This window comes from Notamacropus eugenii, chromosome 1, assembly GCF_028372415.1.
Source record: "Notamacropus eugenii isolate mMacEug1 chromosome 1, mMacEug1.pri_v2, whole genome shotgun sequence".
Classification (NCBI taxonomy): Eukaryota; Metazoa; Chordata; class Mammalia; order Diprotodontia; family Macropodidae; genus Notamacropus; species Notamacropus eugenii.
The window spans coordinates 168977832-169084030 of NC_092872.1; the positions used below are offsets into that span (position 1 = coordinate 168977832).

Below are 106199 nucleotides of genomic sequence, written 5' to 3' on the forward strand. Positions count from 1 at the left end.
TGACTGACTGCTCATAGAAGTATCAGCAGAAAAACCCTGGGAGGTCTCTAATGCAAAAAGCTCTGGATTTCCAGGGTTCATAGCCTCTAGTTCATGTACAGCACCCCCTCCCCAGCTGTCCTCCTCTTCTTCCTCTCCTTCCTCTGCCTCCTCCCCCTCCTCACTTCTGTATGCAGCAGGAAAGGCCTGGGCCCTAGCTGCACCACTGTGCTGTTGCCAGGGGAGCCGTTAGGCAGATCTGAGCTATGCAGGGAAAAGACCCAGCCTGTCAAAGTGTCTGAGATGAACCATAGCCCAGTCCCCCTGCAGCTGGGCTCAGACACGTCTCGGCTCTTGTTCTGAGCCTGGGAATGGCAAAGCCCAGTGAGGTTCAAGGGCAAACTTGCTATTCATTAGTCAGGGGGTCCTTGACGTCCTGTCTCTCCTGTATTTTTTTTCTTTCTCTCCCCCTTGTGACACATTCCTGGGTGCCTCTGGTGAAAGCTGCCCACCCCCTCTCCACATCCCTCTGCATAAACTCCCCCCATACCCTCCTAAGGAGACAAGGCAGGCAGGAAACAATGGCTGCAGGGAATTATTCAAGAAAGAGACCCAGCCAGGCTGACCACTGTCTCCCTCAGATCCCAAGACCTCTTCAGACCCTTGATTGACTCCAGCCCTCAGGATATCATCTTCTCAGGGAATCCCAGTGCCATCTGCCTAAGAGACCCTACAAAAGAAACTCCCATGGATACTCTCCCTGAAGAGTCACCTAACCTCAAAGTCTCTCCAGGAAGACTACTTTTTGCAAGATGTGATAATTTCCTGGGATGTTTTTGTGTCTGTTGCTTAAATATCCATCCTTGTCACTACTGTTTTTCTAGGATGATAAACCTTTAAAGGTGTGCTAACCTATTTCATCCAGCATCATAACAGTGCACCCAAATGCTCTCTGATGATCATTTATTCAATAAAAAAAATTTATGGTTCAGACTACTCAAAATGATGGATGTAATGTCACCTCCACTAAACTCCTCCACAATGCCTCAATGGCAGCATGAAGATGACCCTGTATTCTCCAAGGCCATACCAGTAGAGGATGAGTAATGACAAATTCTAACAAATGACTGTGGGTCTCTGTCCAAGATCAACCTCGATGAGTTCCAATGGGGTCATCACCAGAAGTATGGCCATCAGTAATTTTTTTTTTTTTGAGGAAGCTAGGTGGCACAGTGGCTAGAATGCTGGACTTGGAGTCACAAAGACTTGAGTTCAGTATACTAGTTGAGTGACTCCAGGCATGTCACTTGACCTCTTTGAGGCTCAGTTTCCTTATCTGTAAAATGGGGATTAAAAATAGCACCTGCCTTACAGGGTGTTGTAGTGAGAATCAAATGAGATGATAATATATGTTAAGTGCTTTGCAAACCTTGAAGAACTATGTAAATGCTCATTATTACTATTATTCCTAGAGGGATTCATAGCAACTCATAAAATTGTCTTATAAAGCATAGGGGGCTTGTGATCTGCACTGGTGGAATGAGTATTCATACCTACAAATTTGTACTTTTTCCAGTATGGTATAGTAATTGAAATGCCCCTTCTAGCCTTTGTGGTGGTGGGGGAGGGAGGGGCAGAGATATAATAGAGGTGAGCCAGGGAGGATCTCTGCTCTCAGGGTTATAATAATGGTTATGACCAGCCTCAGGGTACCTCAGAAAGCAATCCAGCATTTACTTAGTGGCCTAAGGGGTAAGCTGTGTGTTTTGCATTTTCTGCAGGCACTTATGGGCTGAGTTGGCAATAGAGCTACCACAGGAAATTCCATAGTCAGAGGGCCTTATAAGCATTGGCTTGACATAATTTTGGAAGGTTGTTCCACTTTGCTGGGTCCAAGTTTTCCAGGTTCATTGAGTTTTTTCTTTCCTGTTAGATATCTGTCTGAGGAGGTCCCATTCCTTGTATGGGGCCCCCAGAGTTCAAATGAAGTAGCATTCCCCTACAAAGTGATGAGCGCCACCAGCACATGTATAGCTTTAAAGCCTCCACTCCCTCCGACCCAATTGAAGTGTCATTGTTGGGGGGCAGGGGTGTGTGTGAGAGTACAGTTTTGGAGCCGAATTCGAGGCCAAGTAGGGAGCTGTGAAAGCCGTTTATTTGCATAAGCAGCATGTGTCTGAACAGAGAAAAAGAGAGATATCAGAGAATTCAAAGGGGACTGCCTAGGAGAAAGGGTGGAAAGGAAAGGAGGGGAGAAAGAACGCGGCCACGCATGGCCCCGTAACACCCCAGAGGGATTAAATTGTCCAGAAAGCTGCTCCCGGGGCCTGGTGTTGTGTTGGGATGCTCGGCGTGGCGAGAGGGGCAGGACTTGGCCACTCCCCTCCCCCCTCCCTAAAGGGCATGAATAGGCGCAGGGAGCGGGCGGGCAGAGCTCTCTATTAGGCTGGACCGCCACCCGGGGTGATCGCCGGGTCTGACCGCAGCTGGACCCTCGGGCAGTGCGCTATGGTGCCAGATTCCAGGCCCGGGGCCGTTCAATCTGCATCAGAGAAAGACTGGGGAAGAAGGAAGGTGGAGGAGCTGGGAGCTAGGTGCGCAGGGTCTCACCTAACCCTGGCACCTCAGGAAACCGCCAGGGGGAGTCTCGAAGAGGTGTTGCCCTTAACCTTTGGAACCCAGATAACTGGGCTAGTGACGTTGTTAAGCATAGATTGATCTGTTAAAGCTGAAAGCACACCCAATCTCTTCATTTTACAGCTGAGGAAACTGAGATATCGGAGATTCCCGAAGATCACATCCAGGAAAGGAGTTGATGTGGCGTAGAGACCTGAGTCCTTCGAATTGTTACTACCCAAGTAAGTTAACTAGGTCGTAAACTCCTTAAAAGGAGGTTTCTTAACCCAGCTAAACTTTATATCTCCTTCAGTCCTTTGCTTTGCGGTAAGATACAGAATAAAACTGGGGGTGGGACATATTATATTGTTCTTGATCTACCTGAAATTCAGTTTTGCGTGAGTTGCAAAATAAGAGAATTAGATTGGATAATCTATAATGTCCCTCCAAGTTCAAAAGCTATGACTGGGACAAGGACTCAGGTCTAGACTAGTGCTGCTTTTACTACTGGGTGTCTACTACTACTTTTTGGGGGGGAGTCATTTGAGAAAATGTCCAAGGACAGTGGGAATGAGGAAACTGAGAAAATAAGAAATTACAGTAAAGTACTCCAGTTCTAACTCTCATCCAGCAGAGGTGATTCTCCTGCCTATCAATCCCCATCAACTACCCTTGGAAGGGAATGATGCAACTTTCATAATCCAAAGGCTTACTAGCACAAAGTATAAGGGGGACAAGGGGGAAAAGCTATGATCTAGTTCCAATTCTGCAATTAACTAACTACATGACCATGGATCAGTTGTATAACCTCTCTAAGCCTGTTCTCTCATCTGCAAAATTAGGGAGTGGATTGGATGAACTCTTTGAGATCATCATTCAGGTCTTTTCCAGCTTTATGAGTCTGATCATTTAGAGTAATGGAGTTTGGGAGCTGAAGACACCTGAGAGATTGTCCAACACCCTGATTTTATATGTGAAGAAAGTAAGATCCAGAGTTGTAAATTAACTTGCTGAAGAACAGGAAGTTAAGCATTGGGACTAGTTCCCAGCTCCTAGTACAGAGTTCTTTTTCAATGCCTCATTTTCTCATCTTTCTGACATACAGTTGAAACATTAAACTTCTACTCTTTCCTTTATCATGTGTATTATATATGCTAAGACCGATGTATAAACCGGGATGCCCAGAAAGAGAAGAGAAATGACTTGATCTGAAACTTAAGAAAAAAATATAGATATCTTTTAGGGAAAAAAGATACTGTTGACTTCCAAAATATTTAAGAGCTAGTTTTTTAAAAGCCACTATACGAGTCCATTCCAAGGTCACATTCCATTGTATTTTACAACATCAGACTGTTATGGTAGCTTTTTAAAATCAAATTTTTTTTCAATCATCAGATTTCTTTTCTTCCTTATACCTCTCCCCATGCTGGAAAAAAACTCCAAATCTTTGCAACAAATAAGCATAATCAAGCAAAACTGTTCCCCAAAATGTATATTTAATTCTGCATGTTCATCACCTCTTAGTCAGGATGACAAAGTGGGCTAGTCATGACAATTGATGGACAGTCCAAGTGCTATGTTGATATCCCCAAGAAATTGAAAGAATCAGAGGAAGGTCCACAGTACATTAGATGGATTCTCTAAGGAGAATTTTTGGAAAATGATATTAGTCCACCTCACTTACATTTAATTTAATTATATCTAGTAAGTCTTCAGTGAGTACCTGTTGGAAGTGATTAAAAAGAAAGCATGAGACTGATTCCCTGGTTGAGTCATTTGAAGTCTTTTATAGGAAGACCATCCAATGGAGCAGAAAGAGTGCTGCCTCTGAGTGCAAGGACCTGAGTTAAATTCCTGGCCATTTATGTGATCTGTGTGACTTTGAGCAAATCACTTAGCCTCTCTGGCCCTCAGTTTCCTCAGTTTTAATTTTGGGAACAGGATTAGATCTACATGACCTCAGAGGTCCCTTCTAGCTCTGACCCCAGGATCTTAAATCTAGTGAATATTAAAAAAAAAGTTTATGAGAGTGTACAATTAGCCGCTAAATTGAATCTAATCCAGATGCTAAGGGATTATGATTCCAAACAGTACTACTATGGGTGAGTAGGAAGAGAACTACAAGATGTTGACTAGAATTATGAGAAGGTACCATGAAGGAAATAGAACTTGAGATGATCTCTGAAGGACGGGCAGAGAAGAACTAGCAGTGATAGAAGTGAGAATAGAATTCCAGGTGAGTAAATTGAATGAGAAAAGATAGGGAGATGAATATTCATGGTATTCTGGTGTCAGTTAAGAGACCAACCTGGTAAAAAAGAGTAAATGTGAAGAAGTATTGGGAGAGACAGATGAATGGTTGAGATGGGATCAAATGGAATAAGACTTTGCTAAGGCGAGTAGTTTGGATTTGACCTCACAGGTTTTGAGGAAGTTCTGAGAATAGGTAAATGTCTATCTGATGTTATTTCTTCCCCCTTGTAGGGAAAAAGATTGGATAGCCCAGGCAAGGAGGTACACAGTATTTCTCATCAGACCAGTGACTCATAAAAACACACTGTTTAAAACATTTTTCACACACACACACACACACACACACACACACACACACACACACACAACTAAATTAGCAACAAGTCATGTGAAGACAAGTTGAGATCCAGCGAGAAACTCTTGGCTTTCCCAGGGTGATGGATCACACTCCAAAATCCATCCCAATGGAAGAAAATCTGTTCCAAAGTTTTGTTATTTCACTATAGCTTTAACTCCCTCACTAATATCTACCCTGCTCTCTGTTAATTATTCCTGTACTCTCAAACATTTGAAACTATATTGGATGTCCTGACACTCTGGCCCTATCTTTCCTCTCCAATTCAAGTGAATTTTACAATAGTTCATTTGAAAGAGAAGAATTAAACTTCATATAATATAATGGGTAGAAGGAATCTTAAACTGTAAAAATAATCTGACAAGTAGATTCACTGGATAGTTTTAAATTCACTGATCTAATTTACCTAAATCCCTGATGGTTCTTATCTTAAGGTTGGCTAACACATCACAAGGTATGGCACCATCTCAAGTATGGATCCATACCAATTTTCAGTCAAAATGGCTATTTCTTTTTTCCTCAAATACTTCTCTGACTCTGGATCTGAATTTATCCTATTGATAGTTTTGTACCATCTTCTTCCTGGTCTTACCCAATCAGGAAACCACTCAGATACTGACCTGGTCCTTGGCACACCTCCCCCCACCCCTACCCTGAATGCTTTCGTACATACTCGAGCACAGATGAACACACACACACACACACACACACACACACACTTGTATAAATCACTAACTACATACTTGAATTTTGTGTCACTCAGTGATTAATATGCCTATTCTATTACCAACTTCACTAAGAATCCCATTTATTCACAATTCCTGATGCTAAGCTGAAGTGGAGGTCAGAGTTTCATAGAGAAGAATCTATATAGGGGATAGAGGTTACCCATGTGGTTAATGTAACTCACTTGATGTCCCTTCTTCACAGATTCCTGAAGGGGCAAGTCCCCAGGTGTGGGACAAAGGACTGGTCTTTACTGAGCAGCTGATAAGTGGGAGGAAGATGAGATCCTGGGTGTAATCCCCAGTGAAGCTACACAAGTGCACTTTCTGAAGATGCCCAGCATATGGAAGCCAGCAGAGGGTTTGGAAGAGGATGACACTAAGGAAGTGCTGATAAGGGCCTGGAGAAACCTCAAAGAGAGATCAAGATTACATAGACATGCCAGTGAAGTTTGGACAGGAGCTGAGATCTCGGACCTGGTTTGGGACATTGGGGACCCTATGTGGAAACTATTCTCTTACAGTCTTTGAGACATTCCTAGACCTTGGAGTGAACTGTCTTACACATACTCTTGGTAGGGAAAAGGTTGCAGAGTACCTTTCTATTGTCATTCTAGTTTTGCTTCTTCTACTATCTCTTCCTATTCCCTCAAATCTTCCTTCAATTACATTCTCTGATTTAAATAAACAATTATTTGTCAAATAAATGCTCCTGGTGTTTCTGGTCAGCTCTACCTAGAAGAGATAAGTACTGATTTGAGCAAAAAATGGGAAAGTGGGGGAAGGATGTGGTTAGGATAACTAAAACATCTACAGCAGAGATTTGAAGGATTTAATGAGGAATGAGAAGAGGTGAAAGGAGATGGTATAGGGTCACCTCAGAGGTCATCATGAATCTCTCTGTGCCCTGGGAGAAGTGCTGTGATGAACCATTGACTTTCAGCTACCCATGGTAGAAGGAAAAGGCAGGAAAGATCCAATAAAGCACTGAGAAAATAATGTTTTCATTTTATAGACCTTAGGGGCAGTTGATTCAAGGGGTACAAATGGGTGACGGGTAGGTTAGGGGGCATCAGACAAGATTCCAGATGAGACCAACTGGGCACATGGAGACTGTTAAATGTTTTCCTACTAAAGGGCTTTTTGAACCCCCTCCTTCATAAAGCACCCCTCTCAGGCTGCTCCCAGGCAAGGAGGGAAGTCAAAGGATAAGGATTTGAATCATGGCAAATACTCAAACCACATAAGCTCCCCTAACTAGGCCTCCTATTCCCTAGAGTTTGGAAAGTGGGAAAAGTCTGAGGAGTTTTATTCTCTGCAGGGTGGCAGCAGATAGAGGAGGAGGAGAGGTAGAGAAGGACTAAGTATAGAAAAAACTAGCAAAATATAATTTGCCCTCTCTTGCCACCTATTCCCGGAGGCCTGTTTTACTAGTTCTTAGCCTCCTCTGTAATCAGAGAGCCTGAACCGGAGTGCACGGGAGTCAGGACACCAGTCCCATTCTCGGACAGCATAGGAACGGGGAACACTGGGGCCCTAGCCACTGTCCCAGAACAAGACCTGGGAGGGCTTCCAGGGACCTGGGGACTGAGGGAAGGGAGACACCAAGGGAACCCCGCACTAGGAAGAAGGTTTGGCTCCAGAAGTCGAGGAGAACCTCTCGGCCATAGAGGTAAACCCTGCCCCGCCCGATCAGCCTCAGGGAGCTTTCCCCCTTGCCCCAACGGCCCCCCTCCCGCCTGCAGGGCCCTGGGCTCCGGCTCCAGATCCTGAGCCCGCCAGGCCTCATCTCCCTGGAAGAAAGAGACAGAAACTCCGGCGGGAGAGGGGTTGGGGGTGGGGGCGGGTAGCACAAAGGGGTATTTATTCAAATTTGTTTAGAGTTTCGTGGATTTGCATGAAAAATGTGTGAGAAAAGCCAGCTCCAGTGACCTCATCTGCACCTGCCATTAACGTTCAATTAGCGGCTGAATAGCGTCGAGCCCGGCGCAGACGCGACGTGCGGAGAATCTGGCCCCGAGCGGGCCTCGGCAGAAGCCCGAGCACCCGGAGGGGCGGTCGGTCTGCGCACTGCCCTTCTGGCCCCTCCCCCATGCCCCCGCCCCGAAACTTCCCAATCTCCCCAACAGGCCCAACCTTTCATCCTAGTTACCAACCCCAGCAGTCCCCTCCCCATCTAATTGCCAAAGCTTTCAACCCAATTCTTAACCCTCTTCAAAGCACACCACACACACACACACACACACGCACACACACACACGCACACACACGCACGCACACACACCATCACAGAGATGGCATAGTGCCCTCCAGAAACCCCGTGCTCTATGTCTGGAGGCTCCGGGAAAAGGTGAGGGGAAGGAGATGGAAAGTAAAAGGGAAACACTGAACTCCTGATAGTGGACAAGAAAGGACCCCAATGAACCCAAGTGCGGCTTTGAGATCCTCAACATCCACTGGGAAGGGGAGGGACAACCTTTGTCCAACCTTGAATCAATTGGAGAGAGATTTGGGACCCACCGCTCCTAGCCCTAGTCCTTAGACTGAGCTCAGGAGCCAGTTCTCCCCTCGCCGCCTCCCGGACAAAATGTCAAGTACAAGTTCAAGTTCAGGGCCGTGCCCCGGGGGGCGCAACTCTTTCCCGTCACCGCCTTTTGTTCTTCCTCTGACAATCGTTCTTTATTCCTCCTTCGGGGCTGGGCCCGGCTTCTAGCTGCCGCCGGCAAACTCTCTCTGCCCCACTGGGGCCAGCCGTGAGACCTTCTTGCAGTCTGGGCTCCTTCTCAGTCGCAGGGGGAACTAAGTCTTTAGGGGACTAGGAGTGGCTATCAGAAGCCATGGGAGAGTTTTACTCTCTTTCCCTTTTCCTCTTTCCAGTTCAATTTGGGGCAAACTTTCTGTTCAATCTTCGAGTTCCTTCCAACAAGCTTGGTCGCTTGAGTTCGTTCTCAGGTAAGTTCAGAATTCTAGTTTATAAAATTCCTACTCACCTCTTTTCCCTCCTCGCCACATGGGGATCTGGGATTTCTTCCTTGGAGGGAATGTTGTGGTGGCGTGTGTGTGTTGGGAAGAGGATTCTTTAAAAAGGGGATATGTCTTCTACTCTCCCAGAGGTGGATGGCTGCCACCTCCCTTTGGGGCTTACAGGTACGACTGAATCTTGGAGGAGACTCATCTGATAAAACCACGCCAGGGAGGAGGGACAAGGAAAGGTCAGGCAATCGAAGCCCTAATCCAGATGTCTAGAGACTCGGGATAACGGAGGTGGGGGTGGAGGAGGGACACTTCTCCATGTTTTCACCTATTCTTTCTCTTCCCTTACAACCCTTTTCTTTTCATTCACTGTCTCTCTTCCTCTCACCAGTTTCCCACTCCAGGTTACTTCCTAGGAAACTTTCTTGGGGGTCACAGACCTTGAGGCAGCCCTAAGGAACTGCAGCCATATAGGGTTGGGGTTAACTGATTGAAGGCCTACTCAATCTGAACCTGAAGCCTGTTGGTGGAGGGGGAGTGAGCTGAAGTCTCTTAACAATTTGGTGCCCTTTTATCCACAGCCCAATGTGGGGGGTGGGGAGGGAGGGAGAATCATTTAACCTAACAAGCCAGGGCCAAGGTGGCAGTATGATTGGTGTGGTGGAGTGATTAGTAACCTAGCTTGGATCAACACTCTAGGGAGGATATGGTATTATTTACAGGAAAATATCATTATATTCAGAGTCAGTTCTGAGAAGAGTCAGGTAGAGGATCATTTGCCTACAATAGGAGAACTTGGCACAAGGGCAGCCCAAAGTTCAAGAATCAAACGACTAAGGTCCCTTTTACCTTCCTGGGACTCAGTTTCCTCATCTGGAAAATGAGGGCATTTTTTCTAGCTGCTGTTGGAAGTCCTTTCCAGTTTTTATAGTCTCCATCAGTCTTCTTCTTGTCCCTGCCTGTCCCCTAGACATTTAAGAATCATAATAAATTGTGGGATTAGGTTATAGAATCTTAGTCTACCTACCCCTCTCTCCTCCCAATCAACCTGAGTCTTTGGAGAATAAAACCCCTTGGAGAAGTAGGATTTATTTAATCTAGGCTTCAGAAGATTTCCAAGTACATTCCTCAGCTTAAATCATTTATCACTAGGGATCATTTAGAGCTGAGGATGTGCCCTACCTGACTAGGAGCAAAGATAACTGAATACTTCTCCTGGGCAGAATAGCGCCTAAGGCTCTAAGATTTTATATCATGCTGTGATTTAGTTTTGGAGGGTCATTGCTGAGCACTGAACTTAGAGTCAGCAAACCTGGGTCTTAATCCTACTTTTGTCACTAACCAGTTGTATGACTTTGGGGGTTTTACAGTCTTTCTTGGTCTCTATTTTCTTCTCTGTACAATAAGGTTAAATCTTTGTTTATCTTCTAGCTCTAATCTTGTATGATTCTAGCTCCATCTCCTTCTCTGTCTCCACCAACATTTAATACTCCAAAGACCAGAATCTTTTGGTGTAAATAACCAAAAAGTGCAATATATTAGAAATCAATACACTCCGCAAGCTCTCTCCTGTCATTCCTCAGGGTTAAATGAAGCTTATCCAACTAGGCAAAAAAAAAAAAATAAGAATTGAAATCTACTTAGGTTTTTCTCATCAAGAATACCCTTAGCGTAGGAGTCCTTTAGTGTACATTGTCTGCTCCAAGGTCTGAAATGGGATGGAAGACATCAAAATATGGTGAGAAAATACTTTATCCTTTTAATAGAGATCCAGACTGTTTTAGAGACAGAAATTTAAAGTTGGAATTAACCTCAGAGGTCATCTAGTGTAATCCCCTTATTTTACAGATGAGGAAAGTGATGCCAAGAGAAGTGAAGTGACTTGACCAGAATCATACAGCTAGCACATGAAAGAGTCAAGATTTGAACCCAGGTCCTCTGGCTCCAAATCCAGGGTTCTTGGCATTATACCATATAGTTTCCCTTTATTTTGGTCTATAAGGTTGGATATCAAATCTTTGACCTTTTTTTCCTTGGTGAGCACCAAGACAAGGTTTGGAAAAGAACCTGAGGGTGATAGAAAAGGGAGGTTTGTCAGACTTGACTTGCTTGTATTAAAGCCTCTGGATGTCATTTGATTCTCTCCTCTCTGGGTTCATAGAATTTCTTTCTCTAGTTAGGGACACAGCTGGACCTTATTAGTGTAACCTAGGATTGTTAGCTGAAGGGGACATTAGTTTTTAGATGCTTGAACTTCTGGCTCCCCTTGTGTTTGTTCTCACATTGTGGCAAATGGCCCTGGATCTGACTCTTCTCAGAATTCTGACTCTGAATAAATAATTTTTTCCTGTCATGCCCATCCTAAATCTTCACTGATTCTGATTAAGTTGAGTCAATTTACTAAATATTTATCCAGTCCTGATCCTGTGCACAGTACTATTGGGAATCATGGAAGATTGGGGAATGGATGGTATTTGTTCTCAAGGAATTTCCAGTGGAGTTGGGAAGACAAGAATTGAAATAGTTCACAAATATGAAGATAGCCCATAATTTAGGCACAATCAAATATAAATGTTTTACTTAGTAGGGATGCAGAGAAAAGACATCATTGTGGGTACAGTAGTTAGGGAAGACTTTATGGATGGAGTAGGGTATGACATGAACCTTGTAGGAAGGGTAGGATTTCAGCTGGTGGTAAGGAAAGGACCACTTACAGACAGCCAGAGCAGCATAAGCAGGAGCAATAATAAAGCCACATTTATATTGGACTCTAGGGTTATAAAGTGCTTTCCTCATAAGGAGGTAGTACAACTTTTAATATCCCCCTTGTACAGATGACCTATGGTAACACAATTAGTAAGTGTTGGAACACAAATTCAGGTCTTTCTGACACCAGACCTGATGTATTTCCCACTTCTCCATCTTTCCTCCAGAATTGCACATAGTAAAAGTGTTGTAGGTGATTTACTTTAAGGAGATAGACTTTCATTGGGCTGAGGGGTATTGGTAGGTAGGGAAAGGGCAGGGAAAAGGAAAGGAACAATCTTTTATTAAACACCTACTGTGTGCTAGGCACTGTTCTAAGCACTTTACAAATATCTCATTTGATACTCAGTGACCCTGTGAGGTGGATGCTATCATTATCTCCATTGTACAGCTGAGGAAACTGAGGCACAGAGAGGTTGGGTGACTTGTAGGAATGTAGTTTGGACAGATAAGGTGGGACCAACTGTAGGAAACCATGCTGAGGAAATTGGGTTTGATAGACAATAGAATCATAGAATTGTTTGAGTTAAAAGGGACCTTAGTTCAACAGCCTTAATAGAGAGTCATTTCTATGTTTCTGAATAAAGATTTTGAGCTTAGGAGATCAGAAAAATGAGTTCCATTGATACAAATGGGACACACCCAGGAGTGCTGGTGAAGATTAGGGAAGACTAATTAGAAGATGTGGGAGGGATGGATGTCTATTCAATTCTACCATGACCTTGAAAATTTTGGTCAGTCCAATGCACAGTTGGCTTCAGGCTCATTATACTCATCCAGAATAGCTGGATTTGAGCCAAACTAAGGAGGCCTGCCTTATCTACTTCAGACTGGGTTTGTTTGGACCCTGATGACTATTGGCACTTTCTCCCCTCTCCAAATCTGAATCCCTAGGACTACCAGAATTAGATTGTCCTCTGCCTATGAAGAGATGAAAGACAAGGCATGGAGGAAAGAGTCATAAACACTGTTATATCAATCTACAAATATTTACTGAGTTCCTACTACTTTGTGCTCAGCACTGTGCTTGATGCTATAGGGATTACAAAGCGAAGCATTAGTCACGTTTTCTGCTCTCTCCAATAATAATAGGCCATGACTTTTCTTATATGTAAAATGAGGAGATGTCTCTGATTTTTCAAGGAAGTATTCAGAACTCCTAGAATATTACTGTGTAAGTCAAGGGTATTATGGAATCTCAGGATTTAGCACTTGAAAAGGGCCTTAAAGATCACTCAGTTCAATCTGCTCATTTTAAAAATGGTGGTACAGGCACTATTGTCCCCCATATGTAGATGAGAGAACTGAGGCTCAGAGAGGCTAGTGACTTGAACATAAGACTGGAATTCAGGTTCCCTGATGTACAGTGCAGTGCTCTTTCCACCATACCTCACTGCTTTATTGTCATAACTAGGCAGTTTGAGTTCCTATTGAGAGGCAGTGTAGCTTAATGGAAAGAAAGCTGATTTTTGATCCAGGAGGACCTGAGTTCAAATTATGCTGCTCACATATACATACCACATATGTAACCCTGAGCATTTAATCTCTCTGTACCCTAGCCAATCTCCTCAGATTATAGGTTGCAATGAAGATGCCACTAGGTATTGATGGGATTAGTTTCCCCACCTGGAAATTCCCTAAACCAGTGAACTCAGAAGTTTACTCCTTATCCAGCTAAGTGGAGTAGTGGATAGATCTCTGAGCCTGAATTCAAATATGGCTTCAGACATATACTAGCTATGTGATGCTGGGCAAGTGACAATCTCAGCCTCAGTTCCTCAACTTTAAAATGAGAATGATAATAGCTCTTACCTCTCAGGTTTGTTGTAAGGGTTAAAATGAGATCATATTTGTAAAGCACATGGCACATAGTAGACTCTTAACAAATACTTATTTCCTTCCTTCTTATTCCTATCTATGGTTATTGTCATACCCTCCATAGTATGCTGACAGATAATATTACTTCTGTTGATCTCATCTTTATGGAATCAGTCATCAACTTTTGATAAATTACATAATAATAATTATGGGTGACATTTAACCCTATGAGATTTACAAATCATTTTATGTACATTATTTCATCTGAATCTTACAACAATGCTGTGAAACAAGTGCTACAGAAATTATCTCCATTTTAGAGATTAGGAAACTGAAGCTCAGAGAGATTACATGAATTGTCCATAGTCACACACCTGGGGCAGCTAGGTGGTGAAATGGATAGAGCACTGGGACTGAAGTCAGCCAGACTCAAAAAATCAAGATCAGATCTGACCTCAGACATTTCCAGTTGTGTTACCCTGGGCAAGTCGCTTAACCCTGTTTACCTCAATTTCCTCATCTGTAAAATGAGCTGGAAAAGGAAATGGCAAACCACTCCAGTATCTTTGCCAAGAAAACCCCCAAAAGGGGTCACGAAGAGTCAGACATGACTGAAAACGAAATTTCACACACTTGAAGTGTAAGAGGCACAGCATTCCTGTCTTCAGTTCCTCCCCCCTTCCCACTACATCACATTACTTCTTGATGGCTAAATGATTATGAAATCACAAAAATGAAGACAAATTTCAGTCGGATGGGATGAAAATATGATCTGGCTACCACCTTCTGTAACTAAGTATAAATATAATGTGGAGTAGCAACTCACTCATCTGGAACTAAGTAATCCAGAATACAGCTGGGAACTAAGAAGCAAAGGAGACTGAACAGCCACATAGTCATCACAAGGTCTATGCATTAAAGCTCATGAACCTTAATCGTAGAGGAGCTCCTCAAGCCCTCATTCATAGCCTATTTATTTGTAGTTTACAAATAGTTTCAATTGGCCTGGTTATCTGATCTCTAAACTTCCAGTAGACTAGAAACATTTAATCAGAATGGGGGAGGATAGGGGTTACTAGAGGATGAACTAACAGCTGACAATGGGAATGGGGCGGGGGGGGGGGGGGGGGGCGGGAACTGTACAGAGCAGAGATAAGAACTAAAGAGGACCAGCAATCTGGGGCTATTTAATGTTATAGTAAATAGACCGATGCATTTAAATAGCCCCTGAAGACATTCCTATTTCACAGCATAATAAAATAATTGATGTTCGTAGTGATGACCCTAAGTCATCAAGCAAAGGATAAGTTAAATTCAGTATCCTCTGTTTAAAAAGACAGGGAGATATGCAGTACATTTTAGGAAGATTAAAATCCAAAATAGCTAAATTAAAAATAAAAGTGATGGTGTTTCAAGTAGGGGTAAATTCTCAGCAATTCAGAAACTCAATGAATCAGAATGACATTCCCTGAGGTTATGGAGAGCCAGAGTTCTATTGTAATTGCTTCAAACCTGTGACCCCTTCTCCAAAGGAACTAGATAGCAGAGAAGTAAGAATATTAATCAACATTGAAAACATGGTCCACTAGTACAAGTGCAGTGTTTCTTCACATGGTTGAGAACAAAAACTCCCACCCCTAATTAGCTCATATTTACATAATGCTTTTAATTTTGCAGAGTATTCTCTTATAACCCTGTGAGCTAAGTAGTAAAAGTGTACTATTCCTATTTTACAGATGAGGAAATAAAGGCTCAGGTGACGTGCCAAACATCATTTTGTTAGGGTTAGTGGCTGTTATTATCAGTCATGATTTGAATTCAGGTTTTTTGACTCCAAGTTCAGAGTTCTTACCACTCTACTACATTGCCTCTCTTGTAACAGGCAGGTCATCACTTTGATAAGATCTTCGGAAAGTATAACTAGTGAAAGCAATAATAGTGGGGTCATTGAGATGGGGAGTTTGGGGTTAAGGCTGGGTCAGTTCTCTTCTCTCCAAAGCTCTTCAGATGGGATCCAAAGCTGGGTGACATCACTGTCACTAAGAGTCTCAGTTTTCTCACTCATTAAATGGGAAGGAAACTTACAATTAAACTCAGGTTTTGAAGATCTCATCTTTCCATTTTCAATAAAAGCATGCATTAAGCAGATATGGAGATAGTAGGTGATGGGCTTTAGGCAAGGGTGTGATCTGTGTGGGCAAGGATTGGCATTAAGCAAAGAATTATCTGAATGGTGTAAATGCAAAAAAGATCCATTGGAGACTCTGAAATGAAAAATGATTAAGAATGTGGTTGTTGTAGATGGTCTGGATGACGTAGGGCTTTTTTTGATCCAGACCTGTGATTTCTTGGTAGTGGGGAATTTCCAGAAAGAAAAGCTCCCCCACCTCATCCCTGCTTAGATCAATCAGCGATGCAATTAACTGTCTTAAAGAGATGGCGAGGGAGACCGGAGACATTAAGAGGTTAAATAACTTTTGAAGGGTACTCAGCATGTTTCCAAAGTAGGATTTGAATCCATACCTTCTTGACTCTGCGGCTGATTCTCTGTACATGGCTCTCTACCTCATACAGCCTCTCTAGTCATAATTATAATCTGTAGTCATAGAGTTACCTGAGGCTCAGAGAAGTTACATAAACTTGCTCATTGTCATAAAGCTAGTGTCAGAGGCAGAATTTGAAATGAGCTCTTCCAGCACTAGCCACAATGCCACATTACTTCTCTATCTGGTATTATGGTGTCATCACTCAAAAAAAAAAAAAAAAGACATCCTTTTTAAGCCTAGTCTATGAAAACCCCTCAGGAAGGCACATTTCCGCCTCCTTCAGTAATTACCCAAGGAAGGAAATGAGGACAATTATTCTAATGATCACTGGATCACTGTTATTAATAACAATGACAATGTCACCGATACTTTGTATTTTCAAAATATATCAAACAAGAACAGTCCTACCATGATCATCGAGTGCTTTAACCATGTTGATGTGGTGGCATGTTGGTGGGCTCTGTAGTAGGATAACATCTCCAGACTGTAAATAGATCAATTAGAAGCACATTTCAAAGTCCAGAGAGTCCCAGAGACCCATCCTTTGGGCCTCTGAGAGAAAGAACTGGTTACTGAACCCAGAGTCCATCAGGTAACTCTTCTGGGGATTCATTATAAACACAGTGCATTAGCTTTAATATATAGTCTGTGACATCTATTTTGGTTGCATGGAGCCTTTTTTTTAATTGCTTTCTGGTTCTCAGCTATGTTCTGGATTACTGAGTTCCAGAAACATCAGAAGTTACCACAAACTATATTTGTTCTTAGCTTTGGAAGGTGTCTGGGTATCATTCCCATTTCATTCAACTGATGTTTATCTCCATTTTTATGATTTTCTACTCATTTAGACACCAAGAGGCAAGCTGGCAGAATAGAGGGAGTCAGCAGAGACCTGCCTCTGACATTTAGTTGCTGTGTGACCCAGAAAGAGAACTGAGGCATATGCTGATAGGTGATCAGAATTATATCATTCAGAGAAATTGGAGGTCCACTTTCCCTCATCTCTCAAATATGATAATCATCTATTGATTGGGATCAAGACAATTAGGTGTGAAGAGAGAGAAACAGAACAGCTTCTTGGGACCCAAGAGAGAAGAAAAAGATGATTCAAGGGGAGATTTAGTCTCAAATGGACCTAACAACCTAATTTATAGGATGGGCAATACCACTTCCTTTGTTGTGTCTGCATGCTATAGAGTACCTTAAATGTCCTCAGCTGATCTCATTCCATTTCCTGAGCCATACCATATATCAGCCGTATTGCTCAGGGCACCAACCATAAAGAAGGAATGATGAAGGGAAGTTTCTCCCCTCTCCAGGGGAGTGGCATGTGGAGAAAATGGGAAAGAAAATAGCAAAATTCACTAGTGAAAATGAAGAAGAATAGGTGAAGCTAGATAATGCCAGGATCCCAGTAACAAGTCATTTCACAGTATCAAAGTCAGGAGTTTCTTTTTGTTTCAGTGGTTAACCTCATTCCTCAAACAGTGCTAGCAGCCACCAAGAGTTTCATTCCCTCTGTCTTCCTTCTATAATGCTTCCTTGGGAACTTTCTTCAAGAAAGTAATGAGTATTCCCATTGAACTTGAGACCTAAAACTCCAGTGTTGTGTGTTCATATTCAGCCTCTTCTGCTCCTTTCATTTATTGTTCTGGGGAAGTCATGTATTCTCTCACAAATAGAAGGTAGCCAGGAAAGGGAGTAAGAGAGAGGCTTTCCACATCTAATATATCTGGCACACTCAGTCCCTGAATTTAAGGTTCAGGGTAAGAGGATACGTAGACATTGATGGAAATGATCACTAGGGAATGTGGTGACATCTATAAGAAATTATCCCTCCTCCCCTCCCCACCTGAGGGTCACAGAATCTGTCCCACTCATGGACCTGTGAGATATTTCCCCACAACCAGCTCCTACCTAAGGTACTGCCTTCAGTAGTACTGTAGATTTTCATCACCTTTTCAGGGAAGCAGTCTCAGGTTCTTTCTATCTCTGGATACAATTCCCTCCTTGACAAGATATTTCTCCTCTTAAAGAAACTGGATTTTTCCACCCTTGAGAAGAAACTGTTCCTTCAAAAACAGAAAAATATGGTGTTATTTTTTCAGCTCTTGGCTGGGCCAGGGGCAGGAACAGGAAGGGACAGGAGTTAATTGACTTCTTTTCAGAGAACATCAATGTTTCTCAATGTCTGATCTGTACAAAACCAGTAACTATCTAGTAAGCTCCCATGATCTTCTTGAGGGGTGTAATGTAATGAAGAGGGTGAGGGGAGGTTTGATGGGAGAGATTTTAATTCTAGTTCAATCTTTGTACAAACTCTCTGGATCTGGGAGATTTCATTTCTTAAATCATGAAGCCAAAACATTAGAAAAATTTATCAGGGGCAGTCCAGAATATGCTGAACCCCCAATTTAAGGCATCTCCTGCTAAACAGCAGGCTCAGACTCTACTCCAGGGACCCACAATTTACACCCTATTAAGCTACTGGTTAGAGGCCACACAAAGGTCAGGTCAAGAGCTGATGAGTTTATAGGTCCCAGTCAGGGTTAAACATTAGGTCCTCTTTCAGTGAGGTTTCTCTTCTCCTCAAATCTAATCGAGATATATTTGCCTTGCAGTTCTAGCATTGGCAACTGCCAAACATGCTTCTCCCTTTATACCCGTCACCATCTTGATCCGCTACCCTTTTGTCTTTTTTTTTTTTACTTTTTTTTTTGGGGGGGGGGGGTGTCATTTTCCTCTTAAGCTTATGTTTCCCAAAGTACTCTTGGACTTTTTATTGTTAACTTCCTTGCTTCTTCTGGGTCACTAAAACTTACCTGTCCTGTATCAGGGCAGTTTAGGGGTATGATCTCTGTGCCTTCCAGGTTGACACCTGAGAAAACCATTCATGTTGTGTCGAGATAGTGGAAGGCTTCCGCTGCCCTCCTACCTCCACCAGCTAACGTAGTTCATGTTTACGGACAATACCCCCTTCACCCTTTTGTAATTTAAACCATTAGCAACTTTAATATCCTGGATTTTGAGCGAGGTGGGAGAGGATGGTGGCACCTAAGTGTGATTTATTTGGGGCAGGTAGAGAGGCTTTGCATCATGTGACACTCAAAGTAGACTGCTGCTTCGGATACCTCGAAAGTTGCCTCTGGGGGAAAGTGAAAGAAAGTTGTCAGCTGAAGCCTTCCCCTGATAGTCCTGTAAGGTTTGCTTGTGGAAAAGGAACTTCCACCTCTCTGAGCACCCCAGCCTTTTTCTATCCAGAGCCTTAATTAAGTTTGGATCCTGGACGAGGCAGGCTAGGGATATGGACCGGGATTCTCTGCGCTTTCTCGCTCCACTCCTCGAGTGGCGTGCAATCTCTTTTTCACGAGCAGTCATCTTGTGGCATGGTCTAACGCTGGGTGCTTCGAGGCAGACTCAAAGTTAAGCGCTCGTACGGCACAATTCTGCCTCCGGGAGGTGCAGGATCAGGCTCGCAGTTCCAGCGGAAGAAGTCCGAGCGCCCGCCCTTGTAGCAGCCACCAGCCTTTCCCTCACTCCCTAACATCCCTTTAACATTTACTCAAGATCAACATGCAAATGAGGCTATTTGCATGACATTAGCATCCTGAAGGCTCAGGCTCGGCGTGGGGACCTACTTGGCCCCGGGGTATCCCTGCTGCCAAGGAAAACGCAAAAGGGTCTTTGCCTAGCGCTCAATGGATCTTTCTTACTTCTCTGTAGTTTTTATTTTTACGAAGAGTCTCTGACTCAGAGTCCCATCCTAAAAAGATAATATTTACAAGACAATAAAAACAGCTATTATAATAACTGATATTTGTGTAGTCCTGAAAGTTTGCTACATAGGACCAAGTAAAAGAAGGAGCAAACCACGCTATTTTCGCCAGTCCGCCACTTCTAGACTGATCACTGGCGCTCCAGACAGGGACTTCTTGACTCTGAGCCTATGGGACTGAGAGCAGGCGCTTCCAAAAGCCACTGCTTAGGGTCAGCAGTGGCTTCGGAACAGGGAGCTGACCGGGCTAATGGCTGTCAGTCCCTGTACACTACTGGTCCCACTCGGTCTACCTCGGCTTGCTGGCTACTGCCCACAGCGTCCTCTTTCGCTCCTACAGTAAACCTCCCTTACTCTCAACCTAAAGGGCGCTCATCTTTAGAGTGTTCTTTAAATCCGGGTATTTCAGATTTGCTCCAAGTTTGATATGTTATTTTCCTAATTTATTTCATCTCAGTAGTTGCAGATAAAATCAATGACGGACATTCATTTTTGTCATCCGCTCTATTGAGCATCAGTCTTGTCTGATATATGAAAAAGGTCTTGTTCAATAGACATTGGTGTGGATGGAAGAAACATTTCCATTGTCCTCCTTCACTAAACTTCTTTCTCTCTTCTCCCTTGTACTCATCTTTTTAAAAAATCTATTCCAAAGAATTCGTCCTCCTATAGAGAAACAGACTTGTCTTGGACTCCTAGGCACAACACTTTGTGGACCGAACCGAGACATAACGGAATATATGGTTCAAAGGGATTAAGAACAGGGAAATCTGTGGAGGTTGGAGTGGGTGGCCAACCAATCAGCCCGGGAGATTAAGGGAATGGAATACTGTGCGTGACATGGTTCCATCGGATAATTTTTCTAGGCCTGGGAAATTCTTGGTAGGGGACTAAGGTCAGAGAACCTCTGATCTCAGGAAAAGCCAGGCCTGAAGAGATAGAACCTAGTATGTCCACATAACATTCCAAACAGTAAAATGTGTGAACAAAGCACCATAATACGGTTATATTGTGTATGCCTAGAACCCTCAGTATCCGAAGGGGGACACAGAAACCAAATTAATTCATTGATCGTCTCACCTATACAACTGAACTAGACTGACAGTTATAGTCCACAAGTTAATACACACTGAAAAAACAATGCAAGATCTTAAAACCAAGAATACAGCATTCACCAGGTAATACCCAATTTCAGCAAAATAACACTCCTTCGCGAGCACATGGTAGGCGAGAGAGGCTGCAACCAGGGGCCCAGACTAATAGTTTTTAGTCATACTTTAATACTGAGATCCCGTCGAACTTGGGGCCATTAGACCCTTTGCTTCCCTATACCTCCGGCTTCCCCAAGCACCTAGAAGTCATTCTGGGAGGCAGAAAACAATTTTCTTGTTCTAAAGGTCGATTTGCCAGATGGGCCAAAGGAGGTGCCATCAGCAGCCAAGAGACCTCTTAGTCTCTTTCTTCTTGTTTTCGATTTTATTTATTTCTTTAGTCAATTATTTAGTTATGAGTGTTTGTCCAAGTGCCTGAATCTGAGCTCAAGGGAAGTCCCCCTTTTCTGGTTAAATGGAAGTAGACTAGGAGTGGGTAGGTGCGGGGGAGGGGGGGAGTTCTTAGTAATTAACAGCGAGGTTTTCGTGACCTGGGCCTCTCGGTTAAGTAGGTTTGGACCCTAGCGAAGAACAAAGGGCCGAGGTATCTAAGCGCCTGGAGCTCCCCCCCCCCCACTCCCTCCCTTCCCTCTCTTTCACACCCCCTCTCCGCGCAGCCTCAGGCTTTGTGCTCTCTAGCTAGCTGCACCTGCCGAGGTTTAAGTACCTTGGCGAGGCGGAGCGGGCCGGCTATTTTAAACGGCATCTCCAAAGTACCTGCTCATGAATAAACACCAGCCCCATTTATCAGGTACTTAGCACTCATTGTGCGGGGGAAATTGGTCCTTTTCTGAAAGTCTCTTTTCCTCAACCCATCTGCACAATTCTGGTTGGAGAATCTCCCTAACTAGAGTAGTCGCCTCCCTCCCCCCCTCCCCTACATATACACACACTGCTTCAGGGGTAAGATAAACTGGCTTTTCTTCGGGTAAGTGTGTGATTGAGCTGCGACAATAGAAGAAGAATAGAAGGGCGCCGGGTCAATAGTTATCGTTTATTTATCAGACAGGACTTAGAAAAACAGAGTAGGTTCAGGAAATCGAAGTGTCCGTTTCATCTTTATCTGAACATTCCCTCTCCTTCTCCCACCCCCTCCGATTCAGAGGAATATAGAATCAAGGACGTGTATAGAAATACATAAACAGACGCACTGGCGCTGTGATTTAGCCCAAGAGGGTCCCGCCACAGATTAGCTAGGGAGATTCCCCAACCAAGAGCTTTTTAGAAATGGCGATCCACTTCTCCCTGGTGAACTCCATCCTTCTCTTGTCCTACCAGCCCAAATGGCCCTCACTGTTTGCCTTTTCCTTATCTCCACCAACATCGGATTCTCACTCATCCTCATTGACATTTCGAGGCGGGAAACCCTAGATCTCGGACTCCTATTAGTCAACTTACTGTTCCCATCTAAAGCTCCTCTGACTTTACCTAGATCACTGCAGGATTCAAGGATCAGGTAAAAATCAATTAACAAGAGTCTCTGGGACAAGCCCTGTGGTGGTGGAGGGAAGTTTGGGTTATCTCTGACACCTGGTTGTCCGAATCCCATTTTCCAAGTTAGTGCAATTAATGCGGACGGAATGCAAGCAGAGGATTTATGCAAGGCACACGGGGAAAAAAAGCAGCCCGGTTGTGGATATAAATACATAGTGATAAACATATATAAATATGTAAATATTCACGAGGGCACATATGTACATATATAAATGCACAGGCATAGAGAGATCTCTAAACATACTCCTATTTTCCTCCCACCACGTACACCATGTGGGCGATATAGATATAGATATATGAATACATTTCATCGGGACTTTCTTGCTACATGTGTCTAATTCAATAATGAATACAATCGATTTTGTAGAACTATTGGCATTCAAACATATGCAGATGTGTAAATGGAAACCATACTATGAATGTTTGAATTTCTGAAATCAGACATTTTAAAATGTGTTATCCCTTGCTTTCTCCAATCTCTTTATTTCAAAAAAGAAACCTATGAGCAGCTCCTGAGAGATAGCTGAACATATCTCCGCTTCACTTCCTCTCCCCCCTCCAAAAAAACAGCCAGGCTTGGTCATCCAGTTTTCTCTTGTCTCGATGGAACCTACAGAGATAGATAGCACAGGGGCTTAGAGGGCTTGTGAATTTCTAAAAAAAAAAATGTTTTGGGGATCTCGTTATTGAGGGGGTTTATTCTGTTCCCCCCCCCCCAAACTGTGTTTTCTCCTGGGGTCCAGAAGCCTGAGCAGCAACCTGGCCGCGCAAATTCGCAGTTTCAAAACGACTTCGCAGGATGCCTCTAGGCCACTACATTCGGCCGCAATTCCGCTCTGCCTAGGGGAAGGGAGGGGCGAGAACTGGTGGGTTTGTTTGTTTAAAATGAAGGGCCAAGGGCAGTGAAGGGCCACCGTGGTGAGTTCGAGGAAGACAAAGCAATAAGAATTGCCCCTCTGGTAGTAACGGCTTGTGGTATAGGAGAATTCCGAGGTCTTCCGATGCTTCACTGGAGAACTCTCTTTGTGACATTGGTAGAGAAAATGTAGAATGCGTGCATGAGGGAAACCCATTAAATCTGGGTCCGAGGGGAGTGCTTGGGTACTAGGGCTTCCAGATCCTGACTCACAAACTGATATTCGTGAGCATTTACTCAGACCGCCGCCCAACTCTTAAGTGTCTATGTATACAAAAATTTTGATTTAAAACCCAAAAATCAGACTCTGTGTCCTCGTAACTAGCTTAAAATATAGCCCCCCCTTTTTCTTGTAGGAATAGACCAGAAAAATGATTAATTTCCTCTTTTAGAACAAAGAGATGTGAGGAAGCAGAAATTAGGAATGTTCGTGTGGGACTTTTGCTTTCTGTCAGTCAGGGAAGGATGGATACGTCGCTGACCTACGAGAATAAAGGCGAATTCATTTGTTTTTACATGGGTTAAAGAAATAGCTATTGAAATTTAACGTGTCCACAACTTTGATAACATCAAGTTTCACTGGAATGCATTTTATTTCCTGAGCCCTATGACTTTTCTAGTTCTTGAATCCTTTTACCCCTCCTCATATTCCCTTTTTTCTAGGCAGCAAAAATTCTAGCCTTCATCACTCGAAACTTCCTTTGAGGGAACAATAGGGAGAAGAAACTCCGACCCAGCAGCCCTGGGCAGCTGAGTGGGTAACGATTTGAACGGGGAAAAAATTCCCTGCTGATCACCCTTTGGGAGGCAAATTCGCCCCTTTGGCTTTCTTGGCTGGACCATTCCGTCCCTCCAAATCAGCATTTTATGGCTGAGAATCACCACACTCAGGTTGTTTTATATTTCTGGAGAAAGTACTGAAATTCATTTTTTTCTCTCTGGAATAACTGTCATTAAGTTTATACACACGCCTTATGTATATAGAGTCACTTATTTGGGAATGTATGTAACACGTCTTTCCTTGGCTGCTTAGCTCTGTGTGTGTGTGTGTGTGTGTGTATCTGTACTCTCTCACATGCACGCTTCAGATTTCACATTCTGTGGGTGTTGTGTCCGCCCCCCCAGCCCCCCACGAAACTGTCCTAGCCTTCACATCACGATTTTCCTGCATCTTAGCCAACACCTCGTGCCTATTTTTAGTGGCGACTGCTCCTGCTGCAGGCTGTTCCCTTTTCCTGTCTCTGGCTCTAGGCCCCTCCCGAAGGAAAGCCCTGGGGACCCTGCAAATAAGGGCCCAGCACCCTTCTAGGACAATGTGCCCACTTGGGCATTCTTTGCTTTGTTGCTCCCTTCACTCCCCAGGCCCCACACTTTCACACAGTCCTGAGGCTTGACTGCCAGTTTTACCAGCAAAGCTCAGGGGCAAGAAAATATTCCAACTTCAGGAGTACAGTAAAACGGGCTTCAGTGTGAGGAACCTGATTTTACAGAGAAGCTATTTACTCTTTGCTTTTTCTCTACCAACATTTCCTCACCCATTTTTGTCCCAGTAATGATTTTCCCTACACAAATGATTAGTTCAAATAATAATGACATAATATTGAACATTCATATAGTGCTCTAAAGTTATCAAAGCTCTTTGCATACACTATTACATTTGACCTTCCCAATGACCTTAAACCATGTCCACACCCCAAATGATTCCACAATCTTCAGTGGAGTCCTCAGGACTTGGCTCTGGCCCTGTTAGGGCTAGGTATTGTCAGGGGGATTGTCTGGGTCAGGTGGACGGTTCACAACTAGCAGCCAGTAAAGGCCTAGCCCTACTGGCACGGTTAGTGCAAGAGCCTGAGCGACAAAGATAAGTGAATGTGTTATTCACCCTCTCCCAATATCATCAGTCACAAAAAGGAGAAAGTGAGTGCTGCCCTTCACCCTGTAGGTGCAGGTGAAGGTCCTAGTGACAAGGGAGAGAGAAGAGTGGACCTGAGCCAGTCCCTAAAAGTCCCTGGAGGTTCAGGAGATGTCAGTTCCATAAAAATCTATCCTGATGAAAATGCTAAATTCAATGCCACTAATGATTATCGGTTTGGAAACACCTGTTGGGAAAGAAGTGTTGAGGGGTGATGAGTCAATATTGCTACCATTTTATTTACTCTAAAGCCACGTTTGTTGGGAAGGTCTGTCCTCCAGTCAGAGATACGACAAGAATCATAAAATGTCAGAACTGAAAAGGAGGGTCCTTGGAGAGTATCTAGCCTAACCCCCTCCCCATTTTATGGGTGAGAACTGAAGAACTTGTCCAAAGTTGACAAAAAAAAAAAAAAGCTAACTATTTTCTTCCTTTCCTTTCCTTTCTCTACTGCTTTGCCTGTTGCGCTAGAGAGTAATCTCACTAAAACTCATTTTTATCAGTTACTATAGTGTAGACTCCCACCCCAGTTGAGGTGTATTTTTCTATGTTGAATCTCCACAAGAACTATAAAGTATTGTGAGATACTATATATATATATATATATATATATATACATATATATATATATATATATATATATATATATATATATAGAGTGAGGAGGGAAGAAAGGTAGAGGCACTGGGTTATAAGACAGTGGATCTCAGAGAGAGGCCTGGATTTCTATAACCCAAAACGCCATCAGCCCTTTCACCCAACTCATATTTCCCAGGTGTAAGTTGAATCTTGTGCCTTTTTTTAAGGTGAGGAAACTGAAGCACCTAGTCAAACATGTTACCTGTGGTTAGACAGTGACAGACCCTGGAACTAAGACTAAGGAATCCTCTCTTCCAGTTCCCGCTCTCCCGAGGGTCACTGTTTATTTCCCAATTTTAGCTTTGCCTTTCTGGATCAGGGTTGAAATTCTATCACTTTTTGAGGGGGAGTATAGTGGGGCTCATCTGGAGATAGGCCACAAGGAAAAGAACTTTGCTTTATACACAGTTGCAGAAGCAGGAAGAGTAATGTCTGTCAATACTCTGAAATAGTTTGGGATACTTCTTTGCCAAACAGTCTCTGCTCTTCTTACCACCCTTGGGATTTTTGAAAAATCATTTTGCTCTTCATTCCTCAAAAGGGTCTCTATTTTCTTTACATTCTTCCTGGGCTGGGACTTAGGGAAATAGGAGTATGGGGAAAGGGCTCCCTCCTTCTTCCCCATGGAAGGAGAACAAGGGGATGCTATAGCCAAGGAACCTGGGCGACAAAGGCCAGTTCATAGGCCAGTTGCTCACTGCCTCCACCCTGCATCAATTTTCACATTTACAGTATAGGATAAAAAAGCTACATCCTGACTTGGGAAAAAATTGGAGAGATGGAAGAAACTGTACCAAAATGGGATAGGGTCTGGATCTGTGATATATTGATATAAGGAACTCCTTGGTGAGTTCCTCTACCAGAGCAAGTCCACAGCTTCTTGGGGATTTGTGATTTTAGAGTTACCAAAAGTTACCAGCAAGTTAAATAGCTTGCCCTGGGTAACATGGTGAGTTACATGTCAGAAGCCAGGCTTCTTGACTTTGAGACTGGCTCTCTAAAATGACACCTATAGTCTTAAGAAAAGAGTAGTAAAATGGATGGCAGATTATGGAAATAAAATTGAGGGCCATAAGCTGAGGCTCAGCTTGCTTTCTTCTCAATTTGAAGTAATGCAAAAACAGTAACACTCTCACCTAGACCTGGAACCAGGGGTAGGCAACATAAACATTCTTCCAGTGACAACAGAGGTTAAGTCACATGAAAAAGTGTAGCTAGTATAGATGCCAGGAAATTATCTTCTCCATGGTACATGGCTATTTACTTTGTGAATCACATCACAGGCATTAAACTGAAGGCTAGAGGTTTCCTGTGGACAATAACACAGGAAACAAATTTCAAATGCAGCGAGTGCAATTTTCCAGTCTTGCTTAGGGAACATAACCACCTTGTTCAGGCTTCTCTGTACACCCTTTCTTCCTGACACCAAGGATGGAGAGCTAGTCTCCTCAAAAGTAGTAAACTGGAAGGACACCAGTTTTCTATGTTCTCTCTTTTGTTCTTAGGATCATCCCTCACTTGCTCTCTTACAGTTCTATGCCTCTGGATGTTTTTTATTCTCAGTATCCTGACTCTGAAGGTCAAGAACAAGTCCTAGATGTATCAGGCCCCCAGTAGGTGTGTGAGTCTGAGCTTGAGATTTGGAGGATAGGGGAGGAAGATGAGAGGATTGAGTTGAGTCCTCTGTCTCTCTAAGTCATAGCTTTTTCTCCCAGCAGAGGGTGGCCTTGTCTTTGGTGAAGTGGGTGTTTTCTCCGTTTATATGCTGGTTTGTTGGCCTTTGTTGTTCAAATCCACTGCTGTGTGGGAGAGGTTTCATTTGCCCCCACTACTGGCGTAATTGTATAGACATGGTGTCGGTGCTGCAGAGAGGGGCGGGGGTGACAGCCTGAAATATTTGTCAACTGTGCTTGGTTTGCAGAGAAATCGATTGTAAACCGAGTAGCCCAAAGACGATGGAGAGGCTAATTATACAGACACAAGAATCTGAGCCAGAGAACTAACTAGACCTTGCCCAGGCATCCTGGACTGGGGAGGGGAGGGGCTTGTGCATTTGTGTGCGGTATTGGAGCACGTGTGTTGTGTGTGCGCATTCACTTATGTCTGTATTTTGTGTGTGTGCACTGAGAGTATCAGTAACTAGTGTTTGGGTGGGGTTCATTTGTCCATAATTATATGTACATTGTATCGTGGGTGAAGTGCTGAAGATATAGTTTTTTGTGCATGTGCCATATTGGGCGGTGGCATATCTATGCATTTGTATGTATAGTGATCAAGGCAGCCATGGGAAACCTGGGTTCTAGTTCTGAGTGGCTGGCTGTGTGATTCTAGGCAAATAAATCTCTGAACCTTAGTTTCCTCACCTGTAAAATGAGGAAGGGGATGTAGATTAGATGGTTCCTAAGGACCCTCTCAGACCTAACATTCCAGGACCTTATGTCCCTAGTGGTGTGTGTTTCTGTACACACACAAAACAGCTAGCTCAGGAGCCCTGTGTACACTTATTGCATCACAGCTCACTTGAAAAGCCTAAGATCTCTTTAGGGTCTGCTTCACCCCTACAACTCATCTCTCTTAGAGAAGGCAAGAGAGAGGGAAATGGAGGCCCCCTACTAGCCTCTAGCCAGCCCCATTCTCCCAGCCTCCTAGACTCAAGTCTCCCCGCCCAACCCCCGTCCTATTCTCCCAGCCAAGCTCTAACTGGCTGCAATTAGCCAGAGCTAACTCACCCTGCGACAGAGGAGTGAGGATTATGACAAATTCATTTCTATTTTCCAGCCCACTAAGCCTCGAGTTTGTGCTCAGTGTTAGCATGAGAATGGGACGGGGCTCTGTGAACCCCCCCGACCTGCTGACCCTTCTCCCCCGAAATGAATAGCAGGACCCTCAGTCTCCCCAGCCTCTCCAACCAACCCCAGTGAGGCCAGGATTCCTAATCAGGGTAATTTAATATATCTTAAGCCCCCGGCGGCTTTATTTTCTCTCCTTTTGGAGTTTGTTTTAGGCATTCACGGCTCTCACCCCGTCATTAGAGCGCCTTATTTGACTGATGTAAGGAGCTGCTATGAGACTAGCAGGCCCATTGTATCCCCCACATAAGCCGGGCTTCCCCGTAATTAGAGTGGTATTCCCAGCTATTGAGGCCTTTCATGCAGGGAGAACAAAAACTCCCAGGAGATGAATATTCCTCAACTATCAGCTCCCAGCCTAGAGCAAACATCTGGGAGTGAGAGGGACTTCTTGGCCAAAGCTGCCAGGGACTCATAAGAAATCATAATTCTGACTGGTCAAGCAATTGACAGGATGTAGATAAAGAGCCAGGCGCGTATCTATAAACACATACCTTCACAGAGTCACACAAAGTGAGAACCAGACTCTTTCCAAGTACACATACACATTCGGACACTCTCAACTTCACTGATACACCAGACCAAAGAGTGGCATACCTGGTCAAACAAACAATCCATTCAATCTGAATGCTTAAGTACCTACGTTGCACAAGGCTCTGTATTAGTCCCTGGGGATTCAAAAAATGAAAACCAACTCAGCTCCTGGTCTCAAGGAGCTTATAATCTAGCAAGTGAATAAAATGTAGGACCAAAGGATGGAAGATTTGGAGCTAGAAAGGATTTTATCAGTCAACCTTCTCATTATAAAGATGTTGAAACTGAGTCTCAGAGATGTAAAATATCTGCTTTAGGTCAAGTAGGGAGCCAGTGAGAGAACAGAGATTTGATCCCAGGTCCCATAACTTCAAGAGGCAGCTAGGTGGCCCACTGAATAGGACACTGGGCCTGGAGCCAGAAAGACCTGAGTTCAAATCCAGTCTAGAGACTTACTAGCTGTGTGATCCTGGGCAAATCATTTCACCTGTGTTTGCTTTAATCCACTGGAGAGGGAAATGGCAAACAACTCCAGTCTCTTTGCCAAGAAAACCCCTTGAATAGCACTGGAGTACTATGGTCCACAAGGTCAGGAAGAGTCAGATACAACAAATAAACTATTACTCCAAAACCAGCACTCTATCCAAACAATCCCTACCTTTCAAAAATAACATTTTTACAAAATAACTAAAACCCAAACTAGAAATTCAACCTTTAAAGTCAACATATATTTATTAAATCCTTGGCACTGGGAAGACAAAGACGAAAACAAAACACTCCCTATCATCAAAGAGCATCTATTCTACTTGTGGGGAGGGAGGAGAAAACACTATAACATGAGAAGGTAATTAAATAAATTTTTTTTTCAAAATAACACAAAGAAAATGATTAAGTGTTACAAGAGGACAAATAGTGCTCTGAGGGAATTAATTACTCAGAGTTAATCAGTTTTATATTCAGATAGGGGTACATAAATATGTGCTTTTGCCCTTCTCTGACATACATAGGGGTACAGACATGAACATTTCGACTCAAAGGTCAGATTTCTACTAGCAAAAATAAAAATGGAGAATTGAAGTAATTATTTCATTAAGATCAAAGCTTTGCCTGAGTTAGTGGGGTTCTTTGGTTTTCCTCTGGCCACAGGTGAGATGCAGGATTATACACATTTTGAATAATCTCTTACATAAGAACATTCCCAGAAACGTCCTGAAGATGCTTTTGGACACAGGTGGAGGCAGGTACACAAATATCATGGTTACCACATATAGGGGCAGCTGAATTAACACAACAACCCCTGCTCATGCTTCTGAATTAACATGCTACTACATGTTTACCATTTCATTCACAAAGCTGCAGACATATAGTCTCACACAAGAACCCATGCTACATCTGTGGTCTGTATCGAATCTAACACACACTCTAAACTCTGCAATGTTGAAGTAGATTGGCATCCTTGAAGCTCAGAAAGGTATAAGAAATATTACTGGCTCTAACTACCAACACCACAATCAGCAGAGTTGGATACACATCCACTTTCTTGGACCCAGAGAAAGAATGGCAAAGTGAGTGCAGGTTGAACTTTCCCCCAAAACAAGAGAGCTGCAGAAGAGGGAATAGTGGAAGAGATTATCTTGTGTATCTTGAGAAGGTAGAAGCAGAACCAATGGGTGGAAATACAGAGGACTGGGAATGAGACTAGGACTGGGATGACTAACAAGCTGTGCTACTTAAACAAATATTTGACCTCTGTAGAACTCAGTTTCTTCAGCTGTTAAATAAAGACAATCACACTTCCCCTAAAGAACTTGTAAGGCTGTTGTGATGATCATATGAAATAAAAAGAGATGAAAGATTTCTAAATGGAAATGTGCTAAATGTAAAAAAAATAACAATATAAGGAAGTATCTTTAACAGTTACTGCTTAAGGTCAAGTAGGGAGCCAGTTGCCTTGGAGGATAGTGAGCTCCCTGCCATTGAAAATATTCAAGCAGAGGCTGAATAACTATCTTTAAGTGTTTTTGTAAAGGTTTTCCTGCATAGGTTAGAGGGCTCCATTCAATTATTTCAATTTTCTTCCATTTCTAAGATTTTGTGATTTGATGACTGTTTTGTTGTTTGGTTGTTTCAGTTCTATCACTCTTCATGACCCCATTTGGGGTTTTCTTGGCAAAGATACTGGAGTGGTTTGCGATTTCCTTCTCCAGCTCATTCTACAGATAAAGAAACTAAGGCAAACAGGTTTAAGTGACTTTCCCCGGGTCACATAGCTAGTAAGGATGTGAGGCCAGATTTGAATTCATGAATATAAGCCTTCCTGACTCCAAGCCCTGCACTCTATCTACTGCACCACCTAGATGCTCTAATTTAATGACTAATGTATTCTTATGAAAGACTGAACTCCATTCTCACCTCCATCTCAGTCACAGTCCATTTTTAGAATCATGTGATTAAGTCTTGGCCTTCAGTGGGAAGAGGAAAAAGTCCCAGTCAACCACAGACTTATTTAGTTCAATCTTTTATTTTTTAGATGAGGAAAATGAGACATCACGAAATGAAGTGACTTCTTCACAAGTAGCAGAGATGGGAGTTGAAACCTAATCCTCTGAACACAATCCTACATCCTTTCCACTGAGCCACAAATACCCAGAAAAGTAAGAGGCAAGTAGCCAGAGAAAATAATAGCCCATGAACTCAGTGTGCTCCATTCATATTGACAAAATATCAAGAAATCTAGAAGAAAATCTATAGAACATTGGGTAGAAAACCTTGAAGGATTTACAAAACCACATAGGCAAGAGCCAAAGGGGATGAGAAGACATATTTGGGTTGCAATCTGCAGGGAGCACTCACATGGAAAAGATCACAGATCTATTGAAACATGGTAGCCTCTTTCATTGGCAAAATCTTCAGATGGGCAGGCACTGCAGTCACTTAGCTACCTCCATAGAGGATCAATGTCTCCAACAGTTCCTTTTTTTCATTTAGTAAAGCTGACAGAGCTCCTTTGTTGACAAGAGTCTATGGGACTTCAATGCATACTCTAGAGAAATTTCTTACACCTTCTAATTTTCCACTTTTTGTCCAATATTCTGTTCACTGGGAAAAGTTGTGGAGAACAAAGCCTTTTGGCCATCTTGTTTTCTCACCGATTGGTTCAAGGCCTTTTCTTTGAACAAGTTGAAATGAGGCAGTTGTTGTCCAGATTAGTCATTTTGTTTCTGGGAAGGGTGATAGGGGTTTGGGAATGAAAAGGAATCCCATTTTGTTTTTCTGAGGTTACCTGATCTGATTCTGTAATATTTAATATGTTGCCACCAGGGGGAGCAAGAGACACCTTAGTAATGTAGTTTGGGATGACTGGAGATCCAATGTAAAATACCCCATCTCAACTCCTAATCCCAAACATTATAAAACTAAGGGAAACATTAAAGTCCAGAATGGGCTCAGATAACAACTGCAAGTCTGACACCATCAAGTAGAAACAGTATCTTCTGTCCTGTAAGGTGTTCCCTTTCCTTTGTCACAAGATGCTCTGTGAGTTTCCTAGTTTGATTATACTTTCTGCAATATTGGGATGGTGGCATAATTGGGTACATTTAGAAAGGGAGTGACATATAAAATCGTTAAGAGGTCAGGAAAAATGGAGAAATATTAATTACTATTTACTTTTTATTGCATAATTCAGAGCCAAAAAGGAAATTTTAAGAAGACATCTTAAGCGTTGATCCATTCATGAAGGGAGACAAATATCAGCACACATTTCATAGTTATTTTAAAATTATAATTCATCTACCCTCCTTTCCTCTAACCTCATTATGTACTAGAGGTAACCGATGGATTCATGAAGGCACAGATTATAGTAGGCCTGGTCAAAGTAAAAGGTATTTGGCTGTGAGAGGTTCAAATACAAAAGACTGACCATCAGGTGGTAAGTCTTTTTCCACCCACAAAAACTCATAAAGATCTTATTTTAAGGCGTTGAGATGTTTTATTTTGTATTATTGACTTTTTGAGGTATCGATGTAATGAATCCATAGAAACACATCATGGAAAACAAGCTACATTTTCTATATCTCAGTGAAGATGCCAAGACTGTCAGGTATCAATATGAAGGCTCTGCCTACCCATATTGGGGCAGGGGTCTATTCCCTGTCTTGCAAACCTCAGGATTTGATATCAGAATTTTACTTCCTGCGACCCTGTTTTCAGGTTTGCATCTATAGAGAGAAACCAACTAACTCCGGATAGAGTTTCAGCAGCTGAGAAGAAGAGCTAATTTGAGAGTATTTGGTTTTAAAATAGATTTTATTTTAAATACCCAAGCTACAAACAACTCATCTTTAGGCTAATTAAAAACCAGCACCATGTTTCCTCTTTTAAAATACCAGAATCAGAAGAATATTAAAAGGACTTTAAAGTCTTTTTTTCTTTCTGGCCAACCCAGCTGCTTTTGAAGGGAAAACTGGGACTGGGGGTGGGGGGGTGGGAGAGAATAGGAAGGGCAAAAGAAGGAAGTCAAAAGAGAAGAGGGAAGGAAGAAATAATATTGGATAACCTACTGATTCTAAAACAGGCATTCTAGATTTCAGGGGACAGTGAAGTTGGATGGGAAAAATGTATCTTTATTTTCACCAATCTTTGTTTTCTTTTGTAATCCTTTGTATTTTATCTTATGCGTTTAATGTCAGAAACATTATTCTGAGGAGGGGTGCATAGGCTTCACCAGACTGCCTCAGGGGTTGAACACACACACACACACACACACACACACACACACACACACACACACACACACACACTGATTAAGAATCCCGGTTCTAGAAGGAGAATTGTTGGTGTAGTGGTGAAAGAGTACTGGGAGATGAAGACTTCCCTGGATCACGAAATACCTCTCAAATAGCTATTCAGAAATAAGAAAGCAAATGACCACGGTCCAGTTACCTGATTTCTCTGGGCCCCAGTTTCCTAATCTATATAAAGACGGGGTTGGATTAGAAAATCGGCCTAAAGTTCTTTCGATCTTTACATCTATAATTCTATGAAGGTCCTGTAAGTTTCTGAGAAAAAAGTTACTAAGAGAGAAAAGGCAGCCCATGAAGGGGAAGGCAAACTGGGAAGTACAAGAGAGCACATTTTCAGGGCAGAGGGATGCACAGGGCTGGGCGGCCAGCCCAGAAAATGTTGTAGCTTGTGGCCTCAGATTAGAACCTGCATTTATTTTCCTCCTTTCTAGCTTTTCAAACTACAGTTACCTCTAACCCATCACTCTCCTTCCCATCCTAACCCCATCGTGCACTAGCCAAGACATCGAAGGCTCTGGGAAAACTCAACACGTTGTGGGATCCCAGTCCAGGGTCAGTCAACCCAGGAGCCCAAGAAGAAAAGTTCTAGCCCTCGGTCAATGAATTGTTTACTGAAATTTCTGGCTTTTAACCTCGGAAGGCTGGTCAAGATCTGAGAAGCCAGTGAGTGGCTTTTCCGCGTGATAGCTCAAAAGTTCGGAAATATATCTACTTGTCATTCTGCTCTCCATCCCGTTGCAAACCTTGACCTGTGGCAGTATTTCATTTCGGGTGTGTCTTAATTGCCTTAAAGGCAGGGGAGATTCTGAAATCACACACCCCTGGAGATTTGGTGGGCAACATATCTTTCGTTTTGAATAATTTTTGGGTTCTTGTTCCGTCTCTGCCGCTAGCCAGAGCGTAGGTAACCTCCTCACCTCCCTGGGCTGCAGGTTTCTCATCTGTAAAACAAGGAGGCTAGATTTTAGAGATCAATACCTTGCTCAGCTTGGTAATGTAGGCATGCTCAAGGGCCTGAGTTCCGAAGATGAGTCTGACTTCAGCCCCACTTCCCATCCCCTTCGACTTTAAACTAGAATTGATTAAGCGACTTCTAGATGCACAGACTTGTGCAAGGCGTTGGAGTGGGAGAGGAGAAGAGGAAAAGGGTACGAAATAAGTCTATTTTATTTTAAGTCTCTCCTCTAATGGAACTCCTTTCTTTCCCTGGCTGAGTGCGAGTGAGGGAGAGAAGTTGATTAGTGGATAGATGAAGGATTTAGAGTTAAGTCCGGTCGGGGACACATACTGGACCTTGGGCACTTAACTCTCCATGCCCCGATTGAGTGCTGACTGACCTGTATTGTTGAGGGAGTTTCAATCAATAGGTATGTATTAAACGCTTACTCTGTGCCAGGCATTGCGAATAAAAATACACTGAATTAAACAATCCTTACTCGCATGGAGCTCATATTCTAATATACATATATACATATGTGTATGTTTGGGATGCATATGTATACACTTGTATCCCCAATACACATAAGTGTGTGTGTATAGACAGAATAAAGAGAATAAATACAAAATAGTTTGAGGAGAGCACTAGCACTTGCGTGGGTGGGGGGTAGCATTCAGGAAAGGCTTCAGATATGTCTTAGCTGCAACTTGCCAGAAGATCCTATGAGATGGAGATAAGGGAGTGAATTGCAGTCATGGGAGACTGAAAGAGCAAAAGCCTGGATGCCGGAGTCTTCTGTGAACAATAGAAAGGCCATTTTAACTGGATCAGAAAGTGGGGGGAAGGTGAATAATGATGCAATGAAGCTATAGAGAGAGGTTGAGGTAAGATGTGAAGGGATTTAAAAACTAATCAGAGGGATTTTTATTTGATCCAGAGACAATAAGAAGCCACAGAAGTTTATTAATTAGGGGGATTATATAGTCAGATCTTCACTTAAGGAAAATCAGGGACAGCAGTGTGGACTGGAGCTGGGGGTGGGGGGAGGAGGTGGGTAGAGACTTAAGGCAGAGAGGCCAATTAGGAGGCCACAGCAATAACTCAGGAAAATTCTTTTAGAACTCCCTCTCCTGGAAATTCCTATAGGAGTGAAATCATGGAGGCAATCTCTATCTCCATTCTCCTCCCTTAGGGTTTTTCCAGCCCTTCTTTTAGAAGCTCGCTTTATATGGTGCAAAACAAAGTAGTGAGTTTTGCCAGAGGTAGCCAGGTATACACAGGAATTAAACCAACAGGATTCTTTCCTTTTCCTCCCGGTTCTGTCTCTAAGATTCTGTGTCCTCTTGATTGTCATTGTGCATAGAATTGGAGGATGGGGGGAAGGGAGTGGCTGCAGCCTGGTCCCATCAGAATCTACAACGAAGTTCGATTTTTCAGTAAAAACGGTTAGAATATAAGCTATAATGCAGTTAGAGTCCAAAGAATGCCAGACTGACAGATATTGATAACATTGAGATCAATTCTAATCATAAAACAATATCGATCGAGAATAAATTCTGTCTCCATGCATTCAGCATTTCCTTGGCTTTCTGAAAATCACTGGAAATCATCATTTCTACTAGCTCTCCAGGGAAAGGTGGATTTACACAGCCGCGGATATATGGGTAAAGCCGGTAGAAAACCTTGCTTTTGAATTATAGAGATCTTTGACAGAGAAATGAGACCTGAGTATCCAGTTCCTCTACGGTTAGGTTTATTCAACTCCCAGCAATCTCTTGCATAACTGACCACAGTGCATTTCACTTACAGCTGGAAAGAGAGGCGCTAGATTCCTGGATTCTTCGGGGCAACCACAACTGAGTAGAGGAGAGGTGAGCTAGGGCGCAAGCTCCTCTTGTCCACCCTGACCAAGCCTACCCCAATCTAGCTTTGCTTTCAAAGCAACTAGTAGGTTTGATGGATTCGCCGGAGTCACATTCCCTCATTAGGGTAGCGTTGAGTGAAACCTTTTCAATATGGCCCCTCAAATCCTTACAAGTGAGTCAAACTCTTAGCATTCTATATGCCAGAGAGGGATAGCGGTTACAGTAAATGGCATGATACGATGATTTTTGGTGTATTTACGTTATTATTGTTATCAATGACAATAAAATATCACATGACATGTCATACCCAGTGACTTTACCTCAGCTCACAATTATCCACAGGTTAACATAGTGTCTGGGTCTCCACTTCTAGGCTCTTTCCCCCAGTCCAGTTAACATAGGGCTAAAGTGCCCTAGGATCCAAGTCTACTTCTTCAGTCCCGCGAAAGGGGCCTCGCTCCTAGTGGAGAGGATACAACTTGTATACAATGGCTCTGTTGCCGTCTGGACTAATGAGGCCTATGGAACAAGGGACCCAATCAAACTAAGAAACCCAGAAAGTTTCTGGGAACGTGAGGACACACCCAGATAGCAGACATCAAAAGTCTACCGTCGGATTTTCAGTCAAACCCTCCGCTTTTCCCCCGTGAGGGAGAGAAAAGGAAGAGGAACAGGGAGGAGAGGACAGAATGGAAAAGGACAGGAGATGAGTTGGTCTAGATTCGAAGGCTAGCTGCAGTAGGGGACCTGGGCTCTCCAACCCAAAGCGCTCAGGCGCCTGGAAAAGTCAATTGCGTGATTTTCTCCTGGAGCATTTGGGTATTAGACACCAAAATTAGCTGGAAAAATTCGAACAAAATCTGCTTTGGTTCAAAAATGACTTTGATAATTGGAAAGAATGAGTTTTATTTTTGCTTTTGCCAGAATTATTCTACGTTGCTTCAGGAAACTAGTCTCCATCCCTTTGCGCTGACGCCTTCCTTATGTACGTACTTCCTAAAGTAGGCTTAAAGGTTATCTTCCTAACCCCACTTTCAACCCCTTCCTCTCTCTACACACACACACACACACACACACACACACACACACACACACACCAGTTTCGGCATAAGGCTTCGGTCTCAGTTCAGAGCCCGCGCGGGTGCATTTGTCCACAGGCAGCACTTTGTGCTTTCGCCAAAAGTACTCTAAGGTGCTCGGGATCAGGACAGGAGAAGGAATAGCCTTCCTGCCCTTAGGATTGGCAAAAATACAGTCTCCAGGAATAACTGTCTTGATTGGGCAAGACTGTGCTTCTCTCTAGAGTTTCCTTTCTCCTCTTTCTATGAAGCTTCAGGTGCTGTAAGACCGTGTGCTAGTTTCGACTCTCTGAGCAGAGGCCTTGGTCTGGGCCATTTTTTTTTCCTTCAGTGCACCCTGTTGTGACGAAAAAGTTGCAGTGACCCGAATCACAGTTTTTTCACCTCAGTGAGTCACACCACACCCGTCCACCTCCCTTTTTATTTGGAACCCCACACGACTCTCGAGATTCTGACAGGAGCAATACCGGCTCAATGGTTTCTGGTTTCCGGTCGGATCTCTTGGTCTCTGACTTCTGTTTAGCCTGTAACTCACAGGAGCCAAAAGAAGTAACAGGAAAAATGCCTTAGAAAAGGAATAACTTTCATTTCTTCCTTTTCCCGCACCCCATCTAACTTCATTATTCAAACGAACTTTTTCCATCTTTTCTTTATCTGTCATTTCTTCTACTGAGGGTCTCAATGAGTATGGAACATGACAGAGTTTGTCTCCAGGGATTAAGAATGAGGGACTGGTGACCTCCAAATCAACAGGCATTTCATTTATTACCGCCTATCATTCTAGGCACTATGCTAAGCAACGAAGATAGAAAGAAAGGGAAAAAAACAGTCCCTGCCCTCAAGAAGCTCACCATCTAAAGCGGGAGACGACATAATAATTATGTACAGACAAGAAACGTAACAATAAACCTGAGATAATCTGAGCGGAAAGGCATAACATTAAGGAGTCAAGGAGTTTTTACTGACAAGTAGAAGTAAAAGACGATTTCTCTCCAAATGAGGAAATGGGAGCACCCAAAGGTTTAAACGACTTGCCTGAGATAGTACATTATTTCAGTGGTGAGGTGAGTAGTAGAACCCATGTCCTTCTCCAATTCATTCTCTTCTCTCTTGAAAACCAGAAACTGTCTTTTGCTTTTCTTTGTATCCCTAAGACCTTAGCACAGTGCCTGGCCGATAGCAGGCGCTTAATAAATGCTTATTGATTGAATATAGGGGAATATTAAAATTTATTGAAAAATCATTCTTTGCTTTCTCTTTCTGTTAGACCATTTCAGGGTCTAAGTTCTTCAGCCTGGAGGATGGGGCTCTGGAAAAAGGAATTTAATCCCTTTATTTTTCCCAAGAAAGGAAAGGCCTGGAGGTATGCTTGGAAGTAGGGAGAAAAGACAGGATTGTTGGATTGGAGAAAAGGCTGGCAGGATCTTAAAAACCATCTTAACTTACAATCTCTTTGAGGGAAGAACTTCGAACGTTGGGAGAGTGAAAAGAGTCAAAGCCAGCGACCAGGAAGGGACCTGGGCCAAATAGAGAAACAACAGTCTATTTGTAGCGACATATCTGGATTTTAATATGACCCAGCAGTCGAGGATTAAAATATCTCCTTTGTAAATTATCCTTTATTCAGACTCCACTTTTCCTTTTTCTACTTCAGTGAAGCTGGTTTAAGGGTGGGAAATTGGTTTATGGTTCTTTCAGCATATGGAAGCAAAGAGGAGAGAAATACCATTGCCTCCATTCTCCTACTTTTTTTCTCCTTGTGGCTGATTCCAAAGACATGGCTTAGAAGCCATTCCTGCTCTCATCATTCTGCCTCCCAATACAATATCAAACCTGAAGCCCTTTCCTTTTGAGATTTCTAGGATTTCACGTAACACCCCCACTCTGACCACGCTCAGGGAAAAGAAATCCCGCTGAGTCGAATTTCTGTCTATCAAATGTGATCAAGAGAGACAGTGAAGGTGCCTTGTACGGTGGTATCTAGAGGGCAAAGTGGAATCGAGAGCCCAGGGTGTGGGGGTAAGTTTGGGGGTGGGGGTGGGGGTGGGGAGGGTTCTGAATGACTCAGATTCTCGGTAGAACTAGGCAATTATTTGCTCATTTCTACGTTTTACTTTGACATTGTAAGCTTTTTTCTGGCACGGTAGCCTCAGAGACAGGGTTGAACCTAGACTCATAAATATGAAAACAAACTTTTAAAAGACCCTTTCCAGAAAGAACTTCTCCACAAATACTGGTTTAGTTTTGGATTTTCTTACAACCAGTAATATACAGTCCACATTTATTAATAGGAAATATTTAGAGAAAATTAGCGTCTCACCCTCTGGAACACTGTGCTTCCAGGACCTAGAGAATCACCTCGTAGGCAGAAAACTCAGGAGTTGGAAGGAACCTTTTAAATCAGGGGTTCTTAACCTGAGATCTGTGGACCCCCAAAGGTGGACAGATTGCAGGGGGGATCTGTGAGCTGTTTGGAGGGGTGTAAATTACATTTTTACTTTCACTAATTTTTAGTTGCCTTTGTAATCCTATGTCTTAACAACATTTTAAAAAGTTACTCTCTAAAGAGATCCATACGTTTCACCAAATTAACAAGGACCCCTGTTCTAAGTAATATTCATAGTCCAAACTTCTCGTTTTACTGATTTCGCCCAGAGAAATGATTTTTCCAGTGCCACACAAATACTAAGAACCGAAGTGCTTTTCTCTTTCACTTCTCTTTCTTGCCTTCTTTCTACGTCTTTGTACTCCTAAGGGAGGAAAACAGCGCGGTTATGACCCTGCTTAGGGGCAGAGACGGAGGCGCTGTCCAAATCCAAGGTGCTGAAACTCGTTGAAATACCACAGCTCCCATTACTTTAGAGGCCAAGTCCAAAGTCTGTTGTCACAGGATCATAGATTCAGAGGTGAAAGGCTCTTCATTCCAAGTCTATCAAAAAGAACTTACGATTTCAGGTCATCCTTTCTTTGGTAAATAGTGCCGCTCTGGGTCTGAAAATTGTGGCGTCAAGAAATTAAGTGGTTAGTATTAGAGGTTAGAATTCGGTTGTTGCTATCCTAGATGAGACAGTCCAAACGGATCTGACATTTAATCTTTCCCAGGAATTGCTTAGAAAAAGAAAAATAGTCTTTGTAGGGTGGGATATGTAAGAAGGAAAAGAGAAAGGCGCTTTATGGAGATACATAGCTGGAGTATTTAAAATTCACAGCAAAGACTCAGCTTAAAAACCATTATCACTGACCTCTCCATCCAGACATGCGTTAGAATCCAACTGAACAATATTAAGATCTAGAGAGTACTTGAGGTACTCTTAAAATATTCTTGCGACCCTGGTTAAATTTTTATTCTCCTTTTCACAATTTCTCCCTACACCCAGGCTGGTGAGTTGGTGGAAAGACCCAAAACTATCTGTTCAGGCAGGAAGTTCTGAGAATTTTTTTCTTGTAGTGGTACAGGGATAAGTCCGATAACCAACTTGGGAGGACTATCACCCACGAACACGCTGAAATGTACAAAAATATCCCAGAAATGTAAGCCGGTGCATATTTCGATTGAAGAAAACCCGATTTTGTGTAGAAGAAAGCTAATTGTCTCTCAGCATAGAGATGAAACATTCTTGACTCTTGTCAATTTAAATATAAAACCCATCTCAGACTTTGCCTTGGATCTCTTTCTTTCTCCTTACAAACTAGTAGACTACAGAAGAGTGTTAGTTCTGGGAAACTAGGGAAATTGTTTTATTATTTGAAGTTGGGAAAGAGGGAAAATCCACAAATCTCAGAAATTTCTACCTATTTCTACCTGTTCGGTAGTAAATACCAGTGAAGCAGTGAAGAAGATTCTCCATTTCTCGGTAACATTGGTCCCTTCCATTCTGGTTAGCCTAGTACCTACCCTTCCTCCTCCTCCCCCTTCCCTGTTGAGCATAACAGATTTCTGTGTTCTGCAATGAAGGAAGAGGCAGGCAGCCTAGCCCTGCAACAATCTGGAGTGGAGCCAACATTTATTTGTCCAACAGCTAATACCGAGGCCCCTGGAGTCTTGGGTTTGTCTTTGTGGTCTGCACAACTCATCTAACGTGTGAAAAGAGCCCGAGTCTAACAGTCCACCAAGGTTAAACTCTCCAGAATAATTGGGGAGTGAGGGTGAGGAGAATGGAGGGCGGGGGCGTGTGGGGGAAGGTTAATTCATTTCCAAGTCATTTGGATTCCCTGCAGTTTTACTTCCTCCTGAGTGGACCCAGCCTATGCTTTCCCTTCCCACCGCCTCTTGTAGACCATCCAGACGCTTCTTCACCCTCCCAGCACCGCACTAGGAGCCAGCCACAGGGGCATTCTGGGTAGTGACATGTGAATGAGAGACGCCCGTCAGCTGGCAAATGAGAAATTGCCCCGCCGACTTCCGCTGCGTGTGGAATCCTGGCGGCAGTCACGGGAAACTCCCCCCACCCCCCAGGCGAGGGAGTCGCGGCGCTCCTTTTGTGAAAATAGGGCTGCAGGGGGAGGGATCCCGAGAAGTGGGAGCTGCTTTGGAGAGACTTGCTGGACAGGAGCGTTTTGTCTTTGGAACAGTCTCCGGCTGTTCTCCACTTTCCACTAGATGCCAAAACCTAGGTCTCTAAGAGAAACATCTCCAGGACCCTTTCTAGGGAGAAGGAGGCAACTAATGCTATCTCCTCCAATATCACCATAACCAACAACCATCACTACTACCACCATTCCGATCCCCTCACCCCACCCCACCCCCGGCGCAATACACTCCATTTTTACATCTGTGACAGCAGTTTAAAAGAAACTCAAGGTCTGTCCTCGAACAAAGGAAAAGTAGATTCATTCTGATCATTGGGGACTAAGTGATTAGCATGGAAGTGTAGTTCTGCTGTGAATTTTCACTAGTTGAGTAATTTCACTTTAGCATTATCATTTTTTTCTATGATTCTGCATCCAGTACTGTCCAGAACATCATGAAGACCCCAGAATAAAGGAGTCATATTTGCCCCTTTGGAGAGAAGAGGGAACTATTTCTCAAGCCAATGGAATCCTGAGAATCTGGATCCAAGCACTGGAGGCTCTGGGAGGGGAATAAAAGCCAGAACTTCATCTCATTGATGGAATTCAAGTCAACAGCCTCAATTCCAAAGTCTCTCTGTTCCAGGCCAATGATCTGACTTCCTTCCTGTGGCCCTTTGCTTACTACCACAGAGAAGACACTTTAGTCCAGCTTGCCCAAGGTTATGGAATCTGCCAATTTCTAGCAAGATCATACCTTCCTTATGGACAGATGAGCCATCAGTTTAGGTTTTGTCAGTTATTTGTTATTGGTTGAGAGGCAAGGGAAGAGTGTAGATGCAAACGTAGAGTCCAAAGGGACCTCAGACATAATCTCGTCCAATCTCCTTATTTTATAGATAAGGAAACTTGGGCTCAGATAGAAATCATTTGAAGATAGGTCTCAGATTCTGGACTCAGGACTTTAAAAAAGCCTAGAATTTAAGTGCCAAATATATTCCAGGTAAAGTGCTAACATTCATCCTAGTGCTTCCCTTTTTCCCTTACCACTTAAATACATTACTTCCCTATGAAAGTATCAAATATATCAGAGTATATTTATCCCTGGTTACACTAAAATAACAGGAATGTAAATTGAAGAAGTGCTTTCCAAAGTACATTTCAGGACTTGACCAATATGCTTCCCATCCTAACTTGGTTTATCCCATAATTATGTGACTATTATTGACACACTTTTCATTTCCATTTCACAGCCAATTTAATTCCAAGTTGCGCCTTCTCATTTCTAGAAGCAAATTGTATCCTATTTGGCCACAGTTTTTTCTCATTGGTTATAGATGGCACTTGCTCTGCAATCATTTCATTTGCCATCTTATGATCCCTTTCCTCTATCACTTCTAAACTCTGAAGGAGAAAAGAAAACGGTCCTTCTTGGACCCCAAGTTTATTCCACTGTTTATAGGTCACTTGTTCTACTATTGTTAGAATTCTCTTACTCCTGACATCAAGAAATACTATCTTTACAGTTTTACCTATAGTCTAAACATAAACTCTTCATTAATATTAGTGTATTTTAGATTTTCTGTTTTGAGTGAGCTATTTAGTTCTCAAAGTTTATTCTAATTCCTAGGTTAGGTTAACCTGTTATTCTAATCTCAGTATCCTAATGAAAAGAAGATTCTCTTGGAATCAGAAGATCTGGATTTGAACCTCAAGCTAATAAATGTGGCACTGAGCAAGCCACTTAACTTTTCCTAGCTTCAATTTCCTCATCTGCAGAATGGGAATAATACCATTGTATTATGTCCCTCATGGGAGCATTGTGAATAAATAGATATACAATATACATGTAAGTGTTTGTTATTGATTGTTGTGATCTACAGAATAATAGAAAGATATGTTGATAGAGAGTTAACCTGCAGCATAATACCAATGATAATTTGAATACAAAGACTGATGTAAAATATCATCCTAGTAGTTTCAGGACTTCAGACTATTCCCTGATTTTTTCCCACCCCACCCCCAATACTTCCCTTTTTTTCACACAAGCTGTCTCACCCTGTATATGTTTTATTTCTGAACTTCCTTCTTTCTTCTCTTCTGTGTATTTTTAAAAGGCTGCACTGATGTCCATTTCTTTCTGTTCTTTTATATCATTCTCACTACCCGCAAACTCTTCCCCGTCACTCAATATTAAAAGTTCTATTGAAAGACCTCCAGTATGTTGGGTGGAGCCCCAGTGGAGGATTTGTGGGAGAACATGACTAAGAGTTACATAAAATGGGAAGGTATGTATAGGTTTTAATATAGACTATTGGAAGAAGTACCCACACGAAAGTGAGCACAAATCCATCTATTTAAGTATTGAAATAAAAATAGGAATAATGCCTAAGCCAAGATGGTAATTTATCAAATGAGACAATGAATCTAAAATATTTTTAAAACTTTAAAGAATTTTTTCTTTATAACTCATAACAAGAAGACTGACCCTTCTTCCGGCTCCCAAACTGGAACATTCCCCCCCCCCTTTTTTTTAAACTTCAGTCTTATCCCATTCCTTTTCTTTTCCTTGAAGAAAATTTTTTTTCAGTCTTGGGATACCTCTAAATATACTAACACTCTTAATAATAACCTAAATCATAGCATGTGTGAAACCCACAACTTTGTCACATTGTGGTCACTAGTCTGGTATTTCCAAGGTTCTCCCATTATTTGGGACTCTCATGCAGAATCCATTCCTCCTCCTTCCCTTTTAGTCCTTTTATACATTTGATTCCAATGGGTGAATTTGTCATTTCATCGATTTGTGCACTCCCTTCACTGATATTAATTACAGTCCCTTCCTGCCTTCTCATGATGCAAAATTCTGCCCACATATGTCTCTAAATTGTCCATAGAGGATCTACCCAATTCACTGATGACCATTTTATTCATTTATTATCGTAGGGGTTCCAATACAGTATTTATGCCATCCATTTATTTTCTGTAATATGAAAGTTATGTGTTGTTGATATTTTCATTTTTTTAAAATCATCCCCTCCCCCAAACATACCCCTCTTCAGAACTTCCCTATTACTCTTAAGGATACCACTATCTTTCCAGTAACAAAAATTTGCAACCTTGGTGTTATCCTCAACTCCTTACTTACTCATTCCATAAATCCAATTCGTTGGTAATTTTAGCAACTTTTTCTCCACAGCATCTTTTATATACATCCTTCTCTTTTTCATTTGAACTCATAGAATGCTAGTTCAAGCTGTTGTCACTCCTTACCTGAGCTATTGAGATAACTTTCTAATTAGACTCCCTGCTTCAAGGGAGTTAAAATTCTCAGTAGAAATTCATTCCTCACATAACTGCCAAAATGATGTTCTTTTTTTCATTATTTAATTTATTTATTTTTAGTTTTCAACATTCACTTCCATAAGTTTAAAATTTTTTTCCCTTCCTACCCAGGACAGCATGCAATGTGATATAGGTTCTACACATACATTCCTTTTAAACACATTTTCACATTAGTCATGTTGCATAGAAGAATTATAATGAATGGGAGAAACCATGAGAAAGAAAAACAAAACAAAAAAAGGAAATAGGCTGCTTCTCTCTACATTTTAATTTCATAGTTATTTCTCTGGATGTGGATGGCATTTTCCATTATTAGCCCTTTGGAATTATCCTTGCATTGATGAGAAAGGCTAAGTCTATCAAAATCAGTCATTGCACACTGTGACTGTTACTATGTACAATGTTCTGCTTCTGCTCACTTCACTCAGCATCAGTTCATATAAGTCCTTCCGTATTGTTCTGATGTCCATCTGTTCATCATTTCTTATGGCACAATAGTATTCTATTATATTTATATACCATAATTTGTCCAGCCATTCCCCAACTGATGGACATCCCCTTGATTTCCAGTTCTTGGCCACCACAAAAAGAGCTACTATAAATATTTTTGTACATGTGGATCCTTTTCCCATTTTATGATCTCTTCGGGATAGAGCCCTAGAAGCCGTATTGCTGGGTCAAAGGGTATGCACATTTTATAGCCTTTTGGGCATAATTCCAAATTACTCTCTATAATGGTTGGATCAGCTCACAGCTCCACCAACAATGAATTAGTGTTCCAACTTCCCCACATCTTCTCCAACATTTATCATTTTCTTGTTTTGTCATGTTAGCCAATCTGATACGTGTAATGTGGCATCTCAGAGTTGTTTTGATTTGCATGTCTCTAATCAACACTGATTTACAGCATTTTTTCATATGACTATAGATAGCTTTAATTTCTTCCCCAGAAAACTGCCTGTTCATACCCTTTGACCATTTATCAATTTTGGAATAAAATGATTTTTTCACAGAATCACAGAATTTCAGGGCTGGAATCTCAGAAGCTATCTAGTTCAATCTATATACAAAAGCATCCTCTCTATAACAACAGTCATACAGTCTTCATGTTAAGATCTCCAAAGAAGAGGAAGCCATCACCTCTTAAGAAAAGTCTTTCCACTTTCATACAGCTAGAATTGTTAGGAAGTTTTTTCTGACATCGAGCCAAAATCTACCTCTTTGTGTCTTCCACCTATGATTCTGTCTTCTGAATCTAAAATCCGTTCTCCACATGAGAGCCCTTCAAATATTTGGAGAAGGCTATCATGTCCCGTCCCCTCCCCCCAGGGCTTCTTTTCTTCAGGCTAAACACACTCAGTTCCTTCAACCAACCTTCATGCCATAAACATAAGGCCCTTCATCATCCTAGTTGACTTCTGACCATGTTATAGCCATACAAACACACACAAACACACACACATACACACACACACACAGAGAAACTCTCAGTTTTTATTTATTACCTATAGGTCAAATATAAACTCCCCTGCTTTAAAGATCTTCACAAACGGATCCCTTCTTATCTTCCCAGTCTTCTTATACGTTACTCCCCATCACCTTACAATCCAGACATATTGACCTACTTGCAATTGCTTATGCACGATGCTATACTTCCTGTACTCATTCATCCCTCAGACTCCCTAGTTTCCTTCAAGACACTAAGTGCCACCTTTCTCAGGAATCCTTTCCTGGCTATTGCTTCAGCTGCTAGTGCCTTCCCCCAACACCATCCTCTATCTACTCTGCATGTATCTCATACGTATCTATTCACACACGTTGTTCTTTCCATTGGAGTGTAAGTTCCTTGAAGGCAAGAATGTTTTTTTTCTTTGTATTCTCAGGGTTTACACAGTTCATTGTAACTGATTAATGCTTTTTGATAGACTGTTTGATAATGTCTTTTATGCCACTTCTCATGCACAAGCCATTGTTAGTAACATGCCCCAGCTTGCTTACTAAACTCACTATACATTTTTCCATTTTTGTCATTTGAGTTGTGATTCTTCTGAGGATGTGGTATTACATAATTTATACGCATATTGCATCGTGAGAATTTTAGTGTTAGAGAAATGAATTCTCATAGAAAAGAATAGTTTGTGCGATGAATAGGGAATACTCATTCAAAGAACCATGAAGTTTCCCAGAGGGAATCTAGCCCAATGTCTTCCTGTTGCTTAATTCTGAGTCCAGAACATTATCTATTTTTAGGGCTTGTCTAAGAGTACATGTTGAAGACAAAACTTCAAAAGGCTACCTACTTAATTAACTCCATGTCATAATCTTGTAAATCTGTATTTTTCTTCCACTTTGTTTTTCTAATGTGGGTGGTTGCAGTGATCTGGATGACTACAGTGATCTCAGTGCAATAGAATTCACTAGTGTCTTTGTAGTGTTCTGAGGCTTGATGTAATCAGTACAATATCACCAAAAAATAGTATCATTTAGATGAAGATTCTTGTCATCAACAGGATACCCTTATTTCGACTTTTCACAAGACATATTCTGTGATTCTGGGTAATATCTGTTGTGAATTTATGTCTCCTTATTTTATTCAGCAAATTGTTGAGCAAAGTTGTCTCTGTAGTCCTGTCTATTGTAGAGGTTACAGATGTGATTTTGATGTACTCTAGCTATCAGTGACACCTTGACTGAGGAGAACCTTCAAGGTTGCATTTTACTCTACTGAATCAAATGCTTTCTTAAAAATGAACAAATAACAAACATGATGTGATCTTGTATTCTTTTTTTTTTTTGTCTTGTGTTCTTTATACCTGTAAGTTATATGAACCTCATAAAGATGTGGATGGTTTGTTACAGAAATTCATCTGCAAAAGTCTGTTTCCTGCTCAGGTTTTCATCAAGGTTTAAGATACCCTTGATGTATGCATAGATTTTTTTAAAATAAATTTTTATTGCTATCTTTTGCTTTTATATCATCTACATCTTCTAGTGTATTCTTCTCCTCTCCCCTTTCCAGAAAGTAATACTTAATAACAAAGAATAAAAAGAAAAGAACAATTCTATAAAACCAATAAAACTTGACATTATATGCATTGCTTCACATCCATAGTTCCCCACCTCTGCAAAGAATCTGAGGATGGGGTGCCTTCTCATATCTCTTTGGTGCCAAACTAGGTTATTGGAATTTCACAGTATTCAGTTTTTATTGTTTTGTGGTTGCTGTTTCTGCCTAAACTATTGTAGTGGTTATGCATATTGTTTCCTTCGTTCTTTGTACTTTAAATCAGTTCAGCTAAGTCTTCCCAAGAATCTTTGCATTTTTTTCATTTCTTCTAGCACAACAATATTCATTATATTATTGTACCACAACTTGTACAGACATTCCTCAATTAATGGTCATCTATTCTGTTTCTAATTTTTTGCTATCTTAAAAAAGCGCTAATATCAGCATTTTGGTATATGTGAGGCCTTTTTCTTTGTTATTGATTGTTTGGCATCTCTGGCATCAAAGAATATGGAACTTTAAGTAATCTTCTCAAATAATTACATTTGCTTTCCAGAATGGTTGGGCCAACTCATAACTTCATCAACAATGTATTTATCTGCTCAATCAATCCATGATCTTTCAAAAATTGACTATTCCTGCCTTTTATTGTCATTGTTAATTTTGGGGGTATATTCTTATAGCATATTAGCACTCCATCATATTCACATACCATTAACTTGTTTTGCCATTGCAGGAATTGGTGAGCATTCCCGTAGTTTCTTTGTCACTACAGAAAGAGTTGCTTCAAATATTTTTATATGTATCTTCTTTTACTCCTTCTTTTATCTCTGGTATCTCTGGTTCAAAGGATCTCTCAGATTTAATAACTATTTGGGCATGGGTTCAGATTACTTTCCAGAATGGCAAGGCAAGCTTACAGCTTCACCAACAGTTAATTAATCTGTTTTTGTTTTCCAACAAGCCCTCCAAATTCGCATTTTTTTTTTGGTCAGCTTTGCCAATCTGATGAAGGAAAGGTGGATCCCCAAAGTTATTTTAATTTGCATTTCTTTAATTATTATATTATATTATTATATAGCTATTGATATTATATAGCTATTGATAGCTTGTATTCCTTCTTCTGAAAACTGCCTCTTTGTATCCTCTAAACAGGATTATCAATTAAGGAATGTCTCTTATTCTGATAAATTTCAATCAGTTCTCTATATAAGTTAGAAATGAGACTTATCAGAGAGACTTGCTGCAAAGTTTTCCCCCTCATGTACCTGCTTTTCTTCTACTTCATCTGCACTGGGATTTTTTGTAAAATCTTGTTAATTTTGTGTAGTCAAAATTATTCATTTTACCTTCTGTGTTTCTCTTAATCTCTTGTTTTGTCATGAACTCCTTATCTATAATTTCTTCCTTGCTCCTCTAATTAGTTTATGAAACCAACTTTTATAGCTAAGTCATATACCCATTTGGAGCTTATCTAGGTATATAGTGTGAAATGTTGGTCTACAACTATTTTTTGACCACAACTATGTTTTGCTTTCCTATTTTCCCAAAAGATCTTATTGATTGAGTTCTTACTCCAGTAGCTGGGAAGTTTGGATTTATAAAAAAACTATACTATGCTTGTTTGCTTCTGTACCTTGTGTACTTAATCTCTTCCACTGATCAGTCTCTCTATTTCTTAACCAGGACCCAATTGTTTTAATGTTTACTGCTTTGAAGTACAGCAGTTTGGGACCTGCACTGCAAGACTCTCTTCATTCTCACTTTTCTCATTATTTCCCTTGAGATTCTTGACCTTTTATACCTTCAAATTAATTTTGTTATTATTTTTTCCCTGCTCTATAAAGTAAATCTTTGGTATTTTGATTGATGTGGCAATGAATAAGTAAATTATCTGGGGTAGTATTGTCATTTTAATGATATTGGTTCAGTATACCTACGAATAATCTGTATTTCTCCAATTATTAAATCTGTTTTTGTGCTTTGTAATTGTGTTCATATAGTTTCTCTGCGTGCGTTGGCAGGTAGACTCCCAAGTATTTTATACTTTCTATAATTAGTTTAGATGAAATTTCACTTTTGATGTAGTTAATAGCTTTAATTAGCTTTTCAATTGAGTCTCTAAGGTCCTCTAAGTGTCATATCATTTTTATAAAGTAGACCATTTTATTTTCTCTTTGCCTGTGATTATTTCCTAAATTTCTTGTTCTTCTATCATTGCTATAACTAGCATTTCTGTCACTATGTTGAATAATAATAGTGATAATGAACATCCTTGCTTTGCCCCTGTTTTTGTTGAAAAAGTTTCTAGTTTATTTCCGTTATGGATAATGCTGATTCTTCATTTTAGACTGAGACCTCTTATTATGTTAAGGAAAGATTCATTTTGTTTTCTACTATTTAAAAAAGAAACAGGAATAGGTATTGCATCTTGTCAAAATTCTTTTCCGTATCTCTTGACACAATGATATATTGTCATTCTTATTAATATTATCAATTATGTTTTTAGTTTTCATAATATGGAGCCAACCCTTCATTCCTGGTGTAAGTCCAATTTGGCAATAGTATATAATCTTTATGATATGTTGCTTTAGTCACCTTGCTAACATTTTACTTAGATTTTTTTGCATTTATTACTTATTAATTATCTATTAAGGATATTGGTCAATAGATTTCTTTCTTCTCCCTACTTTAGGTATTAAGATCATATTTGTATCAAATAAAAAAATTAGTAGAATGCTTTCTCTTCCTACTTTTCAAAGAATTTATGTAATATTTATGTAATAATGTTCTTTAAATGTTTAACAGAATTTTTTATTTGTTTTTTCTTTAGGAGTTCATTTGTAGCTTGGCCAGTTTCTTTTTATAAGATTAGGCTATTTAACTCCTCCATTTCTTGTTCTGTTAATCTGAGTATTTTGTATTTTTTTGTAAATGTTTATTCATTTCATTTGGACTGTCAGTTTTGTTGGCACATATAGGATAAAATAATTCCTGGTAATTTCTTTTATTTCTTCTTCATTGGTTGTGAATTTGTCTCTTTCATTTGTGAAATTGGTTTTCTTTTTTTTTTTTTGTAATCAAATTAGCTAATGGTTAATCCACTTCATTATTTTCAAACAAGTTCCTAGTTTTATTTATGAATTCAATGTTTATTTTTAGGATTTTAGTGTTTAACTGAGAGTTTTGAATTTTTGTTTTTATGGGGGATTTTATTTTAGTTGCATGGCCAATTTATTGATCTGATTTTTCTTTTTTTAATTGATAAAAGTGCTTAGGAATATAGATTCTTTCCAATCTACTGCTTTGACTTCATCCCCCAAAGTTTTATATGTTGTCTCATCAGCATTATCTTCAATCAAATGATCAATTATTCCTATGATTTGTTCTTTGATAAACCTACTCGTTTGAGTTGTTATCAGATCTCTAATTTTTAATTATTTCTGTACTTACCCTTATCTGTTTCTACATCTGTTACATTTTTATGCCCTAATACATGGTCAAATTTTGTAAAGGTGACATGCACAACTAAGAAATATGTATAGTCCTTTATATTTCCATTCAATAATCTCCAGAGGTTTATCATTTATAATTTTTCTAAAACTCCATGCACTTCTTCAAATTCTATTCTTCACTTCTTTATTTTTTGGTTAGATTCATCTAGGTCTGAGAAGAGGTAAATTGAGCTCCTCTACTATCATAGTTTTATTTCTCCCTATAACTCATTTAACTTTTCCTTTACATATTTAAGTGTTATGCTATTTCACTCATATATGCTTAATATTCATATTACTTCATTATATTTGGTACTTTTTAGCAAAATGAAATTTCCCTGATTAATTCTTTTAATTAACTCTATTTTTGCTATTATTTTATCTGAGCTAAAGTTATCTCTGACTTTTTTTAAACTTCAGTTGAAGCTTAATAGATTTTTCTCCACTCTGTTATTAGATGCACAAAGTGCATCTATTTCAAATGTGTTCATATAAACAGTATATTTTGGACTCTGCTTTCTAATCCATTCTGCTATTTTTCATCATTATATGAGTTCATCCCATTCACATTCATAGTTATAATTGTTAATTGCGTATCTCCCTCCACCCAGTTCTCTTGTATTTTTTTCCTTTTCTTTGTTTCTTGTCCCCTCTTTATAAAGGAGGAGACAATTAAAGAGAATAAAAGTAGCTAGCATTTATATGGTGCCTTAAGGTTTTCAAAACACTTCACAGACATTATTTCACTTTATCTTCACAACCAGCTTGGAAAGTAGGCGCTGTTATTGTCCCCACTTTACAGATGAGGAAACTGAGTCAGACAGAGGTTGTTACTTTCACAAGGTCATATAGCCAGAAAACATCTGAGGGAGGATTTTAATGGCAGTCTTCATGACTCCAAGACCAGTACTCTTTCCACCACAACACCTAGATACCTAAAGGAGTCCAGCACTAATGTTTTCAGATTGGTTTAATCTGCTTCTTGCCTCTTTTCCCTTTCCATCACCCAGCATTCTATAACAAGTTTTTATCCTTTTAAAATGTCTCTTTCAAGTCTCTCTTTTAAATCCACCCTCCTCAATTAGGGTTTGTTTTGATTAGGACTAATTCCTTCATTGATCTACCCTTCCTCTTGTTCCCCCCTTTTCTCTTCTCTTCTTTATCTCCTGTTTCCCTTCTGAGTGAAATGTATTTCCATACCCAAATGAGTGTGTACACATATTCTTTTGTCCTTTTATCAGTTTGTATGAGACTAAAGTTCAAGTATCACCCACTCTCTTCCCTTGCTCCTTATTTGTAGTCTCTATTTTTATACACCAATTACTTGGCATACTTTTTCTCATGCTTTCTCTCCTCTCACCCATTGTATTCATCTTATCTTCCTTTTCCACTTTTCTTTTATGATCAGCAAAACATAATAATTATTTCTATACCCTCTGTCTAATTAGACACCCTCTACAACCCCTTATAAAGATAGATTTCTGAGGGGATACATGTATCATCATCTGTGTTTAGTCCCTTGTGATTGGTTGCTCTTGTGTACCTTTTTATGTTTCTCTTGACCCCTTTGTTTTCAAAGTTTGATGAAGTTCTTCATTCATTCAATCATTAGGAATGCTTGGAAGTCCTTTATTACATTGAAGATCCATTTTTGCCCCTTTAGGCTTATACTCAGTCTGCTAAGTCTTGCTTTGGTACATAGTCTTGGTTCTCCTTTAATCCCCATGCACTGGAAAGCTCTAAGTCACACTGCTGGGGAAAACCCATTTTCAGTATCCGAATATCTCTATCTCTGTCTCCTTATGTGGATCTGGGTCTATGATTTCCCCCCTTGCATTTCCAAATCAGGATAGAGCCTGTTTTCTAGATCTTTGTCCAAGAGTTGTGCTAGGGAACTCAGCTATACCTGGTCCTGCTACTCTACCATCTTTGTTCCACTACCTTCATTTTATAGATGGGGAAATCAAGGACCAAGGAAGCTAAGAGTCTTGACCAAGACCACACAGATAATGTGTCAGAAGTGTGATATGAACTCAGGTCATCTGAATTCAGAGCCATGTTGAATCTACTAGCTAGGCTAAGAAATCACATACAGGGGAATCATCCACAGCCGGGTTCACAGGTTCTTGTGTTCTCATAGGATCTGGTTCTATTGGTAGACAATTCATATAATCACCCTATTTGAAGGAAATTTTTATGAGCAAATTCCACCCACCTTTAACACCTCTATAATCTTCTGAACATTCTTCCCACATAGGGACAGATTTGATTCAGGCCTTTTGGCCTCCTGGCTGTCAGCTATTTTCTAAGCAGTTCCAGAGAACTGATTTTACCACCACCACCTCGGTTCATCCACCCCCAATCCCAATCTCTCCTCAGTCAGAATGGCCTTTCTTACTTTCATCACCTTTTATGTCACATTAGCCACATATCCAGCTTCTCCCTAGCTTATTGGTCTATTTAAAAAAAAACTATGCCACACTGTCAAACAATCAGGAATGGTCACCACTGTATAGTTGAACCTTAGTACTTCACCATACAGTCGGTCACTGTCTTCTTGGTTCTTCTTCTCTTATCAAAGCAGAAGTAGTGCCCAATATAGAAGTCACAATTTTCCCATAACAAAAATAAATACCTGAAGTCATGAAGTTGCAATAGTTTTCACAGGTTCAGAGACTGAACCCTTTTAAGAGTGTGGTCAGGCTTATCATCTATAAACTTGAACTCCAACTCCCTTTCTTTTCCCTAGCCAGACCCTTATCACACCTGAAGTCTAATTTGATTAGCAAGACCCTTGACCAGGAATCTTGTCTTACATTCTTTTAAACTAGCACAGAGAAAGAGGAGGGCAGGTAAGCAGCTGGGAAAAGAAGGGAGGTGAATATTGAAAGGGGGAGTGTGAATACTAGTGTCCATCCACCTGTAAACATAACCACCAGTGAACATAGAAGAAAGGGAGGGGACTAACAGGAGGGGGTTTCGTGACTGCAAGGGTTGGTGAACAATTTACTGGAGGAACTCATTTGGTGAGATCTATTCTGAGTTAATTAAAGATGGCTGACAGAGGTCATCACCATGGTAACAATTAAGGCCAGGAAGGAGGCCTCGTTAAGCTTCATTTTAACAGCACCCGTTATTTTTAACATAGATTTCTGAGTGAAGGAAGGAATTTCTAGGGCATTTTCTTTTTCTTTTTCCTTTTCTATATGTCTCACCAAGCCCTAGAAACTTCCCTGTTGATACTATAGGCAATAAGGAGAGTAAGAAGGAAGTAGTGACAGCGGTTCCAATAATAAGCAACAGGTCTCTTTGCTTTCCGTTCTTACTCCCTACTCTTCTAACTCCATCTCACGTTGTCTTACTAGTAGGCTGCACAGAGTCTATCTACACTAGCTCAATATCAAAGGGGAACTCCACTGTGTGGATCTGAGTTGGGGAAAAAAATTAGAGGGCAGTATCAACTTATTCTTTAAAATATTTTAAATATTATTTTTATTGATACATTTTTGTATCACATTCATCTCTGCAAAAACCTCTCCCTGCTTCCACCCACCCAGCCATTTTTATAAAAATGATTTTAAAAGAAAGAGAAAAATACCTTAGCATAACTAATACATGAATTATCTGATAATATATGCAGCATTTTATTTACATATTCCCATACCACTGGAAAAAAAGAGACAGTTATATTTCCTCAATTTTTTCAGGGTCAAGCTTGGTTATTATAAATATGTAGTATTTAGTTTTCTTCTTTTTTTCTTTCCCTTTCTATTACTGTCTGTAGTCGTTGTGGTTCTGCTTGCTTTACAATGCATTTGTTGATATAATCTTCTCACATTTCTCTGAAATCTTCCTATTAGTTCTGCAATTATATGCCACGACATTCATATACCAACATTCGTTTTGCCTTTCCCCAATCAGTGGGTACCCGCTTTGTTTCCAGTACTTTGTTGCTACAGAAAAGGAAGCTACAAATATTCTGATGTACATGGGACCTATCTTTTTGCTTTGACAGTTTATTTTAAAAATAAATCTTTTGTTCTCACATTGCCTGTATTTCCCCAATATACTTTTTCTGTCCCCCTCCTAGAGAGCTATCCTATTTAATACAAAAGTTGGACATTTGTCCCTTAAAAAAAAATCAATAAATTGTTTTGACATAATAAACAATTCCAACAACCTTCCCCCTACAAAATACATTCTCCCTCAAATAGTATTAACAGAAAGAAGGGATACATCTTAAATTTGATAGTCAGATACTCCCACTAACTATTGTATATGACCAGCATTTTGTCCCTTTTTAGTGTTGTATTTACACACAACTGTTGTAGCCATTGCTTATATTGTTCTTTTGGCTCTTTTCACTTTGCATCACTTCATTCAAGCCTTAGTTTATTTCTATGAATTCTTCATCTTTCATCATTCCTTTTAAATGCCATTTTATCCTTGACTTGAATTACAGCATAGGGCAATGGGCTAGAGTGTGGACTCCTGTGTCCTATTCCCAGACCCACCAAACAACTTATTTTGGATGGCCGGTATTATAATTTCTTTAGAGAGGCAGAGTGATATGATAGAAAGAGCATTGAATTTTAAGAGTCAAGACTCCTGGGATCTAGTCTGGGCTCTGCCTTTAGCAAGCTCTGTGACATTAGGGATGAGACACTTGCCCTCTTGACCTGTTTTTACACTGAAAAATGAATTCATTGGACTAGATCAAGTTTTCTTAACCTTTTTTTAATGTCATGGACCCTTTTGGCAATTTGTTGAAACCTACAGACCCCTTCTCTGAATAATGTTTTAAATGCATAAAATACAGTATGGAGGAAAGGGAATCAATTATTTTGAAATACAGTTTTCAGGAATGGGACAGGACACTGTGTTGGGGGGATGGGGAACTGTGAAACACTACACTAGATCTGAGGGAAAAGAACATCCACCTAGGGATAGTCCTGACTACCCAAATGTCATTTAGAGCAGAGAACAAGGCTGGTGAACCACAAATTGTCCAGCACAGGAGAAGGTTGAGATGCTTTATTAGCCAGTCCCCAAGGAAACCACAATCAGAGGGGAGAAAGTCAGAAAGGGAAAATAAAGGGGGAAAAGACTGAAATTACCAAAGATTTCAGTAAAAGATAATTCAAAGGCCTTGAACATAAGCAGATAAATCAACAGAAATATAGTTATTGAAACATTTTTTATAAACAAGTTCATGGGCCCAGGTTCGCTAATCTCTGGTCAGTAGGTGATCTAGCCTACATGATCTGGTCCCCTCTAACTCTGACAGTTAAAAACCACAGGTCTAGAACTTTAGAGATTATCCAATTCAACTCCCTGTTCTTTCAATTGAGGAAATTGCTAGGTTAAGCAAGTGACATACCTGAGGTCATTCAACGTTTTGATGACAAAGCTGGGATTTAAACCCAGCTCTCCTAATTCTTGATTCAGTCTATGTGGCTCCTTGTGATCTTATTGTTTCATGGTCATAGTAACCTACAATTATCACTTTGTTAAGAATTTCCAAATAGATAAAATCAGTTGAATGTGGGTCCAAGGCTCATTCCAACTTCTTGGCTCAGTTTGATAGTAATGTCACCTACTTCTTCAGAGGAGGAGTTTTATGGTAGTGGTTGGGATGGGTGGGTAAAAATAAGTTAAGAAACTGACACATGTTTCTTGTAACTCTGATACCTTTCTAATTTCTTGGGAAAGAAGTCCCAGTCCTTATGTTTCTGTGTGATCTTAAAGTCCTTAAATCATTCCTGAAGGAAAGGTTGGTGCTTGTTTCATTCTACAAATATTGACACAGGTAACAAATGCAGGAGTCATGGTGGAAATGTCCTTGGGAGAGTCCTGGGAGAATTGGTGTGAATGGGCCTTTAAAATCAAGGTATTCTTTTCATGGGATGGTGAGGGATAAATAAAAGAAAGGAGGATGATAAATATTATCAATTAAAAATAACTGGTTCCAAATCCCTACCAGCCTCCTCAAGCAGTCCAGTATTAGAGCCATGTAGGAGTCTGAGACAGAGTACTCAGTTTGTGGATTATTCTTTTACTTCTCCATTAATATTTGTTGACTTAGAGTAAAAAATTTGTGTTTGAGTTCTGATTCTGATTAACTGTGGGACTTTTTAGCAGCTAACTTAACCTCTGTGAGATTTTGTTTTCTTATTGTCAAATGAATTTGGTGTTTTTGAAATAACTTTATAATTTAGCAGGTAACTTAACCTTTCTGGAGGGCAGCTAGGTGGTGCAGTGGATAGAGCACCAGTGCAGGAGTCAGGAGGACCTGAGTTCAAATCGCACTTCAGACACTTGACACTCACTAGCTGCGTGACCTTGGGCAAGTCACTTAACCCCAATTGCCTCATCCTGGGTCATCTGCAGTCATTCTGATGAATATCTGGTCACTGGATTCAGATGGCTCTGGAGGAGAAGTGAGGCTGGTGACCTGCACAGCCTTTCCTCACTCAAAACAAAGTCAAGTGCAAGTCATGTCATTATTTCTCTGATGGCATGGTCTTCTTCGGCAAAGAAGGACAAACACACAACCTCTCTGGGATATTGTTTTCTTATTGTAAAATGAATTTGTTGTTTTTGAAAAAACTTTCCAGCTCTAACAGGTTATGAGTCATTTCATAAGCAATGAGATATATTCTTCACTATGCTTTGAGAAGTGAGGTATGTACGGATTCAAAGGACACTAAAAGTGTTGCAGTGTATTTAGGGTGGGGTAGTAGGAGACGGGACTACCCTCCTTATCTGCCATGTAGTGAGATTGATAAGAAGTGTTGGTTCCGTAGAACCAACATTCTTTGCACAGTAGGGTGAAAAGGGAGTATAGTTGTCAGTAGGCAGAGCCAAGAAGTATACATCTATACAATGAATCTTCTGGAATGCAGACTACACTTCTCCTAGGGAGTAATCTCAAATTGGCTATGTAGCCAGTTGATCAGAGGTGGTATCAATGAAGCCAAAGATATTAGCTCTATCCCTCTGTGAATCTGTTACCCCTCTTCCCCACTAAAGTTGTATACTATAATCTCTAACTGTACAGGTGGTCATAAGAGTTACCAGGTAATAATGGGTGGGAGTATGGTTGAACCACTACACATTCATCCCCATTGCCTTTTCTTCCCATAGACCAAGGCTAGCCAGGGTAGTAGATTGTTCAAGACAGCAATCATAAAACCTTGATTTAAAAAATTTTTTTGAACTTCAAAATTAAACAAAATGGGTATTTATACATGCAGGCACACACACATACACAGACACATGCAACTATATATATATATATATATATACACACACATACACACATGTATATACAACAGACAAAGAGAATGGTACATGAAATTGTAGATCTCTGTTACGTCATAGGATTTGGGGCAGGAAGAGTCTTTAGAGATTTTTTTAGCCAAATTCCTTCATTTACAAATGAGTAAACAGATGAGTTCATAGAAATGGCAACAGCTGGAAGCAGAATGGGAGCACTGAAAAGTTCATGGACAAAAACATAAATTGTAGGAACTAGAGTTGATAATGTGAAAGTGATAGAGGAGTCTCATGATCCTTAAAGGACTTTTTGGACCTAGTGGGAACTGGGACCAAGGAACCACAAAGCATGGGACCATTATGTCCTTCACTGGTACCCTAAGATATGTGGACTGTGCAGGTTCAAGGAAGGATTGACACTCTATGGACTTTGGGTACTTTCCCTTGGTTGAGGGTCCAAGTGCAACCCCAAGGTAGTACTCTTAAGTCTAGAGCAGGGGTTGTTCACCTCTTTGATCTTTTTAAAAATACATATTTTAATTGTATTTCAATATAATTGGTTTCTTTTGTAATAACATTTATTATATTTTATGCATTTAAAACATTATCCTGAGAAGGGGTCCATAGTATTCACCAAATTGTCAAAGCGATCCGTGGCACAAAAAAGATTGAAAACCCATGATCTACAGAATTGTATACAAATTTCTGGTGGAGGAGGTTAAGAAGGCTGACTGTAGATCATGCATGTGGGAGGTTGCATACTTCTTTAGCAACTCATACTGCTTTCTCCTCAAGACACTAGAGAGTGGGGCATCCAGGGCAGTCTTATTAGTCTGAAGGACTTATAAAGTCCCTTGGGGAGTGGAATTCAGCAGAGAGGAATAGAAAATTACCTTGAATTTTTATGGACTCAGGTGTGAGTCCTTTGCATTTTGAGTTTTCTGTCAAGTTAAATAAAATCTAATATTTGAAAACATTTTAACCTGAGTTCTTATATGAGAACTGAAGGTCCTTTCTGTAGAGACCTAGACAGGAACCAGATTCTGATATTTCTATAGTGAGGGTTCAAGGCACAAAAGGAGATATGTAGTAAGAAATCCCAAAGATTGAACCCAGATCTGAGTTACAGGTTACATGTAGGCTCCATGTAGGGAGCAAGAAAGAATGTGTAGCTGTCAAGCCTGACACTATGGAGTCTGGCTTGGGAGTGATTGTTTTCTTAAAGTCATAACTGTTGAAATAAAACGGAGAGACAGACAACCAATTAGATTAAGTATCCTTGCATTGGGCAGCTGGGCAATACAGTGCCAGGCAGAGAATCAAAAACACTCATCTTTCTAAATTCAGATCTGGCCTCAGAAACTTACTGGCTAGAAAACCCTGAACAAGTCACTTAATCCTGTTGGCCTCAGTTTCCTCATCTGTAAAATAAGCTGGAGAAAGAAATGGAAAACCACTTCAGCATCTTTGCCAAGAAAACTTCAAACAGGGTCATGAAGAGTTGCACAGGACTGAACAACAATAAATTCCTTGCATTAAATCCAATAGCATGATCCATATTTCTATACTTCTTTAAGGTTTGCAAATTACTTTACTTTCAATAACTCCATGTAGGAGAGGATTCTGGGAAAATGGCAGAGTAGGTCAGAAAACTTTTGGCTCCCCAAATTTCCTCCACAGAATAAGACTGAACATTGCCTCAGGAGGAATGTAAAGCAGCGGAAATAAACAAAAGACAGGGTAAAGCAATTATTCTTCTAAGACAACCTACGAAGACCCCAGGGAAGACCTGACCTCAGACCAACTCTGTGGAATCAATGAACAACAAGCTCTGGTGCTGGCCCGCAGCCTCAGGCTTAGAAACTTTCATCTCATGGACAGTGTGGGGGTCTGAAAGGAGATTGAAGGACCTTCCACTGTCAAGGAGCACCAAGCACAGCTGTGCTGACCAGACTTGTCCTGGGCTGGGCTGCTGCTTCCAGGGAGAGGGAACTAGCACATACCTGGTGACTGTAGTAACAGAGAGGCAGGAACCCTGTTGGCTGTGAGCACTTGCAGGAGAGCAGAGTCCCTGGTTTCAGTTCCAGGGCTGAGAGGACAGTTATAGTTTGAAGCTGCCCAAGGGAAGTAAGAGAGCAAGATCATATGCTGGACATCATGATGGGGGGCTCTAACCATAGCTCAGGAGTAGAGAGGAGAACTCAAGGCTGAACCCCCAGACAGACCTCAGAAAATAACAATAAGAACGACCTGAGGCTTGGGACATCATTCCCCATACCTTGGAACTAGAACTTGATTACACTAATAGTTGCTAAAAACAAAATAAAACAAATAAAAAAATAAAAATGAGTAAACAAAGGAGAAAGAACTCAACCATAGATGGCTGCTCTCAGGATAGAGAAGTTCATATTCAGGGGAAGATAATGGACCTTAAAAAAAACACTCATTTTTTTTCAATGAGAAACACCAAATAGTCCTAAGCACCAAAACTAGTTCTTGGAAGAAACTTAAAAAGGACTTTAAAAATAAAATAAGGGAGCTCAAGGAAAAATTGGGGAGGAAGCAATTCAAGAAAATAATGAAAATAAAGTCAACCAACTTGGAATGAAGAATCAAAAACTTAAGAAAATAATTCCTTGAAAGCTAGAATTTTATGCTAATGATGGTCTAAGACACCAAGAAATAATGAAACAAAATTAAAATAATTTTGAAAAATAGAAGAGAATGTGAAACATCTCATCAGAAAAACAACTGCTCTGGAGAATAGATTGAGGAGAAATAATATAAGAATAGTTGGACCACCTGAAAATTATTATTATTAAAAAGAATATTGATACAGCATTACAAAAATTATCAAGGAAAATTGCCCTGAAATTCTAGAACAAGAAGGCAAAGCAGAAATAGAAAAAAATCCACCAATCACCACCTGAAAGAGATCCTAGAAGGAAAACTTACAAGAATAAGATAGCCAAGTTTCAAAGCTCCAAGATTAAGGAGAAAATAATGGAAACAACAAGAAAAAAATTTAAATATCATAGAGCTACAATAAGGATGACACAAGACATAGCAGCTACTATATTGAAGGACTTAGAGCAAAAGAGCTGGGGTTATGACCAAGAGTAACTTACCCAGCAAAGTTAATCATAATCCTGAATGAAAAAAAGATGAACATTAACAAACTGAAAGACTTTCAGGTATTTGTGACAAAAACAGCAGAACTTAAGAACTTAAGAAAAAAAGCAAAACTTGACATATAACATCCAGGAGAAATATAATGTAAACATTAAAGACCAATTATAAAGGACTCAATAAGGTCAAATTGCTTACTTCTTATTTATAAATTCTTTTATAACTGCCATTTTTATTTGGATAGTTTGGAAGAAAGGCTTGGGTCAAACTGAGTATGATGGGGTGATTCTAAAAAAAGAACTGTGTAGGGAGAGTTTAAAAAAGGAGCAATTATCTCTTACAAATGAGGCATAAAAGGAAAAACTGATACAGAAGAAGCCAGTAGGGGGATGGGTGGGTAGTGCTGAAACCTTACTCTCACCAGAAATGGGTTAAAGAGGGAATATATATATATATATATATATATATATATATATATATATATATATATATATATATATATAATATATATATGTACACACACATATATGTATACATACACATATACATATATACGTACATATATATAAGTCTTCTAAATAGAGAAAGAAATAAGAGAGCAAGGGGATAGATAGGGTGGGAGTAGAGGACAAGGGAGAGATTCTTGGAGGGGTGGATAGGTTAAGGAATAGGAAGGCAAGGTAGTGGGTAGAAGTAAAACAGAGGAATGAGGAAGGATAGGGTAAATAGGGTGAGAAGGATGGTGAGGAAAAATAGGAATGAGGAAAATACACAATAAGTAATTGTAACTTAGAATGTGAATGGGATGAATTTACCCATAAAACAGAAACAGATAACAGATTAAAAATTTGAATTCAACAATATGTTACTTTCAGGAAACATTATAAAAATAAGAGATTCACATGAAGATAAAATAAAGGGCAGAAGTAGAATTTAGCACGTAAAAAAAACAGGGAAAATAATCATGATTTCAGACAAAGTTAAAATAGATTTAGTCAAAAGTGAAAAAGAGAGAAACTATACTATGTGTCAGCAATATTATTCAGTGTTATTTTAGATCTCTTATAAATATCTGAGTGCTTGTCTGCTAAAACAGACCCAGAAACTATATGGTCATAAACATAAAATGCTTTTTATACAAATAAACTCAGATCTAAATAATTGAAGGAATATTTATTGTTCATGGGTAGGTAAAACCAACATAGTTTTTAAAATGATAATTTTACCTAACTAATCTATTTATTCAATGTCATCCCAATTCAATCACTAAAAAATATTTTAGAGTTAAAAAAAATAATAGAAAAGTTCATTTGGAAGACCAAAAGAGCAGGAACTTCAAAGAAACCAGGGAAAAGGGATGTAAACGAAGTAGATTCAGCAGTATCAGACCTTAAACTATATTATATTATAAGGTAAGAGCACTATTGAAGTATAAAAAGGATAGTTTCAATTATTTTAAATTACAGTTTTCTTGTATTAATAAAACCTTTGTAGCCAAACATAGAAGGAATGCAGACAATTGGCGGGGGGAGGGGCGGGGATAGCTTTCATAGACAATCTCTCAGAACATGATTGGGTTGGAATATTGCTTTGGTATAGGAAATGATGAGCTGATTGATTTAGAAAAACATGGAGAGGCTTGGATTTATGAAGAAAGAGGCTATCCACCTTCAGAGAAACAGATGACAGGAAATAAGCATAGTGTGGTGTTACATACATGTGTTTGAGTATATTTGTGTATGTTTATACATATCTATGTATATGGATACACTTAATTGTAGCCTTCTTTGAGGGTAGGGGTGAGAAATAAAGTAAAATTGCACAGCAGAGAACAGAGGAAAACCAACAAAGAAGCAAAGAAAAGATGGGCAACTTTGAAAACAATGTGTAGTATTTATCATATAGGTTTTCTCAAAATAGAAATTTAATGTTTTATATTGAATCCTCTCTTATGGTCTGCTGTATTCATAACATTTTTCTTTTATCATTTTGTATTTGAGTCTAATTTTTTTTTTTAAATTACCAAGAAGCACCCCAATAACTCCATGATAAAAGTATTTAAATTATCACTGACTCCACTTTACAATTGAATTAACTGAGCCTAAGAGATGCTAAGTGATTGAACCATGGTCAGTAAGTGCAGGAGCTAAGATATGAAGCCGGTTCACCTGAATCTTCTAGATCCAGCAATCTTCTTGGTTATCTCATGATGGCATTCCCTCAGCTGCCCAAAGAAGAAGGCCAAAGGGACAGAGAAAGGGTAGTGGGAGGAGAGACTTCTATTGGCTGGCAGAAGAAAAGGTCACATATAATTTGGCAGCCTACAACCAGCATGGTAGTGTAGTGGAAAGATCACTGAGTTGGGCTCTTGTCCTGGTTTCAATACCATGGAGCATGCATTCTAAGAAGGGAGATAACATATAAATATCTATGTAGGTACATAGATGGTATATACAGAATAGATAAAGGTAATCTAAAGGGGGAAGGCATTAGCAGCTGACCAAGACCAGGAAATACCTCCACAAAAGGTGGAATCTGAGTTGAGTCTTAATTTTATTTACTCATGTGTTTGTTTGTTTGTTTATTTATGGAGGTAACTGAAGTTAAGTGACTTGCCCAGGGTCACATAGCTAGTAAGCGTCTGAGACCAGATTTAAACTCAGGTCCTCCTGGCTCCAGGGCCAGTGCTCTACCTATTGCATCACCTAGCTGCCCCTAAAAGTCTTAAAATGAACCAGGGAAACTAAGAGACAGAGGTGAAATATATTCTAGGCATGGGGGAAAACCAGTGCAAAGGCAAAAAGAAGGGAGATGAAGTGTTCCCTTTTCAGGTACAAAAAAGAAGACCAGTGTCACTGGATTATTCATAGAAGTGAGTATTTATAAGAAGATTAGAAAGGTAAGAAGGAAATAGGTCGTTTAGAGTTTTAAAAGCCATATATTTGGTACATTTGATTGTGGAGGTAATAGGGAACCACTGGAAGTTATAGAGCAGGAGAGTGACATAGTCAGACCTCTATTCTAGAAAAACACCTTGGTAGCTGAGTGAAGGACAGATCAAAGTAGAAAGATCTGTAACAGTTTAATGAAAGGTGATAAGGGTCTGAACTAGGCTTACGTGAATGGGAAGAAGGCATTGTATATGAAAGACATTATGATGGTAGAAATGACAAGATTTGGCAATAGATTAGGTAGATTAGATGAATAGTCAAGGATGACACTGAGGTTTCAATCCTGAGTAACTAAGAGGATAGTGGTACCCTTGACAGTAATAGGGAAGCTTGGAAGGAGGAGGTGATTTGAGGAGAGATAAAAAGTTGTGCTTGGGTGTGTTGAATTTGAGAAATTTATCAGAAGTGGAGTTTGAGATATCCAAGATGCCCATGTCTCTTGGAAGCTCTCAGTTGGAGATGTGGGATTTGCACTCAGGAGGGAGATTAGGGCTGGATACGTATGCCTGGGAATCATCGACACAAAAGATGATAATTCAGTCTATGGGAGATGATGAGATCACTAAGTGAAATGGTTCAAAATAAAAAGAGAAGGAGGCCCAGGAAAAAGCCTTGGGAGACACCTACAGTTGAAGGATGTGACTTGATTGAAGAGCCAGCAAAGGAAACCAAGGAGTAGTCAGATAGGTAGGAGGAGAACCAGGAGAGAATAGGATCACGAAAATCTAGAGAAGAGAAAGCATCCAGACTATTTGTCAACAGTCTGAAATGCTGCAGAAAGGTCAAGGAGGATCAGAATGGAGAAAAAGCTACAAGATTTGTCAAGAAATCGCTAGTAATTCGGGAGAAGGCAGCACTAGAGGTCAGTGGCCAAATTGCAGAGGCTTTAGAAGCCAGGGAAAGGACAGTAAGTGGAGGCACCGATTGTAGATGGCTTTCTCCAGCTTCGTTCTAGCTTTGAGACCTGTGGCTAAGTCACATCGCTACTCTGGGCCTCATTTCCTCCACCAAATAGGAGGAAGTCAGACTTTCAGCTTCAGATTCTACATTTCAGTCCAGACTTTTAGAACCAGCAAAGGAAACTGAGAAGGAGAAGTCAGTTGGTCCCTTTCAGGTTTAGATTATTTTTTTTATTTTATTTTTCATTTTTAACACAGTTTATAACAGATAAAACAATTCAAACTTTTGGTCAGGTGATACTTCTTTTTAAAGCATTTACAATATGGACCACTAAACAATTTTTTAAAAAATATTAACTAACTGAGACACAAATAATATTTATTATTTTTTTTTTTTACATAATAGGTGCTTAATAAATGTCTATTGATTGATAGATTAAAATCCTGGGGCAATTCTGGCCCAATAAACCATCGCACTTCTCTGACTGAGTAAAGGTTATATGCCAGCTTTCTTTTTTTTTTTTTTTTGAGGAAGGTAAGATTTTATTTTTTTTTTTATTTAACATTTAACATTTATTTTCACAAAATTTTGGGTTACAAATTTTCTCCCCTTTTATCCCCTCCCCCCTCCAGACCCAAGCATTCTAATTGCCCCTGTGACCAATCTGCTCTCTCTTCTATCCTCCCTCTCTGCCCTTGTCTCCATCTTCTCTTTTGTCCTGTAGGGCCAGATAGCTTTCTTTACCCCTTAACCTGTATTTCTTATTTCCTAGTGGTAAGAACATTACAGTTGATCCTAACACTTTGAGTTCCAACTTCTTTAGCTCCCTCCCTCTCCACCCCTTCCCTTTGGAAGACAAGCAATTCAATATAGGCCAAATCTGTGTAGTTTTGCAAATGATTTCCATACTAGTTGTGTTGTATAGGACTAACTATATTTCCCTCCATCCTATCCTGGCCCCCATTACTTCTATTCTCTTATGATCCTTTCCCTCCCCATGAGTGTCAACCTCGGATTGCATTCTCCTCCCCATGCCCTCCCCTCTATCCTCCCCCCCACCCTGCTTGTGCCCTTGTCCCCCACTCTCCTGTATTGTGAGATAGGTTTTCCTATCAAAATGAGTGTGCATTTTATTCTTTCCTTTAGTGGAATGTGATGAGAGTAGACCTCATGTTTTTCTCTCGCCTCCCCTCTTTATCCCTCCACTAATGAGTCTTTTGCTTGCCTCTTTTATGAGAGATAATTTGCCCCATATAACTTCTGCCTTTCTCCTCCCAATATTTCTCTCTCACTGCTTGATTTCATTTTTTTTTTAAGATATGATCCCATCCTCTTCAATTCACTCTGTGCACTCTGTCTCTATGTATGTGTGAGTGTGTGCATGTGTGTGTGTGTACTCCCACCCAGTACCCAGATACTGAAATGTTTCAAGAGTTACAAATATTGTCTTTCCATGTAGGAATGTAAACAGTTCAACTTTAGTAAGTCCCTTATGACTTCTCTTTGCTGTTCACCTTTTCATGCTTCTCTTCATTCTTGTGTTTGAAAGTCAAATTTTCTTTTCAGCTCTGGTCTTTTCATCAAGAAAATTTGAAAATCCTCTATTTCATTGAAAGACCATTTTTTTCCCCTGAAGTATTATACTCAGTTTTTCTGGGTAGGTGATTCTTGGTTTTAGTCCTAGTTCCTTTGACTTCTGGAATATCCTATTCCATGCCCTTCGATCCCTTAATGTAGAGGCTGCTAGATCTTGTGTTATCCTGATTGTATTTCCACAATACTTGAATTGTTTCTTTCTAGCTGCTTGCAATATTTTCTCTTTCACCTGGGAATTCTGGAATTTGGCCACAATGTTCCTAGGAGTTTCTCTTTTTGGATCTCTTTCAAACGGTGTTCTGTGGATTCCTTGAATATTTATTTTGCCCTCTGGTTCTAGAATCTCAGGGCAGTTTTCCTTGATAATTTCATGGAAGATGATGTCTAGGCTCTTCTTTTGATCATGGTTTTCAGGTAGTCCCAGAATTTTTACATTGTCTCTCCTGAATCTATTTTCCAGGTCAGTTGTTTTTCCAATGAGATATTTCACATTATCTTCCATTTTTCCAATCTTCTCGCTATGTTCTGTGATATCTTGCTTTCTCACAAAGTCCTTAGCATTCATCTGTGCCATTCTAGTTTTGAAAGAACTATTTTCTTCAGTGAGCTTTTGAATCTCCTTTTCCATTTGGCTAATTCTGCTTTTGAAAGCATTCTTCTCCTCATTGGCTTTTTGAACCTCTTTTGCCAGTTGAGTTAGGCTAGTTTTCAAGTTGTTAATTTCTTCAACATTTTCTTGGTTCTCCTTTAGCAGGGAGCTGATCTGCTTTTCATGCTTTTCTTTCATATCTCTCATTTCTCTTCCCAGTTTTTCCTCCACCTCTCTAACTTGATTTTCAAAATTCTTTTTGAGCTCTTCCATGGCCTGAGCCCATTGGGTGGGCTGGGACACAGAAGCCTTGATTTCTGTGTCTTTGCCTGATGGTAAGCATTGTTCTTCCTCATCAGAAAGGAAGGGCGGAAATGTCTGTTCTCCAAGAAAGTAGCCTTCAATAGTTTTATTTCTTTTCCCTTTTCTGGGCATTCTCCCCAGCCAGTGACTTGACTTCTGAATATTCTCCCACAAATAATATTTATGTTGCTAACTTCACAAGCTCTTGACCTCATTGTCTCCACAGTATTACTAAGAATTAAAGAGCCCTAACTTATTGTTGTTGGTCTAAAGTCCTATGCCTAACAGCTTAATTTTAGACTTAACCTCAGATGTTCCCCTACCAATAATCTATAATTTAATAGATCTGGTATTAAGCTTACAAACCTTTTTACTATAGGAAATTGCCACTAAGAGTAGGGATATCGTAGAGAAACAATATCTCCCCAACTTTCAGCTTTAGATTCTACGTTTCAGTCCTCTCCACTTCTAGAGATGACCATGTCTTGGACCTATAGAGGCACTGAGAAGAACTTTAAAAAGTCTATCTAGACCTCTCGATCTTGATTTCTAACCCTCATCAACTGCCCAGTCTGAACTATAGAGATGCTACATTTCTGCCTCCTTTTCATAAATAAAACACAGAAATTCCCTCAGAAATAGCCAGAAGCCAGCTCGTTTAACGCGAATGAAGCTCTGGCACCCTGAGAGACCTCCACTTGGTTCTTCCTGCCTCTGCTTAGAGCCCATAGGTATCTACATGTGAGTAAGGATAATAATAATGTCATTTATATAGCACTTCAAGGTTTGCAAAATGGTTCACATGCATCTTCTCATTTGTTACCTTGTGAGGGAGGTAAACCAAGGACTACTAACCCCATTTTCTAAAGGGGGTATTGGCAGCAAAGGGAAAAATGGCATCAAGTCATACAGGAGGGCGGATGGTCATCCTTAAACTGCTTATTTCATTGTTAGCAAGTATTATGAAGTGCAAGGAACATTGGTTCAGGAGCCATCCACAGGGCTTTGGCTCAAGTCCTGGTTTTTCCACATACCAGCTGTGTGAACCAGTATGAGGCCCCATCTCTTTCTGGCCCTGTTTTCCTTATCTGAAAAACAATCTATTTGGCCTCTGAAATTCTGTGATTCTGTGGACGATGGAGACTTCTAGGGGTCTTTTCTGTGGAGCTCAGTCTGGGATCAATCCACTTTAGGGGCCATTGGGCAGCTAAATTCACTTTTCATCCTTTGAATTGTAGAATGTTAGCCTTCAATAGACCTTAGAGATCATCTAGTTGTTGTGGTCGAATCATTTCAGTCATGTCTGACTCTCTGTGACCCCATTTGGGATATTCTTGGCAAAAGTACCAGAATGATCTGCCATTTCCTTCTCCAACTCGTTTTACAGATGAACAGCAGGCAACTGACTTATCCAAAGTCACACAGCTCATAAGAAAATGAGCCTGGGTTTGATCTCAGGTCCTCCTGACTTCAGGACCAGTACTCTGTCCACTATGCTACCTATAAAATGCCCCCATTTTATAGATGAAACTGAGGTAGTGAGAAATGGAATGGCTTATTTAAGTGCAAAGGGTGAGCCAAGAGTGAGTGTGTCTAGGAAAATGAGTGACTGTGCCTCGCAGGTCCTTATGGCACAGAATTGTTCGTCCCCAATATTCTCCCCACCATTCAGTCAGTCAACATTTATTAGTCACTTACCACAAAAATGCCAGAGAAGGGCAAAAGATAATTCCTGCTCTCAAGGAATTCACAATCTATGAGGGAGACAACATGAAAAGCACTCTGTAAAATAAGATATCTACAGAATAAATTGGAGATAATCAATAGAAGGAAACACAAAGCTGATCCTTAGGCCAACCACATTCTTGATTATACTCCTGACTCTCAGGAAAGGTCTTTAGCTCAGCCATTTTGAGGAGCATGTACATGCTTCTGCTAGGACCCTTCCTAGGCGTTCAAAGCCCTGGATGACCTAAAGAGAGTTCCCATAGTCCTGGGGAGAAAAAATACACCAGATTTCCCCAGAGGAAGGAGAGATTTGAAAAGTGAGAAAGACCTCAGTGAGGCCAACTTACATGAGAAATGTTGGTGTGGCTCTGGGCAGAAATTGAGACTGTGTCATTCATAAGGCTAGACAGGTAAACGTTCTCTTCAAATCTGTTCGTTGTTGGTTGAGGAGGCAATAGAAACTTCCAATCTGCAAGGGAAGACTGACTTTGTAGAATATAATTCAGGGAGGTAATTGAATGAGAGCCTGAACTACCAGCCCCACTATGGAAGATGTCATCTGTTCACAATGAACCTGGATTGGGGGAAGGGTGATTTATATACATGGTTTGAGAAATGGAGTAGGTCTGCCTGTAGGCCATCAGTGGGACTAGTTGAGAGCTGTGCTTCAGCCTCTCCAAACATAGGTTTCCAGAAGCATCTTTCTTAGGTTAGAGCAACTATTAAGGGACCTTTCAATCAGGTCTCCTGATAAGAAGGTCATCTATCTCAGAAAACTTTGCTCACCTGCTCTGTCCTAACTCTAATACCTAAAGGAAAAGAGGAACCATGGTGCTCATCCAATTACTAGCTGGGCATGGAGTGAATTGACAGGTGTGAATTTATTAAATAGCATTTTACAGTGAAGATAAGCATTAGAGCTGGGGTCAGGGGGACTGCTTTTAAATTCTGCTCTCTGATAATTTCTTGATATGGGACCTTGGGAAAAACATTCACTCCTCTAGGTCTGTTTTCACATTTTAAAAATGAACTTGTTAGATTTAATAGTTTCTAATGTCTCTCCCAGCTCTAGATCTCTGATCCCAGTTATGGGGGCTCTAATTTCTATTTGAGGCCTTCTTAGGATAGACTAATTTCACCTCTCTGAGGCTCAGTTTGCCCATAGGTATCACTCAGGACCCCTTTATCTTTGGTACTGTCTCGTGATCACATGGAAAAGGGTGCAAAGCCAGAAATTTAGCATGGGGAGGTGAGTTTTGTCTTGTGAATAAACTCAAGGGGCCTTGGAGAGTGGGCTACTAAACCCCACACCTTCTCTATTTCTCCACTTCTGGGCACCTAATTATAACTATGGTAACTGGAAATCATGGTTAGAAACCCCTAAATTATGTTCTAGCCCTGCTGACCAATCCAACTCCCAGATCAAGGTCAGAGTAGGGGATCTCTCTGTGATCTGGTAATCCCTAAATTCCTTTGGACCTCTAAATCCTATGTTTTTCTAATTCACGGAATGTTGTCCATCCCTCCTCTTTGTGAGAACTGATCAAATCAGAAGAGGCGTCACCAGGCACAAAGCGCTTTGTCCCAGCGGCACCTAGTGGTAGAATCAGGAACTGTAATTCTTCCCAACAGTGAAGGAGAATTTAGTTAGCAGTAGGGTTTCAGATGGGAACGGGAAGGGCACCCATAGCCAAGAATATTCTCTTAGGTCTAAGTCTTTGCCAGAAGGGATGCTAAGATATTTGTTAATCTTCCTTCATGCCCATTCACCAAAACCTCTCACCCTGCTTCCAGTTCTGCCAACTCTGGGTGGAGGATTGAGCTTCTGCTGTCCTCTCCTGCTACAGACCACCTGCTTCTCTGGGCACTGGCTCACTGGGAAATAGTGTGGTCTTGATTGTGACATGGAGAGGGGATGGGCATTCGAACATGGCTGCCTGCATGTGTTTACACAGGAGATCTAATGTTGCTGTTTGCAGGAGAGTGCAATCCTGCTTCACCACCACCCCCTCATCCACCCCCTCCCCCATTCTCCTACCCCATAAACATTTCCTTTGGGATGTCCATTTTGGATATTCAGGGTGTGTGTGTGTGTGTGTGTGTGTGTGTGTGTGTGTGTGTGTGTGTGTGTGTGTGTGACAGAGAGAGAGAGAGAGAAATGTGTGTGTGCGTGCGCCATGCCTTCTCACTCCCCCAGAACTGACAGCAGCCCTGATACAGCGGGTTCTTTGTCTCCTGCCCGCCTGCCTATCACAGCTCTGAGAGAGAGAGAGACAGAGACAGAGAGAGACAGAGAGAGAGAGAGATCTTCATGGGAATTTTAATATGCCCAATGTTAAGGCCAGAACTGCTGAGCTGGGCCATCTCCCCTGGTGCAAACAGTAAAGCCATTTTGAAAAGGCAAGGCAGCTCCAGTGTGTGGAGGAATATCTTACAGAACACCCCTCCTGACATGTTCTGGCAGCTTATTCCACAGAACCAAAGAATCTTAGCCTTGGAAGGGACCTTAGAAGTCATCTATCTCATTCTCCTGTCCAGGGAATCTCTTCATCAGCATCCCTGACTGGTGGCCATCTATCCTTTAGCTGAACATTGACTCTCACAAGCAAGGCAGTTCTGACCTTTGTTAATTAGCTTAAATAGCATGAATGTTCTGCTAGGGTCATATGATCATAAGTTTAGAGCCAAAAGGGTCCTTTGAGGCACCTTGATCAACCCTACCCACATTTTACAGATGAGGAGCTGTGTTTTAGGGAAACTACAAGAGTTCCCCAAAGCCATGCAGGTAGTAATCAGAACTGGGATTTGAGTAGATCTCCTCTTAAGGCAAATCCAGTGTGCCATGCTATCTGAACCAAACTCTGCCTCCATGAAACATTGTATAAAGAAGTGACTGGAAGTAGGAATATATAGAACTGCAAGGGCCATCCCCACCTCTGTCTGGACAGTTTTTTCTACTTCTACTTCTGTAGTGCACTTTATTTAAATTCCTTAGGAAGACATGGTGGCACAGTGAGAAGTGTAGTAATGCTAGAACCAAGGAACTGGGTTGAAATCCTTTCTCTGAACTTATGGACTGTGTGACTTTGGAAAAGTCATTTTACCATTCCTGGGCCTCTAATTTTACTCTTCAATTATAAAATGAAGGGATTTGATTAGGTGGCCTTTGAGGTAACTCCAGTGCTCTATCTTTTTGGTACTGGTTCTTCCTCCCTCTTTCCCCTCCCCCCAGCTACAAATATAAAAAACTTTAAAACAGCTGTGATATCTTTAATGTCTTCTCTTTTCAAAGCTAAAAATCTCCAGGTTCTCCAGGCACTCCTTCTATATTACATGGGTTCCAAATTTCCCATTATCTTAGTCACCATGCTTTGAATATCATTCTGGTTTGTCAATAACTCTCTGAAAATGTGGCACCTAAAACTGAAAACAATACCCAAGATGCAGATGTGCCCATAACAAGGCAAAATACAGTGGAACTCCTTGGTTCTGGACACTTGACTTCACAGAATTACAAAATCTCACCAATAATTTCATGAATACAGTTGAGTCAGAAATAGTCTCCCAGATTCCATATCAGCATGGCATAATGGAAAAAGCTCTGGCCTCCACAGACCTGCGTTCAGCTCCTATCTCTAACATTTAATGCCTGTGTAGCTTCTACCTACATGGGACTCACTTTTCTATTATGAAAATGAGAGGATTGGACAAGATAGTTTCTGACGTTCCTTCTAGCTCTAAGTCTAAGGGAAAACATGTCCCTTTTACTTGAGCAGCCATTGTCCTGGAATCTTGAAGCCAAATTCGGGGCTACTTTCTGGATATCAGGCAAGAACTACAGGATCAAGAGTGAATCTGTCTCAAGACACTCAAATCCAGAAATTTTGGAAGGTAGAAATTTGGAAGCATCTGAACTGCTTTCAGCTTTTCTCTACATTTTTAAGAAAAGCTCACACCGAGGGAATAGGGAAAAATGGGAAATAGTGGGAATGAAGCATAATAAAGAAGCCATTTCTTCACCATGATATCTACTTTTTTTCTTTTTCAGCTTGCCTTAACTTTGAGCTAGACATGAGTCTTCGGACCAAGAACTTCAAATTCAACGGCAGAGCTTGGCATGGTGTATCTAACTGGTCCTCTTTGCTGTAACCAAAAATATCCAATGGCTCCAGGAGAGGAGGCAGATGAAGAGAAAAAGTCTATTTAAGGAACTGCCAGGGGATTCGCTAGTTATTCAGATAAATGAATATAGCTATCGTGTGGAAAAGAAAACAGATTTATTTTGTTTCATTCCAGAAATGACAACTAGGACCAAATAGCCAAAACTCTTAAGCAAGAACCCAAATAGAATTCATTTTCGGGCACCTCGGGGGTAAAGGAATGAGGCAGTCATGATAGAGAATCATCTTCTTAACTGCTATGTTAGCATCCTCAAGGGAGAGAGAAACATGTACACTGTGGAGCTCCAGAGTCTGGTGTGGTGGGTCACAGGAGAACTCAGGACACGTGATTACAAGAATATGGAATTGGATGTTCTCTAAATTACCTTCCAACACTGAATCTTATGAAATTTTTTAAAAATTTATTTTTAGTTTGAACTTAAACATCAAACAAAATGGGCATTTGTATACAGCTAAAACAAATCACCCCCTAAAAAGGGGTGCTTGTATATGAAACCTTAGATCTGTGTTATATACAGTTTCCTTTTTAAAGTATAAAATAAATTCAGCTTGTAGCTTTCAAAGCTATCCTGCTTGAATCTGCTTTCTTCTGGGCTTCCTTCTGTTCTCTTCTCTGCATTAAAAAAAATCCTCAATGATCAATCGCTTTTCTTTATATTTTGGTATCATAGCCCTCTGTCCCTCACCCTCCTAACTACCTGGATGGGAAAAAAGAATAGAAAAACAAAGCCCTTCTGACAAATACACAAACACACATAGTCAAATGAGACAAATTCTCACATCATCTGTGCCCAAAATTGTATGATTTTATAAAACTTGCCTATGAAGTCTCAAACCCAGAAATACTAAGAAATTAGTCTGTCAAGTACCAAAAAGTAAACTGAAGTAAGAAACTGTGAGTCATGCCCAGCAGCACCAACAAGAAAACCCTTTAATTCAAGGATGGGCAGTGCAATGTGTCCATACTATAGAACAGAGATTTCATATGTAGGATGGCATGATTCCACCACAAAACTTTAAATAAAAATCTGTTCATTGCCAACAAGATAAGAGTATTGGACTAAGAGTAAGGAGTCCTCAGTGTTCAGTAAATATTTGTTAATCAATTAATTGATTTATGGTCTAGAAAGCAGTTCTGACAAGGTAAAGTAGATGGTCATTTAAAATGACTGTCAACCTAAGAACCTGGGATAGGATAAGGAAAAGCACTGAGGTTTTTAACCTGGAGTCCATTAACTTGTTTAAAAAAATTTTTTTGATAACTGTATTTCAATCATTGAATTTATAAATTTAAAAATATTATCCTGTTCTCTAGTTGACAGATGGTTGAAGGATAAGAATAGGCAGTTTTCACAGAAAGAATTTCAAGCTAGCCATAAAAGGCTCCAAATCACCAATAATCAGAGAAATGCACATTACATCTACCTCACACTCACTAGACTGACAAAGTTGACAAAAAATGACAATAGTTGGAGCGGTGATGGGAAAATAGTGAATTGGTTCTGCCATTCTGGAAAGCAATTTGAAACTAAGTCCCAAAATTGAAAGTGTGCATTTTTCTTACAATGACAAAGAACTGGAAACTAAGGGTACCCACCAGTGGGAGATGACTGGACAAATGATGACATGTGAATATAATGAAATACTAATGTGCTATAAGAAATTATGAAGAGGACCATTTCAGAGAAACCTGGGAAGATTTTTTTCTGAACTAATGTGATGATTGATGAATGGAGTGAGCAGAACCAGGTGAACAATTTATACAATAACAATATCGTAAAGACAAATAACTTAAAAAGATTTAAGAACTCTGATCAATGCAATGATGAGCCATGATTCCAGAGGACCCATGATAAAACATGCTACCCATATCCTTACAGATAAGTGATGGACTTATGAGCAGATTGAGACACATCTTTTGAACATGGCCAATTCAGGAATTAGTTTTGCTTGACTATTGATATTTGTTATAAGGGTTTTGTTTTCCTTTGGTGTTCTCATTTGGAGGATAGGAGTGGGAGGGAGAGAAAATACATTCTTATTTACTGAAAAAGATAAAATCAAAATTTAAAAAACCCTTTTTGTATTTGTATCCTTGGTACTTAGCACACTGCCTGGAGCATAGCAAGTACTTAAAAGATGCTTTTTATTCATTCGTTATAGAGGATTTGATGAAAGGAGCTAGACTAGAGCATAAGAACAAAAGAAAACGGAAATAATCCAGAGGACTCAGTGTCTAAGAACCCAGAATCCCTTTTTGTGGAATAATTCAGGCCCATATTGGCATCATTAGATGTCAATGGCATCACTAGGTTCTGTCAGAAAAAAGACAGAAGTGAAAGAACAAAACTTGTAGAAGTCCAGGAAGGGGTGTAAGCATCATTCACCTGAGTGACCCAGAGGAGCTGGGTGGGGGAGGGAGAGGTTAATTCTTTCTGTGATTGACTGCAGCTTCAGACAGAAATTTAATAGTAAAGGGGAAAGTCCTGAATCTTTAAGGGGAAACTTGTGAGCATGCAACAGATATATAGTACCCATAACCTTATAGTCATTTAGTTAAGCATATTAACTAGCCACCTCTACCTGACTCCATAAACTGCTTCTTTCCAGCCCAATATCTATACTTCTTTTACTCTGAGCACCCTATTGAAAATAATCAAGTATGGGGCATTGCCAGATGGCCATGGAAAGGGAACCAGAAAGTCTAAACAGGTTCTTCACTCATTTTGTCAGTCTAAGTCCTCCATGTCAAGTCCTGTTGTCCACTACATTTTTACACATACTTTGTTTTCCAGCCAAAATGGACTACTTACAGTCCATAGAATACAACTTGTGTTTTCCTCCTTCTAGGCCTTTGCTCATGCTATTCCCAATGCCTGGGATGCCTACTTTCTATTATATGTACCTCTCAAGATTCCAACTTTCCTTCCAGCCTTGAATACCCAGAGCCTTCTCTGACCTTATTCTCAACTACCCTTTGAAGGAAGTGACTTCTTTTTACTCTGAAATCCTATGATACTTAGTTAATGTATCTGTATCTTTCTGATACAGCTTATTATATTCTACTTCGTTGTCTATTTACTTATGAATTTATCTTACCTCTTCTACTAGACTCTTACCTCCTTGAGAGCAGACCTGTCATTTATTTTTGTATCCCCCCATTCATATAGTAGGCTCAATAAATATTAAGTGAACAAATGGCCAAGATGAATTTAGGGAGGATTTGCTGGGCTGGAATTAGAATAGGGCAGGAGATTCATTAGTTGGACATTTGAGAATGGAACAGAGTGACAGATTTGCCTGCGACTACTTTTGTATACCTACATGTGAATACACATGTGGGTATATATACATAAATATGTGTTCATATATAATGGACCTAAAGCACAATGCACATACAATGTACATACTCGTGTACATATGCACATGTATACACATGTTTGCATGTATACATTTTTATATGTGTATACATATGTAACCTGTGGCCCAGAACCACAAGTTCTGTGTTTAAACAGTCCACGTTCAATCTGGGAAGCTTTACGTTCTTTCTCATGTCCCCACCAAGGGTCTCACTTGGGAACATCAGAATATAGCTCATGCCTAGGTCTCTATAGAAATTTTTTTTCAAGTCCTCAACTCCTGTGTAAAGCATTTAATTTGACTAACTATATACAGGATGTTCCAAAAGTCTTAGTGCCATCTTAAACTTTATTGGCTTCATTAGCTTAAGACTTTTGGTTCATACTGTATACATAGTCTACACACACACACACACACACACACACACACACACACACACACACACACACACACAGAGTCTTTCAGAGATTCCTCTCGAAAACCCCTCTGGAGGAGAAATAACTGGATGACTTTTGGGGATCCAAATCATCAGTGCTAGTGAGTTGGGACAAGGAACCCCAGAATGTATAAAGGTTATACCAAACTACTTCTGATGGAGTCCTCAAAAATCTCTTCAAGATTAACAAGGTGAGGGCATTAGGCTGAGAGTCAAGAGATCTGATTACAGAGTTCTGGCTCTCTGCCACTGATACCAATTCACATACAACTCAAGACAGTACCCTCATGATGTCATCATTCCTCTTCAAGAACTAAGGACCTGGACCACCATCACCAACAACAACTTCTCTCTGAGCCTCAGTTTTCTCATTGGTAAAGAAAGAAGTTGTTGTCCAAATGCTTTCATTCACTCACTCTGTACCCTAAGGTGCCTTCCAGTTCTAAGAGTCTATTTTATAGAAGAGACATATGAAGGATCTTAAACAGAAAGAGCTAATAAACATGTAAGCTTGGATTATTGTTTCTCCCTTGTGTGGACATTCATAAGACCTGGTAGAAGCAAAAGAAAAGCCTAAACCGGAGACTCCAAATAGGCCTTTGGTTTCAAAAGCCAGAGAAAACTGTGTCTGTAAAAGAATCCCCTTAGAAGGGGGGAAAAAGTCTCTCTTCCAAACTCAAGTTCCCATGAGGTGGGTGAACTGGGGTCCTAGTGGAGGGAGAGAAAGGGAAGTGTCTCAGCTTCCTGAACAAAGGTCAGTCTCTCTTATGGCTGATGTTCTTTTGGGGACTTTGTCTTTGGCAAGGAGGGAAAGAAAACCTTTTCTTTGGGAGGGGGTGGAGCGCTGGCACTAACACAGGCTCTGAGAGAGGGAGCTTAGTGTCTGCCTTTTGATTGGGCATTGTGGGGGCCAAGGGCCCACTGGACACTGCCAGCTGCCTGAGAAAGGGGGCATTGTTCTACCCCCATCCCCCTCAGACACAGGGCATTGGGAGAGCCAGGGAGGGGGTCTGTAGCAGTGCATCCCCTTCCTCTGCTTCCCTTTAATGCTTCTTGCTCCAGTGCCAGGATGTTAGTGGAACAGGGCAGCAAGGGGCCTATGATGGTCTGCTTGTAGCCAGGGCAGCTGGAAGGTGACATAAGCCTTGAAAACAAGGCAGTTGAGCCATTTAAAGAGAGTGCATTGATCAAGGACTTGTACCCTGTGAAGTCTGGGGTTCTGGGCCTCAGTGGTGTTAAAAGGTGACAGGCATTGAGTGGCATGGATGAATATCATCTAAGTATAGGCTCCAGAAGTTTCCCCTGGTCCCTTTGGTACTGGGACTTAAGGTTAGCCAGGGATAAAAATTAGCAAGGAGGGAGGTTGTTCAGGTTGGCTCTGATACCTCTGCTGTCCCAGGTCATATCAGTGCTGTTTAATGAAACTTTGAAAAGTTCCTGTCTTCCCTTTTGTACCTCTAGGTAAGGGAAGACCTGGAGACTTGAAAAAATCATTAAGCTCCCTGATAATATGAGGGGTTGTGTGATGTTTCTAAAACTTATTTGTAAATAGGGGAAAATATAAGCTCAAATAAAAGCCGCGGTAGAGACAGTGGGAGTGGGGGAGTGTATAGTAAATGAAGTGCTGGGTTTAGAATCATAAAGATCTTGGGTTCAAGTCCCACCTCTGACCTTTGGCCCAATCACTTACTCTCTATGTGTCTCAGGTGACAAAGGCTCTAGAAATGATTCTCTAAGTCATTTGTGGTTTATGATCAAATTGTTCTGGAATATTCTGAGTTAATGAAATCAAATCATTGGCCTTAAAGGCAGTAAACCAGCATGGTCTAAGGCAGAAGCATCAGGCACTAACATTTCAAAAACAGATGAAAATGTACTTGGTAAACATTTAACAAAATTTTAAAAGTACAACACAACATAGATGGTTTTCTAAGTCAATATACTATGACATTTAGTGGCTCCTGTTTCTGTTTGAGTTTGACCTCCCTGGTCTAGAGGATAAAGATCAAATCCCATCTACAAGAGTGTTAGGAGTGTAAGCTCGGTTTCATGAGGACAGTCTCGGGGCAGGTAAAAGTGAGGACCTCTAAATCTTAGAGTTCTCATGAGGCCCCCCAGGGAACAGCTGGGGATTGAGGAGAGAAACACAGGCTATCTTGTGTATTTCCACCTCTTCTCAGTTGGAAACTTGCTGGGGAGAGCATCCCACCCTTGAGATTGGCCTGTGGTCTGAGCACACCTGTTGTTGACTAGCTAGGGGCTGAGAGCAGGCACGGTATTCACGTGCAAACTATGAGGCTGGGAGAGTAAGTGGGGACAGGAAAGCCTGAAGTGTTCCTTTGCACTGAGGGGCCCTTAGAGGGCAGAGGGTCCTTCCCCTCTCCCGCTCCCATCCTCTTGCTGTACGATCCTTGCCCCTTGGGAGGAGGAGGATTCCTCTCTCCTGAGGAAGAATTCACCCTGCACATGTAACTAAGACCATGAATAAAGCCTAACCCTTGTTCGACTCTGGAAAGTCTCTTCTCTCAACACATTTATCTGGCTGATCTCCAAAGACCTGGACGACAGGTAAGAAAGGCTCGGGTAGCCCTTCGGCCTCTAGGCCGAACACAAGAGAACTTTCCTGGTTTCCTCTCCAGCTTGCTTTGCCTTTCCTCTGAGATGATCTACCATTTGTACTGTTATCTATCTTGTAAGTATATAACTCTTTGCATGTGATCTCCCGCATGAAAATGTGAGGTCCTTGAGATTGGAGACTGGGTTTTTTGTTTATTGGAAGCAATCAGGGTCAAATTCGTGTCCAGGGTCACACAGCTAGTAAGTATCTGAAGCCCCATTTGAACTCAGGTCCTCCTGACTCTAGGTCCACTGTGCCACTTAGCTGCCCCAAGACCATGTTTTTACCTTTCTTTGTGTCCCCAACTCTTAACAATGTGCTTGGCACCTAGTAAGTGCTAAATAGATGCTTACTGACTAACTGAGAGCTGAACTCACACCTCTTGACACATATGCTCACTGTGAATCCTTGGCCAAATGACTAAGCCCTTACTGAGGCAGGCATTCTCTAGTCTCTTAGTTGCAGGTAAAGACCAGGAATTTCCTATACGAGGAAATCAGTGGCCTTGTCTGTTGATTGCTAAGGCATTGATGTATCTACTGTTCCATGATATCTCTCACTTATTAAGCTTGAATTTGTTTAGGGACTGAATTTGATGAATTTTCATTATTTTATTCACTGACGGGGAAGAGGACCTAAAAGGGAACATTCTCAGGTTTTGAGATTAGAAATGTTGACCACAATTGGACCCATCTAGTGGATCATTCCATTTTTTCCTCATGGTCAATGAGAGTGTAGTTATATGAATCACATGAGATAGAATACTTTCTCTTCTGCCCACTTTACAGAATGAACAGCTCTATGGCAACAAGTATAGAAAAACACAAACATATACAATGAAACACAGAAGGAATGAGTGATAACTGGGAGACCAGGAAAGGTCTCTCAAAGAATGAAAATAATGACACAAGGTTGTTGTGAGGATTAAATGAAGTTACGTTTGTAAAGTGTCTGGGGATTATAGCGCTAAATATATACACCATTTGTTTCCTAGATATGTGACCACCAGTAAATTACAACCAGTGAGCTCCAGTTTCTTGTTCTGTAAAAACAAGGACACCAACACGTGGAGTGCCTACCTCAGAGTCTGAGGCTAAAATGAGATACTCTGCATAAAGAAAATACAAATGTCTATAAGTATTATTATTACACTGGAATCTTACAATTTAGATTCCAAGAAATCAGAGTTTGTGGTGATAGGAGCAGGGATTAGAATGAAATTCACCTCCATCTGGTCTTTGAGAAAAGGGTTAATTAAGTAAATAAATAATGGAAACAAGATCGCTGGCCAGAAAAATGTTTGATTTAAGAAAACAACTTTTTCTTTAAACAAAAAAAAAGTTTGTATTGCTGTCTTTAGTTTTTTTGTATCACCTGGGTTTCCAAATGGATCTCTTCCCACTCAACCTCTCAGAGAGCCATCCCTTATGACAAAGAGTTTCAAAAGGGGTGGGGGAATACAATTCAGCAAAATTAACCTATTGATCCAAAGAAAATTGATATCTATAGTTATCCTCACCCATGTCCCCCCACTTCTTCAAAGAACAGGGAGAAGCATCTTCTTACATCTCTTCTTTGAGAACAAACTTGGTTATTATAATTTCACAGCATCCAGTTTTATTTGCAAAAAAACAACTTTCTCAAGTCCTGACTTTCCTTTACCAACATGCCGTCTGCATATAAGCTAGCAATATATTCATTACAAGCCATTCTTAGACTGCATCCCTCACAACAGAGTTTGAACAGGGGTCCCCTGTAAGGGGACAGGAGCACATGCGGGAATAGAAGAGAACCCACAGACACCAAACTGTTCAAGGCATGGCCTGGGCAGGCTCAGGAACAAGCCACTGCTCCAAGCTGCTTCAGGAGTCAACTTTTACATGATGTCATGGTTACATTCCAAGATAAGGAGATGCAAACATACATTTCCTGGGAGAGCACACAGATATACAATGTATAATTTTTACAACCCTTACAATATTTAACTTTTATGACCCATTGTCCTGTCTTCATGTTATAGAATTCCATACAATTTACTTAGGGGATATTCTGCCCAACTGGATTCCCAAGGGGCATGCTTGACCTCACAGTCATGTCCCTGCTGCTAGAGGAGACATATACCTCATATACAACTTACGCTGCTTATGAGGCTTGTGAAATCAATCTGCAGCGGGATGGAGTCCCGCGTTCTTATCTATTTGTTATTGTAGATCCCCAAAGACATCTACTTGGCAATACTTTTTAGACCTTCACATTTGGATCTTCTAGCTGAAAACAATAAACAAGTTTTAAAAAATTATGTGATTTGACCTTTTACTAATTTGTATATGAACCTCCCAATATCCCTTTATTGCCAATGAGTTTGGTGTTAGAGTAGATACTCCGGGCTTCTAGAGTAGATCCTTTGGGCTATATTGGACTATACGCAGAAGAGCAGGGACTGATCAGCCTTCAGTGGGTCCAAGTGGGAATGTGGGAGAAATCTTTAGACTCTGGCAATATGGTCAGCCCAAGGGACAGAGTCTCCTTTTCTCTGAGTGAACACGGTTCTGTTATCCCCCTCCCTGTCTTCTCTTTTTATGCATAATTGTCCAAAATATAATGCATCTTTCCTACTTCCCCTGACTTCTCATCCCTTGTTTTGAGTCCTGGCATTGAAATCATTTCCCAGTCTTCCCTGACAAGGGTAAGATATCCCTCTTTCTCTTCTGCCTCTCACTTCCCATCCCCTCAAGGGGAATCAGGACTCAATTGTGAGAGAGACTTACAAATTCCTCTCTTCTAGCTGTTCAGAATGGTAGCTCCTGAACTACTTGCCCACCATTTCGGTCCATCTCATGAGGTTCTGAACATTTCCACAGACTCACAATCTTTCCTACTGGTCATATCTAGACACAGAAGGCTACTCACTTCAGATCTGCATATTTGCATTTATTAGGCTCAGATTACCCTACCAAAATTTGCTTATATTTATTTTATAAGTATTTTGTGTGGATAGAGAAATAGTCAAATCTATAGCACTTATTACACTTCAAGGACTCTACTAGGCACTGAGGATACATGTCCAAAGAATTAAATAATCCCTACTCTCACTGAGTAGTCTCACATTGTCACAGAAGAGGTAATATGTGCATACAAAAAATATACAGCAAAAGTATAAAGTTAATAAATGTAATTATTCAAAAGTACTTAAATAAAAGGTAGTTTGAGAAAGAGGGCTCTAGCAGTTGGGGGGATCAGGAAAGGCTTCCTGCAGAAGTTGGTACATGACCTGCATCTTTAAGGAGGTGTAGTAAGACCAGTCACTTACTTGAGCATCACATAACAGAGCAAGAGATCACACTGAGTCTTCTGACTTTAAATCCATACCGACTGGTACCTCTTTCATGCATCCACTGACAAGCATTGACTGAGTTCTTGTGTGCACAGTGGCTACTTCATTTCCAGGTGGGGCAGGATGTATTTGAAAGACTGCTCCAGTACAATTATCAAAGACAGAAGCACCAGAGTGCTTATTAGAGCTAACTCTGGTCTTTGGAGGGTGTTTCGGATTGCCATCTGCTTTCAAATAGGCCTCTCCTTGTACACTAGGGACTTGACCGACTGTTGACCTTTGCTCAGAGTAAAAGCTGGGATCAAGGCAAGAAAGTGAGAAATGGTGCAAAGGAATTATAGAATGTTAGAGCTGGAATGATCTGAGGGATCATCTAGTCCAACTCTCTGGTTTTATAAATGAGAAATTAAGCAACTTCTGCAAGGTCAGATAAGGTGATAGAGGAGAGCCAGGATCAGGAGGCCTTCTGGTGTAGTAAGAAGAGAAATGGGTTGGCTTTAATATGTAACCTTGGGTCAATCTCTTAAATTCTCTGTGCCTCAGTTTTGTCATCTATCAAATGAGGGAATTGGTCTAGAGCTTACTAAGATCTCTTCCTAGCTTTAATGTTCTATGAACAGAGAATCCAGATGTCCTAGTATAGATTGGTGTTGTTTCCATGACACCACAGTGAGCAAAGGGGAAAACTAGCATAATCATTCAGTGAGGACAGTGGTACTGGAGCTAAAAGGAAGAAGGTATTCTGAGACGCAACCTTTTATTAATTGTGCAAAGGATCCATGATTTAATTAGATTTCATGCCCTGCACTGACACAAGTTGCAATAAAGGGTCTTCATGAGTTACTCTAGCCTCCCAAATTCTTCACTGTCTTCTGAGCTGGTTCATAGATTGGTCTGTATTTTATCATACAAATGTGTAGCTTCTTAAGCACTGTCATATAATAGGCACTTTTTTTTTTTTAAATTGGGGATTACCCTACCTGGTGGCCAAGCTTTTGGTGATGAGTCTTTTAAAACTCAGCTAGACTGATTCTGTGGTAACAAATATGTAAAGTCCATCCCCAAGCCCACACATTGAAGTCTTTCCAATTTGGTACTACTTGAAACTACAATTTGCTCTGATGGCTTTTGTGGAACCCCCGGTCACCTCTGTACCTGATAAGACATCAGAGGAAGTCTGTAGTAAAGGATAAACTTTCTATTTCCTCAGAGTTGGGTGGAAGATGGGAGGAGTATGACTCTTCAAGCCATGTAGGGTGTTGGAGACCAAAGATGAACCTAACCACATCTGTGACCATGATCCAATTTTTCCTGTTCCTATTTCTCCCCTGCCCCATTTCATGCTTCTGGAACCATAATCAAATCACTATGACTGGTGAAAAGAGTGTGTCCCCTATAGTTCCATTCAAAACACCTATAACTTTCCTAACCAAACTACTCCTCCCTGGCCACTGGCCTATATATATATATTGTTTCTCCTTATTATAAAGTAAACTCCTTGAGGACAAATACTTAGTTTTAATTTGTTGTAGTTTAGTTTTTAGTCTTTGTTTTCTTGTCCCTGGGGCTTGGCACAGAGGTTGGCACATAGTAAGTGCTAAGTCATTGAGAAGAGCTCTCATTTGGGAGGTGGGGAGACAGTGAGCTATATGGCTGGAGATTCCTTCATGAGAAATTAATTGTATACCGGTAGTTGTTATTGACAGCATAGGTAAGAGGAAGAGGTCTAAAGTTCAGTTCTCATGAACTGATTCAGATTTGTTTCACAGACTGTCCCTAGATAGCCCAGGGAAGGAGCTTATTTTTAAAAAAATCATTTAGCAAACAGTTCTCTGGTATATTCCAGAGAGATTTTAAAGCTAATGTTGGATGAACCAAGTTCTAATTCTTTCCCCATCCCTCTTCCTCTTTTAAGGGCTTTGATTTAATCCACTTCAAGGGTCTTGGCCTTCAAATTCACACTTTGAAATAAAACATTCACATTAAGTAGTATAGCCCACAGAGGGAAAAACTAACCCCAGAATATAAACTCTAGAAAGGACATCAGAGATCATCTGGTTTAATGTTCTTCTTTGACAAATATGGAAACTGAGGCTATGAGATATTTAATGACTTGCCCAAGATCACACAGCTGTGTCTGACTTCTGTCCATGATGAGACAAGAGTGGTGCAATTTGTCAACAAGCATCTTGAGGGATCATTGTAGGCTGGACATTGTGCTATTGTTGGGGTTACAGAGAAAGACAAACCCAAAAAAACAATCTCTATGCTCAAGGAGTGTACATTCTAATGGAGGAGAGGACAATGTCAATAAGTAGGCATAAACAAAATACTGAATATACTGATTGGGTAGAAGGTATTCTCAGAGGAGAAGCATTAGCCACTGGAAGGACTAAGAAAGGCTTTCTGTAGAAAGTGGGCTTTACATTGAGTCTTGAAGAATCCAGGGAAACTGAGAGGCAGGGGGAAAGGTAGGAACATTATAGACGGGGGATAGCTCAGGCAGGGATAGCCTGAGCAAAGACAAGGAGATGGTGATAGAATGCCATGCTCCAGAAGCTACAAATAGGGCAGCCACCTGGTAAATTACTCACAGAGGGCAGTATGTATAAGAAGATGGGAAAAGTCACAAGGGATCATGTAACAGCAAACTTCAAATACCAATTTCTATTTGGTCCTAGATGTAAAAGGGAGACACTGGAGCTCAATGAACAGGAAGGTGGCATGGTCAAACCTTGGTGGCCCAGTGGAGGAAGAAGGATTGGAATGGGGAGAGATTGGAGGCTGGGGAAGCAGTTAGAAAGCTATTGCAGTAGTCCAGATGAGGGCCTGAATTAGGGTAGTGGTTATATGAGTAGAGAGAAGAGATTTCTACCTAGGGAAGGTAGAAATGAGAATTTTGTAACAGATTAGATATGTGGGATGAATGAAGCATTGAAGATGATATTGAAGTTTTAAATCAGGGAGATTAAAAGAATGGTTGTGCCCTCATCAGCAAAAGAAAGTCTAGAAAAAAATGGAGGAGGGGAATGGAAGAAATATGTATTAATGAAGTGCCCACTATGTGCCAGGCACTATTCTAAGTGCTTTACAATGATCATCTCATTTGATCCTCATGACAAGAAAGGTGCTATTATTATCCCCTTTTTACAGCTGAGGAAAATTAGACAAACAAGAGGTTAAGCAACTCATCAAAGGTCACATCGCTAGAAAGTGTCTGATCAGATTTGAACTCCCTTCTCCCTGACTCCAGACTCAGGACTTTATCCACTTCACCATGTAGCTGTCTCAAAAAATTATGAGTTCTGTTTGGGGCATGTTAAGTTTGAAATACCTACAAAACATGGAGTTTGAGATGTCTAAGAGGAAATTGGAGATTTGGAACCAGCACTCAGCAAAGAGACTAGAATTGGTGATATAAAGATTTGGGATTCCTCTGCATAAAGATGATCATTTAATTCATCAAAACTGAGGAACAAGGGCTGGGGGTAGACACAGAATTCTGGCATTTCCACTTCCTACCTATGTAACATTGGACCTGCCACTGGACCATTTGGGGCCTCATTTTCTCATCTATAAAATATAGGGGATGAACTAAATGATCTCTAAGGTCCTTCTAGATCTAACTTCTTATGACTCTATGATATTTTTCCAGGGCAATCTGGCCCCTTGCTAATGACAAGACTGACCTCAGTGGCTCCTGTGCGTATCATCAGGTCTTGGTCTGGTGCTATAAAGGTAGTTCTCAGGATCATAGTTTTAGAGCCAGAAGAAACATTGGAGACTATCTCAACCATCCCCCTCATTTCACAGATGTGGAACTAAGGTTAAGAGAAGTCAAATGGCTTGTCCAATGTCATACAATCAGCAAGTAGCAGAGCCTGCATTTAAACCCAGTTGCTTTGACTCCAAATCCAGTGTATGAAGTTACCTCCTCATCATATTTGTCATCGACCTGTTGGGGGTTGATTCTCCTGAACCAAGCTGCCTCCCAAAAGAGTAAAGGTGCCAGGCCACCCTGACCCCCAAACTATCGGAGCAGCTGGATAAGAGAGGGGTGGATTGAGATAGTACTGGGCTTTTAAGGCAGCATCTGAGATGCTATAATAACAGAACAGATGGCCTAAAAGACATACAGACTGGTAGCCAGCTGGCTGTGCTAAGGCTGAAAGAGACACAGGCTCAAAATGGAGGGACTCTATACCAGGAAAGACCTCCCTCAGAACTCAGAATGACCTTCATTTCCAAAGGTAGAAGCTACCTAGGTTTATAGGTGGGCTGGAGAAGAAGAAGGGAAAAGGAAGGGAAAGGAAAAAGTCAAATGGTGGCTGAAACTGTTCAACCCCTCCTCCACCCCCAATACCAGTAAAGAAAAAAAGGGAGGGCAGAGGATCATCGATTTAGAGCTGGAAGTCATCTAATCTAACCTTTCTCATCTCATATGTTTACTATATATTACATTTATTTATACAGCTGTTACATTTATTTATACATTTATGTGCATTTATTTATATATGATATTTTCATTATGTATTATATATAACCATATTTAACGGCTTTGCATTTATTTTCTTTGCATTTCTTCTGTGTGTACTTATTACATACGCACACATTCTTTCCTCCACTCCAACTATGACTCCTTTCAGTGAGGAGCGGTTTCTATATTAAACATGTGTCCCTAGCACTTAGCATGGTGCCTGACCCATGGTAGGCATTCAATAAATAAATGCCTGCTATTCATTTTGTACATGGAAAAAAAAAGAAGGGGGCATTGGAGACCCTCCAGCCCTTTGCCCAACGTCCAAAGGAAAAGGGAAGTTTCCAGTCCACCCTTTCTCTCAAACTACAGGATCAGCTGGATAGGAGAAAGTTGGACATCCAGAAAAGATACTGGATTCCCATCCCTGCTAGGCCAACAGTAAGAAGATATTCTAAGCTCCCTTGTCATGTTATTTCCTCACAAATAATAAGCCTTTGCTTAAAGTAAGAGGTTACAGGTTTGTGAGGTGCTGAGATTCTGGAGCAAACCTCAGTTGCTCTCCCGGCTCTCCCCACCCCCTTCTCCATGCAGCTCAGATGCTGGGAGAGGGAGGACGTGATGCAGTTCGTGTCGCTCTCTCCTATTCCCATGATGCTCCTCAAACACTCAGTCCCATTCTCCCACCACCCAAGTCCTCGGGTCTCCTTTCACTGTGTCTGAAAGCAACTGGCACAGACTTTCCCAGCAGATCCTTCGGGTTCCCACGGCTGCCTCTGCATTATGCAATACCCCCAGTCCCCACCGTTTGCAACCCTCCCCACCCCTCTACCCCCACCTCCCGAAGCCTGACCCCGTGGGCCCGCCTCTCTCCCCCCACCCCATGCAGCAGTGATGTCATCATCATCAGTCTGGCCCTGGGAACCTGCATTGTTAGCTCGGCAAATAGAGAAATCCCTACTCAAGCATCGCAAATGAGGGCAGGGGGAGAGCCTGTGGAGAGCCCCGGATGGGGACTGTTGGCTCCCTCCCTCTCTTTGAGTTGTCAGCAGATGAATTCAGCAGGGAACAAAAGGAGCTGCAGCTGGTGGGAGAGAGGGAAAGGGAGAGAAGGCCGAATTCTGATGGGAGATGGGAAGCAGTGGGGGAGCTGAAGAGCCCCTCAGAGGAGGGGAGAGCGGGGGAAAGACCCTAGCTGTGTGACCAGACTAGGAGACAGCCCAAGGGGGAAGTGAGCTTCGAGGCCAGCTAGCTCCCATCCCTTTACCTAGGTCACAAATAGCCCCTGCCCTGACCAGCCTGCCAGGAAGAGGTCCATGACTATCTAGTCTGGGGCTGCCCAGTGAGGAGCCCCAGCAGTGTCAGTGAGGGGCCTCCTCCACTCCCCACGGCCTGCCTGTTGGTTCAGCCATCTGAAGAGTGGACTTGATGCTGTAATCAGCCACCCCTGATTGGAGGCCTGGTGCTTTGAAGTGAGCTGTCACCAGCACTGGGTCCATAGGGAGTCCTTGACTCCTATGGATCCTAGGGCTCCCTCCAGGGCTCTCACCGAGCACCCTACTGGCCACTCAGACGGTCAGAAGGCAATATGTCTAAAAGGGAGGCTCTCTTTCTGTTTCCAGGTACATATTTTCCAAATAGAACTACAGAAAGGGCAGTATCTCCGATACAGTTACCCCTATAAGTGAATGCATCACAACTGGACTTTCATATAAAGTAGGTAAACTTGGAAAAATGGTTTTTCGTACCACCCCCCCACCTTGCACTTTCATACGTGGATGCTAAGCTACCAAGGAGACTTGTCTGTCCTTAGGCATCTTCTCCGAGGAGAGTATGACATCCTGCCAGGACTACTTACAAACTGTACAGAAACAATTTTGAATGTGGGGCCAGCAAACAGATCCTGTTTCTCTGCCATGTCTTACAGCCTTCTTCCCCAAAATCTTTAGTCTTCCTATCCCACCTTTTCCTGTATTTGGTTAAAAACAGGTGTCACATTTCCTAAATCCCCAGGTTACAAGGCCAGGATGGCAGAGAAGAAGGAGCCAGGGTTTAAGGTACATTATATTGGGGTAGTGAGGAATTCTGACTTTCCAATAAGAAACGAAAGGATGCTTCTATATTTTAGAGTGATGGGGGTGGGGAGGGGGGTAATTCCTTGGATATCTCAAATAGGCAACAATTTCTTGAAATTTGGCACAGTCAGAGCTCCATAAGGAAGCTTTGTGATCTACTCTCCAGGCAGTAGAAGACACTCCCTAGAAGCAGACAGACTGCCGGAGAAGTCCTTGGAGCTGGGTGGTCGAGGGAGTGTTGTTTGTAACCCAGCCTCCCTTCTGGAGCTGGGGGGACTGGGGAGGGAAGCATCAGGGCCTGGCCTGTGAGACAGCCCCACGCCACACACCAGATGTTTGCCGCTGAAAGGCTGAAAAGCTCTCATTGAGCTAAGAGGAGGGAATGAGATCAGTAGCAGGGCATTGAAGAAGGCTGTGAAAGGCACTCCCACCTGAACTGATGGGGTTGGGGCTGTCCCAGGGATGCTGCCAACTTGCCAAGGAGAGAGGGAGAGGCTCCCCAGCTGAGGGCCTCCTGACATGGAGACAATGTCTTTTCCCATGGTGGAAAGGCACAGCCAGTAACCCTGACTGAATTGCCTTTTTCTCAAACACAGGCCTGGCTCAGCATGCCTCTGGGGTGAGGGGGCAAGCTGTAGAGGCAAAGATAGAATCCAGGACCACAACTGTAGGAATCAACATAGCTGGGCTAAGGGGCAACTTGTGTGGAGGCCAGAGAGTCAAAAAGAAAGAAGAAAGCCTCCTGTACCTGGTACTCTTCCTTCCTTCCTTCATTTCTTCTTCTTCCTTCCATCTCCCCCGCCCTTTCTCCTTTATGTCTCTGTCTCTTCTCTCAATGTCTCTTTCTTCTTTCTCTGTCTCTTTGTCTCTATTTCTCTACCTCCCTCTCTTTTGGAGTCCACCTTGGTCCATGCCATGCTTCCATGGGAGTTGGTTATAATGAATCTTAGAGAGGACTTTGAGGGCTGAAAAAGTCACCCTGGAGCCTCTGAGGTGAAAGTCAGAGAAAAGGGAACTGGCTTGTGGAGTGGTCATAGGATCATAACACTTAGACCTGGAAGAGACCTTAGAGACCATTTAGCCCAGAGATGTCAAGCATGACATCCACATCTACAACACTCCCAAATGTGGCTCAAACCAGATTAAAATATAATTGTTACATATTTAGCAAAGTAAATAAAAATACAATATAAAATATAGATAATATTACATTAAAATTAAGTCTGCATGTAGCCCACAGAGATTCTTACATAGGATTTAGTAGTTTCCATTTCTATTTGAATTTGATACTGCTAATCTAGTCAAAACCCTTCATTTTACAGATGAAGAAACTGATCTCCAAGAGGGAGTTTAACTAGTCAGATGGCTGGCTCTCCAAGGCGTCCAAACTAAAGTTTGTCACATAAATCTGGAGAAGGGAGGACCACAGAGGAAGATTCCATCAGGGTATTTTGAGGATCCCCTTGTGGGTGCCAAAGAGGAATATTCCTCTGAATCATCATCATCAAGGATGACTTATTTTTCACAACTGTGAAATTCTTCAACTCTGTCTTCCTTATTCTCAGAGGTATCAATATTCCCATTTTATGGATGAGGAGAATGAGACACTATACAATAGGGAATGGGTCTTATTACCCTTGCCTGTTCTACCATTGTGGGAGTCAAATCCTGATTGGGAGTCAGGGGACCTGAGTTCAAATCTCTTTAACTTAATACCTCTGTGATTTTGATCAAGCTATTCACCTCTCTGGACCTTACTTTCCTCATCTATCTAATGAGGCTAGATAATCTCTAAAACCTCTTCCAGGTTTCAATCCCATGTGTGAAAGGACAGAGTTCCCTCCCCACTCATATCCCTTTTTGGAGCAGGATTTCAATTTATGTTTTCAGAGGTGTTGGGATTATTGGGTAGGTGGGTTCAGGGAATGGGGTTGAAATCTGAGTTAGGAAAACTGCAGCTGCTCTTCCTGCTTTCTGTCCTCTTTGTCTCCAGACTGCCACAAAGTTAAAAGGAGTGGTCCAAGAAAGCTTGGTGGTAGCCTATATGTATCCCACAAGGTGCCACAAAAGCTAGTTGTTCTTAATTCTGAATCTATTTAAAACTGAGCCAGCACATCAGCTCAGATGACCATTAAAAGATACAGGACATAGAGAACAGGAAGCAAAACCTCCTGGAAGAACAGCATGGTGTTTGAAAGAGCCCCAGATTTGAAATCATAGGGGTCTGGGTTCAAATCCTTCCACTTCCACTTATTATTTGGATTATCTTGGACAATTCACTTAACCTCTCTAAACAACTTTAAAACATGAGAAGGTGTTTCTCACAATAACCCTGTGTGGTAGAGGGTAGAAATTTCATTATCCTCTTTTCTTCCATATGAGGAAACTGAGCCTCAGAGGGTTGTTGACTTGTGTTCCCAGCACCCTAGAACAATTCTTGGAACATAGTAGCTGCTTCACAAATATTTGTTGATTGACTGATTGTGACTTACCCAGCCTAAGCTAGGTGGCCCCAGGTGTCCTGAGTCCAAGTGCAAAATTCTTTCAACCACACCTTACACGCAGGACATACTTCAGATATTTTTGTGAACTTGAATTTAATTATTACAGTTTTTTAAATGATTGAATAGGAAATGTGTAGTAGAAAGTGAAAAGAATCTTAGCCTGGGGATCAAGGAATCAGGCTTCTAGGACTGTCTCTGACACTGTTGATGTGACTTTGGTCAAGTTGGTTAAATCCTTTAGGCCACAGTTTTTCCAAATGTAAAATGAGGAGGTCAGACTAGATGATCCTGAATATGTCTTGCAGCCCCAAAAGACTTTGATCCTCTATTTTATCTTCCTTCCTCAGAATATAACTGTGCTCAGGGCCTATTTCCTTATTTAGCAAGTTCCTTCCTAGGATCTCCAGACATCAGAGCTAGGATGGGGCTAGATCTGTCCTGTAGGTCAAGTCTGTGGATTGAATCTCAGAGAGAGGGGGTGGGTCAGAGCTCAGAAGATGATGTACATTCAAGGTGACATCCCACGAGTATAATGGAGGAGGTGGGATGGGAAGGGACAAAGCAGAAGTGGAACCTCATGACTTTTAGTTGCTATGTCTGCCTTTTCCTGCTTAAAAAAAAATACTGTAGGCCCTGAACATTTGCCTGATTTCCCACTGGGCTAGTCTGACAGTGCAGCAGGCTGTCATTTCTGAAAGGGATAGGAAGACTAGCCTTCATAAACAGAATTAAATAAACAAATGCTACCTGCCCCTCCCCCTCCTATCCTCTTCTCCTCCCCCCAGCAACTGGCCCTAGAATTACAGAATGTCAATTGGTAAAGAAGAGAAAAACCCTGGTGGGGGAAGGGGTTTTAATTCTTCTAAACAGGACTGTAGACCATCTTGGAACAGGTTTTTGTGTGGATTAGAGAAGAAACAGGAATGTCATTTTCTGGACCCAAGTTGTCCCTTTAGATGACCCATCCCAACAAATCCTTACATCTGGTTAGTGGAAAGAGAGCAGCCGGTATACAGCTCCCATCAGAATCCCCGGGGAGCCGAGAGGCAGCCCTCCCTCCCCCATTCTCCCTCTTTAGGAGAGAAAGAAATGGATAATAAAGTTCTTATTTCCACCACATTTGCCATTTCCTGGTCTAAGTAGAGAGTGTCAGAAGAGTGACAAGCTAAAAGCTGCTGATTACGGTGGATTCATGGCATTTACTCCCCCAGTGAAAAGAGCAAACATCAGAAATAATGCAGTCCAGCCTGCTTTGGGAGCCTAACCCTGCAATTAATCAGCATTCAACTAGGAAGGTGGAAGAGCATGAGATATGCGCAGAGAGAGGGGAGCACATGGCAATTAAAGGGACACACATTCATTCTTCCTCCCCCAACACTGGAAGGTGTGTGTGTGTGTGTGTGTGTGTGTGTGTGTGTGTGTGTGTGTGTGTGTGTGTGTGTGTGTGTATGTGTGTGTGTAAGAATCAGTAGTTGTTTTGCAGTTGATGATCTGATTCTATACCAGTTAATTTGAGGATTTGAGTCCTGTTTTCTCTGTCTGTGCTGGCACTCTTTTCCATCTCCATCCTGGTTCATCTGTTTCTATGCAACCATTTATCCACAGCATCATCAAATCCTACCATATTGTTCTGACCATAAGCTGCACTTCTTTCTTCTCAAATCTCTCTTGTAAAGAACTTGAGTACAGTCTAAAATTTATATTTTCAGTGCATACCTATACTATTTTTTCCAAAAATAATTTTTCCATTTTAGAGAAATGACCTATATTTAGACCAATAGATTATTAAACTGAACTGAGGTTTGTAGGTAGTTAAACAAATATCATCCTTGATCTTTAGGAATCAACTTGTTTTGGTTTTTTTTTTTAAACCCGCAAACAATCAAAAAATGACATTGATGTGAACATAAAAACCAAAGGGTGTCTTGAGAATAATTCCTCTCTCACTGGCCTGGGACAGGATGGGGTGGAGGGGAAGGGTGGAAGGATCCAATATTGGTAGATAGTTTTCCTTCTTTTTAAAAAGATAGCATAGCATAATGAATAGAGTGTCACCCTCAGAGCCAGGAATATCTGGGTTTGCGTGTCAACTCTTTCATATGTTGGATGTGACCCTGGTGAAGTCCCTTAATTTCTTAGTGCTCTAGGCAACTCTCTACCGCCTATAAATTGCAAAGAAGGTGTTAACTTGCAGAGGTAAAATGATTTTCTTCACCAAGGAGTTCTCTGTCAGTGAAATCATAGGTTCAATCCCTACCTCTTTCCCTTTTTTCTTCATTCCTCATGTGTGTTGCTTGTTTGGGGAGAAAGCAAACTTGTAAAAAAAAAAAAAAAGTTTTTTTGGTGAGTGGGCTGGTAAACTTTGATACTTATTTGCAAGGTTATTTTAAGCATATACATTTTATCATAGCAATCAGGATGGCTTCAGGCATGACTCAGTCCAAGTTTAAATTTAAGTTAATGGTTCACCCAAGTTATATATTTTTATATGACATGTTTTACAAAATCTGGAGCAAACTACCACATTCTGCAATCTGGATATGGATTTCTGGAATTCTCGCAACTAGCAAGAGAAAAAAATCAGATAGAAATACTGAGTCAAAAGAAAGAATTAAAATGGGTTGAGGTGGTATCAGTAAAGTGAAAGAATGGAGGAGTCTCCATAAAGAACAAAGATGACTCTAGAATAGTTAATAAGGACAAAAAAACTTGTCTACTGAAGAACAAATGAGGAGGGAGTAATGAATTATCAAATTTCAACAACTAGCCACATATATGAGGTACTTGGGCCTGTCTGGGGAGGCTTCTTGTGCCTAGGCATGAATGAAGGAATCAAAAAAAAAAATCCCTTCTGTTTCCACATCTCCTGGGGTAGGTGCCTCCTGTGTAGGTTAATATAAGTCTACTATGGCAGCTCTAACAAAGAGAGGAAAACATCCTATCATCAAGGCAAAGCTTTAGGATTCTTTAGAGATCCTGGGATCTGTGCATAGATTTCAGGGGTCTGTAAGCTTGAATGGTTAAAAAAAATACATTCTTATTTTAATTAATCTTTGGTTTCCTTTGCAATTCTATATATTTTATTGTATGCATTTAAAAACATTCTGGAAAGGGGAGCCATAGGCTTTGCCAGACTATAATAAGGATCTTTGACCCCCCAAAAAATAAAAGATTAAGTTTCCCTGACTTATTCCAACACTCAAATTTAATCAGAGAAGAAATTGAGGCCTAGAAATCTGAACTGGCTTACTCTCTATTCCAAATTTTATTAGAGGGAGAGCAGTGACTTGAACCCAGGTCTCCACTTGCAGCCTAGCCTTCTTTCTACTGTATCTCACTGTCTTCCTGAATCAAGGTTTTCCTGTTGGCCTAGCTCAGCCCAGATCTCTTGCTGTTGAGGGGTTCTGAGGCTATGTGGTGCTTGATCTTGGTGACCTCTAATCCCCAGGGGATCAGTAAATTAATCCACTACAGCATGAAGGGCCTGGGCTCTGTTTAATCTCCTCCTTTTGTATAATGTGATGGCTAAATGACCAGACAAGAGGGAAAACCCACAGGGGGGTCAGAGGGGAGGGATGTGGCAATTAACCCCTCATCCTGATGCAGGAAAGGGGTCAAGGGTTAGGGAGGGTCTGGCTGCCAGCTGCCAAACCCTGGGAGGGCAAGACTCTCAGGGGCTACCAACAGGTGGAATTCCAACCCTAGTTTCCAGGATAGACCCATAGAGAACAAGAGCTTCTACAAGTCTCTGGGGGCTCCCTCAAGATGAAGTAGGGACCAGGAAGGCTTCACCCTCCCAGGGGCTTCAGAAACAATAAACGAATCCTATTTGAAATCCCCTCCACTGCCCTCCCCTTCAGCCCTATTCAGCAGACTTTGTGCTCCCAGAATAAGACTCCTTGCTCCCTTCCACACATCTAAGTACCCAATCTCCCACCTCCCACCAGACACCTCCAAACAAGGTTTGGTCCCCCAAGTCCCCTCCCTGCTAAAAGAAGCAGCTGATTCTGCTCACACCCCTAACCCCACTCCCCTCTCTTCCCCATTCCACTTTACTTTAGAAGAATAACCTGTGATAATTTTATTTCTTCTTTCTGGCAACTAATGGACTCCTTAAATAGCAAAAATTGCGGCCTGTAATTAAGATCTTGCTTTTTAAATGATTAATCATTCTAACCCCTTTGAGCAGCATCCTACTTATGGGTCCTCTCACATTGAAATGCAGATCTGAGACAGGGGAGGGAGCGAGACCGACCAACCAAGGAGCAATTAAACCATCCCAGCTGTCACTCGGCCTGTCTGTCTTGCCAGCCATTCAGTCATCACAGAGAAAGAGGTGAGGTCCTGCTCCCCTGAACAGAGGTAGGCATGGTCATTGGATCAGGTAAGACAGAAACAGAAGGCAGTTCTGCCGCCTTCTCATCCAGGTAAAGTATCTCACAGGAAAAAGCACAGGAGCAATTGTGTATCTATAGCTAATCCCCTGAACACACTCTTGGAGCCCTCAGCAAGGGCCACAGTCAACTTTTAGCAAGGAGCTACCCAGGAGAGCCCTTAGGAGCTGTTCTGAGATATCAGGCTGATTCTTGGATGCCTGCAGAGAATGTTCAGTTCACTAGATGTTAAGATAAACATCGGATATGGCTGACTCCAAAGACACACAAATACACTTAGAGCTTGACATCTGAATGAGTGTTGTCCCCCCCAGAGTAGTCCCCTTAGAGAACTATGGACTTGTATGAAAAATAGCACCACCAGTGAAGACAGTTTAGGAAATTTCTCATTGGGAATTGTCACATAAGACATTTTTAAGAAATCTAATTTCTTTACTTTGTCATTTCTTAAACAAAAACAGCATTATTCAAAAGTCTATAACAAAACCACTAGAGACTCTTCTTTTCAAAATGTGCCTGGGTCACAACTGCTTGGTAACACTCCCCTCAAAGTAGATTTAGATGCTGAGGAAGCCACAAGGAGAAGAGCTTTAAGAAAGGGGTAGGGAGAGCAGTAGAGTGGAGTAGCAAGAAAGGTGAACCAGGAATGTATATTTTGGCCCCCCAAAAAAGACGTGTTTAAGGTCTGGACTAAAGTGGAGTTTGATTAGTTTCCGAGGTCATATATCAATCAATCGACCAACAAGCATTTATTAATAACCTACTCTGTACCAAACATTGTCCTGGGGACTAGGAATCACAAATACAATGAATGAAACAGTCCCTGCTCCAAATGAGTGGAATGGACAAGTACATATAGACAGACGTTGAAATCGATAGAGTACCGGTCGGGGAGCCAGGAAGATCTGAATTCAAATTCTACCCTCATGCACTTGCTAACTGTGTAACTCTGGGCAAGTCATCCTCTGTTTGCCTACATCTCCCCATCTATAAAATAGAGATAATGACAGAACCTACTTTCCAGGGTTGTTGGGAGGATGAGATAATACTTGCAGACCTTCAAGCACTATATGTATGCTAGACATTAATAAACATACATAGAATAAATATGAAAAGGATAGATACAAAGTAATTAAATACTAGGTAGTTCAGTAGGGGCAAGGCACTAGCAGCTGAGGAAACAGGGACACAAGATTCACCACCATTGAGGATATTCAGAAAATGTGCCATAGGTAGGAGAGCAATTCCCAAAGTGTTTTGAGCAGTGACAGTATTTTGGAAATGTGTTTTGTCTTCCATCGTAACTAGCTGTCTGTGTGATCTGAGATAAGTGACAATCATTTTGAGCCCTTGTTTTCTCAGTTGTGAAGTGAGGGGCTGAATTTTCTCTATGGTCCTTTTCAGTTCTAGAAAGGCTTATTCTAGTCTAGTCTAGTTTAGTTTGCTTTGAAGAAGATATCACATTCAGTTGAATTCTGGAATATCTGACTGGGGGAGGGAGGGAACCTTATCATCATTTTATAATTACCTAATTGTTTCAAAGAAGGCATCTGGTTGGTAGCCTCAGAAACTTATTATCCCCACTTCTATCCCCAAAATGCCAGTTCCTTCTTGCAATTTGGTGGGATATAGAACTCAAATTCCGAAAATTCCCAATGGGACCTTTTTGTGCCATTTCCAGGGTTTGCTGCTTCTTGGGTTCTATTTTACTTTCTATCATTGGTAATGTGGTAAAGTTGGAAAAGAGTAGCCTAAGAATCAGGAAACCTGAGTTCTGGCCCCTATCACTATCTAGCTATGTGACTTTGGTTGGGTCACTTTCCACCCCAAGGTTCTCTTGTCTTCATCTGGAAAATGATGTGATTGGTCTACATAATTTCTAAGGTTCCTCCCAGTGCTAAAATTCTGTTATTCTATGATTCTATTTTTTCTACGTTATCTTTCTGATTCCTCTCCTGGACGGTTAGTCATAGCATTGCTAGATATTTCTATGACTTCCTCCCCTCCTCCCAGGAGCAGCGTCGCTATGCAGGTATACCTTTCCCATAAATGACCTTTTCTACATTTTCCTCCAAATGGAATGGATCTATGCAGAAAGGAAAGAAGATAAGGAAAGAACACTGCAATGGTGATCATAGTGAATTGGTCTTTATATTTCTTAACCTCTGGAGCTAGCACTGAAAGATGATGAATAGAAGGGGAACTCTTCCACTACTATATAACTTTTGAATACCATGGTGATCAAGTAGTTCTCCAACAAAACCAGCTAAAGCCTAAACCCTAGTACAAATCAAGAAATGAAGTTTTCCTCCCTCTAGCTCAGAAAATGTCATTTCTAACTCCTGACAATGGGTAGGCCATTAGACCTCTTTAGGTCTCAGTTTCCTCATCTGTAAAATGAGTGAGTTGGATAGGTTAAGATCAGCTAAGAATTTGGAGGACATTTAAGGTCCCTTATTAAACCAGTGATCCTATAATCCCTACTGGCTGTATCAGCCTACATAGCATCTGGATAGACATAAGTTTAGATTTAAAAAAAAACCTGTATGATGTAAAATTATAAATTGCTATGTTTTGGGCTTCCTTGTATCCACTCCTAAGATTCTTAGCAAAACTTCTTAGAAAAAATTTCTTTTGAAATTTTGAAAAACTCACCTTATTTTAGGCAAACCAAGAGACAAAGAATGATTATTATCATTAACTATTTACTTTGCTAAACCTGTGTCAGGATAGGTAGAAGGATCAGGACTCTTATATAAATAGTGGGAGCTGGTGGTAGCAAGAGAGAATCCAGGAAAAACTACAGGAGTTAAAGTGATCAGAGGGAGAACCCAGAAGGTAGCAGGTACCCAGAAGGTACACTGTGGAGTACAATGGAGGTCTGGAGCATGCTTAGACCCCCTGACATTATCCACATAGAAGACACTAAGGTGTTACTTTTGGGAGAATTGTAAGGACTGGAGTATGCAGAGACATACTGGAACTGGTTCTAGTTGACCTTCTATATGGATGGGAGGAGCTTTTTGATGTTGGCTAGATAGCTAAAATTATCTGTGTTTCCAAAAGGGCCTGAGTCAGCACCAGCTATGGCTTTGGGGGCCCTCCTGTCTGAGGGAACATTAATTAATAGCTTTTATATGAGAGAACTTTATATGAGAGAACTTTTATATGAGAGAACTTTAATAGCTTTTAATGAGAGAACTATGCTGTAAGTGGTGGGAAGGGTCATGTGAGCTCACCTCTCCCCCCACCCAAGATATAGGTACAGATCCTTGATCCACTCTTTTCCTTTATGGGTGAATCTCCATTTTGTGACCTGGAGTCAGGAGACCTGAGTTCAAATCCAGCCTCAGACACTTACTAGCTATTGACCCTGGGCAATTCATTTAACCTGTTTGCCTCAGTTTCTTCAATTGTGAAATGGGGATGGTAGCACCTGTTGCTGTTGTTGTGAAAATCAAATGAGATAGTTGTAAAGCACTTAGTAAGTGCCTAGCTCATAGTAGGTACCATATAAATGCTTATTCCTTTCCTTCCCATCCTTTACTAAAGTCCTGTGGTTTCAATGGCACCATCTCTCCCTGGTATGCTGGCAAGAGTGGTGTCATCCCAAACAGAAAGGGCTGAGGGCAGGAGGAGGTGTCTGAATCAGACAACTTGACAATACCTAAACAAAGGCAGGAGTGGGATGGTGCCAGTGGAAGATTTGGCATCATAAGGAGGCCACTGAAAGACCAAATGTCTAACTGATCAGACAATGCCAAATGAACGTAGCATCGCTAATTAGCCTAAAAAAAAATGTTTATGTCCCAATGAAGATTGAATATTAGCTTCCTAGCTGACTGTACTGGTGGTAATAAATTAAGCTCTGTAATTCTATTCTAACCATTGTGTTGCATTGGATAACATTGCATGTTATCATTCCCTTACACTTAGCATTTCTATCTGTTTGTAAGAATAAACTACCTGTCCCATACTGGATTCATGCATATACACTGAGTACCATTTTTATTCCCCTTCCAACCCTTTCTGAAGAAAACCCTTATACTTCTAACTTTATAACCATTTCTTTAATTAGTAGGTCTATAAACAGCATATTTCTTATGGCAGAGGCAATAAGCTGATGAAGGTGAGAATTCTGAAGTCTATTTCCCCTATTGAGAAGTCAGGAAACCTTAGTAATGAACCCAGGCATATGGAAATGTTGAGTTAATACAGAACAGGAATAAGGACAGTTCCCTCGTCCTGGGGCTTCCTACAAGCGTCTATAGCCCCTGTGTTAGATATGCTTTCCATGTTCATATCACTCTCTTGCTTCCCAGTACCTCTCCTCTCCATAGAACCTTACTTTGTAGCAAAGAACCATTTGAACAAGCCAAGTTGTCACAGTAACTACATCAGATGGTGTATGCCACATTTTGTACCTGTAATTTACCAACTCCCTGCTTAGGTGAGTGAAGTAAGTATCTATCAGCTTCAGCTCTGCAGAGCCATGATTGGGATTTTCATTTCATAAGAATGCTAACGTCTTTTAGTGTTGTTTTCACTTACATCATTGAAGTCATTGTGTAGACCATTCTCTTGATTACATAAGCCTTTCCATCTTTTTCTGAATTTTTCATAGCCATTATTTCATACAGTTCGATAGTTCATTACAGCAACCTATTTTCTTTCCAGATTTTTTTCCCCAGTAGAACCACAAAAAATGCTGTTATAGATATTTTGTTGTATATGAAACTTTACTTTTGACATTTGACCTCTTTGGGGATCTATGAATAGTAGTGGGATCACCAGGTCAAAGAATATGAAAAAATGAGTAAATTTTCCTATTATGGGATTATAGACTGTCAGCTGGAAGGGTCTTTAGAGGCCATTGACTCCAATCCCCCATTTTATAGCTGAGGAATATAAAACACAGAGAGGACAGTAATTTACTCATGGTCCAACAACTGGCATCAGAGTTGGGATATGAATCTAGGTCTTCCTGACTTTAAGTCATTAGATTATTATTATTACCCACTAGATTGTGAGTTCCTCAAGGGCAGAGACTATCTTTTACCTCTTTTGGTATCCTTAGCAGTTAGCTTAGGGTCTAGCACATAGTAGGCACTTACTAAATGTTATTGACTGACTGACTCCAAGTCTAGCAAGCTACAGACACTGCCTATTGCATCATTACAAATTGTTTCTAGAATGTTGGACCATTTCCCAGCCCTACCAATGTGCACCAGTATGTCTAATGTTCTCTATTTCCATATTTTTCAATTTGCTGGGTGCAAGGTGAAACCCCAGGATTATATTCATTTGCATTTATCTTATCATTAGCAATTTGGAGCATTTTTTTCCAAGTGATTACTGATCATTTGCATTTGTTCTTTGAAAACTGGTTGTCCATATTCTTTGTCCTATCTGTTGAATAATGGCTCTTCATCATATTTTTTGTGTCAATTTCTAACAGTTTGGGGAAGAAAGGATGGTGTTGTTAAGTAAGTTAATGTTCGTGCTCCATCACCTCCAGAACCCAGCCAATACTTCATTAGAGTCTTGGGTTCTTAGTTAACAAAAACTAGAGAGAAAACACCCACGGGCTCAGGAAGTTTAAAAAACAAAATTGTTTGGGTCAGATTGCCTTTCTACTTAGGCCTTCTTAGGGCAAGACCTTAATATCTTCCTAACAGTAGGATTAAGCACCAGGCCCAGCCCTTGCTGTGCGTACCTATTTTAGGTATATTATAAAAAAATAATAATGATAGCTAGCATTTACATAGCACTAAATTTAGGGCTTACTTAAAATAATAACAATGGCTAGCATTTACCTAGGGCTTTCAGATTTACAAAGCGCTTTACATATATTACCTCATTTGCTAAAGCCTATCATGTCTCAATGAACAAATCTTAGATTTAAGATCTGTGGGAGTACTGACCCTGCCACTGCCCTTGAGTTTCTAATACCTAGAATATACTCCTGTGTTCACCTACCGATAAGCAAGCTGGCTGTGTGTATACAAACAAAGACTTCTGCATGAAGTGGATTGAGGTAAATTAGAAGGGTCACTCTTTAGGTGGACATGCAGAACTGTAGTCTACTAGAGCTAAAAGGAGCCTCAGAGATCATCTAACCCAAGACCCTCATTATACAATAGAGAAACTGAAGTCAGGAAAGAGGGAGCATCTTCTTACTTCATGGTAGAACTGAGATTTGAACTCAAGTCTCGACACTATCATCCATTTTGCTGTTGTTGCTGCTGTTTTGATTTCTGCAAAGGGCTGCCTCCTGTGTTGGCACATAAACATACATACACTAATACCCAAAGTCATATGTCCTGGGTCACACAGACTCCCAAGTATACATATTCCACCTAGGATACTTATCCATATGCATGACCTAGGATATACATTCCCAGGAGTACAATGGCAATGTGGGATTTGATCTAGTTAGTGGGAAAGGAAAACCAACAACCTTAGGACTGCCATCATCAATCCAGAGTCTTGGCTAATTCCAGCCAAGAGGTCAAACACAGTTATCCAAGTACCTTAAATATGGAGATTTTCAAAAGGTAACCTTCTCCCTCCTCATACCTTCCAGCACCTCACTCTAGATCCTCTCAGGCCAGAGAATTTAGTTCTCATCCTTAATGCAATCTGAACTCAGCCTTGAACACAACTGCCCTGGACCTGACTCTAAACTTCCCTTTCTTTTTTTTTTGGTCAAATGGCAAGTCCTTGATAGTATCTTGTTTTCCTGCCATCCTATTCGATTGTTTCCCCAAACTGTCTCTGAAGAGTCATGTTCTTCTGGCTTTCTTGGTATCTGAATTTATTCTAATAGGGGGTGTTACTTGATATTTAGGACTAAAGGACATATGGGAGGAAAGAGGAATTTAGGATCATTTAGGTCTAGGACTTTAAAAATTAAGTTCTTTGCAACTATGACTATTTTAGGAAGAAAATGCAGCCAGGATAATTTAGGGAAGGTTAGTATGTCCTTCAGGTAAAGATTGATCTGGCCTTCTTTAGTCTTCCTAAGGACCACAGAAATAAGGGTATTTTCCTCAGTATCCCATGGGCCATCCAATACCTTCCATCCTTAGTTGGGGGAGAGGGGAGAGACAGTTCCTTTTGCTCTCTATATGGTTCAAGGAACATAGATTGCAAGAAATAAGAATCATTGTTAAGCCTGGCCCTTAAGTCATAACAAGAGCTCTCCTTGCATTTTCTTCCTACTCCAGCACTCTCCACTCAAGGATATATTGGCTTGAATCAATAACCTAACCCTACTTCTCCTAGGAAAAGTCTGTAGCCTTTCCAAAGGAAGCATCATTGATATCCAGTTCTGATCAGGTAGCCCCCAAGAGGAGGTGGAATATCATGGAGTCTCCCAGAGACCAGACATGTCTCAAGTCAGAAAGGACACAAAAAGATGTCTGTGTGACTCCCAGATCCCCTCTGTCCCCAAGCCCCCTGCCTGCCACAGAGGAGGGGAAGAATTCCTCCTCCTTTTTTCTTTCCCACTTTCTCACCCCACATTCCAAGACACCAGGCTGAGCTGGAGCCAGAGTGGGAGCCTCTGTACTGATTTAGCATTCTCTCCAGCTTTGATTAATGCCAGCGTCTGTTTATAGAGTTACAATCTCCAAATTAGGTTGCCAAAGGCATCCCAGATCTGGACTGGAAACACCTCCTGGGCTGAAAGGAGCCAAAGCTAAGCCCAAAGCAGACGTCTTTATTCAGCCACAATTGACGTTTAACAGAGTCTGTAACTTCGTCTGGATGGATAAAAAAAAAGTCCTCCACTCTCCCCCCTCCTTTCTTTATGTTCCCCCCTTTCATCTGGCAGTCAAAAGTATAAGAGACCAACTTCAGGGCCCCACTCCATCACTGTGCAGAGGGAGCTGGAACAATAGTGCCCAGGACAAAGCCCATTCCCGGCACTGCACACAGTGTCTTCTAGTAGGTCTATTTACCTCCTAGAGTGTTTTATGCTAATCCAGCATCCAGCACCGAC

The 106199-nt window shown here is 41.0% G+C and overlaps 3 long non-coding RNA genes across 5 annotated transcripts; 2 read left to right on the forward strand and 1 right to left on the reverse strand.

The window, feature by feature from the left end:
- The first annotated feature begins 2739 nt into the window (after window positions 1-2739).
- On the forward strand, window positions 2740-6635 carry LOC140509957 (uncharacterized). Its single transcript, XR_011969021.1, has 2 exons — window positions 2740-2837; window positions 6134-6635. It is a non-coding gene; the product is annotated as an uncharacterized lncRNA (long non-coding RNA).
- An 835-nt stretch (window positions 6636-7470) lies between these two features.
- Window positions 7471-33092, forward strand: LOC140524303 (uncharacterized). 2 transcript variants are annotated; one of them, XR_011973655.1, is made up of 3 exons: window positions 7471-7600; window positions 8806-8880; window positions 31832-33092. It is a non-coding gene; the product is annotated as an uncharacterized lncRNA (long non-coding RNA). The 2 variants fall into 2 exon arrangements; XR_011973651.1 differs by lacking the exon at window positions 7471-7600 and adding an exon at window positions 7821-8278.
- On the reverse strand, window positions 17955-72678 carry LOC140524295 (uncharacterized). Of its 2 annotated transcripts, none has more exons than XR_011973648.1 (3): window positions 72600-72678; window positions 71164-71285; window positions 17955-18103 (listed from the first exon to the last, which is right to left on the reverse strand). It is a non-coding gene; the product is annotated as an uncharacterized lncRNA (long non-coding RNA). The 2 variants fall into 2 exon arrangements; XR_011973649.1 differs by lacking the exon at window positions 17955-18103 and adding an exon at window positions 34733-35047.
- Window positions 72679-106199: the final 33521 nt, after the last annotated feature.